This window comes from Hypomesus nipponensis, chromosome 8, assembly GCF_054491055.1.
Source record: "Hypomesus nipponensis isolate SF chromosome 8, ASM5449105v1, whole genome shotgun sequence".
Taxonomy (NCBI): Eukaryota; Metazoa; Chordata; class Actinopteri; order Osmeriformes; family Osmeridae; genus Hypomesus; species Hypomesus nipponensis.
In genome coordinates this window covers 1,326,071-1,460,000 of record NC_140368.1, presented here as the reverse complement: position 1 = coordinate 1,460,000, position 133,930 = coordinate 1,326,071, and the positions used below count along the sequence as shown (strand labels likewise).

Sequence of the window (133,930 nt, the reverse complement as noted above, 5' to 3'; positions counted from 1 at the left end):
AGAGAGAAGGAGAGAGAGAGAGAGAGAGAGAGAGAGAGAGAGAGAGAGAGACAGAGAGAGAGGAGGTAGAGAGAGAGAGAGAAAGAGAGAGAGAAAGAGACAGAGAGAGAGGAGGTAGAGAGAGACAGAAGGAGAGAGAGAAGGAGTTGCATGCTTGCAGCATTATTGTGGTGTTGCTCCTAGGCTGGAAGAGAATTAGAAAATATCATTGTGTCAGTGTGATTTGATAGTGGGATGAGGGATGTCAGAAATAGAGATGACAAATCACAGGGCTGAGCAGAGGAGACTGGAGGACAGGAGATGTCATTTGTCATGAGTGCCATTTGACTGCACCCCCTCCCACCCCAGTGTCTCCTCATCCTCCCTTCTGTCCCCCCCCCCCTTCCTATTTGATTCTCTCTCCTCTCCAACCCTCCCCTCCACACCCCTCCTCTCCTTTGTCTCTCCTTTTAGCTTACTCCCTTTCTCACTCTCTCTCTCCCTCTCTCCCCCTCTCTCACAAAATGCCACCTTGATAGCCATTAATTCTGAATTATCCAGATTTCACCCACACTGAGACTGAGCACAAGCAAAGAAATCAGATTTATATGTGCTGCTCTTTTTCTTCTTTTCCTCCTCCATTACCTCCCCCTCGCTCTCTACCCCCCCCCCTCGCTCTCTTCCCAACCACCCCCCCTTCTCTCCCCCTCATTCTCTGCCCCTCTCTCCCTCCACCCCTCGCTCTCTGGCCGTGAATAGAAAGGATTAGATTTGTGCTGTTTTTTGTGTGAGACACACACACACACACAATCAAAATGCCAAGGTTGTTGACATTCGAGAATCTTCAGTGTTCTGCGTGGCCGTTCTTGTTCCTGAATGATTCCTTGACCGGTCTGGCCCATGCCATACAAAGCAGACATTATCATGGATGGAATCAACAGTTCCATATCTGCCTGCAACCACACCCCCATCCCAGCACTCTCTCTTCATTCAATGTGTCTTAAAACAACAAACTATCTTGTTACCAATACTTTCTTGTGACTTGCGTGTTACCAATACATTACATCTCCATGCGTGTTACCCATACTCTTATCCAAGATCTGCAACCCCATCCACCCCTACCCTTCTGCCCCCCTCCCTCTCACCTCTGTTTCTACCCTCTCTCCCTCTCCACAGCCTCTAGGCAATGTGTGTGTGTGTGTGTGTGTGTGTGTGTGTGTGTGGAGGAGGGGGTGGTCAGGAGGGCAGGTTTGTTGGGTCTAGCCGTCCACAGCTGGGTTCAGGCACTAATGCAGGGGTAATTAAGGAACAGCTTCAAGGTTGCATGGACACAAGACAATCCAGGCTAATGAAGTATCGATCGAGGACATGGGGCCCACGCGGGGTAAAGCAAGCTGACATTCATTTACAAGAACGCCATGGAGAACACACAAAGCCTGCCAATGACAGTGACTTGATGTCTCTCTGCCTTAATCACACGCAAAACAATGAAGAGGCTCATTTACGGCTAGCTGCATAGTGTGTGTGTGTGTGTGTGTGTATGTGCATGTGTGTGTGTGCATGTGTGCGTGTGTATATGTGTGAGTGTGTGTGTGTCCAGGATTCGCAGTAGGAATACTTCTTCCTCTCCATCAGAGAGACAGGCTGACTGGCATATGCTAGGATTCTCATCCGGTGGCCCTCTTCTCCTCTGATTGAAGGATCTCCAGACAGCTTCATGAAGACTTTTAATGACCAGAGTCAGACAAACGGATGGTCTGAGACAGAGAGACAGAGAGAGCGAGAGAAATAGAGAGAGAAAGAGAGGGAGGGAGGGAGGGAGGGAGGGAGGGAGGGAGGGAGGGAGGGAGGGAGGGAGGGAGGGAGGGAGGGAGGGAGGGAGGGAGGGAGGGAGGGAGGGAGGGAGGGAGGGAGGGAGGGAGGGAGGGAGGGAGAGAGAGAGAGAGAGAGAGAGAGAGAGAGAGAGGTAGGGAGGAATTGTCTTTGCCCTTCACATCCTCAACAACAAAGCTTAAACAGATCACATTTCTATCACCTCAATTTAGCTTACAATCTTCAATTTAAGTTTTTTTTATAAATGAGGAATCAGATCAGATGCTCCTCAGCCAATAGCATCACACTCAAACAGGCAGGGGGCGGAACCAAAACCTGTCAATCATCCCTGAGGTCACATTAGCTTCACAGAAGCGGCGGTTAAAAAGCTGAGTTTACATTTTAGAGCCTTCCCCCCACACAGATCTGGTGATGTGCCATGCATTTCTAAAGTGAGCAAAAGCTCTCTCATTTGAACTGATCGCTCCAATCACATGCAAATCACTGTGCAGGTGGGGGGAATATCTTTCAACAATAATTTGCGCTTTTCTAATGGAGACCGCGGTTGTCAGTTGGAAATATGTTTTAGCGCCTTAATGAGTTCTGACGGATCATATCAGAACGAGCCGGGCGCACGGTGTGTGTGTGTGTGTGTGTGCGTCTGTGTGTGCGAGCGTGTGTGTGTGTGTGCGCGCGCAGGCTATCCTGCTGAACCCCATGCATTTTTAAACATTTCCAATGATCCCACGTAGAGTTTTTCTGAAACATTTACATTGTGTAATGCCTGTCATCCACACAGCGGCCTCCTGGCCTGACTACACGCTAGGTGCTGCATGTGGACGTTTTCAAATGGATTATAAACAAAACGGACTCTACGGGGTCAAACTCTGTCAGTCATATACGATAACCACGAGCTCTCACATGCATACAGGCGCCATTTTTGACGTGCTCAGTAAAAAGGAAACCGAATGAAGACGTTAGGATTGATTGTTGCCGGTATTTTCCGCCTTTGTATGTAAATGTATTTTAAGCAGATAGGACACCAGGTTTAGTGACAGCTCAAGTGAAACGGGTCTGTTAAATAACCACAGACTAATTATATACAGCATCATTACTGAAACCACAGGCGAGCAAGTGTCTTCACGTTGCGTTTGTGCTGCGCTACCAGAATGCATCCACGGGCCATTTTCATTTAGGTCGGAATACTGGAAGAAAAACCATCAGAATATACATATAGTCAAGCAATTCACAAACGACTTATCTTCATGCAGACAGTTTGTAGAGGGAACGTGAGGGCAGACAAACACAAAGTCCGCATCCCAAGTGCTTTTAGATTTATGGAGAACAGTAAATACGTGAGCGGGTTTTGAATGAATACATCCACACGTCTGCCCTTCATCAGTAGCAGGTGTATGTGAATGCTGGGACGCTCCGACGGGCTGCTATACCTTCATGAATCAGAAGAAGGATAAATCTGTGTTTGTTTTGACGTGGTCGAATGGGGGAGGTGGAGGGGAGGGTGTTACCCGGTTTTTGAAACTGCGCATGAATAAGAAATGCCCTCTTGGACTACGGTGAGATGTGAGGAGGCGTGAGGGGGCAACTGATGCGCTGGTTCTGCTGAGGTGTGGTTCTTGAACTTGTGGTTGTTAGGACTGTTGAACACCGTACTGTTACCTTCTGGAGTCTGGAGTGAGAGAGTGACCGGCACTTTAACCCAAATGATCATGCTGTTCGCTCACCAGCATCAGAGTTTGATGTCAATCATGAAAATGTACTTTATAGAGACGTCATCTATTTCTTTATTTTTTTCTCAAATTCCACCATTCTTCTCAAATTCCACCATTGAACAAAATTAAAATGGCCAATTATTGTTATAGGTAGGAGCAATCAAGGACGCAAAGAGTTAAAAAATATTATAGCAGTAGTACAAAACAAACTGCCATGTCAAACTATGCATGTGAAAAAGTAGGGCACCGTAATCCTTCACAAACTCAATCTGGGAAATCTGAAGGGGACGTGATTAATTCTTCGGTATTAATCATGTAATTCTTTCATATAAAACAAAGCCTAAGCCTTATTTGCTAAGATATTTGACCTTGTCAGAGAGTTAAGACATTACAGCTTGGATTTAAAATGCATCTAAAGATTAAAAATGATGGCTGACTATTACCAAGGATTATAAACCCAAGGAAAATTGCTTTTCATTTTCAAACAAAACTGATTTTATGGAGAACCGAAGGGACAGGTGGTATATTATATATTCCAAAATAAGGTTATATAGAAGACGAGCAACACTTCTATGTAATTTCCCCATAATTTGGCCCCCTCCTCCTCTTTGTAGCCAAGTGTAGAAATTAAAGCAATACCATGTACGAGAAATAAGATTTGTTCTGAATTTATGCCTGAGTGCTCGAGGCAACACAGTCCCTCAGACACACACTTCCTTTGATCGCCACTCATTCAGGGGAAAAATCCTGTATTACGATCAAATATGTCTCACTTTTTCCCCATGCATCTTGTTTATCGAGGCTGCCGTGTTGATCTGTGAATGAAAATGACTCTGGAGAGGCTAGGCAGTTCTTTACCTCCACTGAAAACACATTTCTTTCATGGCTAGGTCTTGACATAAAAAAAAAGATTTTTTCTGTTATAAAATGTACAAGGTCATTCGCAGAAACCTTTTTTTTCATGATTCATACAGACTTTGAAGCAGCTCTTCAACCGAATCAGAGCCCTGACTATGGACCAGTGTGAATGGGTAAGTGGAAAACTTTTTACTGGACAATTCTTCTTACATTTACATTTATTCAGAATCAGAAGGGATTTTTTTCGCCATGAATGTTTGCACAAACAAGGAATTTACTTTGGCAGGGAGGTGCATACATTAAACATATATGAATATTAAAACTTAAATATGTGGACTAACTTTACAAAAGGAGCAAAGTCTAGCTAATACTAATACTAAATTTAGAATACAAAATCAAATATAAAATATAAGTAGTTTTAAGTAGTAAATAGTATTTACAATCTAACCTAAAAATACAGATAGTGCAAAGAGAAGGATACAAGGATACAAGAGAAGGATACAAGGATATATTATTCATTTAGCAGCCGCTTTTATCCAAAGCGACTTCCAAGAGAGAGCTTTACAAAGTGCATAGGTCACTGATAATAACAACAAGATAGCCCCAAAAACATTGCAGGTAGCCAAAACATGAAGCATACATTGTAAACAACCAAAATAAGTGCCAAAGGGAAGAACCATAGGAGCATGTAGTTAAACAAGTTGCAAATGAACAACATGAACCGCTATAAGTGCAAGTGTACATGTAGAAAAACAAGCAACCATAAAACAATAAATCACAGCGAGTACAAAAAAAAAAGAAAGTCAGTCAAGAGTCAGGACAAATTGATGGTTTCTTTCTATCAAAGCAGTAAATTGCCTAATATGGGAGGTATCCTTTAAAGTAGGCATGTCCAAGTGCTCTTTATAGGTCAACTGTTGTTTCAGAGTCTTGAAACAGGCTCCCACAGATTCAGCTGACCTTGTGATTGGAGCTTTCTGTGTCTCTGTTGAAGCTAAACCTTTGGCTCTGTTTTGTCAGTTAGATATGTTTGTAACCAAATACAGGCACTGTTTATTCTGTGACAGTGGGATAGGAAGCAGCCATAGCTCTAGAGATAGAGATACTGTGCTCTCAGCACAGGCCTGAGAGGAGGTACTGTGCTCTCAGCACAGGTCTGAGGGGAAGACTGTGCTCTCAACACAGGCCTGAGGGGAGGTACTGTGCTCTCAACACAGGCCTGAGGGGAGGTACTGTGCTCTCAACACAGGCCTGAGGGGAGATACTGTGCTCTCAGCACAGGTCTGAGGGGAGATACTGTGCTCTCAACACAGGCCTGAGGGGAGATACTGTGCTCTCAACACAGGCCTGAGGGGAGATACTGTGCTCTCAACACAGGCCTGAGGGGAGGTACTGTGCTCTCAACACAGGCCTGAGGGGAGATACTGTGCTCTCAACACAGGCCTGAGGGGAGATACTGTCTGGATAGTTTCAATCTTAAGGACTGACTGCAGTGTCCTTGCCATTGGTAGAAATCACAAATCTCACCAGGTTTCCCACGCCGGGATCATGAGATGGAGAATCCTGGACACCTCCCATAGTTGGATAGTTGCAGCCAAGTGAAGGACCCTGAAAGGCAACTGATGGAAGACCAGCAGTACTCAGTCATATTGCTTAAGTCTCATTTTCAATCAAATTCCACAGATATAGAACACAGTACCAAAAGAGAACTGGGTAAATTAAAACGCTGGCTGATGCAATTAGCAAAAGCTTGTTTATTTACTTTTTTTTTTCAAAAATGAATATGACATTTACAATAATGGGATGATTTTGGGTCCCTCTCATTCTGATGTACTGTAATTTTTCTTGAAAGAGAGAGAGAGAGAGAGAGAGAGAGAGAGAGAGAGAATGAGAGAGAAAGCGATTTGCTGTGACATTGCTTGGATGGTTTCCTCATCATACCCTTATAAAATTATTATTATTTTTTGTACTGGATGGATGATTTTGCAGAGGAGCGAGTTTGCCGTCATAAGAGATGATTATACTTACTTATCAGTTGGATTGAAGCTTAAATGTCTGGATCTTAATACACTGAAGTTAAATTTGGCTCTGCATTCTGACTGATGAGTTTGGTAATGACGGATAAACTATGCAATATCATCATTATAGTGTTCCATGTTGCTTCATCTCCTAGGAACAGTGTAAACAGCATAGTGCTGGATTAAAGATTATGTGAGGGAAATATCTTTGAACTATGATGAAATGCCCACTCTAAAACTGCAAAACCTTCACCACAGTAGTCACCTCCTGTACGAATGCAGATGAGGCAAGTCACACGTTATTAAACATTGAAAACAGGGTTGTTCGTTTTTGATGGTGGTTTGTATTCTTGGTTTGATTCACTAATACCTTAAAAAAACCTGCTTGAAGGCTAACATGCCTCACATGTTGTGGGTATATTTGTAGTCTGGCTCCTTGAAGGTCTGGGGGGTGGGGGGGAGATGGGGGGGTGGAGGGAGGGTAAAGAGGAAGGTCTGCCCTGTGTTCTGGTCATGCCCCTGGAGACCTCTACACAGCACACACACACACACACACACACACACACACACACTCCTCGTGTTGACCCTACGGCTCACATTGAAGGGCCTTCAAGGTATATGCAAACGTGCCACAGACAAGTCTAAAAAGGAGGGAGTGCTTTTGAAGTGTGTGTGCGTGCCCGTCCGTGTGTGTCCATGCGTGTGTGTGTGTGTGCGTATATATATATATATATATATATATCTGTGTGTGTGTGTGTGTGTGTGTGTGTGCTTTCAAAAGCAGTAACATATACCCATAGGCCTGAATACCATCAAGGTCTTTGATATTGCAGTCTCAGAATGTTTGTAATTACAAACAAACTATCATGATTAAAACATTGCAGGGGGGGTGGACAAGGAGGGTGTATGGGTACATGTGCCTGTGTGTGTGTGTGTGTGTGTGTGTACAGGGGTCCACAGCAGCATGTCAGCCACACAGGTGGGAGTCCATCTCATGCTGACATCATCAAGAGGGGCCTATGAAGTCGAGGGATGATGACATGTGATCAACACGCAGCTCCTGAAGGGAACACAACAGCAGGCTCACACGTGTCTCCCAGTAGACCTGTGTGTGTGTGTGTGTGTGTGTGTGTGTGTGTGCGTGTGTGTGTGTAGAGTTGTACGCATGTAAAATACACAGTTTTTCAAAGGGAAAAAATGTAATACACAGGAAGGAGGCATGAGATCAATATTCCCATGTTTAATTGGACGCCAGCAGATTTGGGGGTGGAGTAACATCCACCGTTCCGCATGTCTGTAAAATCTGGATTGGGGCTGGGGGAGGGAGGGGGGGTGGGTGAGGGAGGGGTGCGGGGGGACATGTGTTCCTGTATATGTGTGTGTGTGTGTGTGTGTGTATGCAATTGAAAGTCGTGTGCTTTTTCTAGCAGACGGATGGACTTGGGACTCGACCTGAAAGAGCGGTCAGGCTGTGATTGCTCCAGACGTTTAGGCAGAGACCTCAGGAGGCAGGCCCATCACCCGTCACCCTGGTGCCTCTCTGATTGGATGATTTTGTCCGGAAGACATGTTTTACAGTAAAAGGAGCTGGGAGAGGAGAGGGGGGGTGGGAGACAGGGGGAAGGGAGGGGGGGTGAGTGAAGGGGGGTGAGGGGGGGTTAGGGAGGGGGTCCGGAGCGATAGAGCCCGCCGCTGTCAAACGGTCGAGGGGTTACCATGACGACGATAATGAGAGAGCTCGGGACACCCTGGGGGGTGGGGGGGGGGGGGGGCACACGGGCGAGGGCCGGGGTGAGGTGGGGAAGGACAGAAGAATTACTGGGGCCTCAAGGCTTCTTTCCAGACTCAAAGGACTGATGTTGGTACGCAGACACAAATACAGATTAGCAACAAGGCTCTGCCATGCAGACCATCACAACGACATGCTTCTGACATGCAGCTCAGATTCACATGGAAATGCATCGTAGCATCGTAGCATTGTACCATCGTAGCATCGCAGCATCGCAGCATCGTAGCATCGTAGCATTGTACCATCGTAGCATTGTAGCATTGTACCATCGTAGCATCGTAGCATCGCAGCAGTGTCAGCTCACAAGCGGTTTGGATGTCTTTCCAGTAACCCTTTCCAAGCAGGGTTTTGTGGATGTGTTTCTCTGTGTTTCCTGGATGTGGGGGTGGAGGTAGGGAGGGTGTTTCTCTGTGTTTCCTGGATGTGGGGGTGGAGGTAGGGAGGGTGTTTCTCTGTGTTTCCTGGATGTGGGGGTGGAGGTAGGGAGGGTGTTTCTAGTGACCGAGCTGGCTGTTTGACCTCACAGAAACGTGGTCTAAACAGGACCACAAATTAATCCTTATCCCTCTCTTATCCCATCTCCTTCATCAATGCACTGATCAATACACACACACACTGATACACACATACACATATGTCAGTATTGACCAGAGTAATGATAGCTCCACAGTCTGCACACACACACACACACACACTCACACATTCTGACATGCCTTCAACAGTGTTCTGGATTTAACATACTCCCTTCGAGAGTGTGGAGGTGTGTGTGTGCACTTGATTTCAAACGCAATAGAAAAGGTCAAAATGCATTCATATAAAGCAGAACAGTTGTTATGTACTGATACAGACATGTGCTCTAATATCCCCTTGCCTGCTATGCTACCACAGTCTAACCAGTCTGGATTTACACGCATACTACTGTTGTTCAACCAGTTGATACACATGTTTTAATGTCTAAAGGCTTCTTTTCTCCAACCTCAACCTCGCTGAGCTCTGCATCGCTCTCCAGTCTCTGCACCCTCCCCAGCAACCAATCAGCTATCTCTGCACCCTCCCCAGCAACCAATCAGCCATCCACAAACTGGTTATTTAGACATTTCAAGCAATTTAACAGCTCCATCCTCAATTATTTCCACACAGCATGCAAACCCACAGGAAACGTCGCTTAACATCACGTCTCCAATCACAGAGGTTTTAACATGATGAGAGTGAGAGCGTTCCAGGGGCCAATAAAAACACAGTTGTCTTCACAGCCAATTGTGTCTTTCTTGTAGAAAGCACACCCTTAGTCACGGACAGTGAGTTTATTGGGCAGATCAGTGTCAACACACACACGCACGCGTGCGCGCACACACACACACTGTCACACACACACACAGTCACACATTCATCCGTATGTACACGCACACTGGCTTTAATAAGCCCACACTTTAATTTAGATCCCGTCATTGTAATGACATGTCCAACAAAAGACAGCAAATTGTTCTTGTTCACTGACAAACTGAACCATCCTGTCTCCTTGTCTGGGCAGCTAGCCTGGCAGGCAGGACAAAGAGAGAGAGAGAGAGACACTGAATGTGCACTGAAGTGTGTGCTAGAGTGAGTGAATGGAGGGGGTTTCACGTGTGTGTGTGTGTGTGTCTGAGAGAGGGGGGTGCGTGTGTTCACGTGTGCTTGTTTGAAGACTGTATGTTTGTGTGTGTGAGAGAGAGTGTGGTACTGCCAGGGGACATGAAGGGTGGGGGGGACGGTATCTTGTATCTCGAATGTGTTCAGTTAAATAAGTTGATTGTTCTTTAAAAGCTTCATCAAGCAGTAATTAGCACTAACTACTGTGGCTTGTGGCTTATGTTAATGTTAATTAATGTAATTTCCTCAGAAAGACACAAATACATCAAAGTTATGCTAATATCCGGGGTTAATCCACACAGACAGCGCATGCCAAGTGTTTGATTTACCCACCAACGCTGAGATTAGCTGACGCACACACTTACACACACACACACAAACTGCCTAAGAGGTTCACACCAGTGTTGGATGAGAGGGCACCCAGTGTTAGGTGAGAGGGCACCCAGTGTTAGGTGAGAGGGCACCCAGTGTTAGGTGAGAGGGCACCCAGTGTTAGGTGAGAGGGCACCCAGTGTTAGGTGAGAGGGCACCCAGTGTTAGGTGAGAGGGCACCCAGTGTTAGGTGAGAGGGCACCCAGTGTTGGATGAGAGGGCACCCAGTGTTAGGTGAGAGGGCACCCAGTGTTAGGTGAGAGGGCACCCAGTGTTAGGTGAGAGGGCACCCAGTGTTAGGTGAGAGGGCACCCAGTGTTAGGTTAGAGGGCACCCAGTGTTAGGTGAGAGGGCACCCAGTGTTAGGTTAGAGGGCACCCAGTGTTAGGTGAGAGGGCACCCAGTGTTAGGTGAGAGGGCACCCAGTGTTAGGTGAGAGGGCACCCAGTGTTAGGTTAGAGGGCACCCAGTGTTAGGTGAGAGGGCACCCAGTGTTAGGTTAGAGGGCACCCAGTGTTAGGTGAGAGGGCACCCAGTGTTAGGTGAGAGGGCACCCAGTGTTAGGTTAGAGGGCACCCAGTGTTAGGTGAGAGGGCACCCAGTGTTAGGTTAGAGGGCACCCAGTGTTAGGTGAGAGGGCACCCAGTGTTAGGTGAGAGGGCACCCAGTGTTAGGTGAGAGGGCACCCAGTGTCGTGTAGAAGTCCTTGATGAGCAGCCATCAGTCAGACACCACACTGGGCTCCACTAATCACCTTCAAATGTGAACCTATGATGACTTCTCTAATTCCGTACTGACGCTCAAGAGAGTTGAATCACTGTGAGCTCCTGCACTCGTGGTGCGTAGCAGCAGTTTGTGATGAAGTCAAGAGCTAAAACATCCACAGCTCTTACTGAGTGGACTAGGATGAGGGTGTCTGTGAATGCAGGTGAATGTGTGTGTGTTTGAATGCAGGTAGATCTTTGTGTTTGAGTGACTGTGTGTTTGAATGCAGGTAGATCTTTGTGTTTGAGTGACTGTGTGTTTGAATGCGGTTAGATGCGTATGTGTGTTTGTGGGTGTGTGTGGTCGTGTGTGAGTGTGTGTGTGTGGGGGGGTGAGTACACACGTTATTATCTGCATCAATAATGCTAAATCAATGAGCAGAAATACAGTCATCATCTCACCAAAAGCAACTTGCCCCTCCACTGATTTTTAATCATATTGACAGTGGGTGCACAGAACACACTGGACAAAAGTGCCTCAAATGATACTAAGGTACTCTGGATAGAATAACTATCAGATATCCTTCCTGTAAAAGTGATGTAATTTGACTGGATGGGCCATGAATAACAACACATCGATAGACAATGCATTTGGCTGCTCCCATGCCCACCGTAAAGGAATAACCAGCTCAGGTTTACCATTATACACCCATATATAACCAGAAAGAGAAGGACTAAGAGATAGGGATAGACAGTGAGAGAGAGAATGAGAGAATGAGAGAGAGGGAACGTGAGACAATAAAAGAGAATGAGAGAAAGAGAGAGAGAGGGACAATCACTGCGTTTACATGGATTCAAATTACTGGCTTATTTGGACTGAAATAGAATGATCCCTTTCTTGTAAACACCTTTGTTCGAATAATTGCGGTCCGACTACGATCCGATCGGCACCCCGAGATAACTCGATCCAAGTCGGTTGATAATTCGGACATCGCATGCATGTAAACGGTGAATTGGACTATGAACTGGACTCTGTGTCTTTCTGCATGCTTGAGATCCCGCCGCCCTCAATCCCAGGTCGTGACCTGGAAGTCGAAAAAGACGATAAGATGCCGCAGCCAGGCGCCGGCCCGGCAGAAACAAACAAACAACGCGAGCCAATAGCGCTGTTTGCTTTCGCAGTACTCCTATTGTCATCATGCACGAAATGTAGAGGGACTTAGCTTCACCTTGCTCTCCGTTCGCCGTCTTTCTCGAAATGCTGATGTTGTTGGTAGTGGTGAAGAGGTCAAGCGGAAAGGTCTGTGTCACCACTAGTTGAAATGAAAACAGCGCCACCTATCATACTGGGATATGACATGCTTTCGATTGGGTTTATTCACTGCCATATATATCCAAATAAATATCCAATCGATACCATCATGTAAACGCAGTGAGTGTGAGAGATTGTAACACTATTGCATTCATGATGTTATTTGTCTCAAAAGGTCTAACAGGTGCACTCTAACACAGGTGAAATAAACACACACACACCCAAACAGCCACACACACACAGCCACACACACACAGCCCCTCCACTTGGACGGCTCCCTGGAGAGAGCCACTACAACTTCCACCACTTTATTATTGGTCAATTTGGAGGCTTCTTTCACTAGGGTGACATGGCTCAGGAGATGTCACAGCACAGCCAATCAATACTCCGGGAGGACTTTGGGCCCGCCGTGTGTGTGTGTGTGTGTGTGTGTGTGTGTGTGACCCTGAAAGCTGCAGCAGCTGTGTGGGGACCTGACCTGTTTACTGGATGGTAATTACATGTGAAGAGACAGCTTTGTCTATCGCTGACCATTACACACTGATGACCAGAGAGAGAGGATGGAGGGGGGAGAGGAGAGAGTGATAGGAGAGAGAGAACGAGAGAGAGAGAGGTATCGTAGGACAGGGAAAGGAAAGATGTATTTATTTTTACCTGCATATCTTGGCACCACTTGTCTCATCCATTGCATACACACGCAGCTTTCACTCCAAATCTAAGGTTCACTACATTTGACCCTAAATTGACCACTTTCATAGTTTGCTGTAGAATTCCAGGTTATATTGATCAGTTCAATCTAAACTCTAGAGTAAACATTAATGTTAGGCTACATATTGATTGGTACAAGCAGTGGTTCCAGTCTGTATAGTAGCTGGTACATGTATGTTTACAGTAACATCTTGTGTCTCATCCGATCATCATGATCAAGACCTACATACACACACAAATGCATGTAGGCATGTGTGTTTGTGCACATGTGCCTAAATGTGTGTGTGTGTGTGTGTGTGCGTGTGGCTCGATAGGCCTGGCTAGTGGTAGAACCAGCCTCACAGTGTGTCCCCAGTCCCCAGTGTAGACGAGCTGACACACATATTGATCCCCTGGATTTCCTCCCAAAGTTGTGATAACGATATATCCCGCCTGTGTTTGGCTGGAGTCGCTGCAGGGGGAGAGGGAGAGCGATCTGAGGAGGGCCTGACAGGGAAGCTTTCATTCCTAATGCCTCCGATATGAGGAAGAGAGAGAGAGAGATATCCCTCCATCTCATCCATTCATCTCTCCAACGCTCTATGGGAGACTAGTCTGTGCTGGTGAAAGGAAAGTTAGAATTCGGTTGTTGATGGCTTTGGTCTGGAAGCTTGGTGTGCTTCGCAGACGGTTCCTCGACCCTCATCTCTGAGATCCTGTTGGAACCCTCCCCCTCTGGTCCTTCCTCTTCCTGTTGTGCTTTCGGGCTGTGCTGTTTGGCTGTGCTGTGCTGTGCTGTTTGGCTGTGCTGTGCTGTGCTGTGCTGTCTGGCTGTGCTGTCTGGCTGTGCTGTGCTGTGCTGTGCTGTGCTGTGCTGTCTGTGTTGTGCTGTGCTGTGCTGTGCTGTGCTGTGCTGTGCTGTGCTGTGCTGTGCTGTCTGTGAGAACAGTGCCTGCTGGAGTCGTCTTCCTCACCTCCCATCTCTGTCTCTTATCACCTCCCATCTGGATGGAAAAGCAGCCTTTTAAGAGCCTTTAAAATGCTGAAGAATTAGATGTCCAAGTGCCCACAAACACACAAGTTTGCATAAAAAGCAATAATTGATGCTCCATATATTCCAGCGCTGATTAAAACCTGAGTGCTGATGATACTGTAGTGGCTCTGAGATCTGGTCTCACATCAAGGCTGCTGATGATACTGTAGTGGCTCTGAGATCTGGTCTCACATCAAGGCTGCTCCCTAATCTTCCTGCTCTGGATTGATCTTGTCATATTAACATCTGAAGGCCCAGACTCAAATTAATATGTAAATTAAAAGACTGCTAAAAACAACAAAATCCTTATTTTATTTTAATAGCAGATGGTATTTCAAAACGAGGGTTAAGTTTGATTAGTAAAGTACAACATTTCTAATGTTCTTGTTCAGTACTTTTAATTTAATGAAATTGAAGCTTAAAGGCCCCGAAGATAGATAGAATAGATTTGCTCTATAACACCCCTATCTGCTTAAGTGTGTGTGTGTACACGTGTGTGTGTACGTGTGTGTGTGCGTGTATGCAACATTATAATTCTACTAAGAACGCTCGTTGTTTAATCAGAACTTATTTTAGAAGCTGTGTCCACAACACATGGTTCAAAAAAAAAAAAAGATTATTTGTACTATAGTCAAAGTAAAAAAAACAACAACAAAAAAAACGTGATTTTTATAATACTTTAGATGAGGTTTGTGTGAAGTCTCCTCTGTTATATTTAAAGGGAGGGTCTCATGCCTTTAAGTTGCCCAGTTCAAACCGGTTACTGACAAATCAGGACAACAACACCTCCCTTTAAATCTAATGACCACAGCAGGTCCCTGTGGGGCTAAATGATCCTCCCCTTTAACCAGAGAGTAGGAAACACTGCTGAACCCCACCACACACACACACACACACACACTACCACAAACACACTAACACACACACTGAATATGAAGTAGTGTTTTCTCTGTCCTTGTCTGGAAGACTTCTGGATCAGATGCAAGCAGACATGGAATACAATGTTTTGCACAAACCTATACACTGACACACTCATGCACACACACACACACACACAAATATGCTTAGTCACCAGGCCACATCAGCTGTGCTTACATAGTCTTTAAATATTTTTTTTATCTTTATCAAAATAATTCCAAATGTTTTCATACCACAAAGAGCAAGAGGATTATTTGTTTACAAGGCAGCAAACAGTCAAGATGAATAGCTCTTCATTTGTCATAATAGATAAACATTCGGGAGACATACTATAAAATAGTCAATGCAGCAATGCATTCTTGGTGTTTTTGCTCCAGTGACATTCTGATGAAGATAAAGATGAAGAGGAATCCCCCCCCCACACACACACACACACACACACACACACACTCACTCACTCACTCACTCACTCACGTACACTCCCTTAGCTAACATGCTGAGAGAAGCTTCATAAAAACTCATATTGATGACGGAGCTGATAATCAAGATGCAGATAACCCTATAACTACTGTGAACTCAAATACACACAGTATATAGTATTGCTGTGCATGTGTGTATGTGTATGTGTGCGCGTGTGTGTGTGTACGTGTGTGTGTGCTGTATCTGGGGCAGCTCTGTCATGTTGATTAGCTGGAGGTGTGAACACAGTAGATTGTACCACATCTCCATCACCTCCTATCTGATCACAGTCAGACTCCAACCCTGCTGCAACACCCTATCTCTCTCTCTCTCTCTCTCTCTCTCTCTCTCTCTCTCTCACTCCCTCTCTCTCTGTCCATCCCTGTCTCTCTCCTCCATCACTGTATCTCTGTCCCTCTGTCTGTTGTCTCTTCCTGTCTCTGTCTCTCTCATCTGTCCATCCACTTCTCTATCTCCTTGAAAACACACAAGCCACCAGCCTCGCCCCTCCAGCCTCGCCCCTCCAGCCTCGCCCCTCCAGCCTCGCCCCTCCAGCTTCTCCCCACCAGCCTCGCCCCTCCAGCCTCGCCACTCCAGCCTCGCCCCACCAGCCTCGCCTGACCAGCCTCGCCCCTCCAGCCTCGCCCCTCCAGCCTCGCCCCACTAGCCTGGCCACTCCAGCCTCGCCCCTCCAGCCTCGCCCCACTAGCCTCGCCCCACCAGCCTCGCCCCTCCAGCCTCGTCCCACTAGCCTGGCCACTCCAGCCTCGCCCCTCCAGCCTCGCCCCTCCAGCCTCGCCCCTCCAGCCTCGCCCCTCCAGCCTCGCCCCTCCAGGCTCGCCCCTCCAGCCTTGCCCCACCAGCCTGGCCCCTCCAGCCTCGTCCCACCAGCCTCGCCTGACCAGCCTCGCCCCTCCAGCCTCGCCCCACTAGCCTCGCCCCTCCAGCCTCGCCCCACCAGCCTCGCCCCACCAGCCTCGCCCGACCAGCCTCGCCCCTCCAGCCTCGCCCCACTAGCCTCGCCTGACCAGCCTGGCCCCTCCAGCCTCGCCCCACCAGCCTCGTCCCACCAGCCTTTCTGACACCAGCACTTGACATCTCCATCTAGACTGTGTGATGATGTACATAATTACACTCAATTAGCACTTCATTAACGATGCTGAAACAAAAGGACAGGCCCTGAGGCTTGTCTCTCTCCCTCCCTCCCTGCCTCCCTCTCCCTCTCCCTCTCTCTCTCTTACTCTCTCTCCCCTCATCAGGGAAACAGAACATGTCAGCTGTTGACAATGTGCCATCTGTCCTGGAGCCAGATGATGGGCCCATGCCCCCCCTCTCTCAGCCCCTCTGCGGCCGTACGACATGTTGAAACATTAATCGGGTCCTTAGGCGAACATGATTACAACTCACCATGTTAATTACCTAACAATTAGCAGCCGTCACATCTAAGGGGCAATCAATGAATTAGCTTGTGATTCCCCTGTCGAGCACTCACCCCCCCCCCCCCCCACACACACACACACACACACACACAATCTCCCTATTAAACCCATTCACATGGTAGAGTACTTAAAAACACACGTCTCTCCACCGTACACACACGCACACAACTCAGAGGCCAGGAAATGTGCAAAGACCTTCCTCACATGAAGTAGGATTTTAATTTTCACATCCACCAATTTGCTTTCTTAATATCCCAAGGTGAGTAGGGAAATCCTTTCACAAGCCTGGTGTGTAAGCCTTTCAGTCTTTTTCAGATAAAAAAAAAAATGTTATTTTCTATCGTTTCTCTTCTGTCTTTTTTTCCCAGGCGCCTGAGGCTCTAGTTTTAAATTCAGGGTAAAATTGGGGCCTAAAAAAAAAGAAAACATTGAAGCATAATCACAATAGAGAAAATTGAACAAATTGGATTTCGTGTATTTTTCTTTGTCTCAATAATTTCCTTTAGTTACCAGTTGAATAATGAGACAGTTCTACTTTAACGACTTGAAATATGGATCTTTGTGCACATTTGGAGTAGGAACAAAATTGTTGAAGCAGGTGCAGTCATAAGACTAATGATCAATAAAAGCGGCTCATATTTCATCATTTTAAGGCCTAAAAATGATCATATGAAAAACGTTCACCGCTTAGAATACGAGCCATCCGTCACATACTTAAATTGTATTTCTCATATTAAAACTCCAATATTTGACGTCACACAGCGCTACAAGACAATCTGATGAGAAATATCACCTTTCACCTAAAAGTACAGAGAGGATTAGTCGTGCTGTGTTGCTCCCTATGACTTGATTACAAAAACATGTTGTTTATTCTCCTGGTCTACTGGTGGACACCAATGGTCCTTCTCTCCCTCATTCTCTCTCTCTCTCTCTCTCTCTTATTCTCTCCTTCCTCTCTCTCTTTATTCCCCTCATTACTCTTGATATAGGTGTAGATATTACCACCCATATAACCACGGTCTGGCTTGGCCTTTTCACTGCCTTTATGACAGACATCCTGAAGCTGCCTCCATGCATCCAGGTAATTCCCTCATCCTGCCTACAAGCTTGTTCCATATATATATATTATATATGCGCTTAGCCAGGGAACCCATTGACATATTATATTAGTATAATTATATTCATTCCCTCACTGCAGGAGAAGAGCGCGCAGGACCGCATAAATACTTGGACCCATTTCTTCAATTCAGACGCATAATTAGACAGGGTGTCCGAGAGTGGTCGCACCCAGCTATCAAGAGGAAGGGGGGGGTTTAAATGTCAGCACCCACCCCCCCACCTCACTCCTCTGTGTTCAGTGGAAGGCCAGGCACCAGGCCCAGCTAGGCTCCCTGTCCCTCTAATAGCCTCGCCTGTCTCCTTCTTAATTTGCTGAAATTGCTAAATCAATAGGTGTAGTTGTAGTCGCGCGTCCCTGTTTTAGTGGGGAAAGATAAAGTCTACGGGAAGGCAATCTTCACTTTCAATTTGCCCTGCTCAGCATCACCAGCACGCTCTTATCACTCTCCTTAAAGAGAGGAGAGGAGGTCTGGGAGGAGGTCTGGGAGGAGGAGAGGAGGTCTGGGAGGAGGAGAGGAGGTCTGGGAGGAGGACAGGAGGAGGAGAGGAGGTCTGGGAGGAGGAGAGGAGGTCTGGGAGGAGGACAGGAGGTCTGGGAGGAGGAGAGGAGGTCTGGGAGGAGGAGAGGAGGTCTGGGAGGAGGAGAGAAGGTCTGGGAGGAGGAGAGAAGGTCTGGGAGGAGGAGAGGAGGTCTGGGAGGAGGAGAGGAGGTCTGGGAGGAGGAGAGGAGGTCTGGGAGGAGGAGAGGAGGTCTGGGAGGAGGAGAGGAGGTCTGGGAGGAGGAGAGGAGGTCTGGGAGGAGGAGAGGAGGTCTGGGAGGAGGAGAGGAGGTCTGGGAGGAGGACAGGAGGTCTGGGAGGAGGAGAGGAGGTCTGGGAGGAGGAGAGGAGGTCTGGGAGGAGGAGAGGAGGTCTGGGAGGAGGAGAGGAGGTCTGGGAGGAGGAGAGGAGGTCTGGGAGGAGGAGAGGAGGTCTGGGAGGAGGACAGGAGGTCTGGGAGGAGGAGAGAAGGTCTGGGAGGAGGAGAGAAGGTCTGGGAGGAGGAGAGGAGGTCTGGGAGGAGGACAGAAGGTCTGGGAGGAGGAGAGGAGGTCTGGGAGGAGGACAGGAGGTCTGGGAGGAGGAGAGGAGGTCTGGGAGGAGGAGAGAAGGTCTGGGAGGAGGAGAGAAGGTCTGGGAGGAGGAGAGGAGGTCTGGGAGGGGTCCACCAGCCCTGCTGTGTGTGTGTGTGTGTGTGTGTGTGTGTGTGTCTCAGACAGCACCTCCTCCTGACTCCTCACATGCTGCCACCAGGAGCACAGGACAGGGCCAGCAGGCCTCCTCCTGACAACAGCAACCAAGAAACCAGCTCACACAGAAGAGGACCAGAGCAGGAGGGGAGGAGGAGAGGAGGAGAGGAGGAGAAGAGGAGAGGAGGAGAAGAGGAGAAGAGGAGAGGAGGAGAAGAGGAGAGGAGGAGAGGAGGGGAGGAGGAGAGGAGGAGAAGAGGAGAGGAGGAGAGGAGGAGAAGAGGAGAGGAGGAGAGGAGGAGAGGAGGAGAGGAGGAGAGGAGGAGAAGAGGAGAGGAGGAGAAGAGGAGAGGAGGAGAGGAGGGGAGGAGGAGAGGAGGAGAGGAGGAGAAGAGGAGAGGAGGAGAGGAGGGGAGGAGGGGAGGAGGGGAGGAGGGGAGGAGGAGAGGAGGAGAGGAGGAGGAGGAGAGGAGGAGAGGAGGAGAGGAGGGGAGGAGGAGAGGAGGAGAGGAGGAGAAGAGGAGAGGAGGAGAAGAGGAGAGGAGGAGAGGAGGGGAGGAGGAGAGGAGGAGAGGAGGAGAGGAGGAGAGGAGGGGAGGAGGAGAGGAGGGGAGGAGGAGAGGAGGAGGAGGAGAGAGGAGGAGAGGAGGAGAGGAGGAGAGGAGGGGAGGAGGAGAGGAGGAGAAGAGGAGAGGAGGAGAGGAGGGGAGGAGGAGAGGAGGAGAGGAGGAGAGGAGGGGAGGAGGAGAGGAGGGGAGGAGGAGAGGACCAGATGAGGAGAGGACCAGAGGACGAGGGGAGGAGAGGAGGAGGAGGGGAGGAGGAAAGGAGGACTTTGCGGTTGATTGCAGAACTAATTTCACGTGTTGTAGAGAGATTAAAGAAACGTTAATCTGGATATTAAGAACGTAATATGTCAGAGTTAGGGGTCAGGGCTGCTTGCAGGAAATCCATAGAAATGAAAATTGGATTGGATGATGAAGATGAGCCAGCAGAGAAATAAAGAAAGAGGTAGAGAAAAGAGAATATGCATTTGTGTGTGTGTTTGTGTGTGCGCGCACACGTGTGTGTGTGTGTGTGTGTGTGTGTGTGTGTGTGTGTAAATTAATCCAGAGAATTGCAGATGAGTACAATCACTGCGATTCTTGGAATTTTCTAATTATTTTGTGACTTATGACATTTCTGAATCATATACTGTAATACAATAAGCAGATCTGCAGACAGTGGAGATGAAGGGGGGGGGGTGAGAGAGAGAGATAGAGAGAGGGGGGGGGAGAAAGAAAAGGAGAGAGTAACGAGAGAAAACATTTTCAAAACAGCCTGTCATTGGTTGCATTTTAAACATGTTGTTTTTTGTGTCGTAAGTGTGCGCGAGGGAGTGAAAGAGGAGGGGTGGGGCGGACGCAATTTGGTAAACACTCACGCGGATGCATATTTATGACTTCACATCGTAAATGCACTTCACGATAAGGCGAATAATTCAGACGGCACATTATAGGCAGCACTTTAACATATTCTATAAGCTGAGCTAAAGACGGCCTTGTTTGCCATTTCACAAAAACATACCAACAATAGCTCATTCTCTTGTCTTGGTTTGTCTCCATACGCAACCAATCACACAGCGGTACACAGCGCTGTTTTCTCATGGGCATACTGCCACCTACTGGCGATTCCAAGAACTTCAGAAATCTGACAGGTGAAACGTGCTTCCGTATTTACGGTTGTCGTCACGGGTTTCAAATTTTTCTGTATTCTCAACAAAATTGTTTGAACAAATGAGCGTCTACTCAGTGGATGTCAACAGTCATGCTCACAATTATAACACTTTTATGTAAATTGAGGAATTTTAAATATGAATTGAAGCTTTTATTGAGAGAGAGGGTATAATTTCTGGAGAAACTGAGTTGCGGCCGCTGCAGCGTTTTTTTCCTCACCTACGAACCTATTGTTTAATCTAATATCAAACATACAAACATTTTGTAAAAGACAAGAGTTTTCATGAGAATATTTACATTTTACAAGTATGTCTGTATTTTTTATATGTGTATGCCTTATGTATGCCTACTATTTATGAAGATGGCATAGGTTAAATAGAATACAACATACATTAGCCTACTTGCTGCTTATTTACCTTTCAAAATATTAGGAGTGAACGTGTGAATGAAACCAGGTTCTCTTATTTCCCTTCATGCAAGAAGTAGTAAGGAGAAACCTCACATCGTTGAAACCTCCAGGCTACAATTTACAATCCTGTGTAAAAATGGTCCTAAACGATATTGACTTGAACTTCCCCTGAACTTTTCCCCTTCTACTGATATTTTTAAGCATTTATTCTTATTACATTTCATGAATAAGAAATCCCTTTGAAACAAGCTGATTCAAACAACGTTTTCACTCTCCAACAGTCTCTTTGCTGGAATTGCAATTCAGGAAACCATCTCTTAACTGAAAAAATGCCCCCAACAACGTAAAGCTTGAAATGTATTTTTGGAAAAACTGGTTATTATGACAAGTTTTCTGCAAATGCGGATTGAGCATTTCCAATAAATGTTTTTTAGCGAGTAGCTATTTAAGAAGAGTTCGTTCAGACTATATGTAGCGAAGAAACTTGACGTTACAGTTTTCTGTCGCTATCACCTCGTATGTGAGTCATCAATCCACTCCAATTTTTTGGGGATGATCAACATTTGTTCTCTTATTCAATTTCAGTCAGCCTACCAAAAATCCACTGTAGCCGACAGTTTTACAATTCCGGTAATTCTGTAAAACTGTTCCAAAACACTGTATGAATTTGTTTCAGCCCGGGGGACTAACATCCATAACAAAACAGAACATTGAATATAACGGACCTTGATTTGTATCGGCTGTAATGTCGTTTTCTTTCTACGTGAAGTAGCCTTGTTTCTCTAGGTCACCATTCCACTTCAGCCCCTATAGTTAAGGTGTTTTCACTTTCCACCCACACACAAACACATATGTAAAGGGGAGAGGAGGGAATTCAGAAAAACGGAGATCTCGAAGGGTGTGTAAATGAACAGAGAAGTAAGGTTGAACAGAGAATGAGCGACAGTGGAGAGCGTGCTAAGCCAACATGTCTGCTGTACTGTACTCTTCAGAAAGTCAGGCCGGATGAACACCCTGTTCCTTATTTACAGCGTCGAAGAAAGAGAGAAGAGAAAGAGAGAAAGTTACAGAGAAACACAGCCTAGAGAGAAATCTACAGAGAGAGAGACAATTAACACATCCCTGCTCGTGTATTACAACATTTGGCGTTCCCAAACCCAGCAGCTATTTTCCACTTCCATATATTCTTGAAATGTATTACATAATAATCAGTTTGCTCCTATATTTACGAGAAAGTATAATGCACTTATTCAATTTGGAGGTTGTTTTTTTGTTGTTGATCAGTCTATTTTTTATACAAATAAATGTAAATGACGGATTCACCTTTTAAAAGAACCTCTATTTAGTGTATTTTGAATGTGTGCAACAACAAAAAAAGGTATTGAAAATTATAAAGCGTGACCAGCCTTGCTGTAATGAGATCGGGTCCCATTTTGCATTTCATGATAAAGGTTATTTTGCCTCTGATTCAACTGTCAATCATCTCTATGCAAATGAACCTTCCTCTCTCCAACCAATCGTGATGAAGTAATTGTGCTCCTCATATGATTGCATATGATGGATGGCTCCTCCCCCTACACCGCCCCCACAAACAGATTCAAATTCAGAGGAGATATAACTGTGTTCACACACTCACACTCACAGGTATGCATATACATTTTCAGGACAGGTAAAGGTAATCCATTAAATATCATCAAGAGTGTTCTTCTGAGTGTTCTCACACACACACACTGGTGGGCTTACACACACACACACACACACACACACATTCCCTGCTGTCACTCGAAACCTTGTTTCAGGCCATATTCTGCAAGCATGACAGTGTGCCACAGAACAAACCTTCATCAATAAACACACTGCCTGTATCACGTACACAAGCTGACACACCCAACAAAACATTAACTTGAAGAACAGACATATGAACATGCAGAAATTCACGGTGCATATTGGACTTAAAAGCAGATATCAGGATAAAGAAAGATGTTTACCTTACGATTGCTTCCTCTCATGCCGGCCTACTGCCTTACTGTCCAGGTGTGTGTGTGTGAGGGAGTGTGTGAGGGAGTGTGTGAGGGAGTGTGTGAGGGAGTGTGTGAGTACTGACACTGGGACTGGAAATAGAAGAGAATCCATTACGTTAGGAGAATCACCCAGAGCACCCCGAAATGAGGGGCAGGAGCCTGTCAGTGTGTGCACCTGCTCCCACTGCTGTGTGCGTGTGTGTGTGTGTGTGTGTGTGTGTCCGTGTGTGTGTGTGTGTGTGTAGCCCAAAATGAGGTGCAGGGGCCAGACAGTGACCTTCTCCCAATGAGCCCCCCTGTGATTTATATACCGTGCTCTTATCCTTCTGTGCACTCACAGACAGACACACAACCACAGAAAAACGCTAACACAATACCACACTAACATGCACACAAATACAGAAAGATTAACATGAAGCCTTCATGGTTCTGTTCCTGGTTCTGTTCCTGGTTCTGTTCCTGGTCTTGGGGAGTTATGGTGTGTCTGGGAGACAGACTAGACCTGGGAGAGGACATCACTCCTCAGAGCTTCCTGTACCACAGCTCTCCTTCTCCCCCTCTCTCCCCTTTCCTCTCTCCTTCTCCCCCTCTCTCCCCTTTCCTTTCTCCTTCTCCCCCTCTTTCCCCTTTCCTCTCTCCTTCTCCCCCTCACTCCCCTTTCCTCTCTCCTTTCTCTCCCACCCTCTCTTTTTCTCTCTCTCTTTTCTCCATATCTGAGAGCCTACTCTGCTGTCTCAGGGGCAAGGTAAGGAGGCGACCTGGCGTAGAGAAAAGGGCCACTGAGCTCCTATTGGCTTATACATGCTGATTAAGGGGGCCAGGCAACATCTGACTGTAATTGAACCTTCAACCCCCACCCCCCTTTACTTCTCTCCTTCCCTGTCTGTCTCCCTGTCTTTCCCTGTTTGTCTCCCTCTCCCTCTCTCTTTCCCTGTCTGTCTCCCTTTCTCTTTCCCTGTCTGTCTCCCTTTCTCTTTCCCTGTCTGTCTCCCTCTCTCTTTCCCTGTCTGTCTCCCTCTCTCTTTCCCTGAGTCTCTCTCACAGAGCAGCAGGCTGTAATTCAAACCACCAGAGCCAATTATGCATACGATCCTGGGATGACCAATGACCTTCCATCCGCTTCATTTGTTTACGATATTTAAATCAGCCCTCGTTTGACACAGACGCTGGAGGGCGCCTACACACACTGCTAAACACCCTGCCGACACACACACACACACCCTGCTGACACACACACACACACCCTGCTGACACACACACACACACACCCTGCCGACACACACACACACACCCTGCTGACACACACACACACACCCTGCCGACACACACACACACACACACACACCCTGCCGACAGACACACACACACACACCCTGCCGACACACACACACACCCTGCCGACACACACACACTGCTAAACACCCTGCTGACACACACACACACACACCCTGCTGACACACACACACACACACCCTGCTGACACACACACACACACCCAAAGACACACACACACCCAAAGACACATAGAAGCGCTACTGAACACCTCTCTTTCCTACATGTCGTCCTCTCCTCTATTCCCCTCTTCTCACCTCCTCTTTCCTCACCTCTATGTACATCTCCTCATATCGCCTCTCCCATTCTCCTCTCCTGACCTCTACTCACCTCTCCTCTTCTCCTATCCCTAATTCTCCTTTCCTCTCCTCTTCACTTCTCTCCTCACCTCCTCTCCCCTGTTGCAACACACTCCTTTTTCATTCTGTCCTCTTTCAACCTCCCTCCAAACCATCTTTACTCTCATTCTCCATTGTCTCTGTCTCTCTCCTCTCCCTATTTCTTTCATTGTCTGTTTTTGCAGCAGTACTGTGTAATGGAGTAGTGGTATTGCAGTGTGTGAGAATGTGTGTGTTACACACACACACACATGGAAACACACAAACCAGTGACATGCACATGCGTGTATTGGTATCTAATATCATATCAGTCCCTCTGGAGGACGTGTGGTGTTTATTCGACTCCAAGTCGACTTCATCAAAAACAAGAACAAAGTGCCAAAGCCAATCAATTGGATGTATTCATGAAAAATGAACAGCATATTGTTCTTTTCTAATTACACGCATTGTAGCTCGTAATTGAGCGGTGTTCATCAGAGTTCAGATGAGAAAGAACGTGAGAGAGACAGAGAGAGAGGGAGGGAGAGAGAGACAGAGAGATGGCAAGAGTGGGAGAGAAAATAGAAATGGGTGGGATAGATTGAGAGAAAGAGAGGCAAGCGTTGTGATTGTAAGAACCTAAGGATTTTTCTCTGGTCCAACACTGCCCCCTGCTGCTGGTAGTTGGAACCACATGCACCAGGCTGTGTGCTGGTTCATCCCTTACAGTAGAACACATCACCCATCTACTCAAAACATACACCTATGCAACAAAGGAATGATTTCTTCTTTTTTTTTTTTTCAAACAGCAGCTGTAATTTGTCACACTGGACTGCAATGTGTCATAATAAAAATTGGATCTGAGTTGCATAAAGACACTTGGTTAATTAAACTGTCCCCCTGGATGTGTATGTGTGTGTGTGTGTGTGTGTGTGTGTGTGTGTGCATGTGTCACAAGGACATTACAACACAACCAACAAACCCAACACACACAGAGTGAGTGAGTTCTGTAGTACCAGACAGACAAGGTGAGGCCAACAGCAGGACTATCCCACAAGAAGTTAACGAAGGCCTCTCTCGTGAAAACAGCCACTCATCTGAATCTGGCCAACCCAGAAACGTCTGATCACATTTAGCGTTGTAGCGCTGAGATGAAACCTCTGGGAGAAGCCCAAGCTGATAGAAGCGACGGTGATGCTGGACCCAAGGCACCAGAAACAGAAAAACAGAAGGGAATTAGAGAGACGAGGAAACTTCAGCTTCTCCAGCAGTTTTTGTTGAGTTAATTCCCGGTTGACAGCGATGAGCGCTTCGCTTGCCTACAGAGAACTTGAGGGAGAAAGATTACATTTTAGCTTTAATTAAAGCAGCTCATTTGCATAGCTTTATAAATCATAATATATGCTAATGTGCATTTATATTAGAGTGCTGTGTGGACAGTTAATTTGGCCTAAAAACGTCCATAAATATTCGTTAATGTTATTTTTAGCTCCAATCATTAAATATTTTCAAAATCTTTTTTTTTTTTTTCTTCTTTTTTGTATCAATGATATGTTTTCCATAATTTCCAGTCGGACGCAATTAAGTTCATGATTCATGTCAAACCGCATGACATGTGCAAGCGCAGGGTAACTCAAACCATAACTGTGTTTTCTGTTACTACTGCGGTCAGAGTTGTGTTTGTAAATGCTGTTGGAGAAGATTCCCTGGCATAAGCATTGTCTGTGTTTACTTTGCCAACAGACCATCCTGTTGACTAATCACCTACTGGATATCTGCCATCTCTGAGAGCAGAGGAGGAGAAGAAAAGAGAGAGCTAAATTCAGCATTTGACTTCTTATCGGAAAGTGAAGAATACCCATTTGTTTATGTGCCATTTGTCTTTTCCCCCCAAACGCACAGTCCTTTGAACGATGCCTGTCACCCTGGGTGCTACAGTTCATCTCTCCTACCAGAGTGTCTCTGTTCGGATGTCACGACTGTAGCGTCGAGCAGAAGAGAGGTGTGTGCTGTCTGTGGTGGCTGTAGCCTCTCCCCCTGCTCTCTGAGTGGACCCATCTGCTTCAGGGGACAAGCCTCATTACAGGAGCAGGTGACTCCAGCCTCTTCACCCTTGTTATGCATATGGAGATCATCAATCCAGCCACTCGACGGTGCTCTCCAACCGAGCGGGCCCCGACCTGTAACCCTGGATCCCAGCGCTGGGCTTTCACCCCTGGGGAGAGGAGCAGACTAAAGATGGTCAAGGGCTGAACACTTCTGGAAACTGTTCCATGACTTTCCAAAGGAGAAGCTCTGGGGTTTCTTCCAATGAGAGGAGAGGGAGAAACAGAGATTAGATGGAGGGATGGATAAGGAAGGATGAAGATGAGTGCAGGGTTAATTTCTATGTGCAACATTTGACACTCACAAACCCTCCTCCTCCTCCCCCATGCTCTCTCAACTTCTCTTTCCCTCTCTTGTGTGGTGTGTGTGTGTGTGTGTGTGAGAGTGTGTGTGTGAGAGTGTGTGTGTGAGTGTGTGTGAGAGTGTGTGTGAGAGTGTGTGTGTGTGTGTTCCCCTCCTCCTCACTCCACTGTGGAGGCTTTAGTTGCTCTCATTGTGTCCGACCCAGCCTTTGTTAAAGACGAAGGAGTTTGTGTGTGAGAGTGTGTGTGTGTGAGAGTGTGTGTGTGAGAGTGTGTGTGTGACAGTGTGTGTGTGAGTGTGTGTGTGTCGGGGGAACAGAGGCTACTTTCTCCTCCGCCTCTCTTTGTCGAGACTCAGGCGTTCCTCCAAAACAAGAGACCGTGTTCTCCAATGAATCATCCCTTTAATAACACTCTAATGGCTTTCTCTTCTCCGGCCTCAAAGCTTCACCTAATGGATTTTCAAATGGAGCTGGATGTTGTGTAGAGGAGAGCTGGATGGACTCCTGTTATTTCTTCCCTCTGATGATCCGTGTGCGTTCTGAATGCTTTGTTGTGATGGAGTGTGGCCAGATGCAAGATGAAACAATTTCCGGCAAACGGCTTGGAACAGCAGAGTGCGGGAGAGCCTCTCCACTTCATGGTGACTATTAGAAAAGGATTCGGAGAGCTTCGACTGCCAGTGTGTTCACTCCAGCCCGTGGCGTGTGTGTTTACCAAGAGGAATATGGAGGAACACTTTCTTTGGCCCCGCCATCGTCTTACGCATTTGATAAAACACTTTGTGAGTCAATGACCGACACACGTCTGATTGATGAGTCAACTTGATGTCAAGATGCAAAGAGCGGACCTGATGTGAAACTAGAGATCTTAACGTCATGAACCTCATACTAACTCGATGACCAGAGGTGTCAAGTAACAAAATACAAATACTTTGTTACCTTACTTAAGTAGAACATTTGGGTATCTATACTTTATTGAAGTAATTATTTTTCAGACGACTTTCTACTTCTACTCCTTACATTTTCACACAATTATCTGTAATTTCTACTCCTTACATTTTAAAAATAGCCTTGTTACTCCAATTTCAGTTGGGCTTGTTTTCATTCCGGCTTGTCATCGTTCAAAAAAAAATCTACAAAAAATAACCTATCCAGATAAATCTCGCCATCCGGATAGAGTGAATTTGATTGTGGTTGGATGAGAAGTATAAACACATAGCCTACTATTCCGACACCCGATTGGTTTGTACGCGATCCATTTCACCTGCACATGACGCAAACATACAATATAGACGTATAGCCTAGATGTTCGTGGCAGAGACCCAAAAGAACTCGAGCTAAATGTCCCAACCAAGCACCAGCGAGGAGGTTGGTAGCCAGGAAGACCAGACAACCCTTCTACATCCCTGGCCGTACCTGGAAGAATTTTTTGAAATGGTTGGATGAAAAAACTACTTTCGAATGCGCTGCAAGCTTTGCGCAGAATCCGCACCCAAGTACCACGAGCTAATGGCTTTCAAAAACTTGCTGTCTAATTTGAATAAAGGCTATTGATAACATGCCTCTGAAGTTTGACTTTTTGTACCATTACAATACTTATAGGCAACTAGTTATCATATTTTCCGCTCCATGAAACACATGTTAATGCTAAGTAGTATACATATCTGGTTCTTTAATGTATTTGCATTGTACTAAAATGCGTTCATTTTAAATGGGCATAAACAGGTGCAGCCCAAATATTTAAACATTAACATTTCAACATAACATTATAGTCATTATGGCCTATAGAAAAAATGTTTTTTTGGGAGGTGGGGTCGTGCATTATACGCCCCTGTGGTGCGGCCTAAGCTTTTATCCTTAATGGCATTTTTTCCCCTAACATTACTACTTTTACTTTTATACTTTAAGTCGTTTTGAAACCAGTACTTTTATACTTTTACTTGAGTAAAAAGCTTGAGTTGATACTTCAACTTATACAAAAGTATTTTTAAACCGTAGTATTTATACTTCTACTTGAGTAATGAATGTGAATACTTTTGACACCTCTGTAGATGACCAGTTCAATTCAGTCATACATTTTTTTTTACAATGATAAAAACATCATTGTTACACCCTGCAGTAGTTGAATGCACATTAGATGGCATGGTGTGACACAGTGTGGTCTCAACCTTGTGTAATTATTCAAATGGAACTGGCTGATTCTCAGCTTCCTCCCCGGAGCTGAAATGACACGTCATCTAATTAACCAGAGAGAATCGACAGCATGGCGTCACCTCCATTAGGTCCCCACTAGAAACGAGACCTCTGTCCTCAGGGTTCCTGTCACAACGGCTGCTCTGCATCCAGCGTGACATCTCAGTCCGTGTCGGCCTCTCTCCCCCTCGCTCCAGCTCTCTCTCTCTCTCCCTCGCTCCAGCTCTCTCTCTCTCCCCCTCGCTCCAGCTCTCTCTCTCTCTCCAGCTCTCTCTCTCCCCCTCGCTCCAGCTCTCTCTCTCTCTCCCTCGCTCCAGCTCTCTCTCTCTCCCCCTCGCTCCAGCTCTCTCTCTCTCTCCCCCTCGCTCCAGCTCTCTCTCTCTCTCCCCCTCGCTCCAGCTCTCTCTCTCCCCCTCGCTCCAGCTCTCTCTCTCCCCCTCGCTCCAGCTCTCTCTCTCTCTCCCCCTCGCTCCAGCTCTCTCTCTCTCCCCCTCGCTCCAGCTCTCTCTCTCCCCCTCGCTCCAGCTCTCTCTCTCTCCCCCTCGCTCCAGCTCTCTCTCTCTCCCCCTCGCTCCAGCTCTCTCTCTCTCCCCCTCGCTCCAGCTCTCTCTCTCCCCCTCGCTCCAGCTCTCTCTCTCCCCCTCGCTCCAGCTCTCTCTCTCTCTCTCTCTCTCTCTCCCCCTCGCTGCAGCACTCTCTCTCTCTCCCCCTCGCTCCAGCTCTCTCTCCCCCTCGCTCCAGCTCTCTCTCTCCCCCTCGCTCCAGCTCTCTCTCTTTCCCCCTCGCTCCAGCTCTCTCTCTCTCCAGCTCTCTCTCTCTCCCCCTCGCTCCAGCTCTCTCTCTCTCCCCCTCGCTCCAGCTCTCTCTCTCTCCCTCTCGCTCCAGCTCTCTCTCTCTCTCCCCCTCGCTCCAGCTCTCTCTCTCTCTCTCCCTCGCTCCAGCTCTCTCTCCCCCTCGCTCCAGCTCTCTCTCTCTCCCCCTCGCTCCAGCTCTCTCTCTCCCTCGCTCCAGCTCTCTCTCTCCCCCTCGCTCCAGCTCTCTCTCTCTCCCCCTTGCTCCAGCTCTCTCTCTCTCCCCCTCGCTCCAGCTCTCTCTCTCTCCCCCTCGCTCCAGCTCTCTCTCTCTCCCCCTCGCTCCAGCTCTCTCTCTCACCCCCTTGCTCCAGCTCTCTCTCTCTCCCCCTCGCTCCAGCTCTCTCTCTCTCTCTCCCCCTCGCTCCAGCTCTCTCTCTCTCTCTCTCCCCCTCGCTCCAGCTCTCTCTCTCTCCCCTCGCTCCAGCTCTCTCTCTCTCCCCCTTGCTCCAGCTCTCTCTCTCTCCCCCTTGCTCCAGCTCTCTCTCTCTCCCCCTCGCTCCAGCTCTCTCTCTCCCCCTCGCTCCAGCTCTCCATTGCTCCAGCTCTCTCTCTCACTCACTCCCTAGTTCTCTCTCCCTCGCTCCAGCTCTCTCACTCACTCCCTAGTTCTCTTTCCCCTCTTCATCTTGTCTCCCATTCTCTCACACACACTCACAAACCAACTACTGCTGCCTTTGTAATCATGTCCAGGTAACCAGGAAGGGAGCGTTTAAGGGAAGGAGAGAGTGGTTGGATGGAGGTTGTCGAAATTGAATTGAGAATTAAATTGAGAGTATAATCAGACTGGTCATGGATTATTGTCCTGAGATGACTGGTTCACTTGGAGGCCAGGTGTTGTGTACCGAACGCTGCTTGGCTTGGCGGGTACAGAAAGATATTAGATTCCATGTTTTAATTTGGTCTCAAGTGATCAGTGCTCAGCTCTGTCTTCCTTTACCAGCAGCTCGAGTCTCCGTGCAAGTTCAACAGAAGTCCTGTAAAACACAGGTGAACATGAAGCTGGAAGCTTCACTTTGTGTTGATTGATGCCACCTTCCTTAAGCCCCTTGCTTCTCTGCTTCCTTCCCTACGGATTTGCAAACAAACCTTATAAACACTTCCCTGAACACCAGACAGCCAACACGTCTATACAGAATACAGTCTGATAGTATATCTTGTTCTTTCACTCTCCCTTACTCTCCCTCAATGACTCTTGCCCTCTCTCTCTCTCTCAAACACACACACCAGGTTTAAGAATTTGTTTTTAAAATAAAGTTTGTAATGGTTTTGAAAATATATATTTTAAAAAGGTACGTTTTTAAAGTTTGAAAAAATATTTTCAATAAAAAGTTTGAAAGGCTGCAAAATCTTTACATTTTAAGGTTCTAAAAAAATATGATGACTACTGTACTCTGCTTTATGCCTCTCTTTCCCCTCTCCTCTCTTCTCCTTTCCCTGTGTGTGAAACAAGTTTCAAAAGGTTGAAAAACTATTTTCGTAAAAAAGTCACAACAGCCATAAACCTACAAAGTAACACACACCATTGTGCGCACACCTGGTAGCACACACACCAGATAACATACACTAGGTAACACACACCCCAGGTAACATACACTAGGTAACACACACCCCAGGTAACATACACTAGGTAACACACACCCCAGGTAACATACACTAGGTAACACACACCCCAGGTAACATACACTAGGTAACACACACCCCAGGTAACACACACCAGGTATCACACACCAAGAAACAGACACACCCACCCACCAGTTGCACCCTCCTTCCTGGTCAGCCCTGATTGGAGGAGACAAACAGGTCAAGCATGATTAACTACCTGAATTGGGTCATTATTGATTTCACCAAGAAGACATTTAGAACCAATTCAACCTCTCAACATCTCAATCACACACACACACACACACACAGACAAACATCAAGAGCCTTTCCCATCTCCCCGCCCACACTCTGTGTCCGTCTCTCTTGATCACAAACTCTCTATCCTCCTTTTGCACACTCACACACTCACACACATACAGACACTCACACACGCACTCCAACCTCCTCCCCCCGGGTCCACCTACCTGACCTCCTGAAGTGGAGTTGGCCTCTTCAGGAGATCGAGGCTGCGCTGGAGAACGTTTCGGAAGGCCCCCTATCGATCCAGCCCTTCAGCGGGTCATGCAGGGAGTGCAAAGGGCCAGACTGGATGTCGCTGAGCTAGTGAAACGTCACACGAGCTGACACAAGCGTCTATTTTTGTTTTCTTGCCTTGTGACTTCCCTTCTGTTTCTCACCTCTCTTTAATGGATAGGAACAACCTATCTTCTTTCTCATACATGTATTTACTTTTTATTATTTTCCCACCTTAAGTACTCCCAAGGTGCAATTCTAGGATCAGCCCTTTAGGGATCAGCTCCTAATGAGAATGTGACATGAATACGGTGCCTTGCAAAAGTGCTAACCCCCCCTTGCTAATAAATCCCTAATTTCACTGGATAACAATTAATACATGCATTTATTATTATGCAAGATATTGAATGAATGAAAAAAAACAAGGATTTCCCTTTTTTCATGAGCTACCAGCATTAAATGATAATAAACTATAATAAAGTTTTTGTAATATTATTATTTTAAAGGGTGCTGAGATTACATTTAAAGGTTAGGGTTGCTTGAGAGCACCCCTAAAAAGGGTATAAAATCGCCACTGCTACTCCCTCAATTTTTGTCAAAATGTGCGTCTTGTTCCCGAAGATTCCTTCGGAAGGTTTAGGCATTAATTTTAAGTTTTGTGGCAAAAAGTGAAGCTAATGGTAGCTAACTAGCAAGCCACAGACGCGTTTACCTACAGTAGAACATGAGTTCAATAGCTTGTTGAGAGATAGATAAAACTGCAAAAATGTAGCTGCAGAAACGCCACAGGCACAGGCAAGGGTGATAACTTCTTATGTAGAGCTAGCTATGTTTCCAGGCTGTGATATCAACACCATTCATAGGCTACTGGTTAGCTCTTGCAATCCCACACAGCAAAAGTTAGCTATCTCAGCTGAACAAGTTAGTTTTACTTACCCGGGGTCTGGGGGTCAGGTCTGAAGCTTGGAGCAAAAGCGAACACGTGAGCAAAATGGTAGCTACATCATTCCTGCTAGGATGTGCTCTTCTGTAGCTAGTTGATGGTGATAATCCAGTTCTCGAAAGCACTGGGTGTAGTGGTAGCAAAGAGTATAGAAACACCAGTTTGCAACCAGTTAGCTAATACTTGGTCAGTTCTGTTTTCTCTATTTGTGCGCTGTTGAGCTAGTATTGTGGTGGGACTGATATATTATTAAAGCAATAAACCACCAATAAAGAGGGGCATCAAATGATGATCAAAGTCCTGTTGAGCAATCGATGCCACTCCGAAAGACTGAACACCAGAAGCCAAAAGTGTTTTTCTTACTTACAGCGCGGACAGCCGGTCACATGACACCTGATCCTTCAGACAGGGACGTTGTTACTGACACAATCATCGCTAGATGGCGCTTCTTGCATATAGCTTTTTTTTCTTACGTAGAGAAATGGCAAACTTTGAATGGGAAATTGCCTTGTCAACCTGTTATTTATTTTCACGTTGATAGTCATGATTATTTTATCATTACAACGTTTGTTGTCTAGACCTTCAATCATTCAACAAAATGTAAGTTATTGGCTAAAGGATATCACACACGTTGTGGGTTCGACTGCAATTGGTCTGTCTATGTCTATGGTTTAGATCCAGTTATCTTCACAAAACATGTATTCTTCTATTTATCTATTTATCTATCTATAATCCACCCCCCTTCTCTCTCTCTCTCTCTCTCTCTCTCTCTCTCTCTCTCTCTCTCTCTCTCTCTCTCTCTCTCTCTCTCTCTCTCTCTCTCTCTCTCTCTCTCTCTCTCTCTCTCTCTCTCTCTCTCTCTCTCTCTCTCTCTCTCTCTCTCTCTCTCTCTCTCTCTCTCTCTCTCTCTCTCTCTCTCTCTCTCTCTCTCTCTCTCTCTCTCTCTCTCTCTCTCTCTCTCTCTCTCTCTCTCTCTCTCTCTCTCTCTCTCTCTCTCTCTCTCTCTCTCTCTCTCTCTCTCTCTCTCTAACTCGCTCTCTCTCTCTCTCTCTCCCTCACTTGTTCATACATGTACTGGATGTGGTATCTACATGTGTACTGTGTGTGGGCATGTGTGAGGATGCGTACAAGCTTATAAGAGTGTGTGTGTGTGTCGCAGGGGTAATTATGAGTAGGGGGTAGAGATCAAAGGAGGCACATTACACTCTACGTCTCCATGTTCGGCTGGTGTGTGTGATCTCCCCAGGGCTTTGATACAGTAAGCTCTTTCCCTTAATGTTGCACGGATAAAAATACTACAGCATGTAATCTGGCGTTTATCCTTGGAGAGAAGGAGCCACGAATGTGACACATGTCAGGAGGAAAACATAAAGGAGGAGAGTAGGGGGGGAGAGAGGGGGAGGGGTGGAGAGGGAAAGAGAGAGAAAGAACGAGGGAGCGGGAGAGAGAGGGAGAAAGTTGGAGAAACAGAGAATGGGAGAGAAAGAGTAAGAGAAAGTGTGTGTGAGAGAGAAAGAAAGAGAGAGAGAGAGAGAGAGAGAGAGAGAGAGAGAGAGAGAGTGAAAGAGAGAGAGAGAGAGAGAGAGAGAGAGAGACAGAGAGAGACAGAGAGAGAGAGAGAGAGAGAGAGAGAGAGAGAGAGAGAGAGAGAGAGAGAGAGACAGAGAGAGAGAGAGACAGAGAGAGACAGAGAGAGAGAGAGAGAGAGAGAGAGAGAGAGAGATAGAGAGAGAGACAGAGACAGAGAGAGAGAGAGAGAGAGAGAGAGAGAGAGAGAGAGAGCTTTCCTCTCCTCCCAGACTCCACTGGAGGACCATGCAGAGTGGGGTCTGGTGGGAGTGGGGTCTGGGTGGGAGGGGGGTCTGGTGGGAGGGCCAGGGTGGAGCTAGCACCTCTCTGTAGGTGTTTAGCTTTAGCTTGGTAGCACAGCTGCAGACAGGACCCAGGATGGTGAGCGGGGAGTGTGTGTGTGTGTGTGTGTGTGTGTGTGTGTGTGTGTGTGTGTGTGTGTGTGTATGTGTGTCAGAGAGAGAACATGTGGTGTTTTTCTTCCAGACTTCATCACAAGATCACAAGATCTGTTATTCTCTGCTCCACTATTGGAGGAATGGTTTTATTAATTATGATAAATTAATTCAGTGGTGTAATGGCGAACGAGCCGATGAAGAAAATCCTAGAAAAATCCTAAGAGAAGGCTCTTTGTATGTGTGCTTTTTTGTTAGTGTGCGTGTGTGTGAGAAAGAGAATGTGTGTACTTTAATACGTGTGTGTGTGTGAGTGTGCTGTAATTGGAAGTAGCTGGAGGATCAACATCTCCTGCTCATTACGAGAGGGGGATGTTACTCTTTCCAGCTCTTCTCTAGTGGCAACAGCATCCTCTAGTGGTGTACAGGCGGGGAACAGGGGAGTGGATGTATGTGACAATATGGAGCTTGAAGAGACCTTGAATTATATTTGTATTGAACAATGATGGGTAAATGCCACATTTACGAAGCTAGAAACCTGACTTGCAGACAGAGAGCTGGCAGCAGTCTGACACGGCAAACTACTAACTACACCAGGAAATAATAAAGCACAATATTAGTATTTTGTTTGGTCTCAGCATTGATAGTTTTGACCCTTTTGTGCTTTGTAGACAGGAAAAGGACACCCAAAAAGAAGAGAGATAAGTTTTTTCACCCTTCCCCTATGGTAACCAAACCAGGCCTAGTGCCGGGCGCAACGACCCCTTCCCCTAGGGTAACCAAACCAGGCCTAGTGCCGGGCCCAACGGCCCCTTCCCCTAGGGTAACCAAACCAGGCCTAGTGCCGGGCCCAACGGCCCCTTCCCCTAGGGTAACCAAACCAGGCCTAGTGCCGGGCCCAACGGCCCCTTCCCCTAGGGTAACCAAACCAGGCCTAGTGCCGGGCCCAACGACCCCTTCCCTGGTTACCACAAGATATGACGTGCTGTGGTTGGCGCCCTCTGCTGGTAGTGCGTTTGAAACTGAATGACAGAAGTAGGGCAGACATCCCAACCTGCAGAGACTCATTTCAGGGAGGTCAGAAGTTCACTGCCTTCGTAGGACCATCTCAGCTGTTTCCTGGTGGAACCCCATTTAATCACAGCTATAGGTGCATTCTACATAGACTGCAGCTGCATGAAACGACCGGTGAGAGTAGCCGCTTGCAGTCGGGGAGGAGTTAACGGCTCTGTGAAGTCGGACATTCCAGCTTCTCGTGGTTTGCTGCGTTGACGTCAGGCATGACTGATCAAGCGCTGTTTGCTTACTTTACTTTATTTATAATTAAATATAGTCTTTCCGTTAGTAAAGAGGCGGACCAAAACCCTTTCTTCAACAAATTTGGATTCAATTAAACAGTTTGGTCCAGATTTGAGCATTGGCGAAACTGAAGGTGTCAGAATAATTACAAAACACGCATCAAAGTTGTCGTGTGTGAGTCTGGCCAATTATGAAATAGCTGTGTCGTCATTAGAACCGGCAGTTCTCGTATCGATCTCACGGTACTTTGATGGCTACTTCACAGTGACCGAGCCTCAGCGCCGTCTCAAGTCGGACAAAAAGTCTAACCAGAATTCACTGTTTCAAGTCAGCCGCCTGCAGCGCTGCATGAAGTCAGTCCATGTCGAACGTACCTTAAGTCAGAGTCACATGACCTGTCACCTGCAGGTGGTCACATAACACAGTCCCTTTACTCCAGCTGGACTCCTGATGTCACTTCTCTCGAGGATTCTCCAACTGAAACAGCATTTTGAACGTGAAACACGGCCAGCAGGGGGCGCTAGTGTCCTGTGTCCACAGGCTCTGGGATGTCCACGTCCTGCTGTGGGAGCATGTCAGGAACAGACAGGAGAGAAATGGGCGAGGAGATGAGAAGTATGATGTACATCCACCGTCAAGCAGTAGCAGAGAGGTGGAATGTCATATTTCAGGATTGTGCCAATACAGATTATTTCCTGGTCTCTCAATACCCAGGAAACTGACTGACTTGTCAGGAAACTGACTGACTTGTCAGAAAGCAGGAAACAAAGTTTAGTGTTGTCACACCTGTGTCTGTAATAATCTTTACCAAGCAGCTCTGAGTTGAACCCAGTGCCGGTCCTACCACATTTGGTGCCCAAGGCAAGGTTCCTACTCCGCCCTCCCACCAAGAGCCTGAGACTTGACGCTCTGCTCACACTGAGAGGGGAGAGACAAACAGCTACAAGAGGAATACTATCATCAACAGAGACTGCACTGCTGAGTGAGACCGCACTGCTGACTATATACGTGAGTTTACTAAATACAACTCACAAGTAATCTCAACACACCTTCTACAGGAGGGTGTGATTGGGTGAGTAAATGGCGTCCAGCTTGTTTTGCCCAGAAGAGGATCTGTCCTGTCCTGTGTGTCGTGACATCTTTACAGACCCTGTCCTCCTGTCATGTAGCCACAGCTTCTGTAAAGCCTGTCTGCAGGAATGCTGGAAACACAGAGAATCACAGGAATGTCCAGTCTGCAGGAGAAGATCTTCTAAACTTGAGTCACCATGTAACCTGGTCCTGAAGAACCTGTGTGAGTCCTTCTTACAGGAGAGAAGTCAGAGAGCTTCAGCAGGGTCTGAGGTGCTCTGCAGTCTGCACAGGGAGAAACTCAAGCTTTACTGTCTGCAAGATAAACAGACAGTGTGTTTGGTGTGTCAGAACAGACAACACAAAAACCATGACTGCAGACCCATAGATGAAGCTGCACAGGATCACAAGGTATGATGACTTGGTACTAGAACATATATTGTATGTTGGAATCAGAATACTGTATACAGTATATATATATATATTTTTTTTTTTTTTTATTATTATTATTTATATATATGTGTTTTGTTTACTGTATGTGAAGTATCACGTTCCATAATTCTCTCACAACTTCCTGGCTGTTCTTCAAGTTTTTTGTCAGAGAGACATGTCTCAGAAACAGCTGGTCAAATGAGAGGATAACAACTTTCCTTCAAACGTTTTGTTTCATTCCAGGAGGAACTCCAGCCTGCTCTGAAGTCCTTAAAGATGAAGCTGGAGGTCTTTTATGAAGTGAAAAAAAACTGTGATCAAACAGCAGAACACATTAAGGTAAATATGTGGGTTGATAGTATTTCACTATCTAAAATATAATGTATTATTTACTTCTGATAAAGATAGGGATTTTTAGAAGGACAGGGTTGTGGTAAGAGGTCGGGGGCAGGTGGTGGATTCAAGACTCTGCAGTGAGGCCTCAGCCAACTATCACTGTCACTGTGAACATGCAAATCACTGTTGACGGCTCACTGTTAACATGCAAATCACTGTTGACGGCTCACTGTTAACATGCAAATCACTGTTGACGGCTTGACTGGGATATGTTCTGTCCTGCCTCCAATAGTCTGGATGAGCTCACGGAAGCTGTGACCTCATATATCAGGTTCTGTGAGGACTGCTGTATACCGACACGCACCAGGGTGAGCTACAACGATGACAGACCCTGGTTTACAGCTAAACTCAGAAGGCCAAGGTCAGCGAAAGAGGCCACTTTTAGGAGTGGGGACAGGGACAGATTCAAGGAGTCGAAGAACAGGTTTAGCAAGGCGGTAAGAGAGGCTAAACTACCGTACTCGGAGAGACTAGAACATAAATTCTCTGCAAACGACTGCTTGTGTCTCTCTTGAGGCCTACCTGTCCTCAGGTGGGTTATCTGCCTTTTCGTGTGAAGTTTGCATGTCCTCCCCGTGCTCACCAGGACAAAAACATTATCTGACTTTGAACACTTTTAGCAGCTCTTTTAATCACTGAAAGATAGGGCTTTAAAGGTGACCCTTTAATGGTGACCCTTATATAAGTTAACCTAAAAGACCTTTCCAAAAATGGGTTTGATGTTGTTGTATGACAAAGTCTTTTTAAATCCAAACCTGCCATTGCAGTGAGGTTTCTTTCCAAGTACAGATTCCAAGACCATTCATAATCTAAATAGACTACACCTGTGGTGTCTAAAATACATTTGGTAGCACCGGATCCTGGTTTAGCACAAACAATATTAGGGTACTTAAAAGATGATAATTTGCTCTGCATAAGACATGGACTAAACAGACCTCGCTATCAGACTAGGGTTAGGGGTTTGTTGTCCTTGGGGGTACATGTTCGTGGCTTGGCCTGTCGAATGTTTTGGACTAGTAAATACTTTATTAACTACATCAACGCTTATTATTTTACATCATCATCCAGACTCTGATTTTACGAAGGTCATTAATCAATAATAACGTGTGTGGTAAATATTGAGATGATAGTTGTCTCGAATCATAGGCTACAGAGTTAAATCAGAATAAATAAATGCAAATCTGGATAATTTATTACCTCAAGAGATGTCTGCCAGCCCACCCTTCCAGAGCTGACATGAACTGAGCTTATGTTGCATGTGTGTTTTATCTTATTTTTATTTACAATAATGCTGCTTGGTGTTGGTGGCAAATAATAATTAATGTTTGTTATTTGAAGGTATTTGAGGTGAAAATTGCCCCCCCAAAAAAGTACAAAAAAATATAGGCCTACATTTGGAAGCTTCAAGATCGTGAATCTCCGTAAAACCCAAGTCTGGATGATGATGTATAATCGATAAAGAGTTGATGACGTTCTGCGTGTGATAGAGACACATTTTCTGTTGATCAAAACGAATGGGAGGAATTTGCGTATAAACTGCACGTAAAACAAGGTTTGCGGTTTATATGGCACGCAAAATAGAAGCATAAACCCATATGTCATGTCATAGATACGCAGAAGGATGACACTGGGTAGTCTCAGCCTCCATGGTGTCAGTGAGTCACCGGGGCACTCTGTACATCACTGTTTTGACATGAAGAACTCTGGTCCTCTAAACCCTGAATGAACCTCCATGTCTGCAGATCCAGACCCTGCACGCAGAGTGGCAGATTAAGGAGGAGTTTCAGAAGCTTCACCAGTTTCTACAAGAGGAAGAGGAGGCCAGGATAGCTGCACTGAGGGAGGAGGAGAAGCAGAAGAGTCAGGTGATGAAGGAGAAGATTGAGGAGCTGAGCAGAGAGATATCAACACTTTCACATACAATCAGAGCCATAGAGGAGGAGCTGAGAGCTGAAGACATCTCATTCCTGCAGGTCAGGACTGATCTCTCTACGTTCATATGGAATGGCTGGCTGGGTGTGTTTATGAGTGTCTAACTTCATCTTCTGCATCTCCACAGAACTACAAGGACACAGTGAAAAGGTAAGTGATCTGCCTGCGGTCTCTCTCTTGTCTGTGGTTGTGAACCCAACCCCACAGCAGCTCTGACTCCAGAATGTTCTTCCAGAGTCCAGTCCACTCTGCCGGATAGACAGCTGGTCTCAGGAGCGCTGATAGACGTGGTCAAACACCTGGGCAACCTGGCCTTCAGAGTCTGGGAGAAGATGCAGGACATTGTCACATACAGTGAGTATTAGATCATGTAGTTATATTCAACAAAGTACTTACAGTATCCTGCATTACTGATCATGATCTTATTATGATCATATCTGTGCATAGACCATCCATGACTCAACAGTACAGGCTACATACTGTACATGACCATTGTTTCTTAATCAAATAAACTGATCTACCAAATATATGTTATGTACAACATGATCATTACATGTAGAGACCCCCTGACATCCACATACATGATATATCATCATTTCTGGGTTTGTCATGGTGTCACCTGCTGGAGGGTGAGGGTGTAAACATCAAACACTGCATCAACACAAACCTGATCTCTCTCCTCAGCTCCTGTGACTCTGGACCCCAACACTGCCCACCCAGACCTCATTCTGTCTGAGGATCTGACCAGTGTGAGATGGAGTCAGGAGGAACAACAGCTTCCTGACAACCCAGTGAGGTTTGATAATGTTGGGTTGGTCCTGGGCTCTGAGGGCTTTAACTCAGGGACACACAGCTGGGATGTTGAGGTGGGAGACAGTAAATGCTGGCTCCTGGGTGTGTTAGCAGAGTCTGTCCAGAGGAAGGGAGAAATAGAGGATGGATACTGGGGAATCTGGTTAAACAATAGTACATACATTGCACACTCCTCATTAGAGGCAGGCACTGTTCTCACAGTGTGTCAAAACCCCCAGAGGATCAGAGTGCAGCTGGACTGGGACAGAGGAAAGCTGTCATTCTCTGACCCTGATAGAAACACTCACCTACACACATTCACACACACCTTCACTGAGAGAGTCTTTCCATACATTGGTACTAACTGCACTCTCCAGTCAATGAGGATCTTACAAGTGAAGGCTTCTGTAACAGTAGAACAGCATGTTGTGTGTTTAAAACCTTCCTGTCATGAAGACCACCTGCCTCTAAAATGAACATCCAGGTACACAGAACAAAGATCAACATGAATGAATTATAGGTAGTGTAACGTTCCTATCACAGTATCTGAAGTCATTTAGCTCTGTGGTAAAAATCGAAAACTTGTCCATTTCCATCATATTTTTACATTTGTGTACTTATATTTTCTAAATCAAATGCTTAGTCACCTTATGCTTGTACATATACACTGTACGTTTACATTTGTGTTCTTATATTATATAATTCATATGTGAAGTCATCACAGAATCAATCTGGTTTAGTGCCAACTAAGTTCACACAAAGAAGGAAACTCATTTGGTGGGTTGGTGCATAACAAACAACATAGTAAGTAAATGAAACTCACTCAAGTATTGTACTGGTGTACACCTGAACATGAATCTTGACTTTATTCACCTGTAGTCTCTTAGTGTTGTAATAAAATATGATGAATTGTAACATGATGTGATGCAGTGTTGCTCATCTTTCCTGCGCTTCAGTTTAATTTGTGTAATTCTCTCTTCCGCCAGTAGAGGAAGACATAGTACATTACATTTACATTCACATCAAACAGCTGCAAGACCTATTTAAATGTTCTATACAGCTAGCAAACTAACGTTAGCTAGCATCGCTAACGAAATTGAAAATGTTTATTACCAACAAGCAAATAGTGCAAATTCGTTGGGAAAATGTACCTGCCATATGGACTTTAACCTCGTTGAACCAGTTTAGAGACAGTAGCCTACATCTCTCTGTTTATCAGGCATCACATTCAAAACTCTTAAAAGTGGGCATTTTTACACAACTTTATTTTAATAAAGCAAATCACAACAACAGAAATCAGCGGTATAAAAAAAAAACTGTGGAGATGACAGTGACATAGCAACAGCTGCTGATCAGGGGAGGGTGGAGACTGGAGAGGAGCCTGGTCCTAAAACAGCTGACCTCTCCTCCCAGACTCCACTGGAGGACCAGGGGGGGGGGGGGGGATATCTGGTAGAAGGGCCAGGGTGGAGCAAGCAGCTCTTTGTAGGTGTTTAGCTTTAGCTTGGTAGCACAGCTGCAGACAGGACCCAGGATGGTGAGTAGGTGGTGTGTGTGTGTGTGTGTGTGTGTTAGACAGAGAGAGTGTGTGTGAGAGAGAGAGAGAGAGAGGGTGTGTGTGTGTGTGAGAGAGAGTGTGTGAGTGGAAGGATGGAGGCAGTCTAAGCCTCTCTACATTCAGCTGTAACAGACAGGAGGAGACAGTGAGTAGAAGTTTGGATCTCAACTTGACTCCAGCCAGGTGCATCACCATGACAACACACCCCTCTCTATCTGTCAGTGTGTGCAGTGTGTGTGTGTGTGTGTGTTTGTCAGGGTCTGCAGTGTGTGTGTGTGTGTTTGTCAGGGTCTGCAGTGTGTGTGTTTGTGTGTGTGTTTGTCAGGGTCTGCAGTCTCACCGTTCTTTGGCAGGATGGCGATGTTGCTAGGCAGGATTCCCGTATCCTCGGAGAACTTCCTGAACCTGTCCTGAAGGGCGGCGCTCACCTCAGGACTGCGACCTGCAACCGCAACATGACCATAATGTGACCATAACGTGACCACAACATGACCACAACATGACCACAACACCACTGTTACATCACACCATGACCACATGGCCCCCCCTCAGCAGGGCCTCGCCCCCCCCTCAACAAGGCCCTGCCCCCCCTCAACAAGGCCCCCCCCCCCCTCAGCAGGGCCCCGCCCCCCTCAGCAGGGCCCAAAGCTCCTCTGTAGAGGAGGACTCTCTTACTGTAGAGCTTGTTGAGGACCTCCGACACTCCGTCCTTGGTCTTAATGGTGTGGACCAGAGCATAGTCATCAGACTGGACATCCACCACACGCATGTCATTCTCATTGTTCCAACCTGGAGGAGGGGAGGATGGGGAGTTGAACTGAGGTAAGTGTGTGTGCGTGTGCATGTGTGTGTGTGTGTGTGTGTGTGAACTCACGCTGGCTGACGAAGGTGAAGCGTCCAGGGGTGTCAGTCTTCTTGGCCAGGTGAGTCATTCTCCAGCAGCTACCGTCTTCACTGAGAGAGACAGAGACAGAGAGAGAGAGAGAGAGAGAGAGACAGAGACAGAGACAGAGAGACACAGAGAGAGAGACAGAGAGAGAGAGAGAGAGAGAGAGACAGAGACAGAGACAGAGAGACACAGAGAGAGAGACAGAGAGAGAGACAGAGAGGCATCAGACCCAAAATTCCAGTATGGATTGGGCTGTGACACAGACACACCTGCACACGCTCACTAACTCACTTCAGGTTGGCGTAGGACAGGTCCAGGTCTCCTCCAGGTGTGGCCACCATGGTGGCAGTGCCCATCTTCATACCAGCCTTGTGGTTCACAAACCAGGCTGCGTTGGTGGCAAAGCCAACCAGGTACCACTTGCCAGCCATCTGAAACCGGGGGAGAGAGGAAGGAGGGAGAGAGAGAGAGAGAGGAGGGAGGGAGACAGTGGAGAGAGAGGAGGGAGGGAGGGAGTGAAGAGGGAGACAGGAAGGAGGGAGGGAGACAGTGGAGAGAGAGGAAGGAGGGAGGGAGGGAGGGAGGGAGGGAGGGAGGGAGGGAGGGAGGGAGGGAGGGAGGGAGGGAGGGAGGGAGGGAGGGAGGGAGGGAGGGAGGGAGGGAGGGAGGGAGAGAGAGGAGGGAGGGAGGGAGAGAGAGAGAGAGGAAGGAGGGAGGGAGGGAGACAGTGGAGAGAGAGGAGGGAGGGAGGGAGTGAAGAGGGAGAGAGAGGAAGGAGGGAGGGAGTGAAGAGGGAGAGAGAGGAAGGAGGGAGGGAGTGAAGAGGGAGAGAGAGGAGGGAGTGAAGAGGGAGAGAGAGGAAGGAGTGAGAAGAAAAGGAAGGAGTGGATGGACAGTGTTTAAACATGTACACACATACACACAACCCATCAATGCACACCAACAAACAAACATCCGCACACATACACATCACTTTGATGTTTCATTTTAAATGGAAAACGTTCCCTGCTCCCTCCTCCTGGATTGTCACACAGGGAGAACCAGGATTCTCTCATCTGTGTATCCCTTTTTCTCTTTCATCCCATTTCTTCCATAAACAGCTACAGTAAAAACAATGTCATGTCATAGTGCATTCCTCTCTCTGTTTCTATACCTCCATCGCACATCTTTCAGTCTCATCTCTTTAACTTATCCACTCCCAAGTCTTTTCTACATGAGTCCTGCTTCCTACAGGTAGCATGTTATACACTCTCATCTCTTTCTATCTAATTCTACCTTTGTTTCTATCTCTCTTTGTATCACTCAATCTCCCACCCTTCATCTCATCTCCTTCTTACCTTCTCCAGACTGAAGTCTTTCGTGGGTACGATCTCAGCGCAGACGGCTGCTCCACACAGCAGCGCTGCCAACACTGTCAACATCTCAGTCTTCATGGTTTCAGCTCTTCACGAAAGTGTGTGTGTGTTAAGAAGAGGTGGTGTACACTGAGAGGGAAACACGCTCTTTATAGGCTCCACTCTCCACCCACCTACTCTCCCCCCCACACTCACACATAACAACTGCTCCAAGGCACAGCTCCTCCCACATCTCCTCCCTGTCACCCCTCAGGCACACTAATCACTGTTACACAACTAGCACATGTGGTGCAGGGGGGCAGGAAGAGGAGGAACCAGAGGGGAAGAGGGATCCAGGGGGGTAGGAGGGGAACAGGGGGGAGGATGGGGACAGGGTGGAGGAAGGGAACAGGAGGGGAACAGGGGGAGGATGGGGACAGGGTGGAGGAAGGGAACAGGAGGGGGACAGGGTGGAGGGTGCCCAGCATGACTTCTTTGTTTCCGTGACCACACCCTAAGGTCACATGTGGATGTGAAGCTGCGGCTCAGATCAATCCTACATCACATTCATCTATTTGATCTTATTTTCCTACTCCTTCATTGAAAGAAAAACTTTAAATGGTGACATTACTGTCCCAATACTTGTTAGGTTACTACAATTAATGTATACAAATATTTCTGAAAATATGTAGAAACGTCAGGTAATAAGACATGAGATTCACTGAAGATTTGAGTGAAGAATATTCTGTAAGCCTATACATATAATGTGTTATGTATTTCTTATGTCAGTGTATGTAACAGCACTGTGTGTCAATAGGTTGGTTTGTGTCGTGTTTAGAAGGTTAGGGGAGTTTATTTCGGTGCATTCCACGAGAGCAAATCGGCTGCGGACTATATACTCTCCGAGATAAAGGCAATCTTGTCAGCAGCCTTGCGTAAACAACAATGGGTTAAGTGGGGGTAGGATTCTGCAGTTTTATAACAAAAACTCCCCCAAAATAACATCTGGGATGTGTTAAGAGTCCATCCCTTTCAACAAGTTCGCAGTTAACCCTTCTCGCACATCTGGTGACAACGAACACAAACAATAGATGGGACAAACCTCAATCTATACATTTACATTTTACATACATCTATTTGTTTGAGAGGTGTACAAATTCAACAATACTATGCTCGTCTTGTTAAACAATATGTTGATTCCAGTGCCAACTCTCACTTGGGTTGACCCACACATGACAAGATATTTTAGTTTTACACCTCGAACCATAATCTGTGGGTCTTTAAGCTTTTCTGATATGCATCGCTCACCTCGCGCCCCCACCCCCTAATCCTTCCCTTGACAGTTCATCATTGCAAATAGGCAAAATAAAAAAAACTTTTTGCTAAACTTTCTATTTCTCTGGGGTTCACAGCGCACATTATGCTGTTAAAATGCACCTCTAACATTAAAATAAATAAATAACACAATTTAAGTAATAGTTGTTTTTTATTGGCATATAGTGCCGCCCGCAGTCTGCCGGCTTGACCAGTACTCTTGGTTGGGAAGCACATTGAACACAACGTTTCCTCAACAGAGCGGTACGCAGTCTGTAAAACAGTTGAAACAACAAGAATATAACGTGTATAAAGTTATTAAACATGACACCAAAATGTTTTTGTGAAATGTTACGAAATAAGGTAGGCTAGATATTGGCAACTAAAAGTTTCAACTAAATAAATAAATATCAAAGTTAAGTAACCCGTTAACAAAATGTAAGTCTATGTAACGAACCCTTACATAATTTAACCATGCTGGACACAAACGTGAGTTCGGAAGTGAAAGAGGGTTTGATTGGTCCTGCTGGTACCCAAACCTACACCAATCAGCGCATCTCTGCTATCAGAGAAGGCGGAGCAAATGAGCCAACAGATGCTTCTAACGGTGAATTAGTCTAGTGCTTTTGTAACCATTCTGATTTCGTAAACGAGCTAGTTCTTCAACTCTTCTATTTATCTAATCTCAAAGATTAGATGCGTAGATTACGTGTTTTATCAGCAAAACGAAAATGCCCATGAAACAACATGTTAAATATTTTAATTATGTTAAATAATAATAATTTGGGACTTTATATAAACTTAACATAAAATGTATACTTACTAATCACGTGCACCTTTTCTACTGACTCACAGTGACCTGTTAAAGAAAGACACATTAATTCACCCTATAAATCCTCTGGGTGTACAGAATAAAACTGTTTAACTGTCTGTGGTGTGGGCAGATGACAGCACTGTTGTGCAGAGGAGACCCACTGTAGCTGGGATAGGGAGTCATTAAGTCGTAATCGAAGCCATACTTCTTGGCCACATCCTGAAACTTATCCAAAAGAGCTTCTGATACTTTCTTAGTCCTGCCTGTGAAGAGGCACATCAACAATAACAACAACAACATCAGATTTCCACAAATGACGCAAGACAAGAGTCCTGCAGTGTCAGAACGGTCTGCAGACTTGCAGTGCTCGTGTGCAGCAGCTTCCCTCAGACTCACTGTAGAATTTGAGGGTGACCTGCTCCATCTTCTTGAGGTGGAAGACGGCGTAGGAGCTGTGGTCCGTGTCCAAAACCGTCACAGCCGTGTCCAGCACAGGCCTTCCTCCTGTGGGACGAGAGCAGAGCGCTGAGGGGGAGGAGCCTACTGAGGGGGAGGAGCCTAACGGACACCCAGGTAAACATGGCTGTTCTCACACATGCTGGTCACTTATGTGTTGACCTATCTGTGAGTTGATCTAGGTACGTGTTTATGTGTTTATCTATGTATGTGTTTCTCTGTCGCTCCGTGCTGAAGTGTCCAGGCTGCCGCTGGTAAATGAAAACATGAAGGTGGCGAGACTGGACATGAAGTAAAGAGTTTCGTTTAAACAAGCAGCCAATCACGGTGCAGCTGTTGAGATGCTTGATGTTTGGCTGGCATACAGACATGATACACGCAGGGACTTTTATGGGTTGTTTTCAAAGAACAGAGTCTGTAAGGGGTGTGGGTGTGTACTCACCATTAAGTACAAAGTGCCCCGGACTGGGGGTGAGAGTGTAGGCTTGCAACACCTCCCAGCACTGATGATTACTTAGATAAGAAGGATGAAGAGGAGGAGGAGAAGGATGAAGAGGAGGGAGGGAGATAAAAGAGAGATGGAGGGAGGAGGTCAGTGTGACTTGTTAAGTCTCGTCTTGTGAGCTCACACATTCCTTCAGTGAGGAGCAGCTGTGCCTGGTTCAGACACGCTCTCATCACGCTCCAGCTCTGCACCCCTGCCTCAGCTGGGAACTGAACCCCTGCCTCAGCTGGTCCCTGCCTCAGCAGGGAACTGAACCCCTGCCTCAGCTGGTCCCTGCCTCAGCAGGGAACTGAACCCCTGCCTCAGCTGGTCCCTGCCTCAGCAGGGAACTGAACCCCTGCCTCAGCTGGTCCCTGCCTCAGCAGGGAACTGAACCCCTGCCTCAGCTGGTCCCTGCCTCAGCAGGGAACTGAACCCCTGCCTCAGCAGGGAACTGAACCCCTGCCTCAGCAGGGAACTGAGCCCCTGCCTCAGCTGGGAAATGGACCCCTGCCTCAGCAGGTCCCTGCCTCAGCAGGGAATCTGCAAGTCAAGTGGAACCCAAGCCAACAGCTTCCCTGCGCTGCTGCATGGATGACCCAAGGAACCCTCAGGACTCAACAGATCCAAAGATGTTTGTCTCTCAGCCAAAGAATGACTGAGCTTAAACCCTCACGCACGCTCAGACTTATAGGAATATGTCGAGTCATAAAGTCAAGTCTCATTACTTATGAGACGTGAGCACTAAAGCAATTTCCACTGAACAACAAGAACAAGTCTCTTCCTGTTATGGAGAGAAAGAGCCAGAGGCAGGCGAGAGCAAGAGAGGAGAAACGGAGACATAAGAGACAGAGTCAACAGATTGTTGCATCAAACAAGAGAAAATATTTGAGAAAGACAGAGAGACAGAAAGAAAGAGAGAGAGAGACAAACACACAGACTAAAATGAAATGAAATATATAGTGCCCCCTGCTGGTAAGTTTTAGAACTAGATTGTGTCATTGCGTATGGCACAGTGGAGCATGAAGTTGCAGATGAAGAAGTTGTAGGTTCAAATCCCCCCTGTCGCTTTGGATCAAAAGTGTGATTACATAACAATAATTACATTATTCAAAATATAGTCACAAATACTGCAAGTGTGTGTGCGCATGTATGTGTGCATGCATGCGTGTCCATATTTGACTGTGTGCACGTGCGTGTGTGTGTGTGTACTCACTGACGCGTCATGGTGCTAACAGACAGGGGCTGTTTAGGTGAGGAGGGCGGGGTCAGGGTCAACACCACACCTTCCACGCTGGAGCCGTGTGTCATCAGGTAGGAACACTTGGACGCCACGCTAGACAGGTACCACTTCCCCGCCATCTGCAACACAGCACGCGCTGGAGAACCTGACCAGGTGTTTGACCAGCATGTCTGTACCTGTCTGTCTGTAGCTATCTGTACCTGTCTGTTTGAACCTGTCTGTAGCTGTCTAGCTGTTTGTCTGTAGCTATCTGTAGCTATCTGTCTGAACCTGTCTGTAGCTGTTTGTCTGTAGCCATCTGTAGCTCTCTGTCTGTACCTGTCTGTCTGTAGCTGTCTGTAACTGTCTGTCTGTAGCTATCTGTAGCTGTCTGTCTGTAGCTATCTGTAGCTATCTGTCTGTAGCTATCTGTAGCTATCTGTCTGAACTTGTCTGCAGCTATTTGTAGCTGTCTGTCTGAACCTGTCTGTCTGGTATTCTATCCTCACATATTACATTATTAAATAAAACACAGAACATGTATAAAAATGTAAAAAAAACATTTCCAAAATGTATATTCTAGATTTTGCATCCAAGCATATTACATTTAGTCATTTAGCACAAGTACAGGGACATTCTCCCCAAGGCAAGTAGTGCAAAGTGCCTTGCCCAAGGACACAACGTCATTTGGCACAGCCGGGAATCGAACTGGCAACCTTTAGATTACTAGCCCAATGCTCTACCCGCTCAGCCACCTGACACCCTCACGAGTGGTGACAAGGTACAAAGACCACACACACAAACACGCACATACCTGGTTTATGTCTACGTTCTGGGCCGCTGCAGTGTCAGAGGTGGTGGTGGTGTCTTTTTTCTTTTTGGGTCTTTCCTTTTTGGGCCTGCTCTTTGCCCCCCCGGTGCCCTGTGCCAGGGTCTCCGTGAGACAGAGACACACCAGCAGGCCCACCACTAGCCCCGTCCGTGCCCCAACCATGCTCGCTCTAACAGATGTCTCCTGCAGTGCTCAACTTTGCTGCCTCCAACCTCTCCTGTTGCTGTCTGTGTGTTCTCTCTCTGTCTGTCTGAGGCACGCTCTGAAACACGGCTTGCCTACCTGCCTGTCTGAGGCACGCTCTGAAACACGGCTTGCCTACCTGCCTGTCTGAGGCATGCTCTGATACACTCTGTCTGTGGTCGAACACACACACACCCAAACACCCACCCACACTCACAGGGTTGTGACCTATCAGTTGCTCATTTACCTGGATGTCCCTGCAGTGGGATGGACCTTCCAGTTAGTATTGATCTTCAAGAGACAGGGGCGGTATTGTTGACACACACAGTGATTTGTTTTTACCCTTTGACCCCCAATTAAACACAGTAACTAACAATAAATACTAAAAATATTTTTTGATAAGTTTTATTTATAGACAAAATTGCCTTTATTTTGAAGTGTTCAGAGAGAAGGGAAGTGTGAGCTGTGTCTCCCAGCAGCTGAGAGCTCCTGCTCTGCTGGTCAGCAGCAGGCTGAGTCAGATGGGGGCTGGATGACACAGAGGTCCTCGACCCAGATCCTGGTTACACAAGAACTCTAGAACTTCCAGATTCAAGGCTGCTCAGTGGGAGAACATCTGACTGCAAATCAAAAGGTTTCATATCGTCGCTTTGAATAAAAGCGTCTGCTAAAATAATACATTACATTCAGATGAACCTCTGTCTATCTTACAGAAACAATGTGGGTTAAGACAGTTACACTGAAACACAGAAACACTGTAGATTAAGGGCTACACAAAATCATCCAAGCCCTCTTCCTCTCAACGTCATATACAGTGTTACAGAAAGCACTGGCTAAGCTGGAGGGTTAAGGGAGGGCCCAGGGTTGGGGTTAGACCAGGGGGTTGAGTTTAATTCTGGGGGTCTAAGTGAGGTGTTCCTCCTGGGGGGCGTGTCTCGATGGTGTGGGGGGCGTGTCTCAACAACATGGGGCCTCTACTGGTCTGCATCGTTGGAGGGGCTCTGTTCTCGAGGTTTGAAGGTGAGGGCCGCGCTGTTGATGCAGAACCGCTGGCCTGTGGGATCCGGGCCGTCCTCAAACACATGACCAAGGTGGGCATCACACTGCAGCACCCGCACACACACACACACAGAGATAACTACATATGGATCCTTTTGTTTCAGACGTATTTAATGGCTGAACCAGGAACAGAGTGCTGTTGTTACTACTTCCTCCTGCGGGCTTCTTTACCCAGAATGAAACTCACATGTTTACACAGAACCTCTGTCCCTGCGCTGCCCAGACTGTTGTCGGGGCGACGGATGATGGAGGCGTGGCTCTCGTCTCTACCCCACGCTCCGTGGGCCTCTGTGAACGCTGGCCACCCTGTACCAGAGTCATACTTAGCCTCCGAACTGGAGAGTGGAAGGGGGAGAGAGAGAGGAGGGGAGGGGGGAGGAGGGAGAGAGAGGAGGAGGGGAGGGGGGATAGAGAGAGAGGAAGGGAGGGAGGAGGAGGAAGAGAGAGGAGGGGAGGGGAGAGGAGGGGAGGGGGGAGAGAGAGGAGGGGGAGGGGGGAGGAAGGAGAGAGAGGAGGGGAGGGGGGAGGAGGAAGAGAGAGGAGGAGGGGAGGGGGGATAGAGAGAGAGAGGAAGGGAGGGAGGAGGAGGAAGAGAGAGGAGGGGAGGGGAGGGAGAGAGGAGGGGAGGGGGGAGGAAGGAGAGAGAGGAGGGGAGGGGGAGGAGGAAGAGAGAGGAGGAGGGGAGGGCGGAGGAGGAAGAGAGAGGAGGGGAGGGGGAGGAGGGAGAGAAAGGAGGGGAGGGGGAAGATAGAGAAAGAGGATGGAGTGAGAGAGGGGAAATGACAGAGATTTAGAGAAATGTCGAGAGAGGGGATGGAGAGGGAGAGAGAGAGAGTAGAGCGGAAGGAGAGAGATGAGAACATTTACCCTCTTGCTGTCTTGGAGTCAGTTTAAATGTGAAGCTGAAAGGTCGGAATGTTACCTGAAGAGGGGAGAGTCACAGCACACACAGTGATACATTCCCACGTCATTATGGTGCAGATAGATTCCACTGAAGGGCTGAAAACACACAGACGTGTGACATTTAGTCCAGCACAATGTTGTCACAAACAACTAGAGAGACAATAACTTTACGGCTGAATAAATTAGAAAGTGTATTTCGCTACAGAGGCCTGGGACCAGATAACGTGCACTATCACACCGTGCAATCCTGGGGTGAGTCATTTCAACCCTCATTAGACCCTCTGAAACCGTTTACGAAATTATCTCCAGAAGCTCATGATTTCCCCTAGTGGAAAGTAGTTTTATTTATAGGCAGTGTCCCTATCAGTACCAGACATGCTGGTCTGCTGTATAGACACCTGTGTAACAATATGCAAAGTAGTCCATCCTAACCTGCACACTGACGTTTAGATTAAGATTTAATGTAGGCTATGTCAGTTTGTTGTAGCTGTTTGTAAAACACACAGGCACACACACACACACACGCACACACACACAACTTACCACTTCCGTGCCCTTCTCCCTCGTGACTACGTACTGCTCTGGAGAGAGCTTCTTCTGCCAGTCCGTTGTCTCATCATAGCGAGTCAGAGACTGCAAGCCTGTCATGCACACATTTTTCAACTGCAGTGTTTTGTGCATTTTAGTCATATTTTGCTGCCGTCTCTTAGATCTGAGGGAAATGTGATTTTGGCAACCCTCAAATGTCGGTTCTGTTTAACTGACTGATCCTGCTGGGCAATAGCTACAACATATTACGTCACAGATGGATCGTTTTCTATTTCGAAATCATCCTTGTGTTAAAACTGAACTTTTTTGTATAAAAAAAACACATTGACATGCAAAGTTTCACATATACGAGTAGCCCTAGGCAGCTCCTTCTCGGCAGCAACTTGACAGCTAGAACTCGGGCTACACGGGGGATTTACCTGCACTTGTGAAGACAGGACGGCGGAAGGCTGGGATTCTCTTGGGCAACAATGCAGACTTGGCGACCGCACTTTGAGAAATCACTCTGGAGAGTCGAACTACGAGACCGGACATGTTCTCTGTCGATGCACGCGCTTTCGGAGTCAAGTGCAGCCCTGTGATGTCAGACGCGGACTGTGCGGCTCCCCCCTCCGCTGACGGGAGACTTTCGACCCTGCAGCGAGTTACCGTCCGGTTATGCGTTATGAGTTGTCACTTATGTCCTCTGAAACCTGGTCAAAAACCAGATAGTAAAATGATATGGGTCAAAGTTGAGAGTGCAGATAAGAGCTCATACAAAGTCCTTTGCACCTGCTTGGTTTTGGCAATGGCTTCAAAAGGCAAAACATCATGGACTATAGGATGTAGGCTATGGGCCTTGCAATATATTACTTCTCATATAGGAATTCAATTGGCGTAGGCCTATTGCAGAATCGTGACAAAATGTTATGCCTATAATTAAACGTTTGCCTTTTTGTCTAAACTCAAACATTGTATCGGTTTTGAAACGTGTTCAAGTAGTGTAACATAGTAGGCTATACCACCCATGGCATGATGGTGAGAGACAGTCCAGAATAATCTTTTTCACCAGAAACATGGACACGTGACCAGTTCATGTAGACTGCATGCACCGGCGTGTGGCAGATGAAGCATTTCCGAATGTATCTGAAGTAAACCCAGCGAACCGAAGATTAGATCAATAAAACCTTGTCCCATCTCGCAGATGGCATGTCAGGACACAGGGGGCGCAAGTCCGACCTTGTAGACTACCTGTAAAGTTACAACATCCTTCGAGTAGCCTATTGCCTATCTAAACAAGGAGCGATCGTTTCAGTGAATGATCGTGGTAGGCAACAGTACCGATTTTACAGTTTCAAGTTGGATATTCGGCCGTTAAGATATGTGTTCTGCAGTTAAACACAGGCAAAATACATATTCAAGGAAAGAACTACCTATTATAGATAAACATGAATAAGAAGGGTAAACTGAACACACCCTCTCTATCAAACTGAATTGACAATATGATACTACATGTAGAATGAACAATAGCAAAACTCACTTGTCTCTGCATCAGTCAAGGTTCTGCCTGGCTCATCCAATTAGAAACTATTGTTCTCTCAATGAGGAACATGCTCCATCTTAACAAGCAGAACTTGGCCCCGCAATCCTACCCAAAACCCAAATACACAACAACTAAACATAACTCTTTAACAAAACTTTAATATAAGTACGGTTGTTCAGATGTCAGATGAAAATAGTTCAATGGCATTAAGGCACTGTGATGTTTCTAAAGTACTGGTTATTCAAAATGCTACTGGCCAGTTTAGGGAGGGTGGAGGGTCAAGATGTAGTGAATGTGGAAGGAGGTGGATGGTCTAGATCAGGGGTAGGCAACCCTGGTCCTCAAAAGCCGCTGTCCTGCATGTTTTAGATGTTTCCCTGTTCCATCACACCTGATTCAAATGAATGGGTCGTTATCAAGCTCTGTGTAAGCCGGGTAACGACCCATTCATTATCAGGTGTGCTGGTGCAGGGAAACATCTAAAACATGCAGGAAAGCGGCTCTCTAGGACCAGGGTTGCCTACCCCTGGTCTAGATGGTCTGGTAGTGAATGTGGAGGATCTAGATGGTCTGGTAGTGAATGTGGAGGGTCTAGATGGTCTGGTAGTGAATGTGGAGGGTCTAGATGGTCTGGTAGTGAATGTGGAGGGTCTAGATGGTCTGGTAGTGAATGTAGAGTGTCTAGATCAGTGGTTCTCAAGCCTGGTCCTCGGGACCCCCTGCCCTGCATGTTTTAGACGTTTCCCTCCTGAAAACACACCTGATTCAAATTAATGGCTCGTTATTAGGCCCATTTGTTTAAATCAGGTGTGTTGGAGCAGGGAAATATCTAAAACATGCAGGGCAGGGGGTCCCGAGGACCAGGATTGAGAACCACTGGTCTAGATAGTCTGGTAGTGAATGTAGAGTGTCTAGATAGTCTGGTAGTGAATGTGGAGGGTCTAGATGGGCTGGTAGTGAATGTGGAGGGTCTAGATGGTCTGGTCGTGAATGTAGAGGGTCTAGATGGTCTGGTAGTGAATGTGGAGGGTCTAGATGGTCTGGTAGTGAATGTAGAGGGTCTAGATGGTCTGGTAGTGAATGTGGAGGGTCTAGATGGTCTGGTAGTGAATGGCTGCGGGGGTGTTGATCCTCAGGAGCCTGCCCGGCTGATACAGGAGGTCAACCAGGTAGGTCCTGCGCTGGGGCAGGGGGCCTGGGGCTTGGGGGGGCAGGGGGCCTGGGGCCTGGGGGGGCAGGGGGCCTGGGGCCTGGGGGGGAGGGGGCCCGAGGACTGGGGGGGTCCGCTGGAGAGCAGCACCTGGTTCCACGCCCGGTTATATTCCCCCCGCTCTAGGCTACAGCTCAGCCCGATACGGTCAGCCAGGGCCTGGGGGAAGGAGGGGAGGAAGGAGATAAAGGGAGGAGGGGGCAAGGGGGGGTTAGAAGTGCAAGGGAGAAACAGAGGGAGTGGGAGATGTGAGGTGATCCACTGGACTGGGCTACCTTGTACAGCAGAGCTCAGTGGTAGTATAGTGTGTATAGTAAGTGTGCTACCTTGTAGAGCAGAGCTCAGTGGTAGTATAGTGTGTATAGTAAGTGTGCTACCTTGTAGAGCAGAGCTCAGTGGTAGTATAGTGTGTATAGTAAGTGTGCTACCTTGTAGAGCAGGGCTCAGTGGTAGTATAGTGTGTATAGTAAGTGTGCTACCTTGTACAGCAGGGCTCAGTGGTAGTATAGTGTGTATAGTAAGTGTGCTACCTTGTAGAGCAGAGCTCAGTGGTAGTATAGTGTGTATAGTAAGTGTGCTACCTTGTAGAGCAGGGCTCAGTGGTAGTATAGTGTGTATAGTAAGTGTGCTACCTTGTACAGCAGGGCTCAGTGGTAGTATAGTGTGTATAGTAAGTGTGCTACCTTGTAGAGCAGGGCTCAGTGGTAGTATAGTGTGTATAGTAAGTGTGCTACCTTGTAGAGCAGGGCTCGGTGGTAGTATAGTGTGTATAGTAAGTGTGCTACCTTGTAGAGCAGGGCTCAGTGGTAGTATAGTGTGTATAGTAAGTGTGCTACCTTGTACAGCAGGGCTCAGTGGTAGTATAGTGTGTATAGTAAGTGTGCTACCTTGTAGAGCAGGGCTCAGTGGTAGTATAGTGTGTATAGTAAGTGTGCTACCTTGTAGAGCAGGGCTCAGTGGTAGTATAGTGTGTATAGTAAGTGTGCTACCTTGTAGAGCAGGGCTCAGTGGTAGTATAGTGTGTATAGTAAGTGTGCTACCTTGTAGAGCAGGGCTCAGTGGTAGTATAGTGTGTATAGTAAGTGTGCTACCTTGTACAGCAGGGCTCAGTGGTAGTATAGTGTGTATAGTAAGTGTGCTACCTTGTAGAGCAGAGCTCAGTGGTAGTATAGTGTGTATAGTAAGTGTGCTACCTTGTAGAGCAGAGCTCAGTGGTAGTATAGTGTGTATAGTAAGTGTGCTACCTTGTAGAGCAGAGCTCAGTGGTAGTATAGTGTGTATAGTAAGTGTGCTACCTTGTACAGCAGAGCTCAGTGGTAGTATAGTGTGTATAGTAAGTGTGCTACCTTGTAGAGCAGGGCTCAGTGGTAGTATAGTGTGTATAGTAAGTGTGCTACCTTGTAGAGCAGAGCTCAGTGGTAGTATAGTGTGTATAGTAAGTGTGCTACCTTGTAGAGCAGGGCTCAGTGGTAGTATAGTGTGTATAGTAAGTGTGCTACCTTGTAGAGCAGGGCTCAGTGGTAGTATAGTGTGTATAGTAAGTGTGCTACCTTGTAGAGCAGAGCTCAGTGGTAGTATAGTGTGTATAGTAAGTGTGCTACCTTGTAGAGCAGAGCTCAGTGGTAGTATAGTGTGTATAGTAAGTGTGCTACCTTGTACAGCAGAGCTCGGTGGTAGTATAGTGTGTATAGTAAGTGTGCTACCTTGTACAGCAGAGCTCAGTGGTAGTATAGTGTGTATAGTAAGTGTGCTACCTTGTAGAGCAGAGCTCAGTGGTAGTATAGTGTGTATAGTAAGTGTGCTACCTTGTAGAGCAGAGCTCAGTGGTAGTATAGTGTGTATAGTAAGTGTGCTACCTTGTACAGCAGGGCTCAGTGGTAGTATAGTGTGTATAGTAAGTGTGCTACCTTGTACAGCAGGGCTCAGTGGTAGTATAGTGTGTATAGTAAGTGTGCTACCTTGTACAGCAGAGCTCAGTGGTAGTATAGTGTGTATAGTAAGTGTGCTACCTTGTAGAGCAGGGCTCGGTGGTAGTATAGTGTGTATAGTAAGTGTGCTACCTTGTACAGCAGGGCTCAGTGGTAGTATAGTGTGTATAGTAAGTGTGCTACCTTGTACAGCAGGGCTCAGTGGTAGTATAGTGTGTATAGTAAGTGTGCTACCTTGTAGAGCAGAGCTCAGTGGTAGTATAGTGTGTATAGTAAGTGTGCTACCTTGTACAGCAGAGCTCAGTGGTAGTATAGTGTGTATAGTAAGTGTGCTACCTTGTAGAGCAGAGCTCAGTGGTAGTATAGTGTGTATAGTAAGTGTGCTACCTTGTACAGCAGAGCTCAGTGGTAGTATAGTGTGTATAGTAAGTGTGCTACCTTGTAGAGCAGAGCTCAGTGGTAGTATAGTGTGTATAGTAAGTGTGCTACCTTGTACAGCAGGGCTCGGTGGTAGAAGGTCCCTAGGCGTATGCGGCCTATAGGGATGATGTTGGACTGCAGCTCAAACTTCAGCTCACTGATGTGAAGTTCCCACAGGAAGTCATGCTGCCTGTCTGTCTCCACAGCCCCGCCCATCGCCTCGCTCACCAGCCTGACAGCCAATCACAGGAGTTTTAGGGCCTGAGTGGCTGCAGAAACAGCCAATGGCAAGCCAGGAAACCACTGCAAAGTTTTTTGAGGGAGCCCTGAAATGAAGATTCATAAATAATTCCCCAGTCCTGTGATGAGTCACCTGGCCAGAGAGCTGTACTGCTCCGCCTCCTCAGCCAGGGGAAGCAAGGCTGCAGCCTCAGACACCAGGCGCTGGAGGGCGTAGTCGAAGGGCAGTATCCATGGTTTCTCTGGAAGCGAGACTTCCTGTTGGGTGGAGACTTCCTGTTGGGTTAGGGTCTCGTCCTCCCTGCGCCCTTTACCCTTCCCTTTACTGTGGAGCGAGGGACAACATCTCAAACAGCTTGTACATGCACACACACACAGATATACACACACAGATACACACACCTTGGCGTCCTGCAGCTGGCCTTGCTGCTAGGTGCCGAGGCGGTGCGTGCGTCAGTAGGAATGTCCTGCAGCCTCTCCTCTGACTGCTCCACTGGGACCCTGCCGCAAACAGGAAGCAGGAAACCGGGAACAGGAAGCAGGGAACAGGAGACAGGAAGTAGGGAACAGGAAACAGGAAGCAGGAAGTAGGGAAGCAGGAAACAGAAAAAAGGAAGCAGGGAGCATACAATAATGAATCAAAAACAGTCCAATATAGGGAAGTGTAAATACATGCAGAGCAGATATACTCCATGTCTAACATGGTCTACTGGCAGCCTGCTAGCTCTGGCCTGCTTAACATGCACCAGGAGCATCCCCCTCTACCCGGGCCCCTCTACAACACACACCAACCAGCATCCACCCCACTCTGCACCACAAACACACACAGACGACTCAAGGAGCAGAGCAAATCTTGCATACAGGGAAGCCAGAGGTAAAGGACTGCTGTGGCTGTGAGGGGACACATTGTGACTATGAATGAAGGTCCCCCCCCCCCCCTCCAGGAGACAGGGTGAAACTCAGGTCACACCAGGCACCCATCTGCCTTCCTATAGAACTACAGCATAATAGGGTGCTCCATTACTCCTGGGGTGGTGTGTATGAGCCCTGTGTGTGTGTGTGTGTGTGTTGGTGAGTGTGTGTGTAACTGTGTGTGTGAGTGTGTGTTTAGTTTCAGGGTACTGGAGTGGAAGAGAGGTACCCTGGGGGTCTGCTCTCTTTAACAAAGTCAATTCATTAAAATGCTAGATGTAGTGTAGAGAGTATACTAGATGGAGACACAGTGTGTGTGTGTGTGGTACTGTGTGTGTGTGTGGTACTGTGTGTGTGTGTGGTACTGTGTGTGGGTGCCTGCCCACTGGCATTTAGCTTCCCTTTCACACTACATCTTTTTCATTGAGCCTGTCAGCAGCCAGGAGACACACAGAGAGGAGACACAGAGAGGAGACACAAGGAGTGGAGACACAGAGTGGAGACACAGAGAGGAGACACAGAGAGGAGACACAGAGAGGAGACACAAGGAGTGGAGACACAGAGTGGAGACACAGAGAGGAGACACAGAGAGGAGACACAGAGAGGAGACACAGAGTGGAGACACAGAGAGAGGAGACACAGAGAGAGGAGACACAGAGTGGAGACAGAGAGGAGACACAGAGAGAGGAGACACAGAGAGAGGAGACACAGAGAGGAGATACAGAGAGGAGACACAAGGAGTGGAGACACAGAGTGGAGACACAGAGAGGAGACACAGAGAGGAGACACAGAGAGGAGACACAGAGAGGAGACACAGAGTGGAGACACAGAGTGGAGACACAGAGAGGAGACACAGAGAGGAGACACAGAGTGGAGACACAGAGTGGAGACACAGAGTGGAGACACAGAGAGGAGACACAGAGTGGAGACACAGAGAGAGGAGACACAGAGAGGAGACACAGAGAGAGGAGACACAGAGTGGAGACACAGAGAGGAGACACAGAGTGGAGACACAGAGAGAGGAGACACAGAGTGGAGACACAGAGTGGAGACACAGAGTGGAGACACAGAGTGGAGGGAGAAAGGAGGGGGGGGAGAAAGAGAGAAGAGGAAAGAGGAGGGGATAAGATGTCAGAAATATTGCTCTATAAAGCATTGCACAGAAGAGAGAGAGGACAAGAGAAGAGGAGGGAGAAGAGGAGAGAGGAAGGGAAGAGAGAGAGGATTGCTGTGGGTCTAGAGGGCTGTGGGTCCAGAGGGCTGTGGGTCTAGAGGGCTGTGGGTCTAGTGGGCTGTGGGTCTAGAGTGCTGTGGGTCTAGTGGGTCCAGAGGGCTGTGGGTCTAGAGGGCTGTGGGTCTAGAGGGCTGTGGGTCTAGAGGGCTGTGGGTCTAGTGGGTCTAGTGGGCTGTGGGTCTAGAGGGCTGTGGGTCTAGAGGGCTGTGGGTCTAGAGGGCTGTGGGTCTAGTGGGTCTAGAGGGCTGTGGGTCTAGAGGGCTGTGGGTCTAGAGGGCTGTGGGTCTAGTGGGTCTAGAGGGCTGTGGGTCTAGAGGGCTGTGGGTCTAGTGGGTCTAGAGGGCTGTGGGTCTAGAGGGATGTGGGTCTAGAGGGCTGTGGGTCTAGTGGGTCTAGAGGGCTGTGGGTCTAGAGGGATGTGGGTCTAGAGGGCTGTGGGTCTAGTGGGTCTAGAGGGCTGTGGGTCTAGAGGGATGTGGGTCTAGAGGGATGTGGGTCTAGAGGGATGTGGGTCTAGAGGGCTGTGGGTCCAGAGGGATGTGGGTCTAGAGGGATGTGGGTCTAGAGGGCTTTGGGTCTAGAGGGCTGTGGGTCTAGAGGGCTTTGGGTCTAGAGGGCTGTGGGTCCAGAGGGCTGTGGGTCTAGAGGGCTTTGGGTCTAGAGGGCTGTGGGTCCAGAGGGCTGTGGGTCCAGAGGGCTGTGGGTCTAGAGGGATGTGGGTCCAGAGGGCTGTGGGTCCAGAGGGTCCAGAGGGCTGTGGGTCTAGAGGGCTGTGGGTCTAGAGGGATGTGGGTCTAGAGGGCTGTGGGTCTAGAGGGCTGTGGGTCTAGAGGGCTGTGGGTCCAGAGGGCTGTGGGTCCAGAGGGCTGTGGGTCTAGAGGGATGTGGGTCCAGAGGGCTGTGGGTCTAGAGGGCTTTGGGTCTAGAGGGCTGTGGGTCCAGAGGGCTGTGGGTCTGTCCTGACTCACGTGTGCAGGGTCTTGGTGTTGACGGTGATGACAGCCCTGCGCTGGGTGGGAGGCTGCTTGGACAGCTCCTCCAGAGACAGCACTGTGTGGCCTGGACGAGCCTGGGGAGGGCAGAGGACTTAACCAGGGTGTAGGGCTGTCTAAAGGTTTGTGGTGTGTGACTGTGTGTGTGTGTACCTGTCCGGGGTCGTAGAAGCCATCGCTGATGAGGTCTGTGCAGCCCAGCCGGCCAGTCAGGCTGTATTTGAGGGAAGGGTTGAAGTCCAGAAGCTTCTGGAAGGCTCTCTCGCTGAAAGTACTCCTCCGGTTCACTGAACAGTTAATGTCCTGCAACAACTCCAGGGCCCTGACACACACACACAGATACATGGACCAAGTTTACTCAAAAGAACAGAAAAAAACGTTTCTAAAGGTTGCAAAAATATTTTCGAAAAAGGTTAGATTTTTTTTTTTGTAACTTGGGCGCCATCTACTGACCACAGTCGGTCTCTATTCATGGAACGAACAACATGACACTTCACTTTGGATTAAGGTAGAATATAAACCCTCTTAGAACTAATGCACTTCTGATCCTTGATCTTCTGCAGTACTCTCTAAACCAGGACTCTCTAGCCCTGTTCCTGGGGAGCTACTTACCTCTTGGTTTTTGCTCCAACCCTGCTTACTTAACCTGATCAATCAGCTAATTATTAGAATCCAGTGTGCTGGATTAGTGTTGGAGCGAGAACGTACAGGCATGTAGCTCTCCAGGAGCAGGGCTGGAGAGCCCTGTCTGCTCTGACATCATCTGTGTGACAACATCTGTGTGACATCGTCTGTGTGACATCGTCTGGGTGATGATGTCATCCCCAGGCTCACCCCAGGCTGCACAGCTCCACGGCCGTGGCCTCGTCATTGGCGCACACGCTGAGGGCCCAGCATGCATTGCGCCTCACTGCTTTGTGATTGGACTGTAGCAGCCTGACCAATGGAGCGAGGCCGCCGGCGTTCCTAAGCTACGTGAGAAAAACAGACAAGGTCAGTGTGTGTGTGTGTGTCTATATGTGTGTGTGTCTGTGAGTGTGTGTCTGTGAGTGTGTGTCTGTGAGTGTGTGTCTTACGTCTGCCCTCCCGTCAGCATCACAGGCCAGGGCAGCCAGGGCCTGGGTGGTGTGCAGCAGGGTGTGTGTGTCTGGGCAGCTGAGGGGCTCCACCAGAGACCGCATGGCGCCGCGGGACAGGATGCTGCTGCGCACCACTTCCTGCTGGGCCATGTGGGAGAGGGCGGCGGCCGCGTGGGCCACGCCCCCAGGAGAACCATCCTGCAGCAGCTGCACCAATCCCTGCTCTCCCTCCGCCTCGTACGCCGCACTGAGACACACACACAGATGCACAGAATCACACAGACATACAGACACACACTCATAGAACAATCTCTGCTTAGCAACACAATAACACAGAGAGAGGGAGGTAGGGAGAGAGAGAAAGAGAGAGAGAGGTAGGGAGAGAGAGAGGGGGGGGGAGGTAGGGAGAGAGAGAGAGGTAGAGGGAGGTAGGGAGAGGGAGAGAGAGAGAGAGAGAGAGAGGTAGGGAGAGGGAGAGAGAGAGAGAGAGAGAGAGAGAGAGAGAGAGAGAGAGAGAGAGAGAGAGAGAGAGAGAGGGAGGTAGGGAGAGAGAGGGAGGTAGGGAGAGGGAGAGATGATGGACTCACTAGGCGTTGAGCTGGTGGTTGTGTGTGAGGTTGGACAGGGCCAGGGCTGCGGCCTCTCTCACCTCTGACCCCTCATTGCTTAGCAACTTAACCACTGCGCGGATGCCGTCTGAAACACACCCAGACGTGCATATTCATGAAGCATGGCTCCGCCTCCCACTGCCACTGGAACTGGTGTTGTGTTTGTGTTAAACCCTATCTGTGTGTGTGTCTCACCCAGGTGTCTGAAGGTGTGTGTGTGTGTGTGTGTGTCTCACCCAGGTGTCTGAAGGTGTCTCTGTGTGTGTGTGTGTCTCACCCAGGTGTCTGAAGGTGTCTCTGTGTGTGTCTCACCCAGGTGTCTGAAGGTGTCTCTGTGTGTCTCTGTGTATGTGTCTCACCCAGGTGTCTGAAGGTGTCTCTGTGTGTCTCTGTGTGTGTGTGTGTCTCACCCAGGTGTCTGAAGGTGTCTCTGTGTGTGTGTGTCTCTGTGTGTGTGTCTCACCCAGGTGTCTGAAGGTGTCTCTGTGTGTGTGTGTGTGTGTGTGTGTGTGTCTCACCCAGGTGTCTGAAGGTGTCTCTGAGTGTGTGTGTGTGTGTGTGTGTGTCTCACCCAGGTGTCTGAAGGTGTCTCTGTGTGTGTCTCACCCAGGTGTCTGAAGGTGTCTCTGCTGGTCATGCTGAGGCTCATGGCGGCGACAGCCTGACAGCTAGCGATCCTCACGCTGTCGTTCTCCACACACAGCAGCTCCACCAGGACCTGCTCCACAGCCTGCTCATGAAGCAGCTGGCGATTCTCAGCTATACACACACACACGCACACACACCTGAGCACAAAGCCTGGATGAATGGCCTCATGCACAGCTAAATACACACACACACACACACACACAGGTGCGCTGGCTTACCAGTGTGTGCGACCCTGGTGAGGGAGGTGAGGGCGAGGGCTTGGACAGCAGGCTGGGGGGAGGAGAGGAGGATCTGCAGCAGGGTGCTCATCCCCCCAGACTCAGCCAGCACTCGCACACTGTCCTGCTCCAGCAGGCATGAGGACAGCACCCGCAGAGCAGCCACGTGCAGGTCCCCACACTCCTGGAGGGGGGGGGAGTATGGAGGGGGAGGTGTGGAGGGGTGGAGGGGTGGAGGGGTGGGGGAAGTACGTGTTCAAATCTATCTCCTCCTTTGACATCAGTGCATTAAGCATTGAAACACACACACACACAATAACCCCCCAACACACACATCTTTCCACCCCCTAAACACACACACACTACCCCCCAACACCCCCCCCCCCCCCCTCACCTTGTTGGCGAGCAGCTCCAGCAGCGCGGCCAGCCCCTGCTCCTCCCGCAGGCAGGCCCGTGTGTCTGGGTCCAGGCTCAGTAGCTCCAGGGAGGCCAGGCCCAGCTGCTGGATCACCACAAACTCTGACCTCAGCAGCTCCAGCAGGGGAGGGATCCCCTGCAGCCCACACACTGCCTCCCTGCTGGGTAGGTCCTTCACTCTCACACACACACACACACATATATATACATACACACACTCAGACACATAAACAACAGCATTGGGACACAGTAGCCTCTGAGATCAGCCCGTGACAGGGGGCTGGTAGAGGTGTGTGAGGGGTGAGGGAGGGGTCACCTGGACCAGGTTATAGATGCACTCGGCTGAGTTCTTCTTCACGTCGGGGTCTGGGCTGGACAGAAGCTGCAGGAGGGGCCCCAGGCCCTGGCTGGAGAAGATCTGGACCTTACAGCTGAAGTCCACTGACAGGGAGACCAGGCACAGAGTAGCAAACTCCTGGACCACCATGTCCTCTATGGAAGAACACACACTCAGCTGGGGAAGGACATCAGTAGGGTGGGATTAGCTTTTTTGTAATTTTTTTGTGGGCACCCTTGATTACTTTTTAAGACTTGAGTGACTATGATGGAGTGTGATGATGTGCATGATTGAGGTGGTATTGGTGACATCACAGTGGGTGTGTTTTCCTCAGGATGGACAGATACCTTCAGGTGACAGTTTGGCGATGACGGAAGGGATTATGTCAATTTTCTTCAGAAGTCTCTTCACATCACCTAGCAATAAAATAAATTACGGTGTTCAAAACATTGTTCTTCTTTTCTTCCCAATCAGTTTTTCCAGCGGGACAGTCAGACAGTCAAAAGGACAATCAGAAGACAGCCAGACAGCCAATCAGAAGACAGCCAGACAGCCAATCAGAAGACAGCCAGACAGCCAGTCAACACAAAGGCTCTCACCATTGGCAGCCATGACACCCAGGGCCATGAATGCATTGCGTCGCACCAGCTTGTCTTCGTGGGAGATGAGCTGGCAGAGTGGCTCCACAGCCCCTAGTCCCAGCAGAGAGCTGCAATTCTCATCTCCTGCCACCAGAGGGCGGTGGAGAGGAGGAGATGAACACAGGGGAAGAAGGCACCTTCCTTTCAGTTCACTTTAGTAAAATACAATCTCATAGGCTTCAAACACAATATGTTCAGTCAATAAACGATTGATGAATAATAAGCACTGCTCCTCTTATATCGCAAAAGAGAGAAGTGAGAGAGAGGGAAGAGAGAGAGAGAGAGAGAGAGAGAGAGATAGAGAGAGAGAGAGGAGAGAGAGAGAGGAGAGACAGAGAGAGAAGAGAGAGAGAGGAGAGACAGAGAGAGGAGAGAGAAATAGAGAGAAGAGAGAGAGAGGGAAGAGAGAGAGAGAGAGAGAGAGAGAGAGGAGAGAGAGAGAGGAGAGACAGAGAGAGAGAAATAGAGAGAAGAGAGAGAGAGGGAAGAGAGAGAGAGAGAGAGAGAGAGAGAGAGAGAGAGAGAGGAGAGAGAGAGGAGAGAGACAGAGAGAGGAGAGACAGAGAGAGAAGAGAGAGACAGAGGGATACTACCTTTCTTTGCAAATTTGTGAATAGCTTCACATGCTTTGGCCAAGACCTCTTCCTCCGGGGAGTTGAGCATCAGAACCACAGTGGCTGGTTTCCTGCTCTCGATGGGCAGGGGGTCAAACTGCGGGGTGGGGAGCGGAGTGGGTGTGCATACAGATGACTGAATGACTGAGTGTGTGTTCAGCACAAATGAACTCTAACGAAAGGGGTTAGCTACTAGTCAACTAGATTCTTACAGTGTCCTTAGAGGGTGCCTCATTCTCCTTCTTTACTTTCTTTCCCATTCTGAAACGAGAAACAAAACTGTTATCAAATTAGAAAAACTTACTTATGAATTGTTTCACTTAAATGCAAGCTGGTGGTAGTTTCGCTGAGGTTGTTGGCAAACCAGCTGAGTAGAGAACTAACTGAACTTGGCTAATGAGTAATGTACCATAAACTAGCTGCTGTAAGCAGCTATAGCTACACAGAGATAGCTAGCTAGCTACTTGATGAAAGATTGCACCCTACCATACACTTACAAACAAGAAAGCTTTGGGTCAGTAATTGTGACTTTCCTAATCGCCCTTTCTGTTGGGTTAATTACCTGTTATTAACTCACAGACCAGTTAGAAGCGCCCAGGTTTTCGGCTAGCTTGTTAGCCAGACAGATCGCAATGTTTTGGAAATGTGGAAGGATGACTTTGGTTGCTAAGCGACGTGAACCACATTGTTTCGGGTGTCATTCAAATCGTGCTCGTGACCTCCTTGGACCATATAGGGACCAGAGATTTGACTTGTGAAAGTGTATTATAGAATATGAATAGACAAGTGTTCATCTTCAAACGTACATGTACCGTGATAAAACTAGTATAAACATGTACCGTGAAATGCTGGTAAGAATGTAGGTGGATGTCCAGACCACAAATGTGTTCACCGGGAGTAAAGATGCCTGTTCCCTTAAGAGGTGGTCCATTCTGGCAGCACGGGGCCCTTGGCATGAGGAGGGTGAGTCATAAAATAAATGAGCACTACATCAGCATCAGCAAACTGAGGTTCCCTCCTCGGAGACGCACTGACACAGCAGCAGCGGAGCGCCGATGGAAAAAGCACACTCTGCACCAAAACCCAGATGACCTCTAACGGCATTAGGCCTAGCTCCGGTGGTGCGGGACGCTGTCACTCCGCTGTCTCGGGCCCGGCTGCCCTCAGATTAATCTCAAATCAAGCAAGTTGCCGGTGAGGGGACGGGGGAAATGTTGAAAATGCTGGATTTAACACTTGTACATTATTAGGGGTTTGCAAAGGGGCATTGGATAAACACACATACACAAACACGCGTACGCGAGCAAACGCACACACACAAACGCACACCGAGAAAAATACCGTTAATCCATTAGGTTTAGGCTAACAATCTAGCACGTCATTTTGCTAATATTATACAGTGCGTGTTGTAGGAGTGAGAAATTAGAAATTGCACAGTAGAAACGCGGGGGAAGGGGTGAGGGGGGTTAGGGAAGGGAGGGGTTGTGTTGCAGCGAATCAGAGCGAGAGAAGCAGTAGAAGCTTGAATGTGCCTGCACGAGGGACCGTAGCTCGAGCTGTCACCTCCCTCCAGCTCGAGCTGTCAGTTGACAGCCAACACAGAGCCGGAAGCCACATACCCGCGGATTTGATGAGCCGTAGATTTTACACACATATTTGTACGCGATAAGAGATAAAGCCTTTAAGAATTAATCGTGAGGCCCCACGCTGTCATATCTACGGACTGACCCGTTATCGTGTACAAGGAAGGAAAGCCATTGCTATCTGACGAACATTCAAGCTAACTGTTAGCTAGCTTGACAGCTTGCCAGTACTGTGCAGTGCTCGAGCCAGGCTGTGTGTGGGTGGGCTAGCTGCCGAAGGTCGGACTGGACACCACGGACTGTTTGTAAAGCTCTTTGGTCAGCGAGCTAAATACCACTATAACGAGGCTGCATGACATTTCGTTTACCATTTCTACATTGCAGTATTAATTTGTGATGATTTTTTCCCACTGGATCCCAAACGAGTATTCATCCCGTTGCGTTGTAGTCAGTTAGTTACAAGGCAGCTAGTAGCTAGCTAGCTAAGCTATGCTAACGTCAGATCAGTGAGGACTGGCTGGGTGCGAGAACCGCAAGGAAGAGGTGACTTGACTGTCGAAGTGATGGGTTATTAAACAATATCTGGGAGTTATAATAGACGAAGATATTTGCTCGCCGTTTCCTCAGCTAATGAATAAGAAAACTGTGATAAATTTCGCAAATCCAAGGTGCCTGGCAACAGTAAATCTGTGAACGAGGACACATTTAGACGGGTGTTGTAATTATTATTTTTATTTTTAGTTAAATGCAGAGTGTCGGTGATCATTGAGCCGTGAGCTCGTGGTGAGCATCAGCTACCCAGCGAGCTATCTGAGATTCAGCCAGTTTACTACCGCTAAAGATGGCTACGGCGAGCAGCATTGCCGCATCTATTGCGAGCAAAACGAAGACCAAGAAGAAACACTTCGTGGCTCAAAAAGTGAAGCTCTTCCGAGCCAGCGACCCTCTTCTGAGCGTCCTAATGTGGGGAGTGAACCATTCGGTGAGTCCATCGTGTGCCCTATCAAAAATACAGTTTTTCTTGACCACTGTCTCTTAACCGTGTAGCGGCTGATACACGCAAATCAGAGGTGACAGCTCGCGGTGGTTGTGTTGAAGAATTTCATCCGCAGCTGTCCTGTAAAATGCAAATAGTTGCCATTCCAAATTTCAGTCAGGGTTGGAAGCATTGCCTAACGAGTTTGTATTGCTAGTCCCAGTGGTTTGACAGAGTTTATATATATATATATATATATATCACTTTAGTCAGCATCTACTGCGTTATTGAGCATGTCTTATTTGTATTGACTAGCATTGCTTAATCTGTGTGGTGTGATAAAATATGATTAACAAGTGTTACGCTGTTGGACTTGTCAGGTTTGCATACGATGTGACCTTTAAAAAATCCATCTGTTTTGAATGTGTGTGTGTGTGTGTGTGTGTGTGTGTGTGTGTGTGTCAGTCAGAGAGAAGCCCCTGTAGCTTCCTGATGTGTGTTGTGCCATATATGAGATATTGGAGATTTGAACTTAACTACTTGAGCTGCAGTCCAATGCTCTACCACTGAGCTATACCCATTGAGAGAGGGTTGGGGAACGGGGATGCGTATACATTTTACATTTAGCAGACGCTCTTATCCAGAGCGACTTACAGTAAGTGCAGGGACATTCCCCCCAAGGCAAGTAGGGTAAAGTGCCTTGGACACAACGTCATTTGACACGGTGGGGAATCAATCCGGCAACCTCCTGATTACCAGCCCGACTCCCTCACCACTAAGCCATCTGACACACTGATACACACTGAGTATATCTCAGTGGTAGAGCATGGTGATCGGTGTGTGGGTCCGTGTGGAGTTGTGTCTGTGTGTGTTTGTCTCGGTGTGGAAGCGTCAGTGTGAGCCAGAGTGATGTGACCTCCCCGCAGCCTGAAAGTGGAACTGAAGTGGAGGTTACACAACGCTCCTGGATCTAGCTGGACGGAGATCCATTCACCTAGTCAGCTTACAAGTAGTGTGTGCTAGGATCCAGTCCTGCAGCACTGTGCTGTGTGCTAGGATCCAGTCCTGCAGCACTGCTGTGTGCTAGGATCCAGTCCTGCAGCACTGTGCTGTGTGCTAGGATCCAGTCCTGCAGCACTGCTGTGTGCTAGGATCCAGTCCTGCAGCACTGTGCTGTGTGCTAGGATCCAGTCCTGCAGCACTGTGCTGTGTGCTAGGATCCAGTCCTGCAGCACTGCTGTGTGCTAGGATCCAGTCCTGCAGCACTGTGCTGTGTGCTAGGATCCAGTCCTGCAGCACTGTGCTGTGTGCTAGGATCCAGTCCTGCAGCACTGCTGTGTGCTAGGATCCAGTCCTGCAGCACTGTGCTGTGTGCTAGGATCCAGTCCTGCAGCACTGCTGTGTGCTAGGATCCAGTCCTGCAGCACTGTGCTGTGTGCTAGGATCCAGTCCTGCAGCACTGTGCTGTGTGCTAGGATCCAGTCCTGCAGCACTGTGCTGTGTGCTAGGATCCAGTCCTGCAGCACTGTGCTGTGTGCTAGGATCCAGTCCTGCAGCACTGTGCTGTGTGCTAGGATCCAGTCCTGCAGCACTGTGTCTCTGTTAGAACGTCAGCTTTGTTGCATTACGTTTTTTTGTTGTTGTTGAAGTCTGGTGAGGTGTTTTTAAGGGAGGGGCTACCCGGTATACCTCAGTGGTTAGAGCATTTGACTGCAGATCAAGAGGTCCCAGGTTTAAATCCCCCTCTGTATGTTGCTTTGGATATCAGCTTTGGCTAATTGAGTACAATATTATATTATTGTTACTTACTAAGCTTGTCTGATTCCCTAGTGTGTCAGCTTCTTATTCCCTGGACTTAAACAACCTTGACTTACCCTGCAAGAGAGACCACTTATATGTGTTACTAAGTATATAAAGTTAAAACCTACATAACACAGTCCTTAAAGACTTACTTCTAATCCCTAAACAGTCATCCTAAACCTATAGGCTACTAAGGCCACTGTTATTCTTCTCATGAGGTTTGAAATGACTCCTATCTTAAAACAGCACTGTGTGTCATCAAAGTGAACCAAGGTTATCATAATAGTAATTATGGAAATAATGACAGCAGAGAAGGAGGGTGATAGTTTAGTGGTGTTGATTATAGAGAGGGTTTGCCTCAAGGCACTTTCTGACGGTGTGTCAGCGCCCCCCCCCCCCGCCCTCCTCCTGCCCCCCACGCCCCCCCTTGCCCCCTGCGCCCCCCGCCCTCCTCCTGCCCCGAGTCTGAGAAGGGGTCATTTGGAATGTCTGCTGTCGATGGAACACAAGGATTGGAATGGGGAGAGTGGGAGTCTGTAGTATGTCATTCAGTGCAACACTGCAGAGGCAACACACACACACACACTTACACACACACAACACACACACACCCACAGAGGCCCTGAAACAGAACCATCTTTATCTCTGTAGGGACCTATCAATCAAACCCATCACACTGGAACTTCCTGCAGAACAGCTATTTCACTGCATTCTTACTGCTGGAGCCGTATGGTTACTATGGCTAACTAGTGACAGTTAACTGTTCAAGTTTGAAGTCTTGACTGGTGAAATAGGCCATTTGAGTGTTAACACAGAACCACATTTCAAACTCTGCCTGTTCGATGATGTTTGTGTGAAGAGAGAGTCTCCTGAAAGATGGTTATTCACTCGCTTGAAGACCCTGCCGCCAATTCCTTAGCTGGAGCTTCCAAACCCATAGAAATGGTTCCCTCCATCCTAACTCACTCAGACACCAACTCCACAGACTCTAGGACCCTGATACAGTCGCTGGCTGGTTTGGAAGACACGCAGCACCGCTGTTGGAATGTGTGCAAGACATGAAGGTTTTCAGCTAGTCTTGACTAGCAGGGTCTGCAGATGGACAGGATGTTCAGCAGAGCGGCATCACTGGCAGGAGGCTCCAGCAGAGCGGCATCACAGGCACTCTGCTGCTTCCTGTCAGACAAGACAGGTTGGCGTGTGGTCATGTCTAAACCTCACACGGTTTACTGTCACCGCTAGACCTCACTCTTAACAGATAACCCCCAGTGCAAGAGACAGTGGCTTGGTCTGGTGTGTATATAGCATTACCGGCTATTAGCACGGACGTGAGGGTGTAAAACTTATAACCTGCTTTCCCATCATTCTCCAGCAGCAAGAATGCAGTGAGATGTCCAAGACAACAAGCTCTTGGGCTTAGCTCATCAAGCCTAGGGCTCAGGTCTGGTGATGTCAGAAAGGTTAGGCCAGGTCTGGTGATGTAATGGCTCTCCCTCTCTCTCAGTCTCTCTATTTCTCTCCCTCTCCCAGTCTCTCTTGCTAACACTCGCTCTCCCTCTCTCCATATCTCCGCCAACACATTCTCTCCTTCTCCAACATCGTCCCATATCCCTCTCTCACACTCCCTTTTTAGTGTCATCATCTCTCCTCCTCAGCCCCCCCCCCCCTATCTCTCTGTCTCTCTCTCTCAGAGCAGAGTAGCTGGGTCTGGGTCTGTAGATTGCATAAGAGTAGGGCTCTCTATTAATAGCCACAGGAGCGACCTGCAGCTAATATCCAGTGAATATGGATGAAAAATAAGATAAAAGGAACCCCACAAAAGAACGCAATTTTCCCAGGCAGCCAAGTACTGTGTGTGTGTGTGTGTGTGTGTGTGTGTGTGAGACCACATGGTCTCTCCTGCAGCAGCCAGGGTGACTGGGTCAGTATCAGCAGCTTGGATCAGCAGGACATATCTGATGGTTAGTCTGGATCTGTCCTATGTGCTCTATCATTCTCCCTCTCTCCCTCTCTCTATCTATCTCCTCCCTCTCTCTATCTATCTCCTCCCTCTCTCCCTCCCTCTCTCTATCTCCTCCCTCTCTCTATCTCCTCCCTCTCTCCCTCCCTCTCTCTATCTCCTCCCTCTCTCCCTCTCTCTATCTATCTCCTCCCTCTCTCCCTCTCTCTATCTCCTCCCTCTCTCCCTCTCTCTATCTATCTCCTCCCTCTCTCCCTCTCTCTATCTATCTCCTCCCTCTCTCCCTCTCTCTCTCTATCTCCTCCCTCTCTCCCTCTCTCTCTCTATCTCCTCCCTCTCTCCCTCTCTCTATCTCCTCCCTCTCTCCCTCTCTCTATCTATCTCCTCCCTCTCTCCCTCTCTCTGAATCTCCTCCTTCCCTCTCTCCCTCTCTCTATCTCCTCCCTCTCTCCCTCTCTATCTATCTCTTCCTTCCCTCTCTCCCTCTCTCTATCTCCTCCCTCTCTCCCTCTCTATCTATCTCTTCCTTCCCTCTCTCCCTCTCTCTGAATCTCCTCCTTCCCTCTCTCCCTCTCTCTATCTCCTCCCTCTCTCTGAATCTCCTCCTTCCCTCTCTCCCTCTCTCTATCTCCTCCCTCTCTCTGAATCTCCTCCTTCCCTCTCTCCCTCTCTCTGAATCTCCTCCTTTCCTCTCTCTCTCCCCTTTCCCTCTCTCTGAATCTCATTCTGAATCACTGAGTGTGAGGGAAAGAGAGAGAGAGTGTGCGTGTGTGTGTGTGTAGGTGTGTCTAAGAGAGTGTGTGTGTGTGTGTGTGTGTGTGCTGTCTCCTGCACTGTGTGGGTGTGTCCTCATTAAGGCTGACCTCTGTGTGTGAGAACAGAGGGAGTAATGAGGGAGAGAGGGCTGAACGGAGAGAGGCGGCGGTAAGAGGAGCCTGCTAATTTAGCCGAGTGTTTTAATAAGTCCCACTGCATCACCTGACCTGATCACCTGACCTGATCACCTGACCCCAAAACTCTGGCTGAAGAGCACAGCAGATCCCTGGTCCACGCTAACAACAGTGTTTACATCTGACATTTGTATTCATTAATCAGATGCTGTTATCCAACACACATACAGTAGTGCATACAGCAAGCCCAGCAGTTCTAAGACATGGATACAAAATGTAAGATTACCAATATATCATCATATCTAATATGGATGCCATGCCAATGACCATCACCTCCTGATCTGAGAGGCAAAGGCTCTAACCACCGAGCTGGAAGCTATGCCTTCCCTCTTGGTAACATTGTTATTCAGAGACAACAGGGACGTGTACAGTATTGTTTCCATAGGGCCCCTTCCTGAAATGAATAGGCCTGTATAACATTTAAAAAGGTGAAATTGTTTATAGGCTGTCCAGGAAGGTCCAGTCTAGACTTGTGGTCTGATTGTGCGGGACAGTAATATGTGACCTTTTAAAAGGTCCTTATCTCAGCTGTTCACCAACTGTGTATGTTGAACACACACACACACACACACACTCTCTCTGGCATAAGACTGAGTCTCTTCCGCTGCAGAGCCCTGTTACGTAAATGACTGGATTGGACATTGACACAATAACATCCCATACTGACACTGACATGTATGTGGTGATGATTGTCAGGGCTCGAATTTAAGACTCAGGGGTTCCCGCAGCACTTTGCTGTTAAGGCGGCCGTCTTAGCAACACACGCCTGCCGGCTGAACTACGATATTCGCCGTTTTTCCGGCAGTTTTCTCCCTTTAATTCCAATGGCTGTCTTCCTACTTTAGAGAACTTCATTTTTGGCGGGAAACTCCCTGAGGCTTGTCCAGGACAAGTGGATTTTTTGTAGGACAAGTGGAATAGAAATGTTCTGTTACTTCACGTTATGTGCCACTCATTATGTCTTTTTTACAGATTTTATTTTACTGGATTCTGCATTCGTAAAACACAAAAAAAAAGTCTGAAGATCTCTACAGACCTTGCAGTGTTGGTGTTAACTTTTTATTTGTTCCATAATTTCCCTTTATACCTGGCAGAGGCTGATTTACCAAGGGCTCCTCAAAAGGTGTATACTTTACTGTTGAATATTAGCTGATATTCAACTACGTACATTTAACCGATACAAATGCTGCTAACACTTACTAGGTACACATCTGCTGACGGTAGCTAGCTAACGCCAACACACACAAAAAAAAAAAATATATATATATAAAATGATAAATCTTTACCCAGACAAGTGACTTTTGTGCATGGACAAACGATGAAACGTTAATGCACTTGTCCAAAGGACAAGCGCTCGTATCTCTGCGCTGGTGTCTCTCTGTGGAGGTCACGAGTGCTGCCCTGCTGACTGAGCACCCTCTCTCCTCTCCCACTTCCTGTCTGACGGTGCCGCAGAGCGCACTCACTCCGCTCCGGGCGGAAGCCCCAGCTCGTCACCATGGTGACAAACAGGAAGTGGTGGTGTTAGACTTGGCTGCTGTTCTGTTAGCGAGATAAGCCCAGCAGGATAACCAGACAGCACATGAGGAGAGTTCCTCTATCCAACGCTCCGTCCTAGCCTGGTGTCTCTCTCTCTCTCACACACACACAGACACACACACACACACACACAGGGTGAGGTCTGAGGAGGAGGAGGAGGAGAGAGGCGGGAGGTTTGGGGGTGTCCTCCAGAGGACTGCGTCATCCCAGCTCCCTCCTGGATGCATTAGCCTGTCTGGGGTTCTGCTGCAGCTTGGGCCCCCTGCCAGACTCAACCCTGCTTCCCTGGAGGACAGCGTGGCTGGGGAGAGGGAGAGGAGAGGAGGAGAAAAAGGAGGGCAGGAAGACGAGGAGGAGGGGGTCTGGGTGTCTGAGTTCCCTATCCTGTCCTCATTATGCGAGGTGGATGTGAGTTATAGTACTGCATGCTGAGTGTGAGTGTGTGACAGAGAGAGAGAGTTTTGTTTCCTCTCCTCCCCCTATTTGAAACAAAGCTTTGTCATGAGGGGACATCTCCTCTTAGGTCACCCACAATGCATCTCTCTGCCCCATGTGACGTTGGCGCCTGTGCCAGGCGCAGCGCGGTGCCAGTAAGGGGCCACAGCTCTTTGGACCTTCTCTCTTTCCGTAGTCTATAAACCTGTCACCAGCCTGCTGTGCAACACTAAGGCAGCTACATGAACATGCAAGCATTCCTTCTGTTCTTGTCAACAACACAACACACCTTGATTCATGAGTTTATTGGCTTATGTTGATTCTGGGCCATCACATGAAACACACACACAACTCCACGCTATGCCTCTTTTTCCCTTGAGGACCAGGGTTTAGAAACACCATCTCAGAGGCACGATTCACCCTGTCTTCAAAGTTAGCCAGATGTCGTCACTCTTCCAGAGCAGTCTAGCTGAGCCCCATGTTCCCTACCATCTGCTGTGAGGATCATGGAGTATAATTTTTCTAATGCTCCTCCTCTCTTCTCCCCCCCTGCTTCTCTCCCCCTCTCCTCCTGCTTCTCTCCTGTTTCCCCAACTACTACCCACTCCCCCTTTCTTCTCCTTTTCCACCTCCTCTGCCCCTCTTCCTCCTGTCCTCACTTCTCCTCTACCTCCTCCTCTTCTCCACCTTCCCCTCCTCCCTCCATCTCCTCCTCTTCGGAGGCCTCAGCTTGTGAGATGCAGCTCAGATCCTCCAGCTCCATCTTACAAAGCAGATTACCTCTAAATCCTGTTGTGCCTGTAGCTGTGAGTCCATACACAGTGGCTGTGTAACCCAGCACCATCTTTACAGGAGGCTGCAGGCTGCAGACCCAGAACCATCTTTACAGGAGGCTGCAGGCTGCAGACCCAGAACCATCTTTACAGGAGGCTGCAGGCTGCAGACCCAGCACCATCTTTACAGGAGACTGCAGGCTGCAGACCCAGAACCATCTTTACAGGAGGCTGCAGGCTGCAGACCCAGAACCATCTTTACAGGAGGCTGCAGGCTGCAGACCCAGAACCATCTTTACAGGAGGCTGCAGGCTGCAGACCCAGCACCATCTTTACAGGAGGCTGCAGGCTGCAGACCCAGCACCATCTTTACAGGAGGCTGCAGGCTGCAGACCCAGAACCATCTTTACAGGAGGCTGCAGGCTGCAGACCCAGAACCATCTTTACAGGAGGCTGCAGGCTGCAGACCCAGAACCATCTTTACAGGAGGCTGCAGTCTGCAGACCCAGAACCATCTTTACAGGAGGCTGCAGTCTGCAGACGCGCTCTTGTCGCTCCGGCTGGAGGTGCACACTGAGATTTAGGTTCTTTGTTGTTCTAGTTTTGTGACGATGACGACTGCTGCTTCAGGAGAAGCCCGAGACAGACTGGAGACTATTAATAGACCTGCTCAACCTGCCAGCACCCAGTGACACACAGGCAGAGAGAGATAGATGGAGGGAGGGAGGGAGGGAGGACAGGGTGGGTGTGGGGGTGTGTAATAGACTGAGAGAGACTGAGACTGAACTGAAATCATCTGTATGTGACACTAGCTGAGCCTGAATCACAGTCCTACAGCAACCTCTGCTGTCATAGTCCACATAAAGCTCTGCTAACTCCCAGAAGCACTGCCTGAAACATGATTCAGGTGCAGGTTCAGATCTGGTTAAAACCGGTTCTTCAGCTCTCCAAGCCTTAGATGGTCAGCCTTAGTGGACTTTCAAGTAGTGGTGTGGGGCAATGTGCCTCCCTCATACTGGTGTGTGTGTGTGTGTGTCCTACCAGATCAATGAGCTGAGCCATGTTCAGATCCCTATCATGCTGATGCCAGATGACTTCAAGGCCTACTCCAAGATCAAGGTGGACAACCATCTCTTCAACAAGTGAGTTCACACTTCACACACAGACACAAACAGACACACACTAAATGCTCATCTTCATTACAGTATGGGTGAATTATTTTGTGTTGTGTGTGTGTGTGTGTGCAGGGAGAACATGCCAAGCCATTTCAAGTTTAAGGAGTACTGTCCTCTGGTGTTCCGTAACCTCAGGGAGAGGTTTGGGATCGATGACCAGGACTTCCAGGTAGGTGCAGCACACACACAGGGAGGGGGAGAGGGGCAATAGGGAGGTGGAGAGGGGCAATAGGGAGGTGGAGAGGGGCAATAGGGAGGTGAAGAGGGGCAATAGGGAGGGGGAGAGGGGCAATAGGGAGGGGGAGAGGGGCAATAGGGAGGGGGTGAAGCGGTAGTGAGTTGGAAAGATTCGCATGACCAGCTGAGGACTTAGTCTTGTGGGCAGCAGCTGTCTGGAGAGGTGAGGGGTCCACCAGCCAGCACACATCCAGGATCAGGGCTCTGTGGTGGGGGTGGGAGAGGGGCAGTGAGGGGCTCTGTGGAGCCCAGGGGAAGGCTCTCATCCTGGGGTGGTGTGTGTGATGTGACATGCCCTCCTGTGGAGCTGGAGTGGAGGCCAGCTGAGACTGGCACAGACAGCTGTGGTCTGCCACACACAAACATCTGTTGTAACAGTATACTTGTGGGAAAAAATAGCATCAACACTAATTACCTCTAATAACAACTGTAATTCAGCTTCTTACCCAGACCCTAAAATAGTTATAAATGTGAGAACACAAATTAGGTCTGTTTGGTTCTTATGGGTATATTTACACACACACTGTAATGACCTTCCCTTCGCGTTCTCTCTCTATCTTTCTACCCCTCCCCCTCTCTATTTATTTATTCCTCTCTTCCCCCCACTCTTTCTCTTCCTTCCCCCCCTCCTCCCTCCCCCCTGTAGAACTCTCTGACCCGCAGCGCTCCTCTGAACAGCGAAGCTCAGGGCCGCAGCGGCGCGCGCTTCCACACGTCCTACGACAAGCGCTACGTCATCAAGACCATCAGCAGCGAGGATGTGGCCGAGATGCACAACATCCTGAAGAAGTACCACCAGGTACCCACACATACTCTCACACACACACTAATACACACTCACACAACACATACTCACACACACACTCACACCTCTCGTGCCCGTGTGTGTGTGTGTGTGTGTGTGTGTGTGTGTGTGTGTGTGTGTGTGTGTGTGTAGTTCATCGTGGAGTGTCATGGCAGCACCCTGTTGCCCCAGTTCCTGGGGATGTACCGGCTCACTGTGGACGGAGACGAGACCTACATGATCGTCACCCGCCACGTGTTCTCTCACCGCCTGTCTGTCTGCCGCAAATACGACCTGAAGGTGAGGGGGGGGGGGGGAGTGGTTGGGGAAAGGAGTGCTGGGGGGGAGTGGTTGGGGGAGGGGGGGCTGGAGGGAGGGCTGGGATAGGGGCGGAGGGTTAGAGAGGGAGGGCTGAGAGGGCTGGGAGAGATGTGGGGGGTTAGAAATGTTGAAACTAATGAGCTAAAGATAAACTAGAAAAGAAACTGTCGTCATCAGCTTGATGAGACTTAAGTTCTTCTCTCTCCCTTTACATCTCTCTCTCTCTTTCTCCTTCTATATGTCTCTCCCTCCTTTTATATCTCTCCCTCTATCTCTCTCCCTCTATCTCTCTCCCTCTATCTCTCAGGGTTCCACAGTAGCAAGAGAGGCCAGTGACAAGGAGAAGGTACAGTCACCCTCCACAGCCTTGGTGACACTAACTCACACTCATGCTTACACTTTCACTCACTCACACACACACACACACACAATCGACACTTCCTGGTCATTTACCCAGATTTTTGTGACACTGATTAGCTTTACTGTTCACTTTGTGCTTGTTTTCCTGGTTGAACCCCACATCCATGTGGAGGGAGAGAACTGTGTGTCACACCAGGGTTTAGACTGTGCCCACCTGCTGTGTGTGTTACACCAGGGTTTAGACTGTGCCCACCTGCCATAAACACCAACACTGTGTTTGGCTCCCGTCCATGATGGGGAAGGACAGTTACAGTGAAGCCCATCCATCTTCCTCAGTCAACCCCTTCTCACCCCCTCCCCCTGACATGACTCCCCCTGACCCCTGCATGCCAGGTCCTCTGCTGCTTTACCCCTCCATGCTTCTGCAGTTTCATCAGTGCCCCCCTGCTTGCTATCTGTGTGTGAGAGACTGGTGTGTGTGTGTGTGTGTGTGTGTGTGTGTGATCCAGTGGTGCTAGCTGGAGGAGGTTTAATACTTCTCTTGTATGGAGTGGTGGAGTGGTGGAGTGGTGGTGGATGGATTGGTGGAGAGGTGGATTGGTGGAGAGGTGGAGTGGTGGATGGAGTGGTGGAGAGGTGGAGAGATGGAGAGATGGAGAGGTGGAGTGATGGAGTGGTGGTGGATGGAGTGGTGGATGGAGTGGTGGAGAGATGGAGTGGTGGAGAGATGGAGTGATGGAGTGGTGGAGTGGTCCTCTGGATGCAGGACTGGTTCAGAGTGCTTTGCTGCCCTGCTCAGCACCATGAAAACATGCTGACTCACTCAAAGAAGGTGGTGTGTGTGTGCGCCTGTATTAAGCAGGCGTGTGTGTGTGTGTGCGCGCATGCTCTGGACCACAGCCATGTTTGGGCAGAGCGAGGATCCGACCCTGAAAGGTCAGGTGTTTCCTGTGGGAGGGGAGAGGGTGGGAGGGGAGGGTGGGGAGGTCATGTCCACAGGGTCGTGAAGACTTCAAGGAGTCTACATTCCCCCCCACACACACACACACACACACACACATCAATTCAATGCAGAACAAATCCACAGTGACTATGGAAACCAAGCTCCATGGGGTTACACTCACACACACACACACACACACACACTCACACCTAACTGGCTGTCTGTCTCTGCTGAGTGTGTATTAATTGCTCCTTTACAGACTAACAATGGAGATTAACCAGATTAGGGATTACTTGTGGGCTTTCTTTGTTGCTGCTACCTGTGTAACTTGTGTTGCCCACATTAAGGTGTGTTAGCAACAGTATACAGTCAGTTAACAGTATTAGCGGCATTAGCAACATCAGCAGTTCTAGTTGTAGCAGCTTTGGCGGAGTTAGCAGTGCTAGTTTTAGCAGCGCTAGTGTTAGCAGTGATACTGTTAAGGGGGTTGGCATCGGTAGTGTTAGCAGCATTTCTTATAGCAGCTTTAGCAGCGCTAGTGTTAGCAGCGCTAGTGTTAGCAGCGCTAGTGTTAGCAGCGCTGGAGTTAGCGGGGTTAGCAGCGCTAGCGTTAGCTCCTCTGCCTGTCCTGCTGGCGGGAGCTTCATACACAGAGCTCTCTGGAGCTCAGCCTTGGATGTTTTGCCTGGCACAGTTTGGTCCTGAATATGCACGGCCATGCAATACAATCTTTCTGCCTCACACACACACACACACACAGTCATTCACACACACCTTAAATAAGCACTTTAGTGAGCACTTCTAGAGTTGTTGTAAATGACTGGGATGCTCATCCCACTAACCAGTGTTTGAGGATTCAGCGTTTCCATCCAGGCTGTGATGTGTGTGCGTGTATTTCCGGTGTGTGTGTTTTCAGTGTGTGGCGTTGCTTCACACACAAACAACAAGCCCAGCCAGTGACCCTGTTCTGCCCTGCTGCATGGCCCCTCGTTGTGCTTCTATCCCCACGCATGCATCTGCATGGAGCTGCCTGGCCGCATATGTCCCCTGCAGGCTTCTGTAGCTCTCACTCACTCACTCACACACACACACACACACACGTGTGTAGAGACCCAACATTGTGCTGCATGCATCTGTTCTACTCATACGCACAACCTGCGAGTTCTCAGGGTGGGTTGGTACCTGCATATCCCTAGGTTACCTGTGTATCCCTAGGTTACCTGTGTATCCCTAGGTTACCTGTGTATCCCTAGGTTACCTGCGTATCCCTAGGTTACCTGTGTATCCCTAGGTTACCTGTGTATCCCTAGGTTAGCGGCTTATCCCTATGTTACCAGCCTGTTGCAGTGGGGTCTGTGCACAACTGGACTTCCAGCCCTCCAACCTCCATAGAGACCTCACCTGAACACTCAGCTCCACACACACCTGAACACTCAGCTCCACAGACACCTGAACACTCAGCTCCACAGACACCTGAACACTCAGCTCCACAGACACCTGAACACTCAGCTCCACAGACACCTGAACACTCAGCTCCACACACACCTGAACACTCAGCTCCACACACACCTGAACACTCAGCTCCACACACACCTGAACACTCAGCTCCACACACACCTGAACACTCAGCTCCACAGACACCTGCACACTCAGCTCCACAGACACCTGAACACTCAGCTCCACAGACACCTGAACACTCAGCTCCACACACACCTGTAGTCAGATACCACGACAGGGTGGAGAAGAGAGTCAGCTCCCAGCTCACTGAGAAAGATGGATGTTGTCACCTGGAGCAGGGCAGGATCGCCCCCTCGCGACTTTATCTTTAACCTCCAGCCAACTAACACCTTTCAGTTGTTAGTTAGTTGTTCAGCTGTTTAGATTCTCTGCTGGTATTTCCTAAGAGAACGCAGGCTCAAGGGAAACATCACTGGGCCTGCTCCTGGATCCAGCTGTCTCAGATGGCCATGTGACTGTGTTGTTGTAGTTGTAGTTGTTGTTTATATGTTGTTTTCTGTTTACTCTGACCCACACTCCTCATGCCAGCAGCACCAGCTGGCGTCCCCATTGGATAGGGGAGTGTGTGTGGTGTTATGGGAGTGTGTGTGTGGTGTTATGGGAGTGTGTGTGTGTGGTGTTATGGGAGTGTGTGTGTGGTGTTATGGGAGTGTGTGTGTGGTGTTATGGGAGTGTGTGTGTGCTTTTATGGGATTGTGTGTGTGGTGTTATGGGAGTGTGTGTGTGGTGTTATGGGAGTGTGTGTGTGGTGTTATGGGAGTGTGTGTGTGGTGTTATGGGAGTGTGTGTGTGGTGTTATGGGAGTGTGTGTGTGGTGTTATGGGAGTGTGTGTGTGCGTGTGTGTGGTGTTATGGGAGTGTGTGTGTGGTGTTATGGGAGTGTGTGTGTGTGGTGTTATGGGAGTGTGTGTGTGGTGTTATGGGAGTGTGTGTGTGGTGTTATGGGAGTGTGTGTGTGCTTTTATGGGATTGTGTGTGTGGTGTTATGGGAGTGTGTGTGTGGTGTTATGGGAGTGTGTGTGTGGTGTTATGGGAGTGTGTGTGTGGTGTTATGGGAGTGTGTGTGTGGTGTTATGGGAGTGTGTGTGTGGTGTTATGGGAGTGTGTGTGTGCGTGTGTGTGGTGTTATGGGAGTGTGTGTGTGGTGTTATGGGAGTGTGTGTGTGTGGTGTTATGGGAGTGTGTGTGTGGTGTTATGGGAGTGTGTGTGTGTGGTGTTATGGGAGTGTGTGTGTGTGGTGTTATGGGAGTGTGTGCTGGTGGCATTAGAAGAGTGCCAGGTGTCCAGCCTCAGTCTCAGAAGCCAGACTGTGGCTCCTTCTGTCAGACCACACACACACACACACACACACACACACACCCAGATCAGAGCCACACAGGAGGACACTCAGTAGGTGAGGAGGACTGTAGGTCATGGAGGTGGATGAACTTGTTCCAGAGATGCAGAAACATCAGAGAGAACTGGAGGAATGCTGTCCTCAGGCCTCAGTTCAGTTTGAACGTCCCAGAAACACCAGGGAGACAGGCTGTCCTTCCTCCTGGAAACTCTTCTTCATCTTCCTTCGTTAAAGGCAGCTGGCTCCAAGACGAGCCGTGAAAAGCAGCTTTTTCTTCTCTTTGTCGCCTTCTAACCAATACAAGTTGTTGTATTTTTCTTAAACACTTGCCTTTCCTTCCAACTTCCTTCTTCCTCTTCCTCTGCCTTCTCCCTCACCTCCTTCCTTTCCCCCATCCCTTCCTCCCTTGCTCCACCCCATCCCTCACATCCTCCCTTGCCCCCTCCACAACCCCCCCCCCCCCCCTCTCTCTCTAGCAACCGCGGCCTCCTGAGGATGTGCCCCCGAGGCCCAAATCTAACGTTCAGCAAAGGCTGCAAACGCTGCGGATCGCCACGCGCTTTTACTGCGCAATGAAACACGTAAGAGATGTACGAGAACCAGGCTCATATATATATACCAGGCATGACCTACCTACCTGCCCACCTACCTACCTACATATATATCTAGTTATCTATCTTCCACTCCATATATCTATCGCTTGACCTGTCTATCAAAATATCTATCTCTCTGTCTACCTCTCTCTCTACCTCTCCATATATCTATCCACATTTCCATCTATCTATCAATCTACCTTTCCACCTATCTTATCCACCCCAAGGCTTGTCCCAATAGCTGGACCACTGAATGCTACTTGTCGTCTAAAACAGTTCGATGTAGCGAGAGGCCAGCCAGTCGACTCTCCTCCTCTCATCTGTCATGTTTAGATCCTGATTTCTAGTTTTTAGTTTATTCCCATGGTGCGAGACCCCTGCGCCCAAACAGGCACCAGTTCTCACGGTCTGAATTCAGACGCAGGAAGGGAAGTGTGTCCATCTGTGAGGTTTCCTTAGTGCGGGATCACCTCCCCTTCTCTGCCCGAGCAGAGACAAAAGCAGAGCCGCACGCTACACATGCTGAGCAATGCACAGCCGGCTACAACTGACATCACTGACTTCACTCTACTCCTGCTAGCTTTCTGTCTCTCCCCTTCTCTCTGCATATCTCTCTCCTATCCCTCTCAATTTGTCACTTATTCACTTACACACACACACACAGGAAATATAGCTGACCCAGATGCAGTATTGACAGGGGAGGGTGGCGGTGACGGTGCTACTGGGTATGACGGTCAGGGGTGAGCGGAGGGTCACATCCAACCTTCTTTAGGTTCAGGATGAGGACAATCCACCTAAAACAAACCGCTTCAAGTTTAAAGTTCGACTAGGAAGTGTGAACTGAGAGGAAACGCATGAGGATGGATGGATGGCAGGATGGATGGCAGGATGGATGGATGGATGACAGGTGAGAGCAGGGCTACAGTCAGGAGGTAGACAGTGTTTCTATGTCCTGACAGGTCCAGGTTCTCTCTGGTTCAGTGGTCACATGGGATTACGTGCTAAGCTCTTCAGGATCTCTCCCACATCCTCACGGGAACAGAGAGACTGTGTGTGTGTGGGGTTTAGGTTGTCTGTTTGTATATATGTACATGGTCATGTGTTTGTGTCTACCTGTGTCTTTGCTGTGTATACTGTCGTGAGATTTGAGTTGTATGATCTGTAAAAGAGTGCATGTTTCACTGTGGCCTCATTTTGTGTCTGGAGCGAGTGAGAGTAGTGTGTGTGAGTGCGATTGTGTGTGTGTGTGTGTGTGTGTGTTCTCCGCTCACTCTAGTGCTGCAGGGTGCTGGTTGTGTGTCACTGCTTCCCCCGCTGCTGTAGAAACACTCCTCAGTAGAGCTGCTGCCCGTTTCCTCATTTCCTGCTTACTACTTCCTCTGAGCCCCAGAGCGCGCCCCCTTCCTGTCCCACAGAACGCCCCTGCCCTCCACAGGCCTTTCCCAGTACTGCAGACAGCCAGGCCCCAGTCCCACTGCACTGCTTTAGGCTGCTGGTTTTGGGGTCACAGAGAAACACCACAGCACACTGTAGATTCAACCATGAGGCCAGAAAAAGGGTCTTTTAAAGGGATAGTTTACCCTAAATTTTAAATTCTGTAAATTACCAAATGTTTTCCTTTTACATTTCGGTTCAGGTTGAATTGGGTTAACTATCCCTTTAATTTCTTTAGTCGTCATCTCATCTGCCGGGCTGAGCAATCAGGACCATGTCAGTTGTACTCTCCTGTATCCAACCAGTATTATTATTATTATTATTATTATTATAACCTTTATTTAACCAGGAGAGACTCCTGGAGATTACAAATCTCTTTTTCAAGGGAGACCTGGCCAAGATGCTTTATAAGGACACACAAATAGTAGGGGAGCAGATCAAGTATGGTCTTATATATAAAGGCATACCAATGACAGAGCCTAGGGTGGCCAGTGCAGGCCATCCTACCTATTAACAGTCTGGACTCAGCTCCTGAGTCTCACATCCCCCTGAGCAGTGGGGCTGAAGCAGTCAAACTGGTTAGCTAGCAGGCTACAGGAGTTTGTACTCTCCTGCTAGCAGGCTGGCTAGCAGGCTACAGGAGTTTGCACTCTCCTGCTAGCAGGCTGGCTAGCAGGCTACAGGAGTTTGCACTCTCCTGCTAGCAGGCTGCCTAGCAGGCTACAGGAGTTTGCGCTCTCCTGCTAGCAGGCTACAAGATTAGGACTCTCCTGCTAGCAGGCTGGCTAGCAAGCGACAGGAGTAGCCTCTCCTGCTAGCTAGCAGGCTACAGGAGTAGCCTCTCCTGCAGTGTACTGACTAGCTGTGTGTGGTCACCTCCTCCCTGGTCGCCAGGCCAAGGAGCTGCCCACCTACAAGGACAACGACTTCATCAATGACGGTCAGAAGATCTACATCGACGAGGAGAACAAGAAGATGTTCCTGGAGAAGCTGAGGAAAGATGTGGAGGTAGGGGGTCTTTGTGGGAAGGAAGGGTCCAGGGTGTGTGCGTGTGTGCGTGTGCGCGTGTGTGTGTGATTAAGTCTTCTCCTGAGTATGTTCCTCCCTGGTCAGTTCATGGCTCAGCTGAAGCTGATGGACTACAGGTGTGTGTGTGTGTAAAGTGTACAGGTGTGTGTAATGTGTACAGGTGTGTGTGTAACCCTGAGCATGTCGGTCTCTGGTCAGTTCCTGGCTCAGCTGAAGCTGATGGACTACAGCCTGCTGGTGGGCATCCATGACGTGGAGCGGGCGGAGCAGGAGGAGGTGGAGAGCGAGGACAACGAGGGCGAGGATGACGGCGAGAGCGACGGCGGGGGCGTGGGCACCCCCCCAGACAGCCCCAGCAACACCCTGGACAGCACCAAACCCCTCTCACCCGGAGAGTTCGACCCCAACATCGATGTCTACGCCATCAAGAGCCATGACAGTCAGTAGATGTTACCTGTGTGTGTGTGTGTGTGTGTGTGTGTGTGTGTGTGTGTGTGTGTGTGTGTGTGTGTGTGTGTGTGTGTGTGTGCGCGCCATACAGAGCCATGAGGGTCAGTAACAGCTGCCTGTGTGTGTGTGTGTGTGACCCCAGGTGCTCCCAGGAAGGAGGTGTACTTCATGGCGGTCATTGACATCCTGCAGCATTATGATGCCAAGAAGAAGGCTGCTCATGCTGCCAAGACCGTCAAGCACGGGGTACTCTACTCTGTGTGTGTGTGTGTGTGTGAGGGAGAGTGTGTGTGAGGGAGACTGTCAGAGAGGAAGTGAATGTATGTCTGGGTATGTGTGTGTGAGTGAACTGATACTTCTGCGGTGTGTGTGTGTGTGTGTGTGGGGTCGTCCTTGCCTGGCTGGTCACAGTACTCTCTGTCTCCCCCTGCAGGCAGGAGCAGAGATCTCCACGGTGAATCCAGAGCAGTACTCCAAGCGCTTCTATGACTTCATCAGCAACATCCTGTCATAGCCCCCCTCGCCCAGGGCAGCGGGGAGGAGGGAGGGAGGGGGGGAGACCATACAGAGGAGAGGTGGTAGTTGTTTTGACTCCCTTCCTCCTTCACTCACCTCTCTCTCTTCTCAAGTTCTCTTCCCCTCCGCGGGCTGCTCCCCTCTGCAGCTAAAACCTTCGTTTACATTTGCCGCCTCCTCGATTGGGTCGCACTTTGTTACTTTGGACCAGAAGGGTTCAAGAGGAGAACGGGTCCTCTAGTCATTACTGTTTTATATCATTTGTTATTGTTTGTTTGGGATTATGGCTTTAGGTTGTTTGTTTTTTTTACTGCCTCTCAACACCCTGCATTGTTTGTTGTTGTTGTGGTTGTTGTTGTTGTGGGGTTTGTGTGATTTTCTGATTGACCTTCTGAGGTGCAGAGGGCTTGTGTGAGCTCAGGTGGAGGTGAATAACGACAAGAGTGACGTCACATGAAAAGGTGAAACGGGAAGTGTACCTTTTACGGGCTCGTCCAATGAAATCGCTCCACTTCAGAAAGTCGGAGGCAGTCTTCCAATAGGCCGACAGCCATACCATCCAATCGCCATGAGTGCACCCTGCCAAACCAATCCCTGTTGGGTCTCCCCTCCTCCAGCCGCCCAATCAGCTGCTCCCCCTGACGACGCATGTTCCTTCTCCCGTCAAACTGACGCTTTCCCAAGCAAGGCTATGTGGTTGTACTCCTGCCACACACGCACACACACACGCCTGTTCGGCACCCGCTGCCCTGCAAACACACACATATAAACACACACATATAAACACTCACACACGCCTTCCCACATCTCCGTTCTGCACCCGATTCCAGACACACACACACGTGTATAAACACCCCCAAGAGAGAAGCCAGTGTTGGTCTGGGCCCGGTGTGGGAGAGCAGAACAAGGTTTATCTGGAGATGGATCCAGAGGTCAGGTGGTCACCCAGTTCACCTCACCCTGAATCCTGTCACTGTCGCCCTCTCTACCAGAATCCTGGTCTGTTTCAGAGTGGGAAGCGCTTGTTGCCGTGGTTTCAGAGTGGGAGGCGCTTGTTGCCGTGGCATCTGAGGCTTGTTGACCCTCCATTGCCATCAGCACCTTAACCGTTGCACTTTTATACCAGTTTTTTTATTTTTGTTAAAAATAATTAATCGCATCTCTCGTTCTTTTACTGAAGAACTGTCTGGAGCTCTGGAACACAGCCCTGACAGGTGCCCCGCCCTGCCCCCTTTCTACCCCTGCAGCCCTCCCCCTGCACTCTGAGGGGAGACACACCTGTCCTGGTCTCTGTAGAGGGGGGGGGGGGGGGGGGGGAGTGTGTGTGCCCGTGATCCAGACAGACAGGCGATGGCTTTACCTCTGGCATCGTACCAAGACACACTTGCCTTGAGCAGCTGGAGGGCAACTCTGTATTGGACAGTGTTTTACAAGGGGGGGCGTCCTTTTCATCAAGTCAAGCCAACCTTGTCAGTTTCTCCTTTCAACGATGTTGCGTGTTTGTGTTTACCCTCTTGTTGTTTGTGTTGCTGTTGTTGTGTCGTTGTCGTCGTTGTTGTTTTCTGTGTTCGAATTTGGCGGGTTCTGAAATGACGTGGTGAATTTGTATATTTTGCACACACAAAAAAAGGAACCAAACGTTATGCATACGATCCTAATCGGTTAAGTTGGTCTTAACAAGGGAAAGGCAATATACACAGGACCAAGTGTGAGTTTGTGCGCAATGTTGTTTGTGCGCAATGTCCGTTATGGTTAACCAAGGAGTTACGTTGGTTAACTCCTCGAATATTGTAACCCATGCAAAAAGCTTCCACGCGATCCTTTTCTTTAAATGCATAGATTATATTCACATATATTTTTACATTTGCATTTTAGTCATGAAATATAGTTGTATTTTCAAACTGCACCCTAAGACTGAGTGACAGTATTGTGTTCAGATGAAGAATGAAACTGCTTGGATTAGTAAGATGTGTACTGGAAACTCAAACAGCTACATGCATGAGGCACCCGTTCCCCTTACATCTGTGTTGTGACTGTAGGACCGTCTGGATCCTGGTATCCTTCACGTAAACTGAAACTTGTGTTTAGTTTGATTTCCTCAGAGTAACCGAGTCTTTACCATGCTTTAAACTGTGTTTTCACTGTATACACTGTGCAAGAGGTGTGCCTTTATATTCCAAATTATTTAATTTTGTATTTTAAATTTTTTTTTTTTTTTTTTTTTTAAGTGAAAGTCAATGGTTATTTTAATAATAGGGTGTTTACTTTTAAAACAAAATTGTTAACATGTTTTTTTGTTGTTTGTTTGGTAAATTGGACCCTCCTTTGTACAAGTTCACTCTACTAATCTACAGCTGTTCCTTATTCAAACTGATTAATTTGTTATCGCCAGTTCTAAACAACAACATCAGAATATTGTCCGTCTCAAATATAGAGGCTTAACAGTGCATAAACATGGCCCTCAGGTTCAGCTGTAGGACCAGTGTTGATAATTTAACACCCATGTTAACCCTCTGGAAAGAAGACAGGAATCTGACCTCAGATTAGCGTCTGTGGGCTCATACCGTCTGATGTGAACCCTTGGTTTACTCTGTGGGGCCTGCCTGCAGTGTGTGTGTGAGTGTGTGTGTGTGTGTGTGCATTGTGATAGTGGAGTGTGTACTTCTGTGTGACTGTCGTATCGCTGTTTAGATGTTCTTTACTGGCTTCTTCTTATACTTCCAATGCTCAGGAGTCTGTTTTTCTCCCTCTCTCATTCTCCCTCTCTCATTCTCCCTCTTCCACCCTCTCTCAATCCCTGCACATGGATTTCTTATACATACCTCATGTCAGTCCTGGACTCGCTACAGTGAATATGTATAACCCCTTTGCTAAACTGGCTAATGCTTTCTGTGCACACAGACACCCTATAATCTAGCTCAGTGTTGGTCTTGGAGGCAGAAAAGGGAGAGACTGAGCATGCTGGGAAAGTGAGTTCTCTAGCTCTGAGAACATTTGCCATTTCACAGACTTGGATCCAACTATGGACTCAGCCCTGACCCCTGACCCCATCCTGCTGGGGGTGGACCACGTTTCCTCTCATCGCACACCGGTGACTGGTTTCCCTCGGTAACCAGGATCAGCTATCCAGCCGGACACCATTTCACCCCAGGCTCCTTCCTCTGGCCTCCTCATATGAGCTCAGAGAATATTGTACGGTTTAAATGTTCTATACTGTTGCAATTACATTTGTTTTTGTTAGTTTGTTGGGGGGGGGGGGGGGTACTGTGTGTGTTACATGCACAGAAAGATGTGGACATCCAGACCCCAAGATAAGATGTCTGGATCTGGAGTTCTAAGTGTTAAGGGATCGACAATGACACAATCTGCAAGGGTGGGATTTTTCTTGGATAGGAAAGATTTTAAAAAACGACGCAGACTAGTTTAGAAATCTGGATATTTGCGGAACAAACCCAAATCATACTGTTACATGTCGGACCTTTTTTCGTGTCCTTTTGCATTTGCACTCAGAACTGTAAAGATAAGGAAAATCTCCCTTGCAGATTCCATCTTGAACTTGGTGGTGACCCAGAGTACTTTTTAAGCATTGCTAAAGCATTTTGTGTGTGTGGTTGATTGTGTGAGTATGTATGTGTGTGTGTGTGTGTGTGTGTGTGTTGCTGTCAAGCATTAATCGTAAAAAAAGAGTTGTCTTATGTGAGGTCAATTCCTGTTATATAATGGTTATTGTTCTACACATATATTGGTCATAATTATAATAACAATACACTCCATTCCATAAGAACTGCACTCAAATCAATAAAGCAATTGGTCTGCTAAACTCTGAATGCTTCGTTTATTTTTGTACCTTTTAGTCTTTGTTTTGTAGTTTTTTTCTAGCGGTGTTCTTTGTGTGAGCGCGAGATAATGACCACAGGAAACACGCGCACCAGGTAACGTTAAACAGACATGGAACTTACGCGACATGAAATATGGTACCAGGTCTGCGTCATATCCCTCAGTAACTCTTAAACTGAAGTTTTTCAAACTTCGTCTAGGCCAACGGTTTAACCACAGAGGGTATTTTTCTGAATAGTTTTCGTTAAACAAAAATGGTTAAATTAGGCCACAGGATAAATCTAATACTTTCAATTATTTGGCCACTCCACGTCCTAATTAGGCTACGTAACACGTTTATGAAAAACGGCTAGAGAAAATGTGTTTATTGAACGATTTTCACCTTTGACCTTAAAAACACAGCATAGGCCTAACAGTGAAATGTATTCCCTTGCAATTTCTTACATATAATTATATTTAAAAAGACAATCAAATATTGAACAAATACAATAGCAAGCTTTTTTTCATTGTTTAATATTTAGCAAGTTTTACTATTATCTACTATAGGCTACTGTAGCCTGTTTTAGTGTTTTACTCACATTAATAGTAACTTAATTGCTAATAGATTACATGCTTCATAGGGAATAAAACCAAGTATTGACTACGTTGAACAAGAATAGGCCTATAGTGACTAAATTTACTTTAATCCCAATACTGCAGAACACTTAAGTCTGTAGACTTCTAGGTTCTACATTTATAGACTGAATGCTGTCCGTAAAACTACAATAGTCTTTTTTTTATAGGCTATACGAAGTACAAATTGGAGCCCGAAATCCTACAAGCGGCTCTGGTACCATACATTTAAGACACTAGAACAAAGGTTACATTTAAATTTTAAAAGATAATGTAATTTTAGGAGAATAAAAGGTGGCCCTATATATTTAGTGTCAACTTGAAAGGATAGCCTTTAGCCTAGAATTTAATGTAAAACGTCCGTCTGCTACTGTAATTTGCCTAGGCCTATCTCTGGTAGAATAGCCCTAAGCCAACATCACGCAAGGTTTGCAAATAAGATATTGGGATATAGGATCGTTTCAAAATTCTGTAATCATTCAGCCTACGTTTCAAAGATGAAACTGCGTATCAGTCTATAACCGAAATCGTAAATTGCACAATATTTTAAATATTTTCTTATTTACCTATGACCAAGAGGGACGGCTAACCCACACAGACCACGCATGTAAGGCTTCAGATAAAACGCGGTCGTGCTCTAAATGCATTCACGGGCCAGCTAGCCTATTTATTTATTTATTTATTCATTTTACCATCATTAAAATCTCGACTCGAGCCATGCTGGCAACAATAAACAAAAGCGGGTCGCCATGTGCTGCCCAGCTGTTGGAAATCCGAGAAGGAAGAACAGTCGCCAGGGGGCGCAAGACAACTTGCACCGTCAAAGAGACAAATAGCGAGGTCTAAACGGGATCTAAAAGTGAAATACTCGTTTTTCATTTTATAAAGCTAAATTACGTGTTTACATCAATAATTCGTTGATATCAATTTGTTTTTCATTAAATACATGTTATATTGGATAATTATTTGCTTCGGGTGGATACGATAGAGAAATACATTTCCCCCCCCCAAAAAAAATATGTTCAGTAAAGGCAACTTTATTTTAAGGTGGTAACATGGACCCAGAATAGCAGCGCATTCTGACGGTCATCTTTATTTGACCCACTATTGCTTCTGTTGAAAACATTTCCTTTAACTTAATTGTAGTTTCTACTCTACATCGTTTTGACTGTTCAACGTTCATTATTGGGTGCTTCATTTAAATTTTGTATCCAAATGTGTACAATTTGTATTTTCTGCCATTTCCAACCAACATATCTGTGTACTGTCACAAATGTGTTAATGTATATGTACATTCATGACTTATTTAGAAAACCATCAATGGGTCTCTTCAAATGTTCACATACATCTTGAAATAATCATAATTTGTTATATTGACACATGGTATAAAAATATAAAACCAACAGGCATGAAGTAAAACAGAAAAAAAACCACAACATTATCCATTCTAAGTAAGAAACATTTTAATTCACTATATATGTGGGGTCCTCTCACAGTATCATAGTTGTGAGGAGGCTTTGTAGCTCAGGTGTGCAGAGGGATGTGAGCTGATGTCCTGTGGTGAGTCACACCCTCAGACAGGCTGGTATTTCTCCACACGTTCCAGCAGGGTCTCAGAGTAGCCAGGAGAATAGTACCTGCAACAACACACATCATCTCACCTCCACCCATCATCATCTCACCTCCACCCATCATCATCTCACCTCCACTCATCATCATCTCACCTCCACCCATCATCATCTCACCTCCACCCATCATCATCTCACCTCCACCCATCATCATCTCACCTCCACCCATCATCATCTCACCTCCACCCATCATCATCTCACCTCCACCCATCATCATCTCACCTCCACCCATCATCATCTCACCTCCACCCATCATCATCTCACCTCCACAGAGGCACACAGGACTGGGAGAGCTCTGTGATGGACGTGTGGATATCTAGATATGTTGTTGCGTGTGTGTGTACCTGACTATCTCCTCAGGGTAGCAGTTGTTGATGGAGGTGATGTGCTCCTGTAGGGCGGAGCCAGGTTCTGCCTTGATCTCCTGCACCTTTTTCAGCCCCCCGCTGGTCACAAACAGGCGCCGCGCCTTGCTGTCATGGGGCAGCACCTGGGTCGAGAGACACCACCCTCAACACTGCTGCCTTTCCCCCCAACATTCACATAGCATCTGATTCATGTAGTGAATACAGCTGTTGTACACTGTTACGGCTTAAATGGTGAGGGTGCTGTGTATGGTGAGCAACTTATACAGAGCCCCAGCCTCACCTTGCTGACCTGGCCTCGCCCCCCCCCCCCCCCCCCCCCCCCAGCCTCCACAGCCTCCCCAGCCTCACCTTGCTGAACTGGCCCACCACATGTTTGAGGATGTTGCTGGGGGCGTCGTACAGCAGGGGCTCCAGGGCCGGCAGGTGGGTGCACTTCTGGAGGACACTCTTCAGAGCCTTCTTCGACTGGGGAGGGAGAGAGAGGGGGGAGAGAAAGAGAGAGAAAGGGGGTGGAAGTAGGGAGATAAAGGGGGTTGATAGGACACAAACATCAGGATCAGAATCCCTTGTCTGTGTGTGTTCCATCCGGCCAGACCCCCTACCACCACAGCCGGTCCGATGCCCCCTGACCTGTGGCCCCTGCTGGGTGACCCTACCTTAACCTGCAGGTCCTCGGAGCTGTCTGTGTCCATGTAGAGCCCTAGCAGGCGGGGCAGCACTCCTGCGCTGGCCACGGCGCGGGCGTGCTCTGCGGTGTGGCGGCCCAGCTGCCCCAGGGCCCAGACCGTGGCAGCCTTCACGTGGTCCTCACGCTCCTCAGACAGGCAGAGGGTCAGCTGGGGCACCCCCTGGAGGATGGGAGGAGCCACCACACACACACACACACAGGGGGCACACACAGACAGAGCCACAGAGAGACAGACAGACATACAGAGGAATGAAATCAGTCACCTTGCACCTTGTTAAACCTGGACAGGAACTTGATGAGGAAAAAAGGCCTCAACACACTCACACACATACACACACGTACACACACACCTTGGAGACGATGACCGCCATGGCCAGGTTCTCAGAGTGAGCTGCCACGTATCCCAGCATCATGATGCCCGGCAACCTCACGTTGCCACGGCAATCTCCCAGGTAGTCTATCACCGCGGCAACACCCCCTGTGTTCACGATCATTTGAGACAGCTGGGCACATAAAAACACAGGCAGTCAGTCTGTGAACATAAGTATAAAACTTAACTGATAGGGTTCCCTTTAAGTGTGGATGAATATAAGAGCATGTGGTTGTGTGTGTGGTACCTTAGTGTGGGTGTGTGAGTGTGTGTGGTGAGTGTGTGTGTGTGGTGTGTGTGTCAGTACCTCAGGAGTGTGTTTGGTGATCTCCCTCATCAGGGTGGTGACGTTCTTCCTGACGTACTCGTCTGGGTCTCTCAGACAGGCCAGCACGGCCGGGAACACCTCCGCCTCCACCACCAGCTCCGCCAGGTCCACAGAGTGCTTCGCTATCTGGCTGAGGGCGGAGAACACCTGCCTCTGGGGGGGGAGGAGGGGAGGGAGGGAGAGTTACTGACAGTTAATAACATTCATCTCTCACCCGCTCCTCCTCTAATCTCAGCACCCTTCATCCACTAACCCTCACCCTCCTCACCAGAGAAGGGAAGTAACAAAGTGTAGTGGATTAAGTAGATTTTTCTGGTATCAGTTCTTCACAATTTTTCAGACAACTTTTTACTAAAACACTAAAACAGGAAGTAATAATGGCTACTTTGTACTTAAGCATATGTCGAAGCCCACACTTATTTCCTATAACTTGAATAAAAAAGTGTAGTCAGTACTTCAACTTTAACCAGAGTCATTTTAAACATGAGTGTCTGTACTTCTACTTGAGTGAAGGACCACCTCTGGTCCTCACCCTCCTCACCTTGAGCTTGGCGTCTGGGTTGAGGATCATCTGTGCCAGGTGGGCGATGGCACCCGTGTCCACCACGGTCTGGGCCAGCTCAGGGGAGTGCTTAGCCACGTCGCTGAGGGCGGAGGCTGCAATGCGCTTCAGGGCTACCTCTGGTTCCTGGAGGCAGAGCACCAGCAGAGGCAGCGCCCCTGCCTCCACCACCGCCTGGGACAGGTCTGCACACGGAAAACTGGTGTTTGTGGGGCAAGATTTGTGTGTGTGTGTGTGTGAGAATGTGCGTGTGTGTGAGATTGTGCGTGTCCGTACGTTGGTTGTGCCGAGCGATATACCCCAGGGCCCAGGCCGCGGCCTCCTTCACCCCGGGGTCAAACTCCTCCAGGGAGACGACGAGTGCGTCCAGCGCTCCACAGTCCACCACTGCCTGGGCCAGCGCCGGGGAGTGTCTGGCCACCGCACGCAGCACGAAGGCTGCTGCCTTCTTATAGAACCTCTACACACACACACACACATACATTATACACACACATCACAAACACAGGAGGAGATAGTCACATATAGTACACCTACATTACACACACACACACACACATGTGCATACACAAAAGAGGACTATTATAAATCAAAGCTTCTGATTCATGAGAAATGTTACGAACAAGACCCAATTTTGTCAAGATTGTCCTGTGAACTCTGCACCCTTTAGGTCTGGGCACTTAAACATGACTGAGAGGACAGAGAGAAAGAGAGAGAGGGAGAGAGGGAGAGAGAGAGAGAGAGAGAGAGAGAGAGAGAGAGAGAGAGAGAGAAAGAGAGAGGGGAGAGAATGGAGAGAGGAAGAAGGAGAGAAGGGAGAGAGAGAAAGGCTCTGCTCTTAGGTGAAGGGGTCCTTAAGTTTGCTGAAGTGGCCCCCAGGCAGAATGCCAAGTTGCCTCAACACACAATCCCATTCGGGGTCATGACCCTGGCTTACACGCACACACACACATACACACACACACACAAAGACACCCATGGTGGTAGGTAACACTTGCATTCTGCTCAGCCAGGGAGTAGACGAGTTGTGGTAGGATGTCTCCCTTGACGACAGCCTCTGCAAGGTCGTCGTTGTAGTTGGCCAGTCGTCCCAGAGCCAAGGCAGCAGTCTGCTGGATGGTGGGAACCACGTCCAACAGCAGGGGCCTCAATAGAGACATCACACCTGGGAGGGAGGGGGGCAGGGAGTTTGTGTGTTTGAGTGTGTGTGTGTGTGTGTGACAGTGTGTGAGAGGGGAAAGGAGATAACAACTCACCTGCATTCTGTAACGTTTCTATGTTTTGTGGTCTTGTCGCAAGCTCGGCAACAGTTTGCACGAATTGTGTTCTTGATTTTTGATACTGCTCAAACACTGAGGAAAAAAAAAACGAAACGACAGAGATGTATGGGCATACCTGTAATTTAAATCTACCAGTGGGTTACAGTAGCTCTACGAACTTGCCTACTGTACAGCAGTAGTGGCAGTGCCACGGTACTAAACGGTGCATTCTTACTGCCGAATTTCTTGATTCACTCACATAACGGCACATAATTATCAATTCATCTTACCTTGCAAAACCTGTCGTTGACTCATAACTACAACCTCATACAAAAAAACAAAAAAAACAACGTAGTTATTAACTACAACAACAGTATTATTGAAGTGAATTCTTCCTAAACCACTGCTTTCTCGTGCAATGCGATGCAGCGTTTCTGTTTCAGCTTCAAGTTTGGGTTAGCGTGTTACAGTTGCCCTAGCAACAATCCGGAAGCAGAAATGGTCGCGAAAACAGCTCGTGTTCTGTGGATAGCCTAGTTCCCGCAACAACAAAAAAGCTAAAAGGATTAGGAGCAATATACCAGAATCTATACATTTATTACTATTTGGATGCAACGTAAGATCTCTTGCAGACAAGTGAATGCAAACAGTAGCCTATTGGTGTTTTTCATTTAAATTGCGTTCACCACCGAGCGGTAGCAGTGAAACATAGTAGATCTGTCTCATAAAGCCACATTGTATCCTGTACCCAGTCCAGTGTTTCGTATTTCACATTTCACATCACACATGTTCTTAAACCCTCGCCTGTTCAAGGCCGTTTAGAAAAGCCTATCCCCATACTGATGATATAAGATTGTTAAATGATCGTATAGACCAGTGTGTTCTGAAAACGATGCATTGAAATTACTTATCATAATGTTAACTTATTTGTTACTGTATAGTGTTGCTGTATAGTGTTGTGTTGTGGTATTGTAGCCTATAATGTGACACCAGCGTTAAATTGTATTGTTTTGTTCATTCCCTATGTATGTAGCCTCCATAGCCTGTGTCCCCTGAAAATGTTTTTAGATGTTTAGCCCCGTGATCAAACCTGTGTATTTTCTATTAATTAGAATTTGAATTTGATTGTGATTAATTTTTATATGGACTGCTGTATTATCGCAATTTCCCCGATTTTGAAGTGCCAAACTATAGTCTACCTAAAATTACACTTAATCATTGCATTTCATGGACAAACATCATAAATTACCTGTCTTTTTCAGGTTCTTATCGTCATTCGGAAGTTCTGTAAAGTAGGCTACAGTGTGTATGGTCCTATACAGACAAAGCATTGAGCCACCCGTAGTTTGTAGGTTAATATGAAATCAATAGTGCATTCAAATAATTATTTTGCATTGGCTTTTTTTGTTTTGTTTTAATCATCTAGAATGTCCCAAATTGTTTAACGTTTTGCGTTCGAGGCATCTGATGAAAATGTTTTAAAACCCATAGACAACGAGGAGAGGATTCCTGCAGAGATAGACTGGATGTATCCTCTTTATCGGTCTTGTTGTTAGCCTACATAGGAAAGTGGGTTGGGGCAAAATAGTGACACCCTCACATGACAATTTACTGAAAGACGTACTGAAGGAAACACTTTTACTATACATTAATTTAGGCCAGGGGGCTCATTGTGTTAAATAAAGGTCCAATATAATGTATTTAAAAAGTTTTAAAAGTTTTTTTTATGTAAAACTTTATGTGTTAATTATGTTATACTTAACATTATGTCTTTATGGCATTCGTTGTAAATGTAATTTTGTGGTTTCCGTCGGCATGGGATATTTGAGATTCTCAAAATAAAGCATGTAAAAAGCCTGATCATTTAGGCTAGGTAATTTGACGAACCATAAAACACTGAAACGTGGCTTTTGTGCGTTAAAATTGCAGTGGCGCTCGCCTATAGGCCTAATTATGCAAATAATTTAAGTATACCTAGATGATACTTGGATATCTATCACCAATACCTGGATAAAGCGTCTTTAATTAATATAACTTAAATAAATAGGCTTAGATAATTATTTACATTATTTATACAATTTTGTGATATTTGTATCCACGTCAACATCTTTGTAAACAGCATGGGATTAGGTAGCCAATGGAGCCGCTGAGCGGTTAGGGAATCTGGCTATTAATCAGAAGGTTGCCAGTTCGATTCCCGGGTGCACAAAATGACGTTGTGTCCTTGGGCAAGGGACTTCACCCTACTTGCCTCGGGGAAATGTCCCTGTACTTACTGTAAATTGCTTTAGATAAGAGCGTCTGCTAAATGACTAAATGTAAATCATGACAATAAAACCGTATTTTTGGGCCCTTGATTTAAAACAACAACAAAAAGAAAATAATGCCTGCAGGTAAATGAATAAACATTATATTTAAAGACAATCAGAAAAATGCACACAGACCATTTGACATAATCCAGATATGCATATTGTTAGAAATTACGGCAATTATGGAAATGTCAGGTTATCTCATTTAGATTAGACTACTACTCATATGTCACCGATAGTCTACTTCTCTTTGCAGGTCTACTTACTGCTGAAAATACAACTTTTGTTGATGTGTTCAGTGGCTAATTATAAAACAACTATTTCAGAACAAATCATTCACAATCTTGAGGCATGAGCGTGCCTACTTAAGATGAATCTTGCGTAGTTATAGGCTAACTAAATTAATTAAATATTATAAGGATGACTTCCAATAACATTTAATTATTTTGAATTAACACTTAAATGTGAGACGGGAAATAAATCACATTTGTCTCTTAGGTAGGTGACTGACAATGGGTCACGCGACTCAAGTATGAAATAAAATAGGCGGATGTAGGATATTAACGTTGCATTGAAACAATGGGACTTGAACTGAAACAGGCTATCGAAATGCTAGGCATACTCGACAGTTTACCAATGATACGTTTATAAAATGACATTGATCACGTTAAAATGGTACGAGTGGAAGACAAGTGTAGATACAAAATTGAGAATGCCTCTTACGGAAATGGGCTTCCAATAGGCCTATTTGTATGAAGATTATTTTAGTAATTTTTGTTTTATCGATTAACAGTTTAGAATCAAATCAGATATTTTAGGTCTACCTAAACCACAAAGCCACGGCATTTAATTTAATGTCGTTAATTTAGCATAACTCTATGGCATGTCATTTTTTCATTGGGTTAAAATCCATGGTGCGCATGCACGAGACATCTGTGCATTTTCCAAGTTCCCCTTTGTCTTCGGGTTAGTATTCGGCTATTCAACCACCCAAAAATATATACATATATATGTGAACGTTCAAAAATACCAAATGAACTTCACGGCGGACGCAAACCCCCCAGAAACCTAGCCTAATCTGAGCTGCATTTCACAAAAAAATAAAAAATAACTTAAAGTGTAAAATGTTTTTATTTAGATGTTTTTATACTGTGCAACAGTAACAATACAATAGTTGTCCATACAATCGAGCGATACAAATACGAAGGACACGGGAGACATCAAAACATTTGTCATAGAGCGTGAAATGGGGGGTGAGGTTGGTGGATTTAGAATAGCAAATCATTCTCTGGAGCGAGAGAACACATGATGCAATCACTGATTTAATTTGCATCGTTATGTACATTATGAGCGTTTACACCTGCCAGTTTGCTTGGTGATCAGTATCAAAGATATAGGCCTATGAGTCAATGATAGCCTACTCAATTTGTTTCCACGGCAGCTACAAAAAAAGAAAAAGAAAACACGTTTCAAGTACCCTAGGCTAATTAAAGCGCTGTACATAAATAAACCAAGCAGCTCCTTATCTCTCCCAATCCCAAACACTGTCCCAAAATGTACGATTCTTGTTCTGTATGAATCCCATTATGGCCACTCTTATTTTTCTTCAAGACCGCATTGCGTTGCCAAGTGACAGAACTGAACTGGAGAGGAAACCAACCGTTTCAGACATCTCTAGGAATAAAAAGTTCATGACCATGCTTAAACTGATTGACAATAGGTTGGAAAACACACTTAAAATAGTGAACACATTTGTTTGGATAAATCATTAAAAGGAGAGAAAAAAAATATATAAAGGCTATCTTCAGTCATATCTGTAAAATAAAAATGCAGCTTTCAGGATACTAAAAGCTGGCCATTATATCCAACAGTCTCCCAACGCTGTTCCACTGCCAGCTTCGTCTTCATCACAAAACCTTAACCTGTTCCTATTGAAATGATTCACTTCCACTAAGTTAAACTTACACGTTTCATTATATTCATAAACAACAACAGTAATAAAAAAGAGAGCGTCTACGACAATGGAACTACGTTGGCATGGAAACGGTAGCTGAACGTTCTGGCGTTGGCTGGAGGGGGGGGGGGGTCATAGGTCAGGGGCCGGGTTCCGAGAGAGGGTCATCCAGAGGAGGTAGATGATCCGTTGATGGAGGCCTTGCGAGGTTTGCTGCTGAAGGCGTGCGGCCGGCCCTGGGCCGAGGTGGAGGCCCCGTTGAGGGCTCCAGGGCCGAGGGGGAAGGCTGTGTGAGGGGACTGTAGGTGGGTGCTGGGGCTGGGGAGGGAGGAGGAGGTGGAGGGGACGTCGGCAGGGCTGCTGGCCTTGTCGCTGGCCGAGTCACTCTCGGGCCCTGAGCGGCCGGCCCCTGCCTGCTGACTCAGCTTCATCTTCTTACAGCTGGGTCGCACGCGGTACTGGAGAGGCAACGGACCGTTCTGGAACGCAGAGGGCTGGATGATCATGCAGGGGCATAGGTTTGGTTTCATATGTGGGTGGGACAGTTTTTTAGATGTATACTGAGGATGTGTGTGTGTTTGCCGTTTTCAGAAAGACATTCCTCAGCCATGTATAATGAAACACACGCCCCTGTAATCATGTCATGTTTTATCATGCATTTTATTTAGAATGAGCTCCTAGGGTGGATCTGAACCTGCAACCTCTTGATCAGCAGTCAGACGCTCTACCACTGAGCTATACCCATGCCTGTGCTCTAACCACTAAGCTTTACCCATCCCCATGCTCTACCACTGAGCTATACCCATGCCTGTGCTCTAACCACTAACCTTTACCCATCCCCACTACACTGGCATTGTGTTCCGGTTGATGGAAATCATGTTTAAAAATGTATTGTACTTTAATCACATGCCGCATAAGACAATGATTTTTGCAGAAACAACAGTAGCTATATATTTACAAATGAAACCAAACGTTTAGACTGGAGAATAACCTTTTCCTGAAAGAAAGCAAATATCTATTTAAAATCTCAATTTATTTTATAAAGGATTATCTTACCCGTCTCCATGTGTATATGTAAGCTATGTCCATTAATGTGTAGTAATCTTTCAGAGGTTCATCTTCGTACATCACTTCAACCTTCAGAAGCAAAACAAGACATGATGTTGAGGACAAAAAGCACAACAACAAGGATTCTGATTCCAAAAGGAGGTGAAGTGAAGAGTATTGAGCCCCACACACACGCACACACACGGTGTCTCCTACCTGGTAGTTGCTGGGAATGTCCATCTTACTGCGCAGGAACTTCCTCAGGTGCATCACCGTCATGGCTGCCGGACACTGCAGGTACCGCTTGTGATTGGCCTAAACAAAGCATCATCATCATCACCCATATGGAGAGAAAAAACTAAACAACGCTTCTCTTCAGTGTTTATATATAAATAAGTAGATAAATTGCAAGGCAGAAGAAAAAATATTGAGGTTGTTGGCCCACACTGCGATCATGCTAGGAACATACATGTGCTTTAACTGTGTAAATTCATATTTTTTATCAGAGGAGAGGAGCATGCAGTGAGTTGCCATGGTTTCCACATGACCAGACCAGACATACCTGTTCTTTAGGATGCTTGTCCTCCGTCAACAGAGCGTGCTTAACCCTTCACAGACACACACCAGGGAAATCAGAGTGTGTTCATATTATTCAATAATATACAGAAAATATATAGTTACAATACTGGATAGTGTTAAATAACTATGTGCCTTCTACTAAATGTAAGCACTAGGAACAACATTTTTTAAATATGTCCTAACTGATTTATTTTTTACTGATGTTAAGCTTATAAATTATACAGTTAAATAGTAATAAATTAAATAATTCAGATGTATTTTTCATAATCAGCCTACGATATGATTACAAACTTTATTGTCTCTGAGTACATATACCTAATAACTTAGTTATTCAAGCGTTACACATAGAAAGCACTACAAAAAAAAAAGAGAAAGAAAATAAAATAATTGTCACTGAGAAGAACAAATGGAGATGAGCATGTTTTACTTGTTCTGGTCATAGAACTCGATGGAGAGGCTGATGATCTCATCGTCTGTGATGATTCTCTTATCCTCATCAGCCACCTCGCCCCGATCCTCGTTCGACCCGTTTGTAGCTGAGAGAGAGAGAACGAACGAACGAAAGAGAAAGAGGGATGAAGACAGCATTAGAAAGAGGAGAAAGAGAGAATGAGCAAAAAGACAGAGAGAAAAAGGGAAGAGAGACCGGTATGAACATGCAATTTTCCAAAAACAGCACTCTGTCTTATGACAGACTACACCCACAAAATGTATGCAGTGAAAACATGAGGCTGTTTATCGTTGCATTGTGCTGGTGAATAAAGACATGTCCTTGACTCTAACCACCTAAGTGCTATTACACTTCTGAGCCTTGATATCTGCTGTCCTTTAATGAACCATTTTTGTGTGTCGCTCTGGATAAAAGTGCCTGTGGAATGAGTGAAATGTGAAATCTAATAAAAGGTACGCTAGAGGGTAAATGTCTAATCTGAACATTATTTGTCATCCACAGAGTAAGTGTAAAGATCATTATTAATTTATTTGATAATAACATGAACAGAAACTTTTCAGCATGAAAAAAAAAGCTGTTGTAAAACGAACCATCTACAGCTGGATGCTCTGCATAGAAATCTCTCCTCCTCTTCATCTCATCTGGGGAGAAAAATATTAGGTCCCAAGTCAATTTAAAAAAAAATATTCTCACTGTCCATCACAACTCAGATATTGTTGCATTAATAATACAAATTGCTGATTACCGAAAGAATTTCACTTGATTCCATGCAAATAACCTATTTATATCATATATTTGTTAAATTACATCATATTCATATAGCTATTTGTTTATAAAAAAATAATTCATATATAAGTGTGATTTTCAATCTAAATAATTTGGTTTCTGAATCCATGGGATAGTACTTAAAGGAGGTAAAGACATTTCTCCTTTTTGTTAACTAAAAACCACAAAAACAAACAACCAGAACAACTTCCATTTAGAACACAGAAAGTGAGACCAACGGTAAACTGATCTTACTTTTGAAGAGACCAGGAACCAGCTTGTAAACTATGTCTTGAAGAGTTTTGTCAGACCTTAAAAGATAGGAACAGTTTCATGAATAGTGTGGATTATCAGACAATCCTACCATATCACCGTCTTTAGTCGGTGTTTCAAATAAAAACTATTTTAACGAGTAATAATCTCCTAGCCAAGAACAATATATTTTTTAAACTTCATCCAAATAGGAAGCTGGTGGACACTTATCAACTGAAAAACTTCTAAGGGATTTCCTCTGGGGTGGTAACTATCAGGTACTCAAGGTTCTGACTTCGCTAAAGAAAAAACACACCATTATTCATTTTTATACTGGCCCTGCTGCCAATATTGACATGTGGCAGAGCTCTGACTTGGGTCTGAGGTTGGGCCTGACTGAAGCTATGAGGGACACTGCCTGGCATCCTCACCTGATGTGGAGGAGAGGTTTGGTTTTGTGCACCTGCACGTCACAGATAGGGCAGTACTTGCTGGTCTCCAGGTAACGGACTATGCACATCTTGCAAACTGTAACCCGTTGAGAAACCAAGCGTTAAGTTATTCAACATGTGTATGCACAGCTCATTTCAGCTAAGTATGTCTACCACAATGGATCAACTGTTACTAAAGAGGGGTTTCAAGTCAACATGTAAAATATTTATATTATTAACGGTTACTGTGATAGCGAATCCTGTTTATTCTTTTATTGGTTTGTCCTACACACTGCATCCTTATACTCTAATGCTTACTAACCAATTAAAAATAAACTGTATTGGATTGCCTTCATGTAAATGTTTCGTTGCCCATTGCCAAAGCTTTTTATTTTGTATGAAAGGCAACTCTCTTGAACGTTACAAAGTGTTCCAGAACTTACATGAATGCAAACATTCTATTATTGTCGTCGCGTCGATGAAGTATCCGCCACACAGAACACACATGAGATGCGGGTTAAGCTCGGTTATCTTGATTCTAGTTGTTCGATGCATCGTCATGGGATGGACAGTCCTAACAGCGACAACCAGCACGGGGGGAGAAAAATACACGTTAGACAATACGTTTTTATACGTTAATAATATTGGCACACCGAGAGAACTGACTTTACCCAGTTTGCTCTGGTCAATCATCACATGCTGAATAATTTAAACCATTTGGAGGGGGGTTGTTTTGTCGGTGTTAAAGAAACATCATACTTTATGCTAATACTATAACAACCAAATGAACGGCTTGGTCGTTCTCAGAGTACGACAACTGGGGGGTGGAGATATTATTCAACGTTGAAAGGAGAGCATTCAAAACCACGTGTTACAGATTGGAGACCAATCTCGAGCCTCCCACCCTATCACCATGACACAACAGTGCCCCTGAATCGTCCAAAGAATTTGGTGGCACACTGACAAGGACTAAGGCTTCACTCAACGTCGTACCAGTTAGACGTTATAATGCGTGTTAGAGAAATAAAACAAGTGTTTAAGGACGCGCAAATCAGAGAGTTCACCAGTGGAGAGAACAAGCGTTGATTTGGATGGATTTAAGTTATATTTCTGGCCATTCTAGTAATTTATTATCCGTCAAACTCGCGGGTGCAGAGAAAAACACTGAATCACACCGTCTCAGGTGTAACACACACGAAGAATCTGTCCGTTTCTATGGCAACTTCGGTTGCACTACTTGGCATCTTGCCCGTGACCAATCAGAGAAGACTCGGTTTATGACAAATGTAATCACTAATTCCGCTTATGATACATGGACGAATAATAGGCTACATGTCTGTCCGTCCCTTGCATTGCAAAGTGGGTACCGCTGGTCCCGACATCATGGCTGCCATTTTGAAAAAAAAAAAAAAAAACTCGAAAAAATAATGATGCGATTTTATTTATATGGAGCAAAATTTTTCCACAACCGTATTTGCATTGTCTTACTCTTCGTTGATGTGCCTTGCCTTATTCTTGTGCGCACAGGTGTAATTAAACAAAACGTAGGCTAGTTTTGACAACGTTTTCTGTTGATTGTGCCGTTTCCGTATGCGTGCTGCAATACCAAGCATAAGTTATTGGCAGTCAGTGGAACAACACCACAGCTCGACCTCCACACACCGTCTGAACGTCTCTTATCCAAGTTTATGCACAACTAAATCTATACACTGCATGGGTATATTCAGCAGTCGTGCATGACGACTGAAACCCAGACTATACAGGCAACATATCCAGCATTTAACGCTGAAGACCGATGCCTGTTTATGCCTAAACGAGACTTTGATCAAAACTTTGTCTACGGAACAAATAATTGCAAATTAGTTTTTTGTTCTTCCAGTAAGTCGACACAGCCAGTAAGTCCGCACAACCTACACAAAATAATATAGTCTAACGTCAACACAAATGAATAGTGAGCGTCTTCATTTGACTATAACGCGTTCTATAAATCACAAGATGGGTCATGAAGCTGCTAATACGACCACCATATAAATATGTTGAAACTACAAAAACACGTTCATGCGCACATCATCCATGTAGCTACAGCCTTCACGCCTGACATGCATTCCAAACGGAATATCATTCACGGTAATGAGGAGAAAGGACATGCAACAGCACATTACATAATAAACTTAGAGTCAAATTGTTTTTAAGAAATACATAATTCTGACTCCTGAGAAAGGTCGCAGCCGCCGTTATGACACAGGGTCCTCGCTGCCACCTGGAGAAGGATGATAAAAGGCGGATTTTGAGATTGCCGACTTCAGTGACGCATCCTGAGTAGCCTAACGTAAACACTGTTACCCCATCAATCGATCGACTACATGTTTGCACAACTGTTATCGCTATAGCCTACCATAAGACTGCCCATAACAAATCTCATTGTGTTTGCTTCCAGTGAATCTACAAGGGGGCACAGACTCATACCAGATCAAATCCATAAAAGCCCGTGCATGGTTTAAATTGGAATTGCTTTCATTCTTGACTCAAATTAGTCCACATTAGAAAAGCGACCCTGGTGACGGCATACGTTACATACCGACCTATTAATGGGAATGCGTCACGTGCGAGATACGATGTCACAGTACAAAATTAACCCAAAAGGCTCGAGACCTCGAGGTTATTCAGTCTAGCACGCTATATAATGGACCCCCCTCCACCATGCTCAATTTATTTTAAATAAAATGTATAGGTCTAAACCCTGTTATCTTTGTGGTGGGACCTTGTTTGAATTCCACTTATACTGCAACAAAGCACAGCTTTGAATCAACCACGGTCTCGAGCTTGAAGACAGCTAAATTAACACGGGCAAATGTTCAGAGTTGGGCTTCGCTTTGATACTCTGTAGTCAATCATGATCGAAAAGCAACTCGGAATAATAACGCTGGACATTATTATATCCTCCAAAGATGGCATTGACGTAACGACGTTACAAAGTCGCTGCCAGCGCAAGACTTCTGTTAAAGGCTCTGTAAGAGGGACACTCAATAGGCGTTCATGACGCGGCAACATAAAGGCACAAACAACTAAAACGATTCAACACAGACCCTGGATGTACACATTCTTAACCCTAATATTTGGGCCCTGTTCAAAACTTGGGTTGCTTAATTCACACGTACAAACAGTGTTATCTGACCACGCAATGCAGAGCCGCTATAGAACAGTTTCCAATTGCAAATATTAACAAACATCAGTGTTTTAAACTGGTGTGGACATATCATCTCCCTTAACATGTCATTGGGGCGTTTATAAAGCTATGAAGACACCACTGAATATTGCATTTAGACACAGCCTAATTCAAATAGGCTATGTTTGGGACTACTGAGATAACGCCCAATCAAAGTACTCACCACCAGCGCACAATGTTGACAAAAACGATAAAACTGTGCAGACTCGGTGACAACCTTGACAGGGATTGTTCACTCTTTTTACGTGAAATTTTGTTTTAACAAACTGATAGATTTTAAATATTGGCGACGTGATGGTTCACCAGTCGTCCTGCAGATAGGACAGTCCACCAAATGAAGAACTTAAGTTAATAAATCCATAACCCGGCAACCTATGCGTAAAGCAAAAACAGTGACCAGTTACCAACATCTAGAAGATCATATTTCTATAAAATGAAGACATTGTGAGTAAATATATCAATAAGGGGGGCCGTTTGAGTTTTGGCCACGGTGAACATCTCCATAATCTCGGTCTTGTTCGATCGAGATCACAGACTTTGAAGAAATATAAACGGCGTTAACGTAGGTTTCAAAAAACAATACTAACCAGTTGCTTACATTAAACAGTGTAGAACGCAATTCGTTTTTCTATGACATGCATTGACAATGTGTGTAGGAGAAGGGGTCATAATTTAGAAAGCAGCGAGGACAGTCAGTGCTCCACGTCGGTAAGCGCGAGCCACTGTCAAAGCCCTGCATCCACCATGGATCGGTCCACATTCGTACGCACGAAAATCACAATTAAGTGCACGGGACCAATTTGTAAATTATCCTTTGGTAAGAACAGATATCGAATTTTACATACCCAATGGCTCGGCCGGTGAACTGTGAGACTGGAGACGAATAGACAATGAAAGTTAGGAGGCGATCAGCAGAAAATGAATATGAGCCGAGGCGCCATCTTGAAACTAGCTGCAGACGCTGTCAATTGCTCAGAGCGCAAGGCAAAGCGGAGCTCATTTCAGATGCGCAAAACTCGTATTTTTCTCCCGTTTTTGACTTGGAGTGCGTGTAATATCTATTCTTGCCGTAGATTCCAGACTTTCGACTGTGCGTCCCAAACAGTCAGATATCGTTAACGATAACTTTGCCTCCAAAATCGGCCCCTTGAAAAATGCAGCAGAGTGTGCTCTGTGGAAACTGACACCGTCCCCAAAATGGCTTGTGGTTCGACCGCCCCGCTCTGATCACGTGGTCTCATTCCTTAAGGGTGGCCTGGAAATTAGTGTCGGTGTATGCGAACCTCGCTAGTTTACGTTCACAATGTATTGTACTTCAACACAAAGAATTTCATTTCGCGTCCACAGTTTAAATGCTACTAAGCATATTACTCTAAGCTTTTGATAACACAGCACGTTACGTGCTGTCACGACAACAGTAAGTTGTAGCATCGCTGCTTGGTGAACAATACGATTCTACCAGAAACAGAGTCGTTGCTTTTCATCGACAGTTCATCTTCCTGAGAGCCAGCCCTCTGCCTTGCTTATTTAATAAATAGGCTACGTAGAGCAAGTGGATAGCCTTGCGTAGGTAACCAATAACGAAAGGTCCAATTATACACGTGAGCCACGTCGATAATTCCACTAACGTGAGTGAAAGAAAAATAGCCTACGTCTTGAATATCTAAATAGTAGCCTTTATTCGAGCCATGTTGAGGTGATGGATAAACCAAGACTATACTCTCACATAATTGCCATTAGGTTCACGCTCTCTCCTCCTCGGGGTATAGCTACCCCCCGCCCCCCACACCCCAGAAAACACGGGTCAAACAGGAGCACTGGAGGCTATATTCCGATAGAATATCTTTCTTCACGGAGGCTATTCCAATTTAGCGACATACAGCCTAATAAAGACTTCATCTCTGGACAGGGCTCCTTGACTTGAACGTGATGGCATTACAACCCGCAGCATGATGGTCTACATCTAAATAAGCAGATTCCATTATACCGCGACTGAGGATTAATTACATTAAAGATTTATAAAATAGCCTACACAAGCAGTCAAATAAGAGAACAGTCATTTCATAAACTTTATTGCAAATCGGTATAGACAGAGCCTACGACTCAAGCCAAGTTAGTTATAGGCCATTATCTATGAATTTAATGTCAAAGAATAAAACAGGAAAAGTATGAACGCTCGGTGAAAATTCCGGTGTCAGCGGCAGGCTATATTTAAGGTGAGTGAGCAGGGAAGAGTATAAGGATCCATTCGGAAACCGGACTCCACTGTTCTCGCAGGGCGTCTCCGCTAGGAGTTCAGAACTGCGTAGCTTTCTCCAGACTCTTGGCCGCATCTTTCATCTTCCCCATCAGATCCTAAACACAAGGCAACATCGGTTCATTTCAACATCGTGGAGACGCTCTAACATTTTTATTCTGACTTAATACGCGTCGGCATTCTTCAACCAGAACTAGGTAGAAAAGAAAGCATTTACAGAGGTCATCTAAATATTTATGTCAGATAATTTACACAGAGGAAACATATAGATTAACTTAAATTGCGATCCGTTTGTGGAGAAGTAGGAGACTTGTTAAGACGATAGATTTCACGAGAATAACGTAGGCTACTAAAAATTAAGCGCAACAGTTAACTTTCTATGACATCCCAAAAAAGACTAGGAGTTCTTCACACATAAGAGCCTATATGCAACATAAATACTGTAGTCTATCTACAGTAGCCTATAGTACTGTAGTACAACATAGTATAGGCTACTGTACCGTCTTAGAAAACCACTGCAGATACATTTAGTCAAATTCATAGGGGCACCTTATGAAGAAGCCGTTATGGACAATGTTATGTGACAAACGCAGTGTTAACGCAATTAGACACGATGTAAACTATAAACACCCAAGGCAAAGAGCGCATTTCCCTGACGTACAATTCACACAAGTTTAGTAAAGGACCAAATGCTGCACAGTCAACGTTATTTGATGTGTGCGGTGTGTTAAAACAAAATAAGGTTGTATTCGTTTCTTGATGCATGTGCCATGACACCTTATAGAGAGGCCGTATTCGAGGAGGAATAACAATGGTCAAGTCATTCAAATGTGTACAACATGATTTTATGATGAAAGCTTTATTTCACATTATTGATGATTGCATCGTTTTTTAAATGTGCTCTGCCATGTTTCTACAACAGCTAAGCTAATGGTACTGATTTGCATTGATAAAGTTACAGTTTCTATATAACGTGATAACTTGTGTGATTTGCATTTGTTAAATGAACTCAAATATATCTTTAAAATAGTACAGACAAACCAGTAGATGACACCGGTATCACCAGCATTTATTCAGCATTATAAATGTGTCAAAACTAAGGACCATATACAACTCTGATATGTTAATGTGAATATTGTAAACCTAATTTCTACCCAACTTTTGCACGAAAAAGTGCAAGTTTCTAACTAAATACTTTACCTGCAGTTGCTCCATTGTACAATTAAATTGAACGTCGTCTAAAGACCTTCCCATGTCGCCATTCTGTAAAGAAGGAAACCCGTAAGAGACAAGGAGGCCAATGAGCTACATTTTTAATTTCTGTAAATAAATACAAATAAAAATACACACCTCGACGTTTAGGGAAATAAGGTAGGAAGGCTCGTTGACCTTGTGCACGTGCCCGTTCTGCAAAAAAAAGACAAACGTGCTATAGTCCTACATTGCCATAACCCAGTTTTAACCAACTATTACCTTTAGTCGCTTAGTAATATTGATATTACAACTCTATCCCTACCTTAATGCGATACTCTAGACGCCACGATACGTCATTGACATGGGGTGGACCACTTCCTATACTGCAAAAGGAAAGAACAATTCAGAAGATTCAATGATGACAGCTTAAAATGTGTTAAGCACCAATAAATAAATGAAATGTAGTCTAATATACATGTAAAGCTAATCAAAACCACAAATATTTTCGGAATAAGCTACGTCTCTTTTATAACTCACTATCGTTAACGATATTGGAAATACTCCGTTTAACAAATTGCACGAAACAGGGAACGAAAGGACAGATTCTTGTTCTAACGTTTGGTTGTCAACACAACAACAAAGACCACAATCAGCGTGATTAATTACAATGTAAATGTCTCTTTTATCAATGCAATACAAACAAATGCTACTCGTAAAAGCCATAGAACACTAAAACACCATAGAAAAAAATAAAACAATTTAAATAGCTTGATTGAGCCAAATTGTAAAATCACACACGTGCACTGGCTCAGAAAGACGTAAACGATGACAGACCGAGGACAACATTCTCGAATGTTATAATTGTCTACCTTTAGTGAATAAATATAATTAGAACACACTTAAACATGTATTAAAATGACTAAGAATACGGTAAGACTAAACGTTGTAAAAGTTAAGGTATTCATTGATCAAAGAAAGGCAGTTTAAGGATGACTCATCCATCTTCTCCTTCCACTTGACAATAGTTTAACAATTCAACAGTTTAATGAAACTGTATTGAATACTCTCAGACAACCGTTTTTATTTAATTTATTTATCAACTCATGGTGTGAAACTGAGCAAGGTTGTAGATTAAGGTTAAAGTTTTACAGTGTAAAAACTGCTGTATGATGGATCAATCAGTGAACCTACAAAATGCACATTATTTCTATATGAAGGATTTTATGAAACATGCAATAAAATTACTTGTGTCATTAAAAACGCTGCCCAGTGAACACTGTAATCATCATCAATGAATAACATAATGTATTTAAAACGCTGTGTGCTAAGCTATAACTTACCTTGACAATAGGGTTTCTAGGTCACCTTTATGTTTCTGTGGAGAGAAAAAGTTATGAGCAATGATCCCTCAGCAATAAGAAATGGACAAATATGAAACACTTACCTGGAATAAACTGTAGAACACTTCCGCTCTTTCAGACTCAAACCGGTTGTCCTCGAGGCAGGAGCTGAATGACACAGTAACCAATATTTACACTTTTTCGCTATTGTTGGCATCTGTAAATAAGTTTGAATAGTTTCAGTATTGACCTTATATATAATACCACATCACCCACAAATTAACACATCTCTGACAATGGGAGGTGCTTGATACTTTCAACACGTGTAAAAACAGCAGCCTGTGTCAAATCTGAACATGTACCTTATGGTGGACTTGTCTGCGTTTAGTTTGACTCCCTCCAGTATGCAGGAGGTCACTGCCACGTGACACTGTTTCAGACACACCTGCTCGATTAGTTTAAACTCAGGCTGATCTAGATTCAAAAACAAAACTGTGTAGTTAGTCCCAAAAAAACGTATTTTCCTCACCCCCAGATATAAACCCTGGCGTTGGTCTCTCTGGGTCTACCCATGTACAGCCCTGTTACGGTAAGTTTGCTTTACGTTTGGGTTTCACACTATATAAATATATACACTCACCCACTATAACATTATGACCACCTGCCAAAAATTGTCTAGGCCCCGTTTTGCCGCAAAAACAGCCCTAACCCCTTTGCTGCAGTAGCGCCCTTTGACGGTAGCAGCAGATCCTGTAAGTCATGTTGTGAGGTTGAGCCTCCAGGGATCACACTTGTTTGTCCAGCACATCCCACAGATGCTCAGTGGGATGTAGATCTGGGGAAGTCAACACCTTGAACTGGTGTTCCTCAAACCATTCCTGAACAATTTTTGCTTTTTGGCAGGACACATTATCCTGCTGAAAGATGCGACTGCCATCATGGAAAGGGTGTACGTGGTCTGCAGCAATGTTTAAGCTGGTGGTACGTGTCAAAGTAACATCCACATAAATGTCAGGACCCAAGGTGTCCCAAGCATCACACTGCCTCTGCAGGTTTGCCTTCTTCCCATAGTGCACCCTGGTGCCATGTGTTCCCCAGGTAAGCAATGCACACGCACCCAGCCATCCATGTGATGTTGATGCTTCTATAACACATAAACTTTGAGGACAAAATGTTCACTTTCCTGCCTAATATATCCCACCCACTGGCAGATGCCATGACAACGAGATAGTTGAAGTGAATAACACTGTCAGTGGTCATAATGTTATGGCTGACAGGGAGAGAGACTTACAAAGGAAGAGACATACAGACACAGAGGCTGAAAGAGAGACACAGGGCAGAGACAGAGAAATAGATATAGACATAGAGAAAGAAGGAAAGAGACAGTGAGAAACAGTGTGAGACTGGCAGACAGACAAACAAACTTCCTCCTACACTGTAAACCATTCTAATAAAAAATAAGGAATATTAACTTTAGCAAATTCCACTCTGTAATCTCAGATGTAAAAGATCTTAATAGCCTCTCAAAAGAATCATGGTCCTTGGAGAAGGGTATATCTTGCTGCTCAATATGTATCAACATGGCACACCAGGAAGGACAGTGAAGGACCCCCACACACACCACATAATTCATCACAACAAATACATTGAATCAATGCTTTCATCTATATCTATGTATTTAATTGATATTTGATGCTTTGGCAACATTGTTATCGTGACATTCGTGCCAGTAAAGGACATTTGAATTGAATTGAGAGAGCTTATGTCGATGTGACCCTTGTGTTTGTGAATATTCAAGTTCAGTTCAGCTTTATAATCAGACTCAAGAGTCTCTTCAGTCAATCCCAGTCTATTAGCGTTGCTAACGTCTACAGCCTGGATCTGATTAGGCTGTGGTTCACACAATATCCACCCAGCTCATATCCGTGTATCCTAGTGAATACAAGCACTCCCACAATAGGGTGAACGTCGTCTTGTGACTCCCGACAACCGTAAACATGCAAAACACACTCGTAGACGGCGACGATGTCACATTATTTTTGTTTTTCAAGTGCTGCAAAACCATCACACCGAGGGTCTGTCAATTCAAAGAAAACCGGAAGAAGTTGAGGCAAACAAAGACGATTTGCAGAGGCGACGATCTTACCTAGAATACTGTGATCAGAATGGGCAGAGAGTAAACTTCGAAAAGCAACCTCTATTAACACGGTGAAGGTTTTCAAGTCGAAAACCGTCGGATCTGCCAGCGTCTGCAGCCCTCTCTGCACAGACTCCGACAACTCCATCTTGCGCGAAGAATGACCCACCACACTAAATCACGTGATGTGATCAGATGACGCATGCAGCGCGCAACACGAGCGGAACAGACTGGGCGCGAGAGCTTTGGTCCTATAAGGTTTACCAATGAAAATTACAGAGTAAACGACTAAGGCTATTATTGCTGGGTCATCAATAGTATTAAAATATGTTCGTGATGTATGGCGATTCCAACTCCTGGCTAAGATTTTCATGGACGGCTATATTTTCCACCGTGCCACAATAAAGACGTGTCATAGGGAACGTAGGCTAATGGCACCACTGAAATTCAATAGCCTACTCTACAAGTTTGGGTTACGATGGCGTATAGAGACTGGGTTTCTAGGAAGTCGTTCAAGAGCTGTCTGGGTACTGATAATTTGCTCAATCATATGTCTGACTGTAACTGCATAACAAATAAGAAACATTGTATTAGATAGAATCGTCCTTCTTCAATTATGTAGGGCTATTGATTTGATTGAAGCCTATAATTAATAGTACACAGACACGACTTACTCATAAACTATGGTTTAGATGTAGTAGTCTCGTTGTAGGTGGTTAATTGATCCCCAAGGGGACATTGCAGCGTCGCAGCAGGCGAGAGGAAACCATTCGCTTCATGCTGACTGTCACATCCACCTCCAAAAGATCTTATCATCTAACCTATTGAAATTAACGCTGTAGATGGGCTAATCACGTGCCAAAATAAAACAAATTTAAAAATAAAACGTTTTGAGTGAATATATGTTTTCCTCAAGCGACGTGAATGTGTTAAACGACTGTTAAACAACAACTGCGTCACGGATCTGGAGCTTATGAAGGTCAGAGGTCATGACCTCGCACCTGGACTGCTGTTGATAAGAGTTTCAGGAAGGGTCATTCATTCAGGTTGTGCAACACCTAAAACACCTAAAACATGCAACACCTAAAACATAATTTGACAGCTAATAATATTAGTCTACGAAATGACAAAAGCCAGTGTAGCATTAGGACACGTCAGCGTTTTATTTTGTACTGTATTTAAGAAAAGACTTGGCCATAAAACTAGGATATAGGCTACTATGGGTTGTAAGACTGGGCTACTGGGTTATAAGAATCTGAGCTTTTTTGCCCATTTTGTCCAACTCTGACACACGCAGGGGCTATCAAGATGACCTCGACTCCTTGATCAAAGTTCAGTGTAACTGTTGAGAAATAGTGAACCCTGCTTCGTCATTGTGCTTCCCAAATAATGTTGGTGGCGTCTCTCTCAAAATCTCGGTGGCTACCTTTAGCTTCCCTTGCTCTCTTCTGTCCTACTACCCTATAGTTTTGCCTGTCTCACTTTTGTCCTCGAAACTCTTGTCATTAATCAACGGAGCTTGCAGATTTCCCGGAGTCCGAGCGCGCCGTCACTTAGCCTATCTAATCTGCATAAATCTGCATTTTAAGCGATGACTTCGAAAATCGATTTGCAGTTGAAGAGAATAATATTGATTCAGACATTGTTGCTGGAACTGGAGCGTGGACAACGTTTCATTTGAGTATTGCTAAAGGCTAAGTTTGAATCAAGGCACTTCTGAGGGTTAGCCGACTTGCCTACGTCAATTAAAATGACTGTCCTGACTTAACAAATACATGATTGATTCCCTGTGGTAAATTTAAATGACGCTGCCAGTTTTCAATCAAAAATGATCACGAATATTTTCAACATTTGGTGAGATATGTGTATGACGACATGACTGCCTACGTCACAATAACTCATCGAGTCGAGGGGTCTTGCCCTCAATTATCACAATGGAAAGGCCTGATTTATAAAAGGTGATAGATTTCACAATTCAAGACCATATTCTGCTTGCGAAGTTAAAAGTCTCCTGTCCAGAGTGTTTACTAAAACAGTAAGCTGCCCAGATTGTTATCTGACAAAAACACAACCCATAATGGATGCAACAAAACTCAAAAAGCTGTAAAAGTGTATAATATGTAAGACGTTTAACGTGCTTTAATTGAACTACGTGGATGTCGATCATCGGTTTTTCCAGCAAGCTGTGACGCAACGCTGTCAACATCTCAGCCCCAAATATAGGCTACTAACCTTCACATGGTATTTACTTTCAATTCAGAGTTGCGTGGAAGTGACTTGGTCTAAACTTAGGCATAAACACAAACAGTTTACACAGAATTAACTTTTTTTTTTTTGTTGATCTGTTCGGAAATGTATTCCACATCTATCCCCGGATACAGAAATATACATGCCTTCTGTGTTTAACTTTCAAGAAAAAAGTGTACTTTCATCTTAAGAGTTATGAACCGCATGTTTACATGGGCAGGTATATAGCTTGGTATTTAAGTTCAGATCACAAGTTCAAATCGCCCCTATAAAGTTTGAGCCTACGTCGCTTTGGATACGATAAAGCTGTCTGCTGAGCATGTTACTCTTTATTAATTTGGCGATATCTTTTAATGAAGGGCGTTAGAGAATTGATTCATGCTTTAACGTTGATTTCACTTATAGCCTGGCCTTCTATTACATTTCTAATGACATTCCCCTTTAAGAAGATTTATAATAACGTTTATAATTTCAACTTGAAGCAAGATTCAACAGTAAGAAGCCAAATAGGCTACTGCATTGCCAGTCGTCTTGAAAATAGTTGACTAGTAGGATCCTCATTGCTGTAGCCTAGTCTAACACTTCCGTTTTTAAATGACTGATGATGATTCTTATCTATTGATTAAATTATAAAAATACAAACTCCAGCAGGGACAATACGTTTTATTTTCTTTCGTCTGGGTTAATTTGTTAATTAATTAAGTAAATGTTAACTTCAAAATGAAGGCTAAAGTTAAGACGACTGTTGCGGTTGGTGGAGATCCAACAAGTAATTCCTCATTTAAAGGTCCCAGTGCCGCGAGCTCTACTTGATGAAAGATTAAGCACGTGTGTGAATCTACAGACAGAGAGCATCGTAAGGGTACATTATTTGTTCTATGGATGCACAACTCTAAATTGATGCTTGTTGCTAACAATTTGAAATATGAGACAGAAAGAGAGAGAAAGTGAGAAAGAGAAGAGAACATAAAAGAGAAAGGAGCAAGAGGGAGAAAGAGAGAATGTTGCCCCTGGGCAAGCTACCAGTTTTTAATCATATTCTTATGGCATGAGACTATACGCACCAGACGCATGCGCAACCCCACGAAGTTCAAATTCACACTCTGAACCTGTGTGTGCACCTATATAGTGAAAGGTAATGTAATACAATTGTCATTGATAGGAACTTGTATCTAACATAAGAAATGACACTAGTTAGAAACGTGTGTTTATCCTTTATCAATCTAATGTCAAACCATAATCCAACTCTAGTTTCAATCAGTGAAGATGTCAACTTAAATTGTGTTTTATTGTAACTTATTTTCAATATTTACATTACATTTACCAGACGCTCTTATCCAGAGCGACTTACAGTAAGTACAGGCACGGCCGGGAATCGAACCAGCGACATTCTGATTACTAGCCAGCCATTTGACTCCTCCAATATGGGCCTCGTACTTTCTTCAGAGCAAGCTCGCGAGCAAATAAACGTATGCGGGATTTGCACACGCACTCGGAGATACACTGCCTCGCATCCACGTGAAATAACGCCTTTTCTGTATTCAATCCAACAGGGAAAATCTGCACCTGTGCAGTGTCAAGCACACACACACACACACAAATACACGCACCCTAACGTGCATGCACACGTAAATGCACACACCCTCGTATGCATATCAATATCAACTACACACACTTACTTTCATATTATGAAATCAATTCAGAGTTAAAAAATATAAAGATGTTATTGATCTGAAATGATTTAGTATTTTTTATTTTTTATTACTACCAATTCACATACTCACACATCTCTTTAAGAAAATTGGTTTTAAAATGTAAGATCTATCACTTTTTACTATTTCAAGAATCTCCAGTTATTTAGACGTATATAAGTGATTATTATGGATAAACCCCTCCTGGCAGAAGTGGTAAGAATGTTAATTTCATAAAGACTGACTAACCATATCGCATAGAGGCGCCCTCCGATATATTAGCTAAAGTATCACTGTAGACTGTAACCTATAGGGTAGCCTGACAGTAATCACAATTTCCCACTTAAGTATCTAATTAACATATGTACGCCTAATTAAATTATGTGAATTACATTCAGAATCCTTAAGTAAGAAACCGTGCTTCCGGCTAAATTGTTGTGTCTGAGATACGCATGCGTGCTGTGAGACGAAGGACACATTACTACATATCTTCCATTATTTTTCTTGTAGATGAATAAATGTGTAAAACTCCCTTGGTTAAACGGTGTGGGTTGTAAAACTATGAAGCACGCGAGGCGATTTGGCCAAGCGAACAAAGAACACACACGCGCACAGTCACGCGCCCAAACCGCTGGCCGCTGGGTGGCAGTGGTGTGGTTCGTGTAGAGTCTACTTCTCCCCCCACAGTCGCAGCTCGCGCAGTGAGAATCAATGGAGGGGAACAAAGAGGGGGAGAGGGGGAGGGGATACGCTACCTCGCGACAGGGCTGACGGAAAATGAATGTCTCCAAAGAATTCCCATCCACCCACCGACGGCGTGCACGGTCTAATATTCACGCAAATCAACTCAAACCTCTGCAGCCTTCTCTCCTATCCGGCGTATAACCGCGCGAGGCACCCTCATGTCTACGACTTATGGCGCACGCCATGGAGTGTTATTGTTGAAAGCGCAGCCTCGCAGACTGACAGAGTACATTAGCATTTCTTGCTGCTATTCCCTCCAGACGTACGTTTAGGCCACATGGCTTACTTCATAGGCATCTAATGTAGGCATCTACGTTGTATGTCAGCAACAGCGCGATTCTTATGTACGCAGAGGCTGCATTTATACAGATCTTCACGTCTTATCTGGCTTAGTCTATGGGTGTAGTGAGGACTAAAATGAGTCTTTTCGAGTTATTAGTACATGAACGAGGCTCTGGTTTGTCTACAACCAACAATCCCGAGCCCACAGGCTTCACGTTGTTACTGGTTTAAGCTCCAGGGATGGAGAGCTCAGAATAATTTGCCAAATTAAACACTTATTTTACCAACCCATTTTACCAAAACGCGGTGTAAAAATCTGGCTATGACAATATGGATTAATATCAATCCTACATTGACCTTTGTGTAAAGGTGTGTCACACAGTCATATCTTATTTAGCAAAAATGTGTATCATATATAACAATATTACAATAAAAATGTAAAATGATAAGACTTAAAATATGTTCCTGCTACAGCACTATAGTGTATTTACAATCACTGCAGTTAGTATGGCCTATAATAGGCTAAATGTTGTAATTTTGTGTTATTTTGAACATGTTGACTAAGGCAATTGCTATAACAATATTTATTTATTTTAACCCAATTTTTGCCAGCATGTGGGAGATTTTCATACAGGTGCAGGCGGAGACTTTCTCTCCAGTGTTCTTTCTGCTTTTCTCGAGCGGCTATTCCTCTTTAGAGCGTAGCGCGTGGGGAAAAGCAGCTGCTTGCTCCCCGGCGGGCGCGGACCGCTCCCTCTGAAAAACTGCAGCTCGAAATCTAGCAAGCTGCCCTGGCTCGTGAGACGCCACCCAAATGTTTTATTTAAATATGTTTTTCAGAGTGTAGGAATAGTCCTACATAAATTAGTTTTTTGGTATTTTAATTAATTCACATTCTTGTTCATTTAATCAAAATCAGGCGATTATTCTTTCGATCGAACGCCATGCTTTCCTGATTCACCGTGGCGGCGCACGTTGCATTGACTGTCTCCCACGTGCTTCTAACTCGCCGGTGACATCGAGCGATTCAGCAAACAGACCACAGGTCTAAACCTTGACCCTTCTGTGATTTTATATATTTTTATGTTTGTATATTTTTTTGATTAGGCTAATATCCTGAAGCCTGGGTGCGGACTAAAAAGTACTAAAATTGTAGTTGAATTAATCATAGATATAAAGTATATTTAGCAATAATTGGCTTGGACACGTTTGGAAAATGCCATATTAGCTGCTGAATCCGGTTTATTTGGAAGTGCATGTGGCCTAGGTTGTAATTTAAAGTTGCCGGTCACAAAGTGTAGTCTTTTACTTGTTGACTGTAGGCTATTGATGTTTATATGGAATAGGCATATGTAGGCCTATCACAATTGTTGACTGCATTAGGCTACATTAGGCCAGTCCTTATTTATGATAACCTTGATCAGCCTCAGTTGGAAAGTAGGATACAAAGCTAACAAACACTTAATACACATGCGCTACAAAATTCGTCCATGTTATCAAGTCATATAGGCACATCACACCGAAATGCTGTTAATAACTATATGCTCTTCTGATCCTTGATCTTACAGGCCTGTCATCTCCATGTGCTACACACATAGTCTTCGATAATCGCTCAATTAAATACAATTTCAATCAAATTAGTGCCTATATCGGCATGCGTTTGTAACGGTATCACAGTCGACTTGAAACAAAATCTTCAATATGCAAAGCGTTTTGACTTTGTTCGTTTTGGCTTGAATAAAACGATGTCACCTTTGAACACACACCATTATTACGGAATGCTTGTTGACTCGCACGCGTGTGTGTGTGTGTGTGTGTGTTTCATAATCGCGGGGGATCTGTTTGCTCATGAGTGGTTTTCAGGCAGCATATTGTTTGGTTCAGTGTTCCAGGTTTACCGCCGTTGGCAAAGGCTACTCCAATACTTTGTTGAAATTAAAATACAGCCATATCTATATATTATTTTTCATAGAGTTGTTTGTTAACAAACTCTTCACGAGGCACACCATCAAGTAAATACACATTTAATTAGGGTGACACCTATTTTACAAAATAACTATCTGACTTGCCCTGTTTTCGAGTAATAGTTGACGACACCAAAGCAAATTATTTACAAAACATACATTTGCAGGCGTTATAGTATATAGTCAAAATATCCACCGCTGTAAAATAATTTACTTATAATTGAAAAAATTAGTTTGTCTATTAGGCTAGTCAGTTTATTTATTAAACTAATAATCAAAGCAATGTATTAATAATGTAAAGATAATAGTTATGACAGAATAGCATCTCCCTCCACCCTCTCTCTCTCTCTCTCTCTCTCTCTCTCTCTCTCTCTCTCTCTCTCTCTCTCTCTCTCTCTCTCTCTCTTTCTCTCTTCTCATCAGTTCTTTCTTGCTTGTGGTTGAGGAGAGGGAATAGGAGAGTCTTCCTTCCCCCGCGCTCTCGCGCTCGCAGGCAGGCGTCCACTCCTGCCCAAATTAAAGCGCTTTTACAATCAGGCAGGGCGAAGGACGCCCCCGATGCCTCTCAGGTTCCTCGTGCAGGGGGTCTTAACGGAGGATCAACTTGCATGCATGTGCTGTGAAAGAAGGCTATTTCTTTGTTCTATTTTTCTTCAAGTCTCCCATGCAGCTTACTTGCTCCCCCCTACCCCCTACCTCTCCCTCCCCCCTTCCACCGTCCCTCAGTGAGTGAGGGTGTGAGAGAGAAAGAAGGGAGAGAGGGGACGAACAATTCAGAAGAACAAATGAGGAGGTTGCGGTAGCGCTAATATTTCTATTTAGGCCTGTACAAAAAATAATCAATCAACAGCTACGAACATGTAATATCAGATTTTGTTGACATGTTTGATTTATGATCTTAAAGGAAGAAAAAAAATGCCTGTAAAACACATGTGCTGTATTATACTGTTATTAAAAAAAAATATATTTAGGTTCATAAGGTTCAATATTCAAAATGTACAATTTCCACGCAAAGACAGTGGGTAGATAAATTATGAATTGTCAGAATAACACTTAACTTGCCAACCTGGACCTTTGACACACTTTTTTACCTAAAGGGGAAGGAACACCAAGGACACAAACGGCATGACGGCTCATCCTCCTATCTCAATATAGGCTAATTCGATTTATTAGAAGTTATAATATAAATAGAGAAAAACAGAGTCACAGTTAAAGATGCATATAACCCTGTTGGAGGATAGTTGTGCTGGAGCTGGAGAGACGTGTTCTCTGCAGAACCTCAACTCAGATTGGGAGGGAACACAAAAGAACCTCAGCAAGTGGTCTCAACCGGACTCAAGAACCCATTAAAGGGTGAGAGAGGAGTGAGTGTACACACACATGTGTGTGTTTGTGTCTGGCTGGTGTGTGTGTGTGTGTGTGTGTGCTTGAGCCCTGTGGTGTGTGTGTGCTTGAGCTCCTGTACTGAATGTGCATCTCTGGCTTGTGTTTGCGTGTACTTGTGTGTGTGTGCACTTGTACGTACTTGTGTGTGAGTGTATGTGTGCATACATCTAATTGGTCTATATGTTGGTTTATGCCTTTTGTTCCCTAGGGCCTGTCTGTGTGTGTGTGTGTGTGGTGTGTGTGTGTGTGTGGTGTGTGTGCTTTTGTGCGTGTGCATGCTTGTGTTTGAGGCCCAAATGAGTGAACTACAATACCCACACGCTCCACACTCCCTAATTTGTGTTCTGGCTGCAGTCCTCTCCTATTATAGAACTGCCCCTGCCACCCCATGGGAGACTGTGACAGCCTCAGGTGTCCCCACCCCCAGAGAGACAGGAGAGGGAGAGAGAGACAGGAGAGGGAGAGAGAGACAGGAGAGGGAGAGAGAGACAAGAGAGGGAGATAGAGACAGAGAGGGAGAGAGAGACAAGAAAGGGAGATAGAGGGTGAGGAGGGGATTAAAGCTAGAGAAAGAGAGAGAGAAAAGAGAGGAGAGAAAGATTGAGAGAGAAAGAGGGTAGAGACTAAGAGAGACAGAAAGAGGAGAGAGAAATATTGGGAGTGAGAAAGAAGAGATTGAGACAGAGAAAGAGAGGAGAGCGGGACAGTGTCTAAGGATAAAAAAAACAGATCATTAAAACCTGTTGTTTTAGTGCCATCACAAACCATCTCTACCCACCCCCTTCTATCAGCTGCAGCGCACACACACAGAATCTTGTTTCTTCACAAGACAAAACAGAATCTCTTTTCTGTCAGTGTCTATTTCCTGTAGTTTCTATCATGAACGGTGGATCGATCCCCTCGTGTCTTTGTGCATCCACCCCTCCTTCATCAATCCACCCATTCTTTATCTTTCCCTCCATCCTCCCTTCCCTCGCTCTGTTCTTCTTTTGTCCGAATCGTTCAACCGCCCATCCCCTTTTTGTGTCATTGGCTGAGAAGTGATGAAATCAGAGGTCCCCGTGGCAACAGGCCGTGTGGATGTGTGTGTGTGTGTGTGTGATTCTGGGGCAGGGCAAGGCAGTGCAAGCAGCAGTCTGATCCATACTAATGTTCATTGATAGGAAAGTCAATGCTGCATTGATCCAAGACTTGGCTCATAGTGTGTGAGAGAGCAAGAGCGAGAGAGATAGATCGAGAGAGAGACAGAGAGACAGAGAGAGATAGAGGTAGATTGAATGATAGAGGGGGTTGGTTTGAAAGGGAGAGATGAACAGAGGAAGGAAGGAATGAAACGACAAAAGAGAGGAGTGGTAGAGGAAGAGAAAGATTAGGCAGATGATGGAGGAAGTGGAGATGGCAAACAGGCAGAGAAGAAAAAAGAGAAGAGATTCAGATGACCAGGCCTGCTGTACAGCCCCCCCCCCCCTCTCTCTCTCTCTCTCTCTCTCTCTCTCTCTCTCTCTCTCTCTCTCTCTCTCTCTCTCTCTCCCTCCCTCCCTCCCTCCCTCCCTCCCTCCCTCCCTCCCTCCCTCCCTCCCTCCCTCCCTCCCTCCCTCCCTCCCTCCCTCCTCCCTCCCTCCCTCCCTCCCTCCCTCCCTCCCTCCCTCCTCTCCTCTCCTCCCCTCTTCTCCTCCTCCCTCTCTCGCCTCTCCCCCCTCTCTCTCCTCCCCCTCTCTCTATGCTATCCTCTAGAGTAGATGAACAGTCTCCAAATGGAACCTGAGAAGCGAAAGAGAAAAGAAAGTGGAGAAGCAGAGGGGGGGGGAATCAATGTCCCCAGACAGACGCAGGCTGTTCTAATGGAGGGTTAGGGAGGACAGGGACATTTTTCCTTTGATTACCCTGTGTTCCTTCAGCCAGGACCACTCCAAGAGCTGGAATTACTAGAATGGTCATGCACATTATAACAGGCCTATTATAACAGACCTCTATAGATAGGATCGTCCAATCTAGTTGTTACAATTCTAGAACGGAAACGATTAAAACTTTGAAATTGTTTGTAATATAATAAATCTTTAAACAATGTTTTCCTTTTGGTCAACAATGTTATCGGTATGTGAGTGATTCCTTCATTAGATGCATCTCTGTTGAATAGAGAGGAACATCTTGGGCCTTGGTAGACCATTCCAGATCTTCTCTACCACCCAAACACATGCAGTGATTAAAAACATCATCAGTAAACTTTCAAGCCCACAGATGCTTCGTAATGATGTTAGAACACTTTTCACTTGTTCATTGCTGAAAAGGCTCTACAATGTTTGTCTCCTGGGTGGAAGGGGGGGGGGGTTCTGTTGTCAACAATTAAAAGAATACCTTTATTTGTACACTTTCATCTAAAGAGATGGACAGTTCGGGAGGTTAGAACGTCCATTTTTTTAATCTGCATTAAAACCTGTGATCGCTGAGCTGTGCCTCCCTTCAGCTGCTAGCTGGAGTCAGGAGGGAAACTAACGGCTACTCAACCAAAACATCAACATGTCACTCATTACAGAAACAGTCCTGTCTGATGCTTCTTAGACAGCACAGAGAGCCATGTTGCTGTTAACCCCTTCTAGCCCCTGCTAGTTTCTGTTAGCTCCTCCTGGCCTCTGCTAGTTTCTGTTAGCTCCTCCTAGCCCCTGCTAGCTTCTGTTAGCTCTTCCTAGCCCCTGCTAGCTTCTGTTAGCTCTTCCTAGCCCCTGCTAGCTTCTGTTAGCTCTTAGTAGCTCCTGCTAGCTCCCATAGCAGCGATCAAACAAAGGAACTACCTTTTCATTCATAAACATGCTGTGTGCTCTCACTCAATAACTCCTCTCTTTCTCAGTCTCTTCCTTCCTCTCTCTCTAAATCCCGCGGACACTCCCTCTTTCTTTCTTTCTTTCTTTCTTTCTCTCTCTCTCTCTCTCTCTCTCTCTCTCTCTCTCTCTCTCTCTCTCTCTCTCTCTCTCTGTCTCTCTGTCTCTCTGTCTCTCTGTCTCTCTCTCTCTTAACTCATTCAATGCATTTCTCCCTCTATCACTACCTCTCCCTCCCTCCCTCCCTCCCTCCCTCCCTCCCTCCCTCCCTCCCTCCCTCCCTCCCTCCCTCCCTCCCTCCCTCCCTCCCTCCCTCCCTCCCTCCCTCCCTCCCTCCCTCCCTCCCTCCCTCCCTCCCTCCCTCCCTCCCCCTCTCTCTCTCTCTCTCTCTCTCTCTTCTTGGTATGTCTTTTCCTTTGTGTTCCTCTCTGTCTCTGCTCGAGGTGAGAGTGGGTTCCATGGTAACGGCACACTCGGCTGTGGCCACATCTCACTTCATCACAAGCTGTTGATGGCTTTGATTTGCATGTGTATGTCTGTGTGTGTGTGTGTGTGGGGGGGGGGGGGGTTCTGTGTGTCTGTGTGTGTGTGTGTGTGCTTTCATCTAGCTTTTATGGCATCTTTCTAAAATAGACACACACACACAGGTGTGTCATTGCCGTGGCCAGACTGGTTAGGCTGTTCTAAACACCTGGTGTTCCTGGTCGTTGTGGTGACGCCCACCTGCACTTCCACTCTCATCTCACTGTTGGAGATTCACTCTTCAGTTTAAATTTCCTTGTTAATAAAATTAATTTTATTCACACTCATAATTATAATAACACTGGTTTTCCATTTCCAGCATTGTTTCTACATGTTATAACTTGTAAGTTTTTTGTAAAAATCACACTCTCTTCACATGTAAAGATGGAAAGAAACGTAATGATTATAAAGCATTTTCACCACAAACAGTGGTTCCAATTAGTGACTGATGGAAGGTTTGTGTGTGTGTGAGTTTGTGTGCGTGTGTTTGTGTGTGTGTGTGTGTGTGTATTGGGGGATGTTAAGCGAGGCAGTGCTAGGGGCACAGAGAGAGAGACAGAGGGGAGAGGGGGGGGGGGAGAGAGAAAAAAGGAGAGAGAGGGGGGAAAGGGACAGGAGAGAGAGAGATAAAATAAGAGAGAGAAAGAGAGAGAGGGGGAGAGAGAGAAGCATGAAGAGAGAAAGAGAGAGGGAGGAGGAGAAAGAGAGAGTGTGCTAGCTGGACCTCCCGCCAGGCAGAATAAGGGAAAGATGGATTCCATACCAGGAAATCCATTAAAGCTCGGAGCTGTAGAGCCCAGAATACAGGCGGCCCGTGTTTTTAAAAATTCCTCATTAGTTGTAATTTCTAAATTACAATCAGCATGGCTAGAATGAGAAGGAGGGTATCAGACAGCCTGACGATAATCATCTGAGTAAAAGCACTGAGAGCGTGTGTGTGTTTGAGAGTGTGTATGTGTGTTTGAGAGTGTGTGTGTGGTTGAGAGTGTGTGGTTGAGGACCTGTATGTGTAGATGTTTGAGGGTGTGTGTTTGGGAGTGTGTGTGTGCCTGTGTGTGTGTGTTTGATAGAGAGAGAGAGAGAGAGAGAGAGAGAGAGAGAGGAAGGGAAGAAAAATCCTTTCAGAACACAAGGAAATGACAGGTGGTTTCACTGCAGGCTGATGTTGTTATTACAGGTGAGGGTTAGGGATGTGTTCCCTAGAACCAGACTGGGCCCCATGTACACAACACAGAACTAGCTGCAAACTACCAGCTTACATTATTAGCACTCATCTCTCTCTCTCTCTCTCTCTCTCTCTCTCTCTCTCTCTCTCTCTCTCTCTCTCTCTCTCTCTCTCTCTCTCTCTCTCTCTTGTAAGTACTTATCACTAATCTAGCCTTCTGTCTGTCTCTCCACAGCTCACTGAGAGAAATATAATTGGAGAGAGAACAAGAGAGAGAGAGGGACAGAGAGATGAAGAGAGGGAGAGAGAGAGAGGGACAGAGAGATGAAGAGGGAGAGAGAGAGAGACAGAGAGATGAAGAGAGGGAGAGAGAGATATACAGAGAGGGAGGGAGAGAGATGGTAAGATTTTCCACGACAAGGGGAAAGAAAGAGTTGGAGAGGGGAAAGAGAGAGAGAGATAAAGAGAGATAAAGAGAGAGATTGATATGAAGTGGACAGAACAGTGAGGGGGGAAAAAGACATGGTGGAAAAGAAAGAGAAAGACCGGAGAGAGTTAGAGAGGGGGGAGAGGGGCGGGAGAGGGGCTGATGAGGGGGCCTCTAAGAGGGAGGAAGGGTAGAGCGAGGGAGGGATGGGGGTTGGAAAGAAGGAGAGGAGGTTAATTTGCACATATTAGAGAGGCCAGGATTTTTCATTAAAAAGAGATTGAAGTTGATATATGCCTGTGTGCTCCTGACACACTGTAGGGTCTGATTGGGTTAAGTCCTTGACAGAACAAAGGACTGCCCCCACACACAGTTTCCCCTCTCTCCCTTCTCTCTCCCCTCTCTCCTTCCTCTCTCTTCCCCCTCTCTCTCCCCTTTTTACCCTCTCTCTCTCTTCTACCTGCTCTCTCATCCCCTGTCTCCACCTGTATCTCTCCCCCTCCCCTGAAGATTGTTGTCGCTCTGGTCTACCTGGGCCCTGTGGAGCTACAGAACAGGGGACAGGCGTTGGGTTGGGACCGTGGCTTGGTCTGGTAACTAACTCTGCTGCCGCCATCCCTCAGAGGCAGGCAGAGAGGAGAAGTGACAAACTGTCTGGGCGTTTCTGTGTGTGCATGCATTTGTGTGTAAGTGCGTGTGCATGTGAGTGTGTTCATGTGTGCGTGTGTATGCATGCATGTACGCTTGCATGTGTGTGTGTGTGTGTGTTTCTCCATAGGAGAGACAGCCCCAACAGCATCAACAGGTCTCTCTCTCTCTCCCTCTCTCTCTCTCTCTCTCTCTCTCTCTCTCTCTCTCTCTCTCCTCTCTCTCTCTCTCTCTCTCTCACTCTCTCTCTCTCTCTCTCTCTCTCTCTCTCTCTCTCTCTCTCTCTCTCTCCTCTTCTCTCCACCTCAGCCACCCGCTTCTCCAACTCCACCAAGACAGGAAGTGATGTTTCCTCTTATCAACGCCGACTTCCTCCTCTCCACTGACTCCGCCCCCGTGGGGTGCTGAAGCAGCGGGGGCTCAGGGAGGACTCAGATCCTGGACAGAACAACTGACTTGGAGTCAGTTCTGTGGTCCCACACACACAGTTCAGGGTTCTTGTCTGAGGGAGAGACTGATCTGAGGTAAGCGCCGGAGGTGGACTCTCCCTGCAGTAGCACCCAGCTCCTCTGTGCTGCTGCTCTGCTGTCTGGTTTCATCTGTCCCTCCTTCCGCCGCATCAGTCACTCCATAGTGGAGAAGCAGAGACTGAGGTCACCACCTACTGCACATGGGTTTGAGATACACACACACACGCATACTGAACCACACAGAGACACACACATGCACCCACACACACACTAAAGACACACACAGAACACACACATGCACTAAAGACACACACTAAACACACACAAACACGCACACACACACACAATGAGAAATATTGATTGCTGATGGATAGAGGATTGCCGCTCTGATAAGGGGCCATATTTGATGTTTGTTCTAGAGAAAGATTAAATCACAATAAGGCAGCCTGTGCCCTTGGCCTTGAGCTGACTGGAGGGAGAGGCAGGGGGGGCAGAGGGGCAGGGGGGGCAGGTTTGGGGGGGCGGGGTCTATATTGGCTATCTGGTGTTCTGGTGGGTGAAAGGCACTGATAGATTTACGCATGTTTGTTTATCTCAACTAGCAATCTGTTCAACATTTACCATCTCTCACACTCTCTCTCCCTCAGTCTCTCTCTACCCCTCTCTCCTTCTCTCTTACCCTCTCTCTCCCTCAGTCTCTCTCTACCCCTCTCTCCTTCTCTCTTGCCCGCTCTCTCCCACAGTCTCTCTCTACCCCTCTCTCCTTCTCTCTTCCCCTCTCTCACCCTCAGTCTCTCTGTACCCCTCTCTCCTTCTCTCTTACCCTCTCTCACCCTCACTCTCTTTCACCCGTACACTCTCTCTCCCTCTCAAACTCTTTCTCTCTACCTCTCTCTCTTCCCTTCTCTCTCTCTACCTCTCTCTCTTCCCTTCTCTCTCTCTACCTCTCTCTCTCTACCTCTCTCTCTCTCTACCTCTCTCTCTCTTCCCTTCTCTCTCTCTTCCCTTCTCTCTCTCTACCTCTCTCTCTCTACCTCTCTCTCTTTTCCCTTCTCTCTCTACCTCTCTCTCTTACCTCTCTCTCTCTACCTCTCTCTCTCTACCTCTCTCTCTCTTCCCTTCTCTCTCTCTACCTCTCTCTCTTCCCTTCTCTCTCTCTGGTGCTTTCCTCATTAGAGCACTGCTCAATATGATGGTTCCAGGAAAAACAATGTCTGCTTAAGTTATACAATCACCACCCAGCCTTCTGCCATTCACCCTCTCACCCAGCCTGCTGCCATTCACCCTCTCACCCAGCCTGCTGCCATTCACCCTCTCACCCAGCCTGCTGCCATTCACCCTCTCACCCAGCCTGCTGCCATTCACCCTCTCACCCAGCCTGCTGCCATTCACCCTCTCACCCAGCCTGCTGCCGTTCACCCTCTCTCTTTGTCTGAGCATAGCGAGGGCACCCCTCACCTCTCACTCTAACCTCTCATCCCTCTTCTCTCACCCTCACCTCACCTCTCACCCTCTCCTCACCTCTCTCCCCTTTCCCTTCACCCCTCTCCCCTCACCTCTCACCCGTCTCCCCTCCCCTTCTCTCCCCTCTCCCCTCATCGCTTCCTCATCCCTCCTCTTCATCTCCCTCTCTCTGGATCTCTCTTCCTCACCCTTTTCCTTAACTTCTCAGTCCATGCCATTACCCTCTCTCTCACTCCCCTCCTCCCCCTCCATGCCATCACCCTCTCTCTCACTCCCCTCCTCCCCCTCCATGCCATTACCCTCTCTCTCACTCTCCTCCTCCCCCTTCTCCCCCCTGCTCTGTCTGTAGGGAAAGTCAAGATATCAGGTTAACTCTTACAAGCTTACAAGTTAATGTGGACAACCTGTTCATAATATTAATGATGCAGCATAAAACCAAACCTGGAATCCACGTCACATCTCTTGTTAAAAATGTGTGTGTGTGGTCTCTAGGGCTGAGAGATTACGTTGACAAAAGGTGCACCTGGTGCCCTTAGATTAGGTTTCTTTCTCCTCCTTTCTCGTCTCTCCATCTCTCATCTCACGTCTTGCCCCTTGCCCCCCATTACCCATAATGCTTTGGGATTCTTAAGAGATTACAGCTAGACTCCTAATTGCCCCAGTATAACACTAATGTATGTTAAAAGCTTTGCATTACACATGTTCTAAAATAATATGAAAAACATTATTTGATTCTATGTTTAATGTGACATTGAACACAGTTAAAAATCTGTGCATTGGAGCAATTACACCAACCTTCAATAAACCTACCATGAAACATTGCTTTCTGAGAGCAACATCTGGAACTTAGTAGCGGTTTAACCTGAACATACAAACGTTCTTTCCTGTATTCAACAAGTAGAGCAGAGATCACAGGTATGAAGATGGGCTCTGTCTGTCCTGATGACCCTCCCCCAGCCTGCATTCCTCTGAAAGCACTGTACTCCCTCAGGGTGTGTGTGTGTGTGTGTGTGTGTGTGTGTGTGTGTGTGTGTGTGTGTGTGTGTGTGTGTGTGTGTGTGTGTGTGTGTGTGTGTGTGTGTGTGTGTGTGTAAGGATGAGGAGACAGAAAGGTTGAGTATGTGTGTTAGTCACTGGACCGAGTGTGTGTGAGTGTGTGGTGTGTGAGAGTGTGTGTGTGTGTGTGCCCCCCAACCTTCCTTATCCTTGCCTCCAGGGTCTCTGAGCGAATAATTAATGAGACCCACTGATAGGTGGAGCGTGATAAGGGGGAGGGGTGAGAGCACACTGGTCTGGTTGTTACTGGGGCCTGGTCCTTTCTTTAGGACACAGTCACACTCCACGTAAACTTTAACGTTACCAATACAAATAGACCTACAGACACACACACACACACACACACACACAAAACTAGCACTCTAGCAGGTATGTGTCCTTTAGGACACTGTGCAACCTGACTAAAACGGATGGCCTAGCTTGTGTCTAGAGCCTACTAGGCTACTTCCAATTTAATTCATTTTCCGTTAGAAACGATAATTATTTAATATACGATCTATAGAAAAACGGCTGGGCTGTTTCATTAATTATTATGAGTCCATAATGATCCAATGACACGTCTATTTTTACCTGATAATGATGGCACGTGATTCCATCTCAAACCTATATCCCGTCACATTCATCATCAGGCCCGAGCCTGCATTAATCTCTGCCACACCGGAAATGTTCTGGTGAGAACGTTCCAACACAGATATACTGCCATACACTACTTCAGAATAGAAGCAGGTATGCTTGCATTGGAACACTATCTCTCTATCAACATGCTTGTCATTGGTCATACCAAAAAACAACGGAACATCCATGAAGCCAATAATTCTTCATTGAACTCGAATTGAAAGTGTATCACACAATGATGTAAAAACCCTGAAGTGAAGGCCTTAAATCTCAGATTTCTGCCACTCAGCCATTAGACTAGGGAGGCGGAGGTAACAGTCATTGAGAAGTCCGTTTTTGACTAAATATGTTGGCATTGACTTTAAATAGCGGGTCTGAAAATGTAATAGCGTAGCCTATATGCGAAACCGTGTAGGACCGATATACGAAGGATTACGCTAGAATGGCGCTGCCTGTCGACCTCCCTTCAGCATTTCCCCGTTCCACCAAAGGGGAATAGCAGGCATTACTTCAACAAAACGGGTCTTTGAAATTGAATACGCTTTCCCAACAATCTATGGGTAAATTACCCATTTAAAGTGGGAAACGTTTCGCGTTTAACAATATTTTTCCTCGTGAATAGCGCGTTTGTTACCTCGCGTCTTAGTAGCCGACGTAAGCGGTAAGGTACCTTGAAATCTTCCGCGGCATAGCTCTTTTCTCCCGGTATGCACAATTACCGTCACCACGCCGAGAACGGAGAAGTCTTGCAGGCATACATATGGCAGTAAGAACAGTAAGAAGCTGCTTTAAAAAAATACTGCGGTCACCTCGTATAAGGCCATTAAAATAACTGTCACAATGTAATAATTTCCATAGCAAATAAACGTAAATTTCAACGTCTTTCTCCTTGGTTTCAACAATACTTAATGTTTTAATTACGGGCCGTATGCTAAAACCTAATGGCGCTACAAAATTATAAGCTCAATATTTGAATGTTTTACATTTAATTAATTATAAATTTACTTACGAATAATTAATGTGCTACACATTAGAAATTATGCGAAATATGATTAAGTCAAATATATCTTAGGAGACGACGTGTAGGCTAATTTAGTCAAATTGAAAAGTAGTCTATGCTAGGATGTGATTAGCACACAAGCTGTTTTTAACAGTTTTAATTTAGATTAGGTAAAGTATTTGAAACAAACAAAAAACAATTTAAATCTTGGCATACAAATGGTCATTCTATTACATTACTCTATTATATTATGCTGTGCAGCCAAATCTCTGCATTGCCTATCTACCCTAATTCTTTAGACCAACTTCATCCGCAAGAAGGACGAAGGAATTAAAATAGTTATATACAGTAGCCTATATCTCTGACCATCAGCTAAAACCTACACAACATGAAAATAATACTTATGCTCCTTCATTTTGGTGTTGTGTGGATACGTGTGACATTCGTGCAGTAAGATGCAAGTCTGAAAGAGTGTCTGTGTGTGTCTGTGTGTGTATGAAGAGGGTTGAAGGTGAATCCTGCTGCTTGTCCGCCGGCCCATTATCCAACAGGAGAGAGACCTGTGGGGGGTCACACACACACACACACACACACACACCCTGGGAATCTCTTCAGCTGCTCACAGAACACTCTAGACCTTCCCTATCCATCTCTCTCTCCAGTCCTCCGCCGAAGCGTCGAGACTCTCCCGGCTCTAAACACCTCTATCAGAGGGATCAGATTCCTTCTTAAACCGGAACCCTGGACTGCTGCAGCTGTTGCCAGGTTTGCCCAGGATTAACCCCCTTGCGGCTCTCTTTCCATAATGATTTACTCCCGAGTTTCTGTACAGTTGACCAGCTCCGCTAATGGCTTACGCTGCACCCCAAGTCTAAGAAGGAACCATTCTCTTAATTTTAGGTGGCCACACACTTGGTTAACTGGTCTACATAGGCTATTACATTGCAAGTCACGAAGTAGTTGTATACGTGGATGCCTTTATTGAAGTCGAGCATAATCCATTTAACAGTAATAGTTCAACACTTTGTAGGCTTTTTAACTACCGATCATGACATTATACGGGTAGTTTGCCGAAGTCTTTGGAGTCTTGCGTTGTCGGGGTTATTCCACAAGCCTGCCACTGTCCCGTTGCATTCCACTCCGTGACAGGAGTCCGCAGAGACTGTCTTTCTGTTTCAGAGTCTGCAGTCACAACTTGCCCCACGTTTGTCTAATCATTAGAGCTTAA

General features: G+C 46.4%; 9 protein-coding genes and 1 long non-coding RNA gene across 16 annotated transcripts; 2 read left to right on the top strand and 8 right to left on the bottom strand.

Moving 5' to 3' along the window:
- Positions 1-31,242: 31,242 nt before the first annotated feature.
- Positions 31,243-33,706, bottom strand: LOC146274677 (uncharacterized). The gene is made up of 4 exons (XR_014766270.1): positions 33,389-33,706; positions 32,404-32,539; positions 32,086-32,116; positions 31,243-31,403 (listed from the first exon to the last, which is right to left on the bottom strand). It is a non-coding gene; the product is annotated as an uncharacterized LOC146274677 (long non-coding RNA).
- Positions 33,707-37,485: 3,779 nt separating this feature from the next.
- On the top strand, positions 37,486-42,178 carry LOC146274676 (E3 ubiquitin-protein ligase TRIM35-like). The gene is made up of 6 exons (XM_084702670.1): positions 37,486-38,140; positions 38,405-38,500; positions 40,300-40,530; positions 40,617-40,639; positions 40,725-40,843; positions 41,174-42,178. The coding sequence occupies exons 1-6, from the start codon at positions 37,739-37,741 to the stop codon at positions 41,755-41,757; spliced, it is 1,455 nt and encodes a 484-aa protein (XP_084558796.1). The 5' UTR covers positions 37,486-37,738; the 3' UTR covers positions 41,758-42,178.
- A 351-nt stretch (positions 42,179-42,529) lies between these two features.
- On the bottom strand, positions 42,530-45,221 carry LOC146274675 (lipocalin-like). The gene is made up of 6 exons (XM_084702671.1): positions 45,066-45,221; positions 44,020-44,159; positions 43,714-43,793; positions 43,515-43,628; positions 43,180-43,281; positions 42,530-42,962 (listed from the first exon to the last, which is right to left on the bottom strand). Exons 1-6 carry the CDS (start codon positions 45,159-45,161, stop codon positions 42,943-42,945), a joined length of 552 nt encoding a protein of 183 aa, XP_084558797.1. The 5' UTR covers positions 45,162-45,221; the 3' UTR covers positions 42,530-42,942.
- A 1,308-nt stretch (positions 45,222-46,529) lies between these two features.
- c8g (complement component 8, gamma polypeptide) lies at positions 46,530-50,588 on the bottom strand. The gene is made up of 7 exons (XM_084702437.1): positions 50,167-50,588; positions 49,347-49,492; positions 48,089-48,159; positions 47,587-47,694; positions 47,352-47,453; positions 47,200-47,235; positions 46,530-46,649 (listed from the first exon to the last, which is right to left on the bottom strand). The coding sequence occupies exons 1-7, from the start codon at positions 50,344-50,346 to the stop codon at positions 46,630-46,632; spliced, it is 663 nt and encodes a 220-aa protein (XP_084558563.1). The 5' UTR covers positions 50,347-50,588; the 3' UTR covers positions 46,530-46,629.
- A 402-nt stretch (positions 50,589-50,990) lies between these two features.
- On the bottom strand, positions 50,991-53,561 carry msrb2 (methionine sulfoxide reductase B2). 2 transcript variants are annotated; one of them, XM_084702439.1, is made up of 5 exons: positions 53,298-53,561; positions 52,873-52,970; positions 52,294-52,348; positions 51,614-51,732; positions 50,991-51,470 (listed from the first exon to the last, which is right to left on the bottom strand). In XM_084702439.1, the coding sequence occupies exons 1-5, from the start codon at positions 53,410-53,412 to the stop codon at positions 51,342-51,344; spliced, it is 516 nt and encodes a 171-aa protein (XP_084558565.1). In that variant the 5' UTR covers positions 53,413-53,561; the 3' UTR covers positions 50,991-51,341. The 2 variants fall into 2 exon arrangements, with proteins under 2 accessions (XP_084558565.1, XP_084558564.1); XM_084702438.1 differs by lacking the exon at positions 52,294-52,348 and adding an exon at positions 52,349-52,425 and having other exon boundaries at positions 51,614-51,761; positions 53,298-53,557.
- A 142-nt stretch (positions 53,562-53,703) lies between these two features.
- On the bottom strand, positions 53,704-66,593 carry armc3 (armadillo repeat containing 3). Its single transcript, XM_084702440.1, has 19 exons — positions 66,461-66,593; positions 66,111-66,159; positions 65,878-65,995; positions 65,243-65,368; positions 64,991-65,059; positions 64,623-64,798; positions 64,284-64,478; positions 63,890-64,073; positions 63,630-63,782; positions 63,003-63,111; positions 62,413-62,662; positions 62,171-62,307; positions 61,490-61,658; positions 61,313-61,413; positions 58,601-58,699; positions 58,332-58,523; positions 58,028-58,190; positions 55,651-55,769; positions 53,704-55,576 (listed from the first exon to the last, which is right to left on the bottom strand). Exons 2-19 carry the CDS (start codon positions 66,156-66,158, stop codon positions 55,492-55,494), a joined length of 2,493 nt encoding a protein of 830 aa, XP_084558566.1. The 5' UTR covers position 66,159; positions 66,461-66,593; the 3' UTR covers positions 53,704-55,491.
- Positions 66,594-66,636: 43 nt separating this feature from the next.
- pip4k2aa (phosphatidylinositol-5-phosphate 4-kinase, type II, alpha a) lies at positions 66,637-90,431 on the top strand. Of its 4 annotated transcripts, XM_084702436.1 has the most exons (12): positions 67,467-68,024; positions 68,223-68,463; positions 76,959-77,056; positions 77,162-77,258; positions 77,973-78,125; positions 78,264-78,410; positions 78,739-78,777; positions 83,066-83,179; positions 85,511-85,624; positions 85,844-86,084; positions 86,238-86,341; positions 86,529-90,431. In XM_084702436.1, exons 2-12 carry the CDS (start codon positions 68,323-68,325, stop codon positions 86,607-86,609), a joined length of 1,329 nt encoding a protein of 442 aa, XP_084558562.1. In that variant the 5' UTR covers positions 67,467-68,024; positions 68,223-68,322; the 3' UTR covers positions 86,610-90,431. The 4 variants fall into 4 exon arrangements, with proteins under 4 accessions (XP_084558561.1, XP_084558562.1, XP_084558560.1 ...); XM_084702435.1 differs by lacking the exons at positions 67,467-68,024; positions 83,066-83,179 and adding an exon at positions 66,637-66,861; XM_084702434.1 differs by lacking the exon at positions 83,066-83,179 and having other exon boundaries at positions 67,467-67,799.
- A 1,781-nt stretch (positions 90,432-92,212) lies between these two features.
- spag6 (sperm associated antigen 6) lies at positions 92,213-96,719 on the bottom strand. Its single transcript, XM_084703121.1, has 11 exons — positions 96,554-96,719; positions 96,261-96,356; positions 96,003-96,169; positions 95,281-95,464; positions 94,984-95,189; positions 94,422-94,595; positions 94,095-94,247; positions 93,713-93,904; positions 93,405-93,521; positions 93,033-93,178; positions 92,213-92,697 (listed from the first exon to the last, which is right to left on the bottom strand). The coding sequence occupies exons 1-11, from the start codon at positions 96,576-96,578 to the stop codon at positions 92,634-92,636; spliced, it is 1,524 nt and encodes a 507-aa protein (XP_084559247.1). The 5' UTR covers positions 96,579-96,719; the 3' UTR covers positions 92,213-92,633.
- Positions 96,720-99,684: 2,965 nt separating this feature from the next.
- On the bottom strand, positions 99,685-108,731 carry bmi1a (BMI1 proto-oncogene, polycomb ring finger a). Of its 3 annotated transcripts, none has more exons than XM_084703015.1 (10): positions 108,123-108,731; positions 104,495-104,625; positions 104,052-104,148; positions 103,624-103,679; positions 103,194-103,244; positions 102,580-102,688; positions 102,136-102,181; positions 101,790-101,888; positions 101,583-101,663; positions 99,685-101,005 (listed from the first exon to the last, which is right to left on the bottom strand). In XM_084703015.1, exons 2-10 carry the CDS (start codon positions 104,610-104,612, stop codon positions 100,691-100,693), a joined length of 972 nt encoding a protein of 323 aa, XP_084559141.1. In that variant the 5' UTR covers positions 104,613-104,625; positions 108,123-108,731; the 3' UTR covers positions 99,685-100,690. The 3 variants fall into 3 exon arrangements, with proteins under 3 accessions (XP_084559141.1, XP_084559143.1, XP_084559142.1); XM_084703017.1 differs by lacking the exon at positions 108,123-108,731 and adding an exon at positions 105,116-105,264; XM_084703016.1 differs by lacking the exon at positions 108,123-108,731 and adding an exon at positions 104,723-105,102.
- A 601-nt stretch (positions 108,732-109,332) lies between these two features.
- commd3 (COMM domain containing 3) lies at positions 109,333-114,396 on the bottom strand. Its single transcript, XM_084703018.1, has 8 exons — positions 114,215-114,396; positions 112,431-112,542; positions 112,173-112,236; positions 112,069-112,103; positions 111,051-111,111; positions 110,885-110,941; positions 110,735-110,797; positions 109,333-109,632 (listed from the first exon to the last, which is right to left on the bottom strand). The coding sequence occupies exons 1-8, from the start codon at positions 114,351-114,353 to the stop codon at positions 109,573-109,575; spliced, it is 591 nt and encodes a 196-aa protein (XP_084559144.1). The 5' UTR covers positions 114,354-114,396; the 3' UTR covers positions 109,333-109,572.
- Between the last annotated feature and the right edge of the window lie 19,534 nt (positions 114,397-133,930).

Excerpts from the sequence above, each read along its gene's own strand:
- bmi1a (XM_084703015.1), bottom strand. The coding sequence starts at position 104,612 with ATGACGATGCATCGAACAACTAGAATCAAGATAACCGAGCTTAACCCG. Across the intron at positions 103,245-103,623 it reads GGTTCCTGGTCTCTTCAAAA|ATGAGATGAAGAGGAGGAGA; the intron begins GTAAGATCAGTT and ends TTTTCTCCCCAG. Across the intron at positions 102,689-103,193 it reads AGAGCATCCAGCTGTAGATG|CTACAAACGGGTCGAACGAG; the intron begins GTTCGTTTTACA and ends TCTCTCTCTCAG.
- commd3 (XM_084703018.1), bottom strand. The coding sequence starts at position 114,353 with ATGGAGTTGTCGGAGTCTGTGCAGAGAGGGCTGCAGACGCTGGCAGAT. Across the intron at positions 112,237-112,430 it reads GCAGACAAGTCCACCATAAG|CTCCTGCCTCGAGGACAACC; the intron begins GTACATGTTCAG and ends TGTGTCATTCAG. Across the intron at positions 111,112-112,068 it reads CTAGAAACCCTATTGTCAAG|TATAGGAAGTGGTCCACCCC; the intron begins GTAAGTTATAGC and ends TTCCTTTTGCAG.
- armc3 (XM_084702440.1), bottom strand. The coding sequence starts at position 66,158 with ATGGGAAAGAAAGTAAAGAAGGAGAATGAGGCACCCTCTAAGGACACT. Across the intron at positions 65,369-65,877 it reads TCACAAATTTGCAAAGAAAG|GAGATGAGAATTGCAGCTCT; the intron begins GTAGTATCCCTC and ends CTCTGGTGGCAG. Across the intron at positions 65,060-65,242 it reads GGGTGTCATGGCTGCCAATG|GTGATGTGAAGAGACTTCTG; the intron begins GTGAGAGCCTTT and ends TTTTATTGCTAG.
- msrb2 (XM_084702438.1), bottom strand. The coding sequence starts at position 53,412 with ATGTCCGGTCTCGTAGTTCGACTCTCCAGAGTGATTTCTCAAAGTGCG. Across the intron at positions 51,762-52,348 it reads TGTGACTCTCCCCTCTTCAG|TTCGGAGGCTAAGTATGACT; the intron begins GTAACATTCCGA and ends TCCACTCTCCAG. Across the intron at positions 51,471-51,613 it reads CAGAGGTTCTGTGTAAACAT|TGTGATGCCCACCTTGGTCA; the intron begins GTGAGTTTCATT and ends CGGGTGCTGCAG.
- LOC146274676 (XM_084702670.1), top strand. The coding sequence starts at position 37,739 with ATGGCGTCCAGCTTGTTTTGCCCAGAAGAGGATCTGTCCTGTCCTGTG. Across the intron at positions 38,141-38,404 it reads AAGCTGCACAGGATCACAAG|GAGGAACTCCAGCCTGCTCT; the intron begins GTATGATGACTT and ends GTTTCATTCCAG. Across the intron at positions 40,531-40,616 it reads AAGACATCTCATTCCTGCAG|AACTACAAGGACACAGTGAA; the intron begins GTCAGGACTGAT and ends GCATCTCCACAG.
- pip4k2aa (XM_084702436.1), top strand. The coding sequence starts at position 68,323 with ATGGCTACGGCGAGCAGCATTGCCGCATCTATTGCGAGCAAAACGAAG. Across the intron at positions 78,411-78,738 it reads GCCGCAAATACGACCTGAAG|GGTTCCACAGTAGCAAGAGA; the intron begins GTGAGGGGGGGG and ends TCTATCTCTCAG. Across the intron at positions 86,342-86,528 it reads CCAAGACCGTCAAGCACGGG|GCAGGAGCAGAGATCTCCAC; the intron begins GTACTCTACTCT and ends CTCCCCCTGCAG.
- c8g (XM_084702437.1), bottom strand. The coding sequence starts at position 50,346 with ATGGTTGGGGCACGGACGGGGCTAGTGGTGGGCCTGCTGGTGTGTCTC. Across the intron at positions 47,236-47,351 it reads GACTCCCTATCCCAGCTACA|GTCACTGTGAGTCAGTAGAA; the intron begins GTGGGTCTCCTC and ends TTTCTTTAACAG. Across the intron at positions 46,650-47,199 it reads AGAAAAGGTGCACGTGATTA|ACTGCGTACCGCTCTGTTGA; the intron begins GTAAGTATACAT and ends ACTGTTTTACAG.
- spag6 (XM_084703121.1), bottom strand. The coding sequence starts at position 96,578 with ATGAGTCAACGACAGGTTTTGCAAG. Across the intron at positions 96,170-96,260 it reads AGAAACGTTACAGAATGCAG|GTGTGATGTCTCTATTGAGG; the intron begins GTGAGTTGTTAT and ends CCTCCCTCCCAG. Across the intron at positions 94,248-94,421 it reads TCACCAAACACACTCCTGAG|CTGTCTCAAATGATCGTGAA; the intron begins GTACTGACACAC and ends TTATGTGCCCAG.
- LOC146274675 (XM_084702671.1), bottom strand. The coding sequence starts at position 45,161 with ATGAAGACTGAGATGTTGACAGTGTTGGCAGCGCTGCTGTGTGGAGCA. Across the intron at positions 44,160-45,065 it reads AAGACTTCAGTCTGGAGAAG|ATGGCTGGCAAGTGGTACCT; the intron begins GTAAGAAGGAGA and ends CCCCGGTTTCAG. Across the intron at positions 43,794-44,019 it reads CTGTCCTACGCCAACCTGAA|TGAAGACGGTAGCTGCTGGA; the intron begins GTGAGTTAGTGA and ends TGTCTCTCTCAG.